The following is a 135,650-nucleotide window of genomic DNA, read 5'->3' on the forward strand; positions in this document are numbered from 1 at the left end:
AAAATTAGTAATAATAAAAAAATGCAATATGTAATAAGGTACAAATGAAATAAAGGGATGAAAACAAACTAAATCTTATTAGGCTGAGAAAGAACAGCAAATAAAATGATCAACAAAGTACCAGGATTCTTCGAGTGCCATTTATACACAATATTTGGATTTCAAAATTATGCGACACTTAAACTTTTGAAATTCGGAAACAGTCAAAAACCTGACTCTGTGATTGAGTATTCTTGAACTTTTATTTATTTATTTATTTTTTAAAAAGACACTTCATAAAGCAAATTCTAAATCTTTTACCTTTCCAGCACCATAAAGAAAGCAATGAATAAAGTTTCAATTAGATCTGATTTTTACAACAGCGCATCATATTGGAACCACACCATTGTATTTCACTATTTTATCGATGGAAAAATGTAAACAATGACCCAAACTCAATAATCTTGATAAATAAAGGAATAAATAAAAAGAATTATCTTTCGGTTTTATAACTGCAATGAAAGAAATATCTCTGTATAATTTGCATTACACCACTTTTAAAATACAAAAGGAAAGAATACCATCTTTTACTTAGACCAGTTAATCAACATTTTATTATCTCACAGCAAACTGTTTCTCATCCTTTTTTAAAAATATAAATTTATAATTAATCAGATTAAATTATGGCATTGAATCCTTAAATATTAAAGGAAGTAACTGGAAGCGTAAGGATTTCAATAAGGATATTTAAAGACAACACCAATAAAGTATGTAAGTTTTTTTTATCCCTTATACTATAGTATTTAATTTCAATATTACCTTCCTAATGCTAAATATTATTTTTAAGTGTTCTGTGTTCACAATATCGTCCTCATGACTGAATCGATTATTTGACAAACCCAAGTATCAGATAAAGAAACAAGCCTGGATTTTTTCGGAAAATTCATATGTGCAAGGCCATTTCCATCAGACTAATAATACACCTATTACAGAAGTCTGCGATATAACATATCAGATGTTCTAAAAATGATGCCCACGGAGACTACAGAGCACTATTCAATAAATCAAAATAAAACAAGTACATATAATTGTATCTTTTTAGGTCCCCATCTGGAGACGCCAACCGCACTGTGTGGCAATGTCGTAGATGAAGAACCACAGAGTGAATCTGTCAATCCATTGAATAGTTATATCGACTCTTTATAGATGGCAGCTAAAGTCAATACACATTGGCACTAGCATCATTTATTAGGGTAATAATCAATGTAACTGCTTGATGAATTCGTAGACTAATACTAGTGGTATTAAGTTAGCCTACGACGTTGCCATATAGTGAAATGCTGACTCCCCATAGCCCCGGAGGGTACATCATTATATAGTATTTTCGCTTAATTTCGTTCTGGAGAATAGCGTTCTGTTGTTCGTGAGCGCCAATTTTTTTTACAACATTCTATATATATATATATATATATATATATATATATATATATATATATAGGTAAATAGATACTGCACGAATTTAATTTCTTAAAGCTTGGATGAAGAAAGCAAAAGTTGCCGTTTACAAATTACTTGATTTTCTTCTTAATTTTATCTGAAAGTTTTCAGAATGCAAACACTATTTTTAAACTATTATCAGAATAGTATTCCATCTAATTTATTATTTGTATTCTTATGCAACATTAAGGTTTTGAAGGATCGAACTGATTTTTAAAACAGGAAACAAAAACTAATCGAGATTGTGTTTTCACCAGATCATCCTTCTCTCGTTGGCCAATCAGCGAATCACACAATTTTCTTTACTTTTGGTTCATTAGTCTCTGCCTTTGGAAAGGAAAAGAAATCATATTGTCAGGTCATGATAAGTTCCGTAGAAGTCAATTTCACTGCCTGAGAAACATGAGATTTTTAGAAACATAATTTTGGACCCGTTAGGTGTCTCAAATAACCGATTCAATTCTTTTTATAAATTATAACTGTAAGCTCTTCACTGGAAGTAAAGAAGTTTAGTTGGAATTTTATGTTATCGTACTCTTTAACTAGTAATATCTACCTAATATTATTCTTGTGTGATTGGAATTGTACGAAAATTACATTGTGCTCTCTTAATATAAAATTGTGGGTTCAATACGGTCTACGCAGAAAGGAACTTGAAACAAATTACAATTTAAAGGTCAATTTCAGAATAATTATGACATATACATTTCCAGAAAAATCATTACATCTCCTATTTCTACTGTACCCTCTCTAGTTTTTTCATTTATAATTCAACAGACTTTTCTTAGAATATAGTTCCAATTAAGATGCAATATTTTTACATTTTTTCTGAGATTCTAGATTAAAATTTTCCTAAATAGTTGGCGGTACTATTGCTTCAATGGCACTTTATTCACAGATATTGTCCTTATCTTTTTATTATTTTATTTTTTAACTTTTGGAAGCATCAAGACATGAAGAGAACTTAGAAATCTCGTATGTTTAGTGTTACAAAGTCATTCATCTTTTGATTCATATCCGGTCCATAATACTGTAGAAGAGTATAGATAACCAACTGAAAGTATTTAAAGTAAAGCACCAATTTTAATTATTAATTTTAGCTTATAAATGCATACTGTTGTCTTAACTGTGTGCAATAACTACACTGTGAGAAAACAAGGCATAAACTCAAATTCACAATGTAAACTGAAGAAAGAAAGGATAAAAAGTTTAATATAATCACCTACTTATAACAACAATATCTTTCTAGAATGAAATAATCGTAATATTCACGGAAAAAAGTATGTCCTGTTGCTACTAATGTAAAAACCTCACACTTATTACAGTTTTGCAAGATCACTGGAATTTTGAAACAAAAAATATTATGGCGCCACTATTTATGCCTCTCAGGTACCGCTCTTTTACATTTCTTTCCTTCTTTCTTATTACTTTTCCTTTGTGATTAAGTATTTAGAGTGATTATTTAGTTTCCTCTTCTTTTCTTCTTATGTGATATTTTTTCTAATACTTTTTTATTCCACCCGAAAACTCAAAATATTTTCAGTTCGAGATTCAAATTATATTGAGCATGCACATTTTATTTTGTTATACATACCGTATTTGCCAGTGAATTTTTTCTTCTTTGATAGTAAGTTCAAAAATGAAAAGTGTCTTATACGCCCAATATAGAGTTCTTGATATCAATATCAATAAGCATTCCCGATTCTGTGTTTGTTTATTATCTTCCCTGTTTCCTTATGGTGTAAGAGTATTCCAGCTTCACTCAGTTAAGTGACTCAGTAAATGTAGATTGAACACAATTCCTTAATTTACCATTTCATACCATGTATGGATTTTCTCTAGACACATACGCGCAGGGCTGTAGTCGAGGGTACACGCCGTATACCCTCTGCTTAATCTGTCATTAGAGTGTACCTTCTGCTGTAAAGCGTACAAAGCCTTGAACACGTGGCTTCAAAATCAGCGTGCTGCATATGACAATTTTGTGAAGAATCAAAAGATGCGCTTCGGAGTGTTTTTAAGTAAACCGGTATATATAGCTCTAGAGAAAACTATAATGTTGAAGGTAAAGAATAAGATCTTTAAGGTAACGTTATTTTGTTGAAGCTTCTAAAAATCTTTTACCAATATTATTTAATTATTAAGAGTTTTCATGTGATAAGTGTGGAGTAGGTTCAAGTTAAGAGATGTGAATAGCTTCAGAGGAGGAATTTATTCTTCCAGAGGAAGTTAATGGTGGGTGTTAAAACTACTTTGTTCAAGTTGTCTATGTTTCGTGTTGTTATTAGTGATATTTAAGGTATTTAAAAAAAAATGTTCTAGTGACAAGTGTGAGGACAATTACAAGTTTTATTGAGAAAACGGATGCAAGTAGCTTCGGAGAAAATGTTATCACGGTCAGTGTCACGTCTTATATTTTATCCGAAGTTTTCATTGTTACTGTTGTTACTAGCTACTATTATTTGGATGTTATTATACAGGAAGGAACCAAAACATAAAATTGTTAGTTTTAGGATAAGGGGATAGATCGATGCAAAATGGCGCAGTTTTGTTCTGAGAGGATATCCAAGCGTCTTGAAGATCAATGGCTGTGATATTTCAATTGCTTAAAACCTAGTTCTTTGCTGAAAAGAACCAAACTTGTTCGATATTTTTAAACTAAGGAATAAATATTTTCAATATTACGCCAACATTAATACATAACTTTGAGCAACATAGGACCTATTAATTTAAATATATATATATATATATATATATATATATATATATATATATATATATATATATATATATATATATATATATATATATATATATATATATATATATATATGTATTAATGATTTTATAGTTAAATTTGAGTACTGGGGCCGCGGTGACTCAGTGGTAGAGCGTTCACCTCTGGTGCTAGGGGTCTCGGGTTCAAACCCTGCTCCCGCCAAGTGAACTTTGTGGTGGACAAACACCGTGTGCGTGGGTTTTCTCGGGGTTCTCCCGTTTCCTCCCACTTTCTTCATTCCACTATTTCATTCATTACTCATTATCACCGTCTCCTTTAGCCTAACCGGCATAACCGTGGGACGTAAAACTCGAAATTTCATTTCATTTCTTTTTTTTTAATTTGAGTACAATTTTCTTAATTCTGGCGCATCGGGCTCGATTTTTTTCGGTTCCTTATCCATACCTACACTCATTTATGTTGTTAATGGTGTGATTTAAGTCATCAAGAAAATACGTTGAAATGCTTTTAGAGTATAAAACAGTAATGTATCCTTTGTATTTTAATTGAATTAATATACATGCATTTTTCATTGTTCATTTAAAATGCCTTCTATGTCCTTTATGGCAATCATAGATGATCACAAAATAGCGTATACCCTCTGAAAATTTTAGGACTACAGCACTGCATACGCGCTATGGATATTCCCAGACAAGCATGCAATTCTATATTTAGTTAAATATTGTCTCCGCATATGTTTCTTGCTAGAATAATAACTTTGTGCTAAAAATAATAATAATGTGCAGTGAAAATATTTTTTCCTCAAAACTACATACAGAAAATAGGGTGTCTTATAAAACGGCAAATACGGTATGCTAGAATTGTAAAACGTAATTTTTTTGAGGAAAACAGAGAAAAAAAGCATTTACGATTTGTCTTTAGTAAAATGTACTTTCATCTGTTAAACACTGTAATAATACTGTTGTTCTTGTTCAATGTATTAGAACATTTCAGTAAACGAGAATGAAAAGTGCAACCCAAAATAATTACTATCACTTTCATGTAAATATTTTACATTTTTTCACAAATTCAAAATTACTTTCATCCACATAATGGATAGTGAATTTAAATAATCCTGAAACTGTAATAATTATTTCACAAAACGGACACAGTCACTTACGCATGTATTTCGACGCTCCAGGTTAACACTCTCACTATACACAAACCCTTTCTTTCTCTCTCTCCTAGACACACTATAAATTGTAAACAATTCACACACAAAAAGTTAAATGAGATCAATGTAAACTGTTTTTCTTTTTTTTTTTTTTCTCTCGCAATAAAGATTGGGTGAAGTTCATTTAATATGATCTGGCACAGCTGGTTATTATTTTTTTTTTATTTACTATTTAATGATTGTTAAGATAGAAGTACACGGAATCATTAGTGGTATTGAAAATTAAAGCAATTTCACAAAACAAAATTAACTTTATATATAAATTAAACCAAGATGAATAGTGAAATAAAATAAAAAATCGAGATCAATAAACACGTTGCCACATACAAGTAGTAAATGCAACAAACTTCGAACTTCTGCAATTTATCATGTATGTTAGGATCTAAATTGAATATTACATATATATGTATATATATTGAACATGGTATCACAACAATGCAACGAATGTCAATTTCGATCTCACAAATTTCTTAATATTAATAAACTTTTCCATTTTTATGTAAGAAAAAACTAAAAAAAAAAAAAAAAAAATCCAAATTTTCACCAGTCAGCAAAATTTCTCTGAATACAACTACACAACGATTTCTAACACAACACTCAAGCACATCTTTCTTTCCTATCTTTTATAAAAAATCAGATCCTTAAATTCATTTAAACATCAACTTTCTTTTCTTCTTTTTATTTATTTTCGGTTAAGTTCATTATTTCTATATTCTTTATAGACACTTGTAAAAATTCAACTCGGGCAGCATATGCACACATATGTATACAAAATTCTACCTAAATGTACCGAATACCATCTGCCTGTACAAAAAAACATAGTAAACGATAATGTGTATGCAGTACAATATACTACAAACTCTCCCAAATACTCGAAAAGCTATTGATATCTAAACTAATGTGCTAATACATATTCAAGGAACATTCCTTGTTCTTTTTATTTATTTTTACTTTTCGAAAGTTTCTAACAAGGCAAATCTGCACATTCAAGTACTATATATTATTTTTCTTAGCTTCGATCTATTACAACACAAAAATATTGTGTCACTTGACATAGGCACTGAACATCAAATTGTGAACAAATGTTATGGTAAACTACTAATGTCAAGATTTTATTTCTCAAAGCAAATAATTTCTTCCCATTTTATCTACTTTTTAAAATTACTTTTAAAGCCCAAACAAAACAGATTCTCTACAAACCACTGAACTAAGGAATAAACACAACTCTTCTTTCACATTGCTACATTTCCATGGAAATCATTGATGTTCAATGATATTCAACGAACACTTACTTCCAGGATATTTTTTACGTTAAAAAATGTCTGTATTAGCCGACAGATTATACATTAACTTGCATTTTCAAAGAAACTAACCAAAGAATTTAAGATTATGAAGGCAAGACTCACAAAAGTATTGTTAAGATGCAATCGAGGACACATACACACACACACACAAGGGGGGTATGTTAGTACGGAATGTACCAATGTAACATACGAAACATTATGACTAATTCCCCAAGAACGAACGTAATGGTACATGTAAGAAATTTGCAGGATTTAGCTTACTGCTATATCCTTTCTGTTAAAATAATTATTTCTCAAAGCTTATTTAGATCGACAAAAGAATGCACAGGGGATCCGGTAACTGACAACTTTTAAATTGTTATTGTATTTCAGCAAACCAAGCATTTTGTTAAAAGCACTGCAACAGCAAGAGAATATGTGTATTTTAGTTCAACAACTTTTCATATATGTATAGCAGTGACGGCGCTAGTATCTCTTAAACAGAAAATGCCGTCGGTATAGAAAAAAGTACAATATGTGCGGCGGTATGTTGTGACAAAACATGCTTGCTGTATGTTTCACGAGGATCCTCCATTACGTAACTCCATCAAGGCATGGGAGAAAACAATTACCGACAGAAGTGTGGTGAGGGAGCACACTGGTCGTAAACCTCGAGTGTCAGACGAACATATCAAGTCGGCAAGAAATTGTTTCACACGAAGATGCGGCAATCCCACTTTCCAGATTACCCTTCGCATTTATTTCTTTCGGGCATAGCAAAGATATGGTGTATTCCACTAAAACAATTAATGATTTAAAAGAACAGAAGGACAGCATTCGGAATGCTATTGTTTCTGTACCCTCTCAGAATATGCAGAACACGTGGAGAGTGTTTGATTGCAGGTTAGACATTCTCTTTGTAACAGAGCTCATGCAGAGCTATATTGAGCTGTAAATACTTCCAAATATTTCTTTATTTTTTATTTTTATTTATGTATTTTAGTGTTCTTATTATTTCTAACCACGTTAAAATAGCATACTTTTAAGACCTGTCAGTTCCACTTCGGACAATTTCTATATTCACAGCCTCAATGGTAAACTATTCCTACGAAATACATCTGATCCTTATATCAGTGTTGAAAAGCATTCTTTACCTTTAATATTCACCTTAATTTTGTCTTCCATTTCTTCGGTAATTTTCCTTAAAGTAGAAGCACTTTAATACATATTTCCATAATATTTTCTCCGGACTGAAGATCGAAATGCACATCTCTTCTAGGACTTTTCCGTTCCGTTCTCTTACTATACACATGAGCCTTTTAGTCAAATGTACCAAAACAACAGTAAACACCATTTTTGTCTACCACTTCCTATGACAGTCACAATTTTCAACCTAATAACGTAAAACTACAATGGTAACCGTGAGTCTCGAGAAATCAATGTGAAAGTAATCTGAATCACGAATCACTTCAAATATCTCGATGCCTGATCTTGAAATATATTTCGAGTTTGTATCAGGTACACAATACTAAAATTATCACGTCAACTTGCTGCAAATAGTTTGTGCCCTTAAATCAATTTGTTTAGACATATGGACACTAATTAAGAAAGTCTCAAAAAGTGAACACATGGAAGTGTAGCAGTGTGAGTCACAATAAGTGTCCTTCCCATGTACACAATCTGCTCCCTCAGTTTTTGGTCTATCGTAGATTGCGGTAATGAGTTAGGAAGTTGTGCTACTATAGTTTTATAAATTCTGGATCAGTGATGATTTTTTCCCCTTGAGTCAGGAAAAATTACAGAGTTCCCTGATTTTTCTGTCATATTCAAAATAACAAAATAATGTACCATAAATTGGTACACAGGCACGTTCCAAAATCCAACAATACACAACAAATTATTATGAATAATAATAATAAAAAAAAGAGAGACAACACAGTTGCTGTGTTATTAAATGCTCCAACTTGACAAGTTGTGTTTTACTTTGTGCAGTTCTCTTTTTACCTGCGTAATCACTGAGATACGGTGTATTAATTTTAATGTAAGCATATATAACTGAGAAATTGTAATTAAGTAGTCCTAATTCTTATAGTAATTTTTCACATTAAATTTGCACAACTTTTTAAAATGCACAACCATTTTGCTTGATAATAGTAGTACGTTATGATTTTATTGAAGCGAAGTATCAGTGTTTACTTTCTAACGTTATCTCGTAATGCACATATTAAATTTAAATACCATAATTATCACCAAAATTTACTAACATTCCATCAGTAGCAGAAAATTGTACATTCTAACTTATATATAGAAAAATACAGTTGAAACAACAAGAATCTCGAGACAAACATTCGGAATCTAGATGAACAAAACATCGCGCTGCATTCCAATATGATACCCACCTGTACACATCTCAATTTTCCCCTTGCTCTTTCTCCTCTGTCCCTACATATACATTTCGTGTCTATACAGCCTTCTCTCCCAATAGAATGATAAAGCACATTACGTATGTCTTCTTTGTTGTGCGAAGATTAAATCGCAACGCTGCGCTACTTTTTGGCAACATTGTGATACTTTTAGTCTCAGGTGAGTGGTAGCTAGTTGGTTCAACAAATAAAAACGAAGTCTCTACAAAGTGAAAGTTCTGTATGGTCTTGCGGTTTGTATAGTTACAATGCACCACGGAGAACCTTCAACACAAAAAACATCTACCAAGAAATAAACAGTTTGAAGAAACAGGAAGTATTATAAATAAACAAATAAATGATCAAAGATGCATGAAGTTCTTCAGAAATGTTTCCGCTTCTCAAGTATAAACTGGAGTTACAACAAAAGATGATAACCCATGTAGACAAATATTTGCTACAGACATGAATACTCACATCGAGTCTAGCTCCAAATTTCTTTTACAGATCTATTTCAGTGTTAAATCAATGTCTCGCTGAGAATTCCCTTAGGACCACAAAACAGGAGGTTAATATAAAGCTCTAAAATTAATATATGGTGTAGCCTAAGGATAGACAGAGTAATGGGATCATATTGGTTTGCTTAACTAAGAATGACAGGCAGTACATGCCAAGAACGTGTTTGAACAAATGTACTTTTACAAATCCAAGATATATTTAATATGATTTCTCAGCACAGCGATTCGCCTGCCCACTGGACACAGCATGACCGACTGTCACTTCCCAGGACGCACATCACATATATATATAAAAAAGATGTGATATCTGAGAACGCATACGCAACCATCAATCTTGTAACACCTGACATTTTGCAGTGTATATGGGCGTAAATTGATTATCTTTTGAATATTCTAAGATTAACCAATGGGGTGCAATGGAAACATATTGAGTATGTTGTAAAAACTTTCACTTCTGATATATGTATGATGAATGCAATTTTTTATTCCATATTATAGTTTCATTCGCACAATTCATTTCTGAACACACTGTAATATAGATAGATAGATAATTAAAATGATTAGTATAATTTTAGCTTAATCGGAAATAAGAACGTTCAATGTAATTTAACGAAATTAACATATGCATTTTAATGTAATTCATTCATGTCATTTTAGCGTGTAACATTATTTATTAATATGTTAGCACATCGTCACAGTTAAAATGTACAGAATTCAGTGCTTTTTTAACACTATAAAAAGTTTTACGATCTCATAACAAAAGAATGAAGATGTCTTTAACTGGTATTACACATGTAACCATTTATCTTTTAAACTTCAAAAACCAGTAAACAGGAAAAAAAAAATGTAGTTCAAGGAAGTTATTTAGCTATACCATACCAACCGATAATTCATGTTACGGTTGACTTACTGATCTTTAATATATCATGTATATGCTTCAAGCACTAACTCATTTCAATAACTCGGTTTGAACTCTTCAACCATTCATCTTCATTCGTAGTGTACAAAATTGAAAGTAAACACTGACCACAACCTTCAAAATTTTAATTCTAGGATTCTACTTGAGCCTTGTTTTTGTGTTTCACATCACTTATTCAGTTAACGTTATCTATATTCAAGACATATCACTGAATTGTTTGGAATCACTGCTATTACATTCAACAATTTCAGGAGTTCTTTTTTAAAGTATCTATGACTCTGCCTACACTGCAAACACATATATTGGGAAGTTAGGCAAAGTTCTTTTCCCTGACAAAACAACTTAAATCTTGCTTTTGCACTGAACACTAAGTATGAACACTGAATTTATGACATCTGTATATTTACGAAAACAACGAGGCAATTTTCGCCAGTTCTACCAATAGAAAATGTCATGTTATTCCGCTTAAGTTCTAAAATCGTTTTGTATATTTAAGTTTCTTAGTTTATCAACCATTACCTTTCAACGGTATTAAGAAGCATCCGTTATAAACAATGATCCTACTATATGGCGAAGTATACACGTGCGAAGAGGCAAAATCAGTACTTTTTGTTAAGTCACAACACCTGTTTCGACAACCACCGGAGCAAGTATAGCGACATTTGGGCATACCCAAACATATGAAATTTCTGAAATTATTTTCTTACCTACTCAAAACATTCACTCATTTACACATACATACATACATACATACATACACACGTACACATATTCATACGTGCTTACATATAAATACACATGATACACAATGAGTTTGCAAGGAGCAAATTTAAAAAAGAAAATTATTCCTGAACTTATTACTTACTTCTTCGATTCCTTGAATAAATGAACAAATAAACTCACAAATATATATATAGAGATATAAAAATCACAGAAAAAAAGCACACACACATGTACATCATTTTCACAAAAGAAATTTCCATTTTGCTCTACTTAATAGAATATGGAAGAAATCACTCAGTTTAATAATTATTGCCTCTGTTTATTGAATATACTTTGATCTGAAAAATTATTAATAAGAAAGAAAATTGCACATAAAATTTACTCTTGTCTTGACAAGATGAAAACAAATATACAGAATATATATATATATAATATTTATATAATTTTATATATACATATGTATATTGTCGTATATACTTTTCATCAAAATTCACAGAAAATAATAATGTAATGAATATAATGTCATTCATACAAACACTAAACCACTCTCCCTGTCTTAAAGTCATCTGCACACTGAAATGTGTGGATCGCAGTTACATTTACAAAAACCACATACTCTCTCTCTCTTTCACAACGTATCTACAGTCGAAAAAGAACTTTTTCAGTAATGTTATTAATATCCAGATCAAACAGCAGCCTTGTGGCATTAAATCAAAGTCCAAGATCCAAAAGCGAAAATCATGAGCCTTCTTTAAAAATGTTCTTATACTTGATACAACTAACCCTACTAGACAACTTTTACAGCTTTCAGAATACGTTTCTTAAGAAATTCATACTAGCGGTTGTGAAAAATAGCGAACACACAACTTCGACTTTGCATTGATAAGAATAACTTACAACCTCACCAAAGAGCTTGAAAGACTTCAATTCATTCTCTTCTTGTTCTTCATGACCATTCCAATAGGAATTCTTCTTGATTTTTGCCGAATCCTTAGTCAGACTCTGACCGGTTGAATAACAGTGTTGTTGTTAATTCTCAACGCTGTTTGATCGTTGGAATTTTCGTCTGGTTCTATGTGCTCCATAGTCTCAACGTCATACCCTGGGTTTAATATTATGTTTGGCACAAGCTCTATTATCTCTTGGCTATCATGGGACACTGAAAAAAAAAAGTGTGTAAGCTTTAAAACAATGATTTTTTTTTAAATCTACTTATTTTGTTTCTCGTTCCTTCATGCATGATAAGTAATAACATCTGAAAATGCACTTTTACTTCGTTCTATAAATATACTGTCTTCTATGTACAAAGCCATGTAACAACCTTGTTATTTTGTTCGTAAAGCACACCACTAATTCTGCAACTATTTCTTACGTAAATTCAATTATGATGTATGTATTGCAGGGGTGGGTACCCTTTTACCACCTTCTTCCACTCAATTTAAAGAGGTTAACGGGGTAAGAGACTAGAGCGTAATATCCTTTAACGCGAAAACATTTTACTACACGGTGATAGTTACATGAACGCTCAGTACCAATCTTGGCATCCATGAGTTTTTTGTTGTGAAATGATGATACAAATAATTTTTCATTTTATAACTCGGGAATTATAACCACAAGTTGCTGGAAGAAAGTGACAATGTAAGCACTTGAACACGAAACAATGTCGTAACAGTATCACAGATTACTGAAACAAGATCTTGGCGTGTCCTATGTCCCTTCATCAAAGATCTACTGGATTTTTGCGACCCATGTACATTTAGTATTGATTGTTGTAAAATCAATTTACTCATTCAACGCTCAACAGGGCATTTGATGAAGAGAAACAATGAAGTAGAACAAGTAGAACCTTTAGATTAATGATTATCTGATTCGGTATATATATATTATTCGGTATATATGAAAATGAGTGATTAAAAGAACTGATGGAATAATGCGAATGAGATGAAATGGAAGAACACCAAGGCCGCGCTACTATAAAACCTATGGTAAGAATAAACTTTCAACAGGCGAATGTTGCAATATATTGACAAGATTCTTGTTTCATTAAAATTGTACATCACGTCATAACAACAAAGAACTGGTAACACATTTGAGGCGGTTCTGCCACCCCCTCAAATGAAGAGAAGTAATACTAAACTTCAATAATCCTGGAAATGTGTCTTTCAGATTTCTACATGTGACGAAGTGACTTCGTGTTATAGGACACCGCTTAAGATCCACCCAAGCAGAAAGAGGAGTTTTGTGCGGTGACTCACTTCGTCTACTTGAAGGAAAAACCACGAATTTTGATTTTGATATGATCGAGGTAGATGAACAGAATGCACCGCATTCGGGCAATGGTAATTTGGGAAAACGCTTTAAATGTGGGCAAAAAATTGTGGCCGGCTGTTACTTAGTGAGCTATCAAATATTATCGCGCAAGTGGAGACCCTAGCGCTTGTTACTGCCATATCACAATCAACGAGGTCATATAGACGTTTAATATCAGTCATGGGAACACATCATCATTCACAATAATTTACTTATGTGACCGCACTATGAGTTATGCGGTTACTCATATGCCAGCAGAGAACAGACATGACAATTCGAGGGAAATGATGTTATGCTAAGCCAAAAGAAACGATTTCTTTAAGCGCCTATTCACCACGGATAAATGCTGGGTCCAGAAACAAAGGCAACGAATCATTAATGGAGGTTTATGTAAATCTTTCAGTTTAACGTTCCACGTTATGCCTGTTAGGCTACGGGGGACGGATGATTTAGGCAAGTGAATGATGGAATTGGTGGAATGAAAGTACGGGAGAAAACGGGAGTACCGAGAAAACCCACGAACACGATGTTGTCCACTACAAACTTATTCGGCCGGGGATTGAACCAGGGAACCCACACCAGAGGTAATCGCCCTGTAACTGAGCCACCGTGTCCACCTCCTCCCTCATGGAGGTTCATGTGTCTCGCAAACCAAATAAAACTAAAGCGAAGTCGTCGTCAGGAAATGCCACTGTATTAACGCAACAGAAGCCAAGCTATTATCAATAAATATTATCGTGACCTATCTACTAAATTGCAACATACTGTCAGAAAGATGCGTCCTCGAATGCTGAGAAAAAATGGTTTTCACTACTAAATGTGCTATCCGAGGCAAAATCAGTTTTCTGTTTTCTGTTGTGTTCCTCAAACCGTTACTGATTCATGATTTATCAATAGTTTAGTTTACCTAAGTATCATAACAACAGTAAGTAAAGGAAACTTTGGTGCAGAATACGATACATATACACATTCATTTAAACTACTTGATATGTATTTAGTACTAATAAGCAGAGAAAATAAAGCACCAAAACAGACAGATTGAAACTAGTGTCTGTGTCGCTAGTAGCTCAATCGGCAAAGAAACGATCTCCACGTAGGAAATCAGAGTTTAAGTTCCCACTAGTTCAAAAACCGTTCTTTTCCTGTAGCACTTGTACCTATCTATATAAAATAATTTCAATAACTGTAATCTGACAAACGTTCTCAAACAAGAAGAAAAACTTTAGTTTCCCTTTAGTCAGTACCACATTGTCAATAGCAATCAACTTACTTTATATATATAGTATGTATAAAGAAAAATTAAAAAAAGACTTCTGATTGGAGTTTTTGAGGACGACATACAAACCAACTAAAAGTGTATACAAATTACTAAAGACTTCCACGAACGATATCATCTCAATCACTTTCAGTCAAGGTTGAAAAAAAAAACATGATTAAAAAAAAGAACGTTTTTTATGTTTAAAACATGTTTTTTTTTTTGTTTAAAACGTTTTTAACGTTTAAAACAAAGTACTTTGTTTTAAACAAAAAAAACATGTTTAAAATGTTTATTTTGTTTAAAACAATAATCTAAATAGGCATATATATTACATTTTTACACTCTTAGGTATTGCTTGTCATCTATATTCAACCGGTAGATCCCCGGCGGGAGCTCATGTGGTTCGGATTCCACGTTAATCAGTAGGTCCACGTCTCATATAGCCTCGCTGCTGAAAGGGACGCTAAACTAAAATCAACTCAACTCAACCGGTAGATCAAATTTCGGGAACTTCCTTAATTTCGATCCGCCCAAATGTTCAATTCCGGAGAAAGAAATCGGGAATTTCCCGATCTCCGTTCACAGAATATCTAGTTTAGTTTCTTTGTTTTACGTTCTATCAGGGCTTTAAACTTCAATGGCTCAGTCTTAAACCTCAAATTAAGGCTGGAAGATGATTCTGGTACCAATTTATTCCTGAAAGATGCAGCTTTGCTGATGTGCATTTTATGTATGTGGAAGGAGGGTAAATATCGTCTTTTTTTTTGTTTTGTTTTTTCAACAGTTTATTGGGGGCCATTCCCCCTCTTGGGGGATAGATTCATAAAAATTGGTACGTGAAGCAATGAAGTAGGCCACTACATGGTAATATCGTGTATTTGGACTTCTTACTTATATGGGGTAGCAGGAAGGGGGCAAAGTTAGCCAATTTTTGGAGTTTTTTTTTTTAACGTAAATTACATTTATTTTTACAACAAACATCAATAGCTCAGTCCTTAATTAAGCTAGAAAGATGATTTGGTACCAAAGTATTTTTGAGGGATAAAGCTTTCCGGCAGTTGCATTTTATGTATATAGGGGTACGTATGTACGGCCGAGAGAGGGAGGATGAAGTTGTTTTTTTTTTTTTTTAATTTTTCATAAATTTTTTTCATCAGGTTTTGGCGGGTATTCCTCACCCCTTTGTGGTACATCCCTAGTCCCCTACATGATAGTAACCTGTATGTGTACTTGTTTATAGAGGAAGAGGGGGTCAAATTTGGTTAATTTACATTTATTTTCGGGACGGTCCCATATAACACAAGATATATTTCACTAAAGTGGTCTAGAAGCATAATTCTTGTTCGTGTACATGATGTGTGTAGCAAAAATGATTTGCAACAATTACTGAATGGACATGGTACTATAGTGAGGGAGGGGAGAGAATGTCTAATTCAATGAATGTTTTTCTGCGCATATATATATTTTTAAATATTTCCCACATAAAACGAATTCATTACGCAGAGGCTACCATTTCTTATATTATTGTCACAATTATGTGGCCTACACATTAGCATCATTTTGTCAGCGTAGGGAGACTGCAAGGGTTGCCAGGGACCCGCAAAGTCAATATTTTCATATTTTTAATGATTTTTTTTATGTCTGTTCTTTTTCTACGAATACGGCGGGAATTTCACGAATGTTACCTCGTTGGAATTTGTGGTCTATAAGCTTTCCAATGGTGTATAACTCATGACTGTGATACTTAGGGGGTCACCAGAGCCCCGAACATGAGAGTCTACCGTTTTGTTAAAATCCCTGGTGGGTGTCTAGAGTTAATTGTGGTGTTATGCCGTAGACACTAATCATTATTAGCTACCCATGTTGCAGATAGAGATGTATCTTGAAAACTGTTTAGTTAAAATGTCATTTGCTCCTTGTAGGCTAGTCAATGCTCTTTTCTGTGGGTTGTATTGTATTTGTCAGAATATTTCTTTTAAGTTATGATGTGAGAACTGTTCATTATTATGGAAATGATAGTGATAAAAAAAAAAAAAAAAAAAAAAAAAAAAAAAAAAAACACCCAAGTTTTGAATTTGTGAATTTGGATATTAGAATAATGTATAGTGTGTTTAACCTCCATTATTCTTAGAAATTAAGAAATGTTCAAATATTTCACTTGAATTTATGTTGGTTTAGTTATACGCACATTGATGTGCAGAATTTCGTTCAATAATTGCTGTTAAAATAAAAATATATAACTGTTTGTAATTTACTCCATGCACAAATCCTGCGGAGGGTGGGTTGTTTGTTAGAAAATTAAATTAGCTTCTTCAATCTGATATTTTAGTTGTTTTAAACATGTCCAACCAGCATCGAAAAAAAAAAACACGTTTAAAACAATTTGTTTAAAACGTTTAAAACAAACTGAATAAAACAACAGCCCTCGTTTTAAACATGTTTTAAACACCTGTTTTTAACATTTTGTTTTAAACATATCAACCCTGCTTTCAGTGTACATAAATAATGCTGCATTTACTCGGTATTTCTTTTTCTCTTCTTTAATGCATTTTTTTTAAAAAAAAAAGTTCTGTAATGTCCCTCATTATTGTATGATATTTCGTACCTCTAAAGAACTTATACCAAAATCCGTATCAAATAATGTAACTTACGTCTCTTAACAGAAAAATGGGAATCCAATCTACTCTGTAAGGTTCCACAAATGACTAAATGTTCACATTCCTGATAACCGTGTTTCATGTAAATATTGTATGAATGAATACAGATTCGCAATTTCTCAAATTAATTGTTCCCCTCCAAGCCACCGGCTCGTCTATTAAGTCCATAAATATTTAGTACATATAGATATTTCACTAGATGCTGATATAACATGTAACTCTTAAATATTTTGCAGTTTGCATAACATCGTAGGAATCAGCAAGACGGACAGACGTAAATATTTTTGCATTATATACAGCAGAGGTAGCCAACCTCTTTATATTTGACGGTTACGTTTCATTTCAGAAATCATTGGTGGTCTACTTATCTGTTTACTTGCCAGTTAGAGGGAACAGTAAAACAATAACAGTAATCGACAAAGACCACCACACGCTACTTCTTATGACTTGCTGGTCGACGAGTTGGCCGTCCCTGATATATAGAATAAGGTCGACGCGCTGGCCATTCCTGATATCTATAGGAAAAAGTCCCAGAGTACCAAATTTCTTGCCCTTATGCCCTCGGTTCAAAGGCTACTTCCAGAGTTTAAATGGATCATTCCAAATGTTGCCATTCTCTGTTTTCATTTACAACGATATTGTATCTGTTTTGTGAATTTCTTCTATTTTTGTATCTTGGTTTTGGGCAACGGTGCTTAAAAGTACACAATCTGTTTTGTAGAGGAAGAAGAAGAAAAGAAGATATATGTTGTTGATTCAAAAATATATTTTAAAAAATAAGGTTTAATCTTAGTAGATAAAAATATATATGTTTATTTTATATGTATAATCTGTACTCAGTTAACGTAACAGAAGATAGTTGTTTATTTAAAAGTTGCTATGACAACCGAAAAAGGAAAATTAGTATTATTAATGGAGATGTGAAAAAGAATAAAAGGTAATAGTGATTCAAGGTGGTGTGTCTAATTTAATGTTATGTATTGAGAATTTACGTATTAAGGAAGTGTAATTGAACGTGTTGGCATATTTTAAAAAGATACGCGAACTGTGGGCTGAATGTAACGCATAATATAAGAATAATAATTTAGTAGTTACATTTTAGATGATGGTTTACCGACCAGGAATACCTTGCGATTAGTTTGAAGTTAAGTAAAGTAAACTCATTATAGCGTTCAACACGGACTATACTTTACTCAGGAGTAAGAAAAGTATTTACAGAAACATTAAAATGAATGTTTCTGGAAATGAAAATATAAATGAGGAAGGTGGTGATGTAGAGCTACCAGGTACGAATTCATCAACGAACGTGGCTGATCTTATAAGACGGCTTGATCAGCAAATATCGCAGCAACAACAAAAAATGGATACCAAGCTGGAGCAAATGACACATCTAACACAACTAGCACAACAGATGGATGCTAAGTTTGGGCAAATAACTAATCAAATGGACACTAAAATGGATAGTAAATTGGAGCAAATGAACCAACAAATACATTCAAAATTAGAACAAACAGATTATAAGATGGAACAGATTTTACATCGATTTACTGATGTATAGTTCGGTAGAAGTTGTAGAAACTTTAGTTAATGAGCATACTAGTCAGATCAGGGAAATAGTGATCGAGTTCCAGCTGTCAACGTTGAACCTATACCATATGAACCCAGAATAGTAGTGGAAGATAGTAATTCATCCGAAGGATATTCAGAAAAGAACGATAGTGAAGCTAGTATAGAGAGAGATGGTACAAGAAATTATTCATCTCACCTCCGGAAAAACATTCCCATAAATTCCAAACATTGTAAGCATACTAGTAACAGTAATCATTTCGGTTTAGCGAAATTAGATCCCTAACAAAATTTAGTGGAAGGTCAGATGACACCCCGGCCAGCACATTCTTAGAAAAGTTCGAGGAAGAATGTGATTTAATTGGAGTAGACAAATCTAAATTTTTCAAAATTCTGCCTCATGTTTTATTACCACCATGTTCCGTATGGTTCAAAGCAATCAGAAGTAATTTACGTAATTATTTAGATTTTAAAAATGACTTACTTTCTAATTTTGAAAACGATTTCATGTTGGCCAATTGAGACGCCTTAGTTCGAAATAGACATTATAACCCAAAATTGGATAAGTCTCTCACTGATTTTGTGATATCCGTATATAACGAATTGAAGTTAATTAATCCATACCAACAGGAATCAAAAGTAATAGCATCCATCCGAATCTTGTTACCTTTTAAGTTGCAACAAATGTTGATTTCTGCACAATGCGTTAATTTCAATCACCTTATTATGATAGTGCAAAATTTTGAAAGTCAATCTCTTGCAGGCTAATAGTAATCGAAATCAAGCCAATACTAATCGTAATCAAGTTAGTTATGTACCTGTTTGCAACCTTAGTGTCAGGGAAGAAGGTGATTTTAATGCGAGAAGTAATAATAGATTCCATTGTAACAAGAATAGAACTGAACCCAATTTTACCGGCAATAGAACTGAATCTAATTTTAGGAGAAACAGGAACAATAATCGTAATACATTTAGGAATTAAGCGAACAATAAGTTTAACTTTCCACGAAATGGATTTCACAATAGATTCATAGGTGGCAGAAATTGTCAAAACAGAAACCAAGGTGCCATGGAAGCAAATAATAGACACAACTGTATACAAGATTGTGGCGTGCAATGTATCTTAATCGAATTCTTTGATAATATAACTTAAGCTAATGTTGTTGCGTCCGAGAAAATATATTCAATTGATTTTTGTTTTATTTCACTTTAAATATCGTAATGATTTCATTTGTCATTCGTACTTTGTTTGAATTCTATGCAGATAACATAAATAATGTTCTTAATGTAAATGAATACGTATATTGCCTATCAAAGTTATGATAACTATGCCTTAATAAATAAAACATGCTATACTGTATTCTAACCCACATAAACTTTGCTGAGTTTCAATATAATAATCTTTATTTATATTATTCCGTTACATTGATCAAGTCTTGTTTTGTTTCATTTACTGTATTGTTATGATTCCCTTGTAATTCGCTTTACTTATCAGTATTTTACTTTTGCCCAAATGGAAGAAATAAGTTATATAGTATATCAACGTACACTGAGTTGATTCGTTAATGAGCTCCAATGATATTGAACTAAAGAATATGCCTTAGGACCTAAATAATTAAATAAGTTAATCGCGTTTTGAATAAGTCCTCTTTGTTGGTCAGTTTATAGAATTAAAATGGAATTAATTGTTAAATGAATATAAGAATGAGATAAAATAAAATAAATATGTATGTATTATAATATATATATATATATATATATATATATATATATATATATATATATATATATATATATATATACTCTTCATTCAACGAATCTTCTGATCCTGATGTAAACATTGCAGAATGGTATTACTCCGCCAGTCATCGGATGATTGGCTGTCGGTCAGCGCTTCGTTCGAGAAGAACGTGCTTGTACCACGCAGTTTACAAAACAATACCACCACGAGAAATATTGTGATCTTGCAGACGAAACGATTAATTTCAAACATGGCTATTTTGCATTATAAAAGCAAGAAATAATTACTACATATTAAAGTTGGAATTTCTGTTTGTTTCCCTACTCGCGATTAAAATAACAATAATGCTATTTGATGATTTGATTGTGGTTTTAAAAGTAAACAAAAGCGAAAAATAAAAACATGTTAACATACCTATTGCGAATCTGACATGGGTTGAATCCCTTCCATATCCGTGTCCTCGCTCTCACTGCTACTGGTGTCGTCAACAACATTTATAACCAAACGGTCAACAACTGAATCACAGATCCCATCCAATTCTAAGAATTTTTCCTCCTCGCCTACGACGTGTTTAATACACTCTTGCCACTTATCAGCTGTTACCTGCTCCAAACCCTTTTGAACCAAGCTCTTAACTTCCTTGATTTTGAACGTGGTATTATTACTTCTAACATAACCCTTGACCTGACTCCACACCAACTCAATAGGGTTAAAGAAACAATGGTAGGGAGGGAGTCTTAAAACAGTGTGGCCAGCGTTTTCTGCCATACTGTCAATAATATATTTATCATATTTTGATTTTACATTTGCTGCTTTTATCACCTGAATTAGCTCGTCTTTTATCATGTCTTTTGCGTATGGTATGTCTTTATTTCCCATCCATTCAATAATATCGTTTTTGACCCACGATCTGTTTGGAATGCGCTCTGACTTTACACTGTGATATGGCGCATTGTCCATGACAATCACACTGTTAGGTTCGAGTTTCGGCAAAATGTTTCGAAACCAATTGCTAAACACATCACCTGTCATCTCATCATGATAATCCCCCGTTTTGTTGGATTCAAAAAGCAAGACCCCTCCCTCCAAAAAACCGTCTTCACTTCCAATATGTAGGAGAATCAGGCGCTTCCCCTTTCCTGTAGGATTTTTCAAGCCGGTGCTCAAACCTGAAAGAAACGCTTGCTTTCTATCTTTTACACTTGAGTCAACCCACACTTTTGTTGTCGTATGACCTTCATTGACCCAAGTCTCATCAAGGTAATATATTTTTTTACCTTGTTGCCTGTAGGAACGAATTTTCCTTAGGTATTCCCTCCGCCAGTGTACTATATCTTCACGATCAATGATTATTTGTTTTCGATTTCTGCGGACAAATTCGAACCCGATTTCACACAGCAGAGTATAAAAAGTCGTTCTTTTGAAATTAGGTAAATCTGTATCGCTGTTTACAGCGGACAGCACTTTATTGATTGTTGGTGGTTCATTTCTCACATAAAATTTATGAACTTTTCTACGAATAGCAGTTCTTACAAATTCATCACACTGAACTTCCAATACTGGTTTCTCACGTCTGTTTCTTCCCGGGAGTTGACAGTATTCCTTTTTTTAATCTTTCACTGCGAGCACCATTAACACTAAACACTGACACACCAGTAAATTCTGCAGTTAATTTCACTATGTCTTTTATGGCTAGCGTTGGATGTTTTTCACACAGCTTATGGAAAACATTGAGAACAATACGTTTTTCACCACTACGCAACGGTTTACCCTGTCGATGTTTTACATATTCCCCGCACGCGGCCATATTGTAAACTGTAATTCGCGCGAAGGTGGAGCAAAGCCACTTTCTGCACATGCGTATTCTCTTTTATTGCATTAATTCAATTTAATTCTTAGATATATTGTTACTTCTATTATTTAATTGTAAGGAAATTGCATTTCTAGAAGGAAATTGCTTTATAAGAAACAAAAACATTTTAAAAAGAGCTTACTTGATGATGGACTATTTTCTTCTACCGCATGGATGTTGATAGGCTCTGTAACCAATGAAATAAAGCCATCACCACGTGTATTTGTTTACATGAGGTACTGAACGTTCCTTGAACGAACTTTATATATATATATGAGGGCTATTCGGAAAGTAATGTAACCATATATGTAAAAATATGTAACGGTCCAGGATTCTTTCTTAAATTGTAACCAATTCAAGAAGTCATCGTCGGGAGCCATATATACAACGATATTTCTTCTATTTTTGTATCTTGGTTTTGGGCAACGATGCTTAAAAGTGCACAATCTGTTGTGTAGAGGAAGAAGAAGAAAAGAAGATATATGTTGTTGATTCAAAAATATAAAAAAATAAGGTTTAATCTTAGTAGCTAAAAATATATGTTGATTTTGTATGTATAGTTTGTACTCAGAGTTACCGTAACAGAAGATAGTTGTTTATTTAAAAGTTGCTATGACAACCGAAAAAGGAAAATTAGTATTATTAATGGAGTTGTGAAAAAGAATAAAAGGTAATAGTGATTCAAGGTGATGTGTCTGATTTAATGTTATGTATTGAGAATTTACTATTAAGGAAGTGTAATTGAACGTGTTGACATATTTTAAAAAATGCGCGAACTGTGGGCTGAATGTAACGTATAATATAAGAATAATAATTTAGTCGTTACACATTCATATTGAATTTGACAGAAGCGAACGTCTGTTGAACATTTTCAGTTAGCTCTTCCTTTTTACTGTTCTTACTCCAATCCCATACGCAAAAGTTCATTAGTGTCAGATCAAATGAATGTCAGAATGAGCAGGCAAGAAATCCTCCACGGCTGATTCATCCACTGAGAAATGTGCCACTTAGATGATCATATACTAGGCGAGTGACATGACGTGGAGCTTTTCGCCATGCTGAAGTACAAGGACATGCAAAAGCCTGGAGCAGTTGTAGAATACATTTCATAAAACGTAAAGATAGATGTATGTTGTTGCTGGTTGTTGGATCATGTTGCACAAGTGAAGAATATTTTAATCTTCGTGATGGGTGTATCCTAGAGCTCGCTCAGATATCAGCCGTGTGCTTTAAATTACACCGTTCTCAGGTAGTTTCTTGAAGTAAATGTTTGGAGTGGGATCATAGATTATGTGACTATCGTTCCTTTTATATTTCCCCATCATATGACCAAAGACAGTTGTCTTCATTAAATGCATTGAAGTGAGTGATACCATCTTTAAAAATTTGTTAAAATTGCGTATCACTTTCTTCTTTGATGTAGCGTATCTCCGTTCTTGACCGTGTTCTTTTGATGCCATTATTCACACTCAGTTACTGTACCAAGTTATACACTGTGGACTGATATTGATGATTTCTTCTTATTACTTTGGAGAATATCAGTGTTAGACACCGAAATACCGGAGTGACAAATGTAAAATTTTCATGTTTCATATTTTCTTTCACCAATGAGCACCATATGAGTTAAATTCGTGTTATGATCTTTATAAACCCTGTTTCATTCCCTACTTACTGATTTTTGAACCAGTCAGATATTTTCATTACCTTCGGATTGGGACTTTCAATTGCAATATATTGTTCAATCAATATTCCGAAAACAAAGGCAATTCGACCTATTGTTCACATAGCCTATCATGATCCATCTTTTTATTTCCCAAAATATTTCTTCTTCTTCATCGGACACCTTGTATACACGAAGCTGCTACTGGTAATACAGCTGGTTTTAAATAATGCGTCGTACGACATTTTAGTAAGTACTGTAAATGTTGAAAATAAGTTAATAAGGTACTGAATCCTAGAATTCTACAAATATTCCCTGGTTTTCAGAAATGTCTAGTCTTTTCCTAACGTCTTCTACAAGATTGGCACAAAGTCATTCACCCCCTTGAAGTACTAAATATTCAAAGTAAGCAAACTTTAATTGTAATTATAGATGTATACACTATTGATTGAGTTTTATATGTAATGGACACCTGTTGCTTTAATGTCTAGCACAGGTGTATGGACTCCATTGTGCTCCGAACACAAAATAAAAAGTCTTTAGATTCTGTGGGACATTCTTCTCAGCATTGCTGGAGTAACCTGTCTGAAAGCAAGTCTTATAGCTTCTAGCTTCTTTTAATTTATCATTCTAGTATAACGTTGCTGCAATAATATTTTTGATGAATCCCCAGAGCGAATTGTAACAAGTCTCCGGGCTTAAAGATGGACAGTCAAGTGGAGCGGGCAAAAGACGACCTGCGCCCAATCCAGCGACTTAGAAACACCTCATTGAGATATTCTCGAAATGAGACACTTTATCGATTGATGAATTGAAAGAAGCTTTGACACTTGCTTTCAGCAATGATGAGAAACTCAATCAATAACGTGTACATCACTTGAATATTTAGTACTTCGGGAAGGGGAGGGGGTAAGGACTTCGTCCCCACCCTGTAGGTATGTGGGAACCCTGATAATCAATATGAATGCATAAAATGGCACGACGTAGTTCGAAGTTAGATTTCGTGTCGTGTCTTATAAAGCTTTTTGTTTTTCTTTTATGTATGTATGTGTACATTGCCCTTTTTACAAAGATAACATAAAAGGCAGTCGTTTTTTCACTCACCACCTTTGAACATCGATATTTCACCTAAGACGTACCTGGAAGATGAGAAATAGTCCCCATCAGCATCGATGACCTTCTGCCAACGTTCTGGAAGGCCATGGATTCCATCGAGGTAGAACTTGGTGGGCCGTGAGGCAAAGAAGCTATCAAGTGCATTTTGCACCTCTACTAGGGATTTTACTGGTGTCCTCGAAGGTGATTGTCCAAGGAATGAAACAGATGATAATCGGACGATGCAATGTCCGGGGAGTATGGTGGATGCAAGTGTTTCCTATCCAAGGCGTAGACTGGTGTCCTGGGTCATCCTAACTACGTGAAGCTTAACATTGTTCTGTAACAGGAGGACCACTTTGCGACTCAGGAGTGCTGGCTCCAGAGTTTTGAGGTTTTCTTCAATAAGGCTCAACTCCTGACAGTACACAGTTGCATTGATGCTCTGACCAGCTGGTAGCACTTTCCGATCCACGATGCCGCGAGCAGTCCACCAAACACATAGGAGGACCTTTTTCCGGGGTAGTGCTGGTTTCGGCTGTTTTCGAACCGGTTCAAGAGATGCTAACCCATGATGACGGCGCTGTGGAGCTTCGTACAGGATCCACTTCTCACCACATGTCAACACCCTGTCCAAATGGCTCCTTCTTCAGACGGGACAGCAAAGAAATACAGGTGTCTGCTCGCGTTGATTTGGCCCGGAGTCAAATCATGTGCGACCCATCGACCCAACTTATAATGCTTCCGAAGTTGGAGATATTGCCGAATGGTTTCTCTACTCACACTGAATTGTAGTCCCAGTTCCTCACATGTCTGGCCAATGTTCGCCTCAACTGCTGCCTGAAGATCTTCATTTCGTTTAAGTTTTAAAAAATCACATCTCAGCTGCAGGAAACGTATCACCGAACTTGTAGTTTCTATTCTTTCAAATACAGTAAAGAATTTCATGACTACCCTGAGCACGGGGGGGGGGGTGCATCGGAGCACGTGCCCCCCTCTGTAGTGAATATACACTATCTAAAGTGAAAAGCTGGTGGTGAAAATAGCAATACCTTTCGAAAATTTTATGTTATGTTTCCGTTTCGGGCTTAAAAGAAAGAGGATTTTTGCAAAAGCAATAGTTTAAGTCAATTCCTAATACATACCACAGATACCTAAAGGCATTTAAAAAACTTAAATTTTATTCAAATGTAATGGTGCACCCCCCTCAGAAAATCCTGGATCCGGCCCTGACCCTGAGTACAATATTCAAATATGGCTTACTCATATAATTTTAATATCCTTCTTAAGTATTCTCTGTCTTCTCTGTGGTTCATTAATGAAACGTTCGGATCTCCAAAGCTATGTGTCTATATTTAGTGTCTTCAGTATAATTCTGCTTAAGAACATCACGAAATTACACTAAAAACGCGTTTGTGGTATTAAAATCCCTCTCCTCCACTTTTCAAGTTATCTGTTCGCCAATTCGAATCCACAATGCATTAATGATTATTATAATGTTAATTCACGAACTGCAGCTTAGACTTGAAGAATGCAAATATATTATAGAGACACGGAAAAGCGGTAAGGCAATGACACTAGCCTTAAACGTATTTCTCGAAAACATTCTGTCCACTTATCGGCAAGATGGAAAGATGCAATTTTTAATAATAATAATAATAATAATAATAATAGAATTGAAGCGTTTGATTGATTCTAACAATATTATATATGATAACCCATTTTATATCACAGAATTTCTCTATGGTATGAATTCAATGATACACAGACAGAAAAAATGGACTATTGGAGAAAGCTGATAATGCTATAAATGCCATTTTGGTATATACATACCGGTATTTATGATCTGAAGAAATATTTTTTTACATTCTGAGATAATGTGATTGATTGAGATTTAATGAGAACATTAGCGGCGTGGCTATATGTCTCCAAGGTAACTCGGGATTAAAAAAAAAAAAAAAAAAATGTTTTGAAGACATGATTCTTACAGGTTAAAGCTGAATTCAATTCTTCACTAAATACATCACGTACAAAAAAATAACATTAAATTTTCTTTTCATATTTTTTTGGTTTCTTTTCCTTTTTAACTAGTATATACATATATGCTACATACTATCAAGGTTATATTAAATTCAAATTTTCAACTCTAAAACCGAGCTATAAACTTTGCTACTAAGAAGCAAGAACTGTGTATAACACTATACGTAAAAATAATAGTAGCTGTTAACTTACAAGATGGTGCACGGCACTCCTTGTAAAGCAAATAGCAAGTTCCAATCGCTAGCATTACAAGGGTACCCATCACAACCACTACAGCCACAACCCAGACACGAGTGTCAAAACTCTCAGCGCCTTCCAATAACCGCCTGGCTAGCTCTAGAAATAAAATAGGAAAGAAATAAAATATTTATCTCCAGCACAATTAAAACTTACATAATCAGTGACATCCACTTCAGTAAAAGTTTAAAGATAAGTAACAACTAATTGAATGCATAGAAGTAGAGATGCAAGGGATCGGAAAAAAAACCGGCTTTTTTGAAAAAAAAAAACTCGGTTTTTTCTGCTTCGCTTTTTTGCTTGGGAAATTTTGGGCTTTTTTGAAAATTCTGCTTTAAATTGATAAACCAGATTTTGTTTCGCTTCTCTACAACACAAAAAGTCATTTAATTAGTGGTTGATGCCGATAATAATATAAAACCTCGAAAATAAACCATGAATTTCGAAAAGATATTTCAAACAGTTTTACTTCTCAACATGTTTACATTATGAATTCCAAAGGATTAACCAATGTATATAATAAGATTTTTTTTAAACCTCCTACATACAAAAGTAAGCAGGGTTGGCAAGAGCCATGGTTGTTTTTGAAAATGCCAAAAAAACGTCTTTCGGGGGGAGTTTAAACTAGGCTTTTTTGGTTTAAACCAGGTTTTTTTGGGTTTAGATATTTTGCTTTATGTATTTATATTACATATTGACAGAAATAAGTTTGTTTCGCCTTGGTGTTATTATGCAACAACGGGGTTATGCTGGAAGAGGTCACATAAGCTTAAAGAAGTCCGGTCAGTAAATTTCTTAAATTGAGAAACTCCCGCCCTAGCCATCGGGAAAATCCCGTCATTACTCTAAATGTAAAACAATAACGGAAAAAATCCTGTTCTTGTTTTGCATGTAAAATTTAAAGGTCAACGTATCATAATCAGTACGCTAAAACTAAGGTATTAAATTACAAATTTAGTGCGTACATATCATTGAAAGTACAATCCAAGCTAATGTTGGAAGCTACGTAGGCAATCGATAAATTTTGTCAATTTATATCAGTATATTTAAGCAACCTTGGCTTCTTTATAAAACAACAGACATTCAGGCATGCAGAAATATACAATTTAGTTTCGTTTCGTATGTTCAGGCTTAACATCCTTACGTAATACCGAGGTTATCAAGGAGAAGACTTTCGCTTAAAGTGACATCCGAACCGCTACTTTGTTTACGCATGAAAGAAGGGTTGTGGTTCGACCGAGAATTCAACATGGGACACCTTGATTAAAAGGTGAAAAGGAAATAAAACTAATGCAAATGGTTTGATGTATGGAAACGTCACCATGAAGTTCACACGATTCGCATTTTTCGTACCTTTTATTTATTTATTTATTTATTTTTTCGGTTTAAACCAGTTGTTTATTTTAAAAAAAGAAGAAAAACAGCTGGTGTAAACCAGCCAACCGTAAAAGTAAATACTTCTTTTAAAAAAAATACTCAAATAAGTAGCAAAATTCTATGTAGTATTTTTACTTCAAAATATTCCATACCCTCTTTTTGGAACAAAATAAAATTAAAATAAAACATAAGAAAAATACTTAGATTTATATGATACACTTAAAGGCTGCACACTTAGAGCTTTTGGTTTTGTATATTCTTGAAATTCTACAGTTTTATATAAGCACCACCACGGTTTATTCAGTCCTCAAGTTTTCTGTATTTTTAACAAGAGGGATTGAACATGAAGGGTGTTAGATAAGAACATGGTAACCCATAATTTTACTATTTTAAGAAATTAGAAATTTTCTGCTGCACAATCCATTTTGAAAGTCGGAAAGCTGATTTTTCACATAAGTCTATACATGAGGGATTAAACGAAGCGGTATGCGTTGCTGCCTATCTGATGCTGCGTAATGAGGCGTTTACACTTGGTCGATTTAGTCGCACGACTAAATCGACTCGCTGCATTTGCCACTAAATCGAAGCAACTAGGCCGAATCAGATCGATGGATGTGTTCAATTATTTCAACCACAGAAAATAGAACGTCTTTCAATTCAGTTGCCAGTCGATTAGTCGCCTTCAATCAACAAGCGATTAAGTTGAAGTCCCGTTTACACGGTCGATTAAGTTGAAAGTGACGTCAATTCAACTGAATCGAACGCAAATCGACTAAGTGTAAACGCCCCATAACTCGGCAATTGAAAATTTGTTAGTTACCATGTTCTTCGCTCACACCCTTCATATCATTATGGAACTCTCCCCACCTCACAACCACAAAAAACTACGGAAAATATTTAAGTTAAGATAAATACAACTGCACAACAAACATGATTGACTGGAGCTTTTGCGCTTCTATCGAGAAGTCCGGAATTCAACCCAGCATTCGACCATTCTGACAAAGTATTTTTTCATTCCATCTGTGAAGTAGAAATAGTGCGTGTACTGTGAGTTGGCTGACTTCATTTCTTATTGTTTTTAAATCGTTATTATTACTAATTACCAGCAGTGACGGTTTTGCGAGGGTTAGGGAGGGGGGGACGGTCTTTCGGATTGAAGCCTGTTCCCCAAAATTACGGAATGTCTAAAACAAACGAAATATCTATTAGTTATGCCTTTACTCATAAACTTTAAGCTGCCGTCAAATAAAAACTACGAATGTTTAGAAAAACTAAACATTAGTAAGAAAAAAACCCTCCCAAAATACTTTTCTAAATCCGCCACTGATTCTCAGTATAAAATGATCTTCAAGGTTGTATCCGGAAGATTATTGCTAAATATATAAACGAAACGAAATACAGTATTAGTTATGCCTGTACTCATAAATTTCAAGCTCCTCCCAAATAAAATTAGGAGATTTTAGAAAATGAAACAATCAGAGAAACCCGTCCCAAAGTACGTTTCTAAATCCGCTACTGATTATTTGTATAAATTAGTATTCAAGGTTGTATCCGGAAAATTATTGCTAAATCGTTGCACAGCTACAGTATAACAGAAATGTGGAACTACGGTTAGACGGATATATTGAAAAACGTACGCTTTGACGGATATATAGAAAACCGTAAGTTTAACTTCTGCGTTAGAAGCTAGAGTACTAAGCTCTTAGAAATGAAACAGACGACAAACTGAAATGATATCGAGAAGAAAAAATATCGATAACTCAAAAGTTAAAATAAACTTAAATAGCCTCTAAAATTGCCCTCAAATACTACATTCTTCATGTTAGCTTTAATTCGTAAAACATGTGCTCCATCCATCTTGATGGTGAATTTTAGAGCGAAATATGGCATTTAGGTCATGGAATTCTTATCTAAGTATAGAATATACTATAAGAAAGCTATTTAGATAGAAAAATCATGAAAATGAAAAAAGCCAAAATTTCCAAAATTCTCGTTTTTTTCCCAAAAAAGCCGGCTTTTTATGTGAAAAAAAACCATCGATTCAAAAAAAAGCCGGCTTTTTTGCATCTCTACATAGAAGACATATCAAAATTTAACACTACTAACCTGGACGTGTTTCAGTGAGGAAAATCAATCTTTTCTTTTGTTCTAATAACTCGTCTATATTTCTGGCAATATATTCGATTGCCTTTCATCAGAATGATTTTTAGGAGCTTAAATTGTAAAAGTGTTTGGCTATTCATATACTAGTATAGCACTTCAGTGGCGACAACTAGAATGTCAATTAGTTACCGTCATTGAAGTGCTATACTAGTAGTATGGGAATGGCCAAACGTCTTCAAAATATAGATTCAAAAATCTTCCTAATGAAAGGTAATTGAGTATCTTACGAGAAATATAGATGGGAAATTAAAGTACGTATACGAAAAGAAAAAGATTATCATAGGAACACATCCAGGTTAGTATTGTGTTAAAAAGTACAATTATTTTATTTGATTATTATTATTATTTTTAAATGTTTCCGATCGTCCTCAAAGCACAGAAAGAAATTTCAGCTGCATACAATCTAGTTAATCTATTGGTCGAACTTGTTTTACCAATTAAATATCTAGAATTAAAGAAATTTGCTGATGAAATTATCGACCTAAAATAAGAAAAAAAAGTTCACATCAGTATAGCTCTAAAAACTGTGCAGTTTCAAAGTTACGACGAAAGCGAAATAATAGCGTTGAACTTTTACAGCTCGAATATTATGGAACTTATCAGGGGAGGTTCAAGGAAGCATTTCTTAATATACACTCTTGATAAATGTATGATCTTAAGGTATTTGTGGGATCAATGCTTATAAAGAAAACCAGAAATTCCGAACATCATTTCAAATACAACAGGCATAAATGGATGTTTTCTAGTAGATAATACTTAAAAGTAATTTCATTTCTTTGTTGTTGATCGCAAATGAATAACATGAATAACGATAAGAACTGAAACTTTCCTAGTGTCATGGTGAAGATAGTTGTTCTTGAGCGATCCGCCACGTGAATTCTACGTCGTCCAACGTTTTGAGAACCGATAACATCGTTTTCGTCTTCAGAGTAAAATATGAGAGACCAAAAACAGAAAACTTTATTCAAAGTTTTACAAGCTTTTATCTAATATAGACTTACCCATATTCACATATCGGAGTGTACCATATTCCATGTGAATGTAAGAAAGCCTATATTGAACAGAACGTACAACTGAAAATCAACGAAAAGAATATTCCGATTACATCAAACGACAGCAAGCAGAAAAATCAGGATTGGCATAGCATTGCTTAACTGAAGAACAAAACATCTCTTTTTCTGAAACAATTGAAGACCTGGAGCAACACATTGTTAAAAATCAATTTATTTTATTTTAGTTTCCAAACGTTTTGTACAGAAAGGTATTATTACAGGAGAGTAAATCCTTTCTTTACAAAAAGTTTGGAGGTGAAAGTACAATAAATTGATTTTTAACAATGTTTTGCTCCAATTTTCCACCATATTTTAAATTGGAGTTGTCCAATTCTTGCACCGAGGTCTTCAATTTTGATAGCAAAATGTTCAGGTACTAGGAAAGAAAAGTGAAAGAAACAACAGACATACTAGAAGGCAGCAACCTCAATAGGGATACTGGTCTTCAACTCAGCCAAACATGGCTTCGCCTTATTGGAAGAAAACGTACATAAAACAACCCATCAGGGCTTGCCAATCAACTCAGTCAACCAGCCAATCACAATTGAGGCCATATACTGACTCTGATTGGACGTCGCCACTGACCAATCAAGTTCCACCCCCTTCCTGCTAGCACCTATATAATAAAGGCTTCTGTTTTTGGTCTCTCATACTTTACCCTAAAGACGAGAACAATGTTGTCGGCTCTCGAAATGTTGGACGACGTAGCATTCACCTGGCTGATTGCCCGAGAACAACTATATTAATGAATAACGATATATCACTTTGTACTGTTATGTAACAAAATAAAATAAAAAATAAAAACTAATTGATAATAATAAACATTTTCAGCAAACTTTTTTTAAGATTTTGCACATAAAGCTAAATTCCTAGCACTTTGATAACATTATTGATAGACACGAATCTTAACACTTACACTTCAAATTTAAAAATTAAAGATTAAAGTGTTTGGCTATTCACATTGGATAGCCGGCTAGTGTATAGAATTTTAGTGGCGAGAAAATTACGTCAAAATTTAAAAAGTCACCCTGTACACGACCACAGAGATGATTTCCATCGTTGAATACCAACACCCTCCACTCCCCTAATCATTGCAGTCTCCTGACACAACTGAAGACTGAAAATCTTCGGCGATAAGAATTGCAAGTAACGTGCGAAGGCAGACTGGAATCTAACAATTAACTGTTCCATGTTCGTGTGCTTAAATGGGATGAAGAGGAACATGGTGGCTCTGGTTTGATTGGCAGACATCGTTCCGTCAGTCAGGGAGGCCCGAAGCATCTTCTGTCCAGGTACTCTCCGATGAGTCTTGGGAGCACATCCGTTGGAAGAAAAACTGCCTCCTTTTGTGTATATTACCGATAGATCACTATCATCACAACTCACGTGAACGGCAATTCTACAGAACAATCTTCCACACTCTCGCACTCCAACTCCAAAACAGGCGTTCGTTTGTGTCGCCCGCGCATTGGAGGCACCAACTGTGATCCACACACAACTATATTCGTCATGCTGTACCTTTAAACTAAGATCGGCATGCCCTCTACACACACATATACTGTAGTGCATCTTTTATTAATTGGATTATGTATGCGAAGCGTTCTTACTTAAAATGACATCAGTACACTTTCAGATTTTTGCATTTACAAGCAGTTAATATTAGTTTGAACTTCAAAATTTTTAAAAACCGTATTATGTGTTTGAATTTTAATATACTAGAAGAGATGTGCTGTCAGCGATTTCTAGTGTATTAACTCATACACTGGGATCATTTAGTTCCTCCTTGTGCTAGGTGGCTTCCACTTGATGACAAAAAAATTTTACTGCTTTTACTAAGAATGTGTTCTGTGAATAACACTATTAAGTTCTAGTTTATAATAATTTGAATTAAATACAAATGCAACTGAACTCTGTTTCATTTCTTATTACATTACATACACTTAAGGGTAAGATAATGATATCTAGAACTTCCGATTAATCGAAGTCGAACAAGCCATGGCTTGTTTATATCAAACGCTTGCATTTTTGAAATTTCTAGCCTTCACTAACTAAAGCGTTTGACTGCATCTAATGTTTTATTTCAATCTTTCATATCTTATATTTTACATTACAAAATAATACATTATATTTTACATTACAAAATAATACACTTATAATTCTATGAAATGAAATGAAATCTTTCAGTTTAACGTCCCACACTTATGTCTGTTAGGCTAAAGGAGATGGATGATTAACTCAAGTGAATGATAATGGAAGAATCGGTGGGATGAGAATGGGAAAGAAACGGAAGTACGGCGAATAAACCCACGGACACGATGTTGTCCACTACAAATTTTCTCTACCGGGGATCGAACCAGAGACCCCCACGCACCAGAGGTAAAGTGTTCTATCACTGACCCATCGCGTCCCCTATACTAAGTTTTAAACCTAGAATCTACAATCCGATACAAACTAACTTCACTACCCAAGAAAAAAAAAAAGATACATGTTGCATATTGTAATATCCTTCATATATTATGAAGGATATTAGTCACAATACATTTAAATTGTTTCATATTAATTGCTTCGTGTTTTATCTACTACATATTTAAAAACATAGTTCAAATACAATTTATTACGTAATAATAAGTTGTAAATATTCATATAATACAAAATACTTGAACGTAATTGTTTTAGAAAACTGTATATGAACGTATATTAACATCTTATTAATGCACATAAAAAAGGATGCGGGTTTTCTTGAAATCTACTATTACATTATGCAAGCCAAAATTACGTAAACACAGCATTCAGTATTTCGTGTGTTTCCCATATGAAGTTTTCAAGTAGCCAATCTCTTTGGCATGCTATATATGAGAGATTGGCTCAAGAATCATGGAACCAAACCCGTACCACAGGTTTAATAAGCTCTCCCCTCGTTTGGAAGAAAAACTTCTTCTGAAAGCCTTAAAATACGAAATAATCGTGAGTTCTCGTGAGAAATTATTCTTTGCTGTCGGTACATGTTTACGGTTTAAAATATCCATGTAAACAGTGTACATTAACTGATTTGTTGCAAATTTCTAGTCTTCAGACACCCTTCGACGTGAAACACCCCCACACTATGACGCTCTCTCTCTTTGCATTGGTGAAATGCAATTACTATTAAGTTCTTCCCAACTTCTCACCCATAGTTGGATACCACTGTTATTCCCAAGCACCCTACACTTTTTTTTTTCACCAGAGCAAATCAATGTTCCCAGGCTCTTCCGTGATTTGCGCTAAGCATCGGCTTCTTTAGTGGCGTTCTCTTCCAATTCCTTGTTCCTTTAGCCATTAAACAACTGCCACATAGCTTACACTAACATCAATATCACCAGACTCAGTATGAGCAGTTTGTCGTGAAGAAGATACTCTGCTCGTCATAGCTAGCGCCTTCATTTTTCTGTCTAAGCAAGGGCTATTTCTCGTTTTTGGCCCCATTTGTTTACCAAAAGCGATTTATTATACATCGTTTGCTTTTTAATAATCCTACCAACTATTGTACGATGCAGTTCGTTTGCAATTTGACGCTGCGAAATGCCATCATGATGCATGCTAGTATCTTCTCTTGTTTACAATGGGATGTGTCGTCGAATACTTCGCCTATTTTCAGTACGTGAACACAATAATTGTTGAAAGGATAATCAGAAAATCACTGATACCTCAGATACAGATCGTAAACAACAATTCACAAAAAAGAAAGTTCACGTACGGAACAAATTTTGATGAGACATGTTCAATGGTCCAACATTCACCTATGTACATACGAGGGCATCCATTTGCAAACATACTGTGCTGCTGGTATTGATCAAAGAAGACACAAAGGCCATAAGCAGGAACAAATAAAAATGAATCAAAATCAAATGTGCAATAATCTTTTGATATCTTCAGCCACTTTAGACAAAATAATAAACAATTTCCTAAGGTAAATGAAAACACACAAATGGTGCAGTTATTTTGTAACAACCTGTATCACGAGAAGATCTGAGTCTTTTGACTACGTTAGTATGTTTATTTTTCTTATTCATATTAATTTCATTTTTTGCTTGTTGTTAGTGATATTTATTGTGTCTGTGCATTGATTTGATTCTAGTTTAGCGTCCCGTTCAGCAGCGAGGCTATATGAAACGTGGACCTACTGATTAACGTGGAATCGAACCACATGAGCTCCCGCCGGGAATCGAACCCGGGTCTTCCACGTCAAAGGCGCGTACGCTAACCCCTTTGCCACGAGAGAGCTCTGTCTGTGCATTGACTTGCTCCAGTATTTGTTCTGACTACGTAAAGTGTCTGTGCTTGGGGACAGATGTGTAAAAGTGTAGCATGACAAAAGATTTTATTATTCTAGCAAGACAATTTCAGGTATAAGTAATGTATCATACTAACATATAAATCTTATATTAACATATATTATTCAGCAAAGCATGTTAAATGTATCATATTGAATGTATATACCGGCGAATAACAGCGCAATAAAGTGACCTAACTAGAACGTTCGTTACTTTATTATTTATTGTTCCTGTATAATATTCCCGTTAGAAACATGATATGGAATTTAGAAATATTTACAGTTAATCAGCAATAGATGTATGTGTATTTATATTAATGTGAAGTACAGGTACAGCACATAAACACATCACCTCTTTATAAAAACACCCTTCACAAAGGAAGCAGCATTCATATCGAATGACAGCTGAACTATTCTATGTACAGAACGAAATACTTGGAAAGATCAGAAGCAGAAGTAAATAATACTTTCTTTCGTTATCTTCCAAATATTTCTCAAAACAAATATGTGATACCTTACATTGAATCTATTTACCTATTTCCTCGGGATTGTGAAGTGTTCTCGCTTCTATTTGTGTGACTTCGCCTGGACCTAGTTGATTGTTCGCCCAAATTTGGAACAAGTATGTTGAGTTAGGATGCAGATGGTAAACATCTATCTGCCTCTATAAACAAATTGAAATAGAACATTGGATGTTATATTTTCGAAGAATTCTTATAACATAATTATTTTGTGAATTATTAAAAGTTTAATGAAAAATAAATGACGCATCTACTAATCCTATCTAGTATTGAAACACCCTCGATAGTTTGAAGTCAGTTTAGTTTATAAATGATAGCAAGGTGAATCAAGGTAACTGACGAAAGATAAAATCAGAAAAACTGAATTAAACTCCCATTTACACTACATACATGATGTGTTTAATTCTTCTTGGACTTTTTCTCCCTTTTAAATATATATTATATATATATATATCGCCTTGCATTCCTTAACGGGTGGAAGCATGGGAAGGGTATATTGGTGAATGCATTAATGAATTCAACTTTTATCAAGATTGCCGGAATCAGTATTTAGTACGATTAGTAGATCTTTTATATACACGGCTTCAAACAACAGCCAATGTAACCTAAACTGCTTCCCAACTACCGAGAAGGTGTGAAATAAAACTAACGAAAATTTTAGTGTATTAAAGTTTATCAAGTCTTCTTTTTCGGAGAATATAGGTACTTCAGCCACACAACGTTGCTGACAAAAGCACTTAATTCCGTCTCAGCCATAAATGAAATTGAAACTATGAATTTTATATTACACTACTTACTAGAACTTGAATCTACTTATCTCTGTTTCCACATGAACTCATTTTATACCTTAAAGAACCTGCAAAAATATTGCTGCAGAAATAAAATCTCTTAACCAGAATCTATCACGTTCCAAGCCAACACACTCCCATCTTCCTAACATAATGTTTATATATTACCCACATAAATTCTTCTTGGCAGGTTTTGTGAAGTTCAGCGTTGTGTAGCTATCTAAATTCACCCGCTACTTTCTTCGTGTTAAATATTAATCTCCAAACTTTGTTTCTGAAAATTCTCAATGTCCGTTCTTCCCATCATACCAGCAACAAACTTACATTCATACAATATGATCGGCAGAGTTGTCTTTACAAATGTTCATTTCTAATTCCATCGTCACTATAATATTAATATGTTTTGTACTGAGCAGTAGCGTGTATTCTCCGTCATTAATCTGCATTCTTCTGTGACTTCGTTTATGTTAGAATTATACCTTCTTCCCCTTAGGTCAGCAATCTGTCGACTGTTTTGACATAGTTTTCTCCTCTTCCCTATTCCAAGCCACCTTTTCATTTCCAAGTAATTTTTCTTCCTTATATCTTGTATTATTTTGGTCAGCATACAGATATTTCAATCGCGTGCTTCCCCTAGGTATTTTTCCTTCTGCTATTCTCTCCATAGCTAATAGCATGATTCTTCCATGTCTCATAGTGTCCAGTCTTATCTCTTCTTTTAGTATAGTAGTTCATTGTGCAATGGATACTGAAAGTAAGTTGATTTACTTGTTATTCATTTATTCATACAGTCTTAATTGCCGCACTGTGTACAGAATAGGAATAATTAACAAGTGCGTCTGTTTCCGAGATAATGGCTTTGCATTACCCGCGTCATTCTATATACTTGAGGCGAATAAATGTAGCCAATTATTGTCCAGGAGATCTCGTTATCTGGACACCGATTGTGGCGTCGATATTTAATGGTATAGTGTCCTTGACTACATATCACGCACCATGAGTTCCTACTGTAAAGATCATACAGTGTAAATTTAGTTATAAATACATCTCGCTCTAAGCCATCAATAAGATACAAGGTGTGAAGAATAATGTTTCTTTACGAATACTTTTGATCGAAGTTATATGGTCATGACATCCATTTAACGAATTATTTTTCTCTTAGAAATTTTCAATTAAAACGATCTAATTGATATATATTATATCTACAAGTGCATGGCTTGAATCAATATTTCTGCAAAAATAATCTCAATTAATTGTGGTTTATATTTAAATTCTGATGTATAAAAATGATACCAAGGTAGTAACGGAATTCAACCTGCAACATCTGTGTTTATAATTACAGAAAGAAAAGTATTTAATATGCGCAGGATAACAGCAGATGAATTTGGCACATCGCAACTAATTATTTTGAATGACTGCACAAGGTGAAAACACAAAACAGAAAAATACCGAAATTAGCAGTTAGTAGCTTAACTTCAAACAAAGATTCATTGTAGTTTCAGTTCTGCATGACATCTTCTAATGTTTGCCAGGGTTGGCAAAAAACATGTTTTTTATTGAAAAAAAAAAAAACAAAAAACAAAAAAAACAACAACAACAACAAAAAAAAAAAACCGTTTTATTTTTGGTTTAAATAATTTGCTCTATGTATTTATATTACATATGGATAGAAATAAGTTTGTTTGGCCTTGATGATATTATGCAACAATAGAGTTATGCTGGAAGGGGTCACATAAACTTAAAGCAGAATCCAAACCGCTTCTCGACTTACATCCAAGAGAAACTGTCCACTTGCACACGAAACCGGGACTAATTGGTTACAAATGCGATGAGTCTGCCGACTCACTCACGAAGGACTCCTGATAAAAATACGTTGTACTGATCTTTACATACTTGTTAATATAATTGTCAAGAGTCGTTTCAGAAGGACAAAAAGATACACAGTTACACAAGTAAAAACATTATACAGAATTATATATAAATCGGGAAACTCCTGCCTTAACCATTGGGAAAATTCCGTTATTACTTTAAATATATTTGAATGTAAAAATTTAAGGTCAACGTATCATAATCAGTACGCTAAAACTCAGGTATTAAATTACAAATTTAGCATGTAGATATCATTCAATAAAATTAAAACAAAATCCAATCCAAGCCTAATGTTGGAAGCTACGTAGGCAGTCGATAAATTTTGTCAATATATTTAAGCAACCTTGGCTTCTTTATAAAACAACAGGCATTCAGACAAGCAGAAATATATATAATTTGGTTTCGTTTCGTATGTTTAGACTTAACATCCTTATGAAATACCGCGGTTATCAAGGAGAAGACTTTCGCTTAAAGGAACACCCAAACCGCTACTTGGTTTACACTTGAAAGAAGGGTTGTGGTTCCACGGAGAATTGAATACAGGACACCTTGATTAAAAGGTGAAAAGTAGATAAAACGAATGTAGTTTGATATGTGGAAACGTCACAATAAAGTTCACACGATTTTAAGCTTTTTTTTTTTTTTTTTTTTTTTTTTTTTTTTTTTTTTTTTTTTTTTTTTTTAACCAGTTGGTTTAAACCAGCCAACTCTGCATCTTACATTACATACGCTCATACATATACAAAAAGGTACTTACCACGTTAGGACTGATATGTTCCGGCATTACATGGTGCCATTCCTTTTCACCTTTGCTTGACTGCAGCCGATAGCGAGCTTGGAAGTAGGTAATAGGGTAGCCTCCATCATCTACGACATCCCACAATAGCAGTGCCAGCACCGTCGAGGGATGAACTGTCACGTTAGTCAATGGAGGTGGTGGAGCTGAAATAGGAATAGATTAATTAGTACATAAATACAATGCATAGGCCACTTCACAGAACCTTTTTATTCCCATTTCTTAAGCTAAATCATGTAATGCTGTAGTTCATATGCTAACAATTATTAACGAAATATGTATAGAATTATAATAAGCATTTTCGGAAAAAAATGTCCAAGGATAACTCGCTCCAACAGTACATTACGTAGATGTTTTTACGAGAATGACTTATGCCATACTGTTTACTTGTTAATAAAATATGAAAAAATCGCCTGAGTCGTATCTGAGAAAATTTCCCGAAAAAATATCTCCCTCGAGAGTAAACTATCTCTTATGGACTTTTTCACGAGAAATCACTTAGTACGCATTGTAAGAGTTAAATGAATACTTACTGATGAAACATGAACAAAACCACACCCTCTCTGCTGGTCTCGTGGCTAGTGCGTGTTTCTTTGGTGTATGTGATATCACAAGCCTTATAAATTTGAGTGCATTACGATGGTTCTGATTCCCTCTTAAACTGTTTGTCCACGTCTCATATAGTCTCGGTTCTGAGGGACACTAAGCTTCAACAGCAGCATGAACAAATTCGCCAGAGTAGTTTGAGAAAATCACTCAAAAAAAAAAAAAAAAAAACTCACGTCCAAGAGTAATACTACTTCGAAATTTTCCTTAAAAAAACTGTTAATGAAATATTCGTTTATGAAAAGTAACAATATCGTTAAGCCGATTACTGTAAAATATATTTTTCTTTCATCCTTCAGTAAAATACTCTTATTTTTAGGGGTAAGAAGAAAATCTGACTCTTAAAATTTGCTTCCACGCTGAACGGCAAAGCCTCGAGTGTATATGTACACTCATGTCCAAAGTGACTGTCGCATATCTTTAACTGTCTTCTTGTAAGAATATAATATGATAATGATTTTGCAGAGTACTTTTAATACTGATACTATGTGTATAATCGGAAAATATATATTTGTGGGAAATTTCATAGGAAAAGAAATATAAATACGAAAACTAGAATAAGTAAAACAAAATCTTGCTAAATGGACAAGAAAGTTTCATTTTCGTTTCATTGTTCTTATTTACTGCTCTTTTGACATGAAACTTGCCACATACATGTTTTTGCCGATTATACACATACTAACATTATAAGAAATACCGGGCGAATTCGTTATCAAATTATATTCCTACAACAACATATTTACAGACATGCGACAATAATTTTGAACATGAGTGTGCATCGCAATGAACAGACGGTCAGACATCCAAAAACAACTTTTTCTGTATGCAGAAGCAATGAAATGTGTAAATCAGCTGTAATCTTGAATAAGCTCGATTTTTTTCCCCCAAGATTAGCATACTTTCTTCTCTCTTACTGTCGCTTGAAAGAAATCTCAGAGATATTCTCAATAAGTATATCAATAAACACCGCACCTGACACAGACCGCTAGATGTAATTTGAAATTAATTGCCCCTATCCTTCAAAACTTAAAGAGGACTTAAAAAATTATTTAATTTTACTTTTCACTCTAAATTTACAGTTAAAGAAAACAGAATCTTTGACATACATTTCTGTCATTAATTAAAAAAAAAAAAAAAGTCTCAACTTGTTAACTGTGGTTTCAAGATCTCAATGAATTCTAGTTCATTAGTTTACATGACATTATCGTCACACATAAATAAATTCATACAGACGAAGGTAACTCTCGAACATCTAAATAATATCAGACAAATAGGCAATTATGCCTCTAATGTGTACATTAACTTAAGTCAGAAACACAACTAACGTGCCAAGCATCACCTTACTCTACTAAACCGTAATATTATATTACTATTAGTTTAATTTCACCTTAAAAATTCACAATTTTAAACATGCAGAAACGATCACCACGAATAATGACTATGAAAGCAAGATTAAGATACTTATGGCACCACCCAAAACATGCAAATGCCAACAGATTAAATCGACGAACACAGCTCACAGACTGAATCTTAATTACCGCAGATGTGCGTCTTTTAGCAAATAACAAGAAGTGTAAAAATATGTATTTCTTAATCAAATTTAATAATAATAAATACAAAAGATAAAATACGATATGACTCATTTTTAGTTGTTGTATGATTATAAAGTAGCTTTCCCACCCTTAGTAAAAGAAAGAGTCCTGTGTAAGTACGGATAGTTCGGATCCCACATAAAATTTCTAAGTCGCTTTTATGTCAATGCTACTATAACAAAGAATGTAAAATTGTAACACAACTAAATCTGAGATTTTGAATTAGTGATTTACAAGCAACTTAGTATTACGTAGATATTATCCCATTTTCCCTTCAAGCATTTCGATAAGAAGCACGAGTTCGTTTTGTTTCTTAGTCCCACTTGTTTCAATTTATTAACAAACGTTCACGATTGGTCTAAGAAAAGTTGGTTAAGATTAACGTTTAGCGTCCCTTTGGAGAAGGTATCGAGGCTATATGAGACGTGTACCTACAATATAACATGTGACACGAACCCATGATTTCCCACCGGCAGTCAAACTCGGTCTCAGTCTGAGTAAATTGACAACTTTATAGCTGTATATATGGAACATTATTTCTGAAGTTGCATATTCTAAATTTGTACCTTCACTCCAATGGTCACCATAGGATAGTTTTCTGAAAGAATTTGACCTTTTTTTTTTCCGAATCGTACACAATTGGATAATGCTGGGTACTTAAGGGTACTTCTTTTTCGTCATCCCAACGTATTTATTCTGAGACTAGTACAGGGTGTCTACTAAAATTCCAAAATGAAATTTCGTGACCTTTTCGTTTCCAAACCATAACATTTACTAACATTTTCAAGAGCGAATTTGGGTACACATTAGGCCGAATTTTCATGCATGCGATAGAAGAATGCTTTGCTTGCAATTTGGTACGCGTCTAAAGCCGACCATAGAAATTTTTCGTGGTGAATTTTGACCTTTTATAGAACAAAATTTTCCAGTTTATACTTATATTTGTACAGATTTTTAAAAAATCGTGACCCAAAAGCTAAATTTCTTGACTTTCGTGACCGTTTTCTGATTTCGTGATTTTTCCATGACTTTCGTGACCGATAGACACCCTGTAGTACGTTACACAGTACTATCACTGAAATTTGATAACGATTTCTGTGTTAAGAAGAGATGTTTTTACCGTATTAAGATTAAAGATACGATTGTAATGTTTGTAACGATTTTGGATTTCTTTTAACTATGTACTTTTCATAGTCATTGTTCTTATTTTACGCCTAGAATAAGATTTATTTGTTCATTGACCTTGGGTTGAAGAAATTATACAGTATAATCTCATAAAGGAGTTCTTCAAATGTGTGTTAATGTGCGGATCTATTCTGAATATATCGCATGTGCTGCACTATATATTCTTACTAATTTGTTACCTTTCCTAAGTATGATTAAATCTGAAAAACGTAATATTTTATTTGTTTTAATGTGTAAATGTCCTTTCACTCTTATATATTTAACATCTCTGTCATCTTTTAATACCTTACGAAGATATTATGTAATATACTCCGTTGAAGCGTATAATCAAGTACAAAATTAATAATACCTCCTGAGAACTTTATGATGAGTGTAATAAAAACGCTCGTGTCATTGCTAGTATTCATTCTTTTCTTTGTAACATACAAAAAACAAACGAATATGTCTAAAATGCTCGAATGGGTAACCGTGTATCCATGTGTGAAATAAATAACCTCACTGTGATCAGAAACTCGGAAGAAAAACGAACATTTTTCACCAGATCGGAGATGAAGCTCAACTTCTAGAAAATAAAAACTTTAAATATTAATTGCTCTCAGAATAATGTCACGTAAATATACGTTTTAAGTGTAGAAAATTACATTCCGGGAATCTTAATTCCTAATTCTTGACGAAAACATAGATACTAGATCATTAACAGAAAATATTATTTTATTGATTGATTACAGAGTTTAATATTTCATTTTAACACTGAGGCGTATGAGATGATACCTACTATTAAAAATGGATCCGACCTACTGTTCGGGTTTGTACCTGAGATAGGCATTCTGCCACAAATCGGACTAGAAATCACGCGCCTTTAACCACTTGCTCATCAAAGGTACATCAATACAAAGTAAAACAAGTCTTGAGAGCGTATTCAAGTTTATGGGTCATAAACATACATACAAATGCTTCCATATTAGATTTCGGAGTCCGCTTTTCAATTTGTTTGTCCTGCGTTCATATTCATTAAGGTAGTATGCTTTACAATAGCATAAAAACTAACTAATAACGCACTAACAAATAACTACACTAACTAACTCTATGGCCTATGGAACCGGAGGTTCAACGTCGCGTTCACAAAAGCTCTCCACCGACTTCTATCCTTAGCCAACTGGATCCAGTTTCTATTTTGTATTCATATTTCTGCAGATCCATCTTAATATTGTCTTCCCATCTGGTCGTTTTCCGATTGGTCTTCAGTTAAGACTTTTCAAGCGTTCTTACTTTCTTCCATCCTGGCTACATGACCTGCCTATCTAAGCCTCCTAGATTTGAGGACTCTAACAATGTTTGTTAAACTGTATGTAGTTCCTCGTTATGAAGTTTCCGCCATTTTCCATTCCCGTTCCTCCTGGGTCCGAATATTCGTCTCAGGATCTTGTTTTCAAACATTTTCAGTCTATGTTTTTCCCTCAGAGTAAGCGATCATGTTTCGCAACCGTACAGAACAACAGGCATGATTATTGATTTATATATTTTAAGCTTCAAATTCCTCGAGAGAATTCACGACGACACGAGATTTTGAACCGAACAGCAACACGAATTGCCTGCTTTTAGTCGACATTTAATTTCCTCGTGAATATGGTTTTCGTCTGTTAATATTGATTCTAGATATTTGAAAGTATCCACTTTATCAAAAGTTAAAAAGAATGAAATAAAAAATGAAATCTTTAAGTTTTACGCCCCACGGTTATGCCGGTTAGGCTAAAGGAGATGGTAATGATGAGATATGAGTGAAATGGTAGAATGAAGAAAGTGGGACGAAACGAGAGAACCCCGCGAAAACGCACGAGCACGGTGTTTGTCCACCACAAAGTCCACACGGCGCGAGCTTTTATCAAAAGTATTATTCGATATTATAACGCATCCATAATTTGCTGTATTACGATTCCGAAAGACTTCTATTTAGTTTTCTCTGCATTTACTTCTAAATCCATGTCCCTGCAAGAGTTTAATAAGATCTCTGCATTTCTTTCTATTGTTCTCTTATCATTTCCTATTAAATTTACATCATCAGCATACGCCATAACCTTGTGAACACCATTCGATTCTAGGCCCTGGTTGCTATCTTTTATTTTCCTTGTAGAGTATTCCAGGACAAAGTTGAATAATAATGGTGGCAACGCATATCCTTGTTTCAGGCCATTCTCGACGTGAATGCTCCTGGACAAAAATTTTCCTACCCGGACTTTACTTTAAGATTCATTTAAAACTATCTTAAATCAGTGGTTCTCAATTTAATTCCTATCATGACCCGCATTTTATCACATCCTCTAGTCAGCGACCCCCTTATAATTTCTGGTTTGTAATAAGTTTGTGTGGGATTTTTAATATACCTATTGCGGAGATTTCACTCGATATCCATGTATTTCTATAATAATAGAATCCATTTCTTGTATATATGGATACAATAACTTCCCTAAAAGCGAATGGATTGAACTAAAATTTAGTCAGTCCATTCATATTACAAATATCGAATCCGATCCGTCATATTGTTTCAAAATGGAGGCCGTTTGAAAATTTTAGAACTTCACAACTCCCTTAATTTTGGGTCATAAAGTGGTGATAAAAAAAAATAGTGATTTCTAATTTTGGTTTTAAAAACTTGGACAGTTGTTAAAAAAGTTATTGGTATTTTAAATGACTTGATAATGTGCGTCACGAAGATTGAACCGGACATAGCCGCACTAGTAAAATCATACCATGCTCATCACACCATGTATCTTATTAGCTTTCAATTTTGATTGCATTTGTATTTTTCTGGTATTACAGTATGCTGTTCTCATTACTTTGATATAGAACTTCCTTTATTTCAATTGATTTGTAAACAACTTTGCACTGGTTGAAAATGTTTAGTAGACGTATTTTTTGTTGTTCTTAACAGTATGCATATAAAAATAAAAATATGCCTATCAGAACAAAATTAAAATAATATTTAAAAATATTTTCCAGTATTAGATTCTATATTTAACACTTATATCCGAGACCCCAATGAAATCCTCTCACGACCCCAGGTTAAGAAGCGCTATCTTAATTAATCTAATTAGCTTTTTCGGTATTCCAAGTTCTGTAAGAATGTTGTGCAATGTCTCTCTCCTAACCAGGTCGTAAGCGTTTCTAAAATCAATAAATAGTTGATGTACCGGGGTATTGTATTCCCACTTCTTTTCGAGTATTTGTCGAATGGTAAATATTTGATCGATTTCGTCTAAATCTGCACTGATAATCTCCAATAATTTCATCTGCGTATGGGGTCAGTCTTGCTAATAGAATGTTTCAAAGGATTTTATAGGATGCTGACAGAAGAGAAATGCCTCGATAATTATTACAGTCAGTTTTGTCGCCTTTCTTGTGAACTGGAACAATGATTGATTCTTTCCAATCTTGTGGCAATTCTTCCTTGTTCCAGATAAGGAGAATGAATTTGTGTATCTTGTTTCATAATTATTCCCCTCCAGCTATAATTAACACAGCCGGAATTACGTGTACATTCGGAGATTTGTGTTTCTTCAATTTCTTTATAGCGATTTCTACTGCTATTCGGTTAGATTCTGGAATATATGGTTCTGCAGTGTGTATTTCCCTTTCTCCACGAACATTAGTATTTGGCTGTGTCCGAGGCTTCTGTAAATGTTTTTGAACAAGTGCCTTCTTTTACAGGATGAAGTTGTTGGCCTTACCCCCCCTCCCCCAAGCTGGCGGACCACTTCTTGTCGTCTGTCCGCGACTGCTTATTCAGTGTATTCGCAGCTAATCTCTATATCCAGAGGCCTTCTCCTCGATCCGCAACATGAGGATGTGCCATGTCGTAGTGCCAGGAATCCACTTTACAGTAACATTAAATTTTTAATTAAGAATTTCATTTTTAAAAGTGAATGTGAAAAGTTTTGCGTCCGACGATTAATTAAGCTCTGTAGGCTAAAGGAGACGGATGATAATGAAAGTGAAAGAACTGATAGGATGAAAATGTGGGAGGGGGAGAGAATCTCGAGAAAACACAGGGACACAATGTTGTCGATCACAAACTCACTTGACCTGGGATTCCTAGCACCAAAGATGAGCACTCTACCACTAAGTCACTGTACCCCCCACATTAATTATATTTAGTTTAATGTCGGACCCCAAAATTAAAGCTATCTTTGGTGACTGATAATTCCTCTCCTTGCCCTTTCTGAGTACAAAATCTACAAATAAAACATATTCATCCTTCCAATCATACAATTGCCATTCTTGCATTCCATTTCTTTAACAGTGAGGACTTTGAAACTCTAACTACAACTACTAACGACTTCAGTCATTTAACAACTGACATGCGGTTTAGTACTTACTCCTTACTTCAACTTTCACTCTATTTATTATTTCTTTGCTCCCTTCCAGACCATGAGAGTAATTCTCACCATCATCCTCTTCGACTACGCATGAATATATGCCAGCATCATCACGATCTAGGCTTGTCAATGAAAGACTTCCATCTTCGTGAACTCTAATGCGACTGAGTTTCTTCGCGCGACCTTCTCTCATCCACATCACCGTGCTTGGAGGTGGCGCCGAAGAGGTTGTCGAGTCCGTACATGGCACTGTTAGATTTTCACCTATGTCCACAGCCAATTTTTGGACTTCCGGATGTTCGGTTGCATAGCAACAACCTGAAAGAAAGAACAAGTTTTAAAAACAATTATTCTAAAAATTCGTAGTGGCAACCAAAAGCTTGCGCAAGATTAACAAACTAGCAATGCAGGAGATCAATTCAATATAGAATATTGCATTCTGTGCCCAATTCTTCATGACAAGTTAGGTACATTGAATGACAATATTAGGCTTTTTCTCTTTTAATTTTTAAAGTTCAACAGTTCCTGTAAGCTAACAGAGATCGTATTCTTATCTGGGATCATATCCGGCACTATTGTCACAATCATAATGGAAATTATCTTGATATTGTCAGTTTATTCACAAGCTCTAAAACTTTCTTTCTGCTTTGTTTTCGGAATAAGTATGCCAAAATGAATCACAACTACGTTTCTAACAAGCGAATCCAAAAACAATACCCATTCTGTTGAATCAATAATCTCAACGAAGCATAAATTACAGGTATTACTTTTAAAATAAAATAAAAATCTATGTTCAAACTACCTAGCAGATGTAAAAAAATAAAAAAAAATAAAAATAAAGAAAACTAAAGTCTGAATGTAGAGAAACAAATTACAAATGATAAAAGTTTCAAATTATACTTTTTTTACAACTACGAACAAATCATTTGAATTAAAATTTGGAACACACACACATAAAAATAAATAAATAAATAAAATTTTTAAAAATTAAAATAACGAGCATTCAACAGAAAGAAGTATTATTAAAATTGTGAGTGTTTTGTAACTTGAAAACTATTTTGTGTATTAGTTACAACTCTTAAACATTTATTTTCGCCTAGGCAACATTTTAGCAATAATATGTTAAGGTTTTCATTCTGTATTACATGCACTTATGTATAAATAACAGCAAATTTTTGTATGTACTTTGCCTTCTGTATTCAGCACATGTGATAATTTCTGGAGCCTTTCACAAGTCACTTTATCTTGAAGATGAAGATTGTAGCTGTCTTCTACTTTTTGCGTAATAGGTGACAGAATAAGTGGAAGAACAACGCAAAATGTAAGACATAACTACAATCTTCATCTTCAAAGTAAAGTGACTTGTAAAAGGCACCAGAAATTGTCGCATGTACAATCCGCGGCAAAAAACCTACAACATGAGGATGTAAGTTTATTGTGATACTACGCCTAACAGCACAGGGAATGAACATAACGTCTAAGTGGAACGAATCATGCCAGGATAAACCTCCGCCTCCTCCCGTGCACACTTATTTTGGAGCAAAAGACTTCGTCATTTCACAATAAACTTATATGCTCATGTTGCAGGTTTTTTGCCGCGGATTGTACCAAGATCATAGTCTCTCAAAGAAACATATATAAGCAAGGCAAGGTTGCTGTTATTTATACTTGAACAAATTTCAACTATTGTTGAACAGCACTAATTTAAATATTTATTATAAGGCAATGCAGTGGTAGCCTCTTCTGAGAGACCAGTAGCGTGGTCTTATAAACAGCTTCCGTGGCGTCTGGTGAACAGTCTATAGAGAATTGATCTATGATGGTCTGTGAGCACCAACTACACTGGATTGAAGCCCAGGTCGTGATTAGGAGTCCATGTTAATAAATAGTCTTGTCCTTCATAACTTCGGTATTGAATAAGAACGTAAAACACAACAATTCGAACTTATTGTGCAGCTACAAATATTACATTAATCACAATAAATTTCTCATTTTAGTATCTACTTTGTGGATGATAAAATGCCAAAAGTTGTCTTACGTAATAAACTGTACGTACTTTATTTTATACTATGTCAAAGAATTAGACTAAAATACATACAGGATATATATTGAGAATGAAAGGAAAAGTAAAGACTGCAAAAGGTCAACGATACTGAGAAACAAGCTCATTGCTGAGCAGGGTTGGCTGGTTTAAACCAAAAAACGAAAAATGTTCGTAAAAGTGTAAGTGTTTGTAAAATCTTGATGAACACACATTTGTGGATTATCATGTTTCACTCCCGTATATTAATCGTATTATATTCAGACCTAAATTCCCCATTCATTACTCAAAAAGATTATACTACAAAAGCAACTTTTTTTTTTAATAAGTTTATGAATGTTTGTTTTGCGATTTTTTTATAGTTTGTTATTATTGTTATGTAATTGCAATCGAAGAAAAATTCTAAATATTGTTTCCTTTCAATAATGTTTACTATTGATAAAATACATCGAAATGCCGTACTTTTTTTGCGGTACGTGACGTTTCGGCGCCGCCGTTTGGGCGCGGACGTTTGGGCCCCGCCGTTTGGGCACTGGACGCTTGAGCGCGAAGCCATTTGGGCGCGAGTTAAATTAAAAAGCCATTATGTTAGGCGGTGAGTACTAAGTTCGAATCAAGATATCACATGGTGTCTACTGTAGTGGAAGTCCTTGAATTATACTGGATTTTGTTTTACGTATTAGAAATACTGGAATTTCAAAATTCTAAAAATTCAAAACTGAATTAACAATTACATTTTGTAAATTTAAGTTTCAACCAAAGTTAAGTGTGCTTTTTATTTGATAACTTTTCAAGCCAAAGGTAAGTAGACCAGACTAGATATGATTGACTGCATTACATACATAGTGAGCCTACTCCATTAAAAAACTTAAAGCACGCCTTCTACTGTAGTTATGCAATAAGTGTGAATGTCAAACACATTTCTAGTGGCTAAATGAACAATATATGTACATTTAACTATTATTTTTCACTTTGAAATCGTTCTTTTTTTTCTTTCGCCACTTTCTTTAATGCAGATTAAATGCTTACAATGGGACGAAAAAAAAGTGTGTTAAGTTTTGACTTTTATATTGGAATGTTAAAAAAAAAAAAAAAAAAAAAGTGATACCAGAAATACGGCATAGTGCAGTTTCTAAACTCAGTGTCTTAGACACCCTGTATGCGAAGTATTCTTAGACACCCAGTATGCGAAATATCAACCCGATTAGGATTTAGGATTTTTAGATTTCTGGGCTCTCGGCATCTAAGGCCATTTAGCCCGTCATGTTTGAGGGGCACACTATCCGGGGAAAGGGAAGGAAGGAAGCGGCCTGGACTTATAAATTAGGTACCACCCCGGCATTTGGCTGGTGTGAATGAGGAAAACCCAGGAAAACCTTATTCAGGGTGGCTGGCCTGAAAGAGCGTGTTACACTTTTTCGACTGAGTGCCCCCACCGGGAATCGAACCCGGGACCGCTCGCATCGAAGGCGAGAGCGTTAGCGACTACGCTACACGGGGCCACTTACCTCAACTCGAGTGCGAGGAAATCTTTTATTGGACTTAAGGAAGAGAAGAGTTTGGCAAACGTAATACGAAAGGAAATTAATTTTAATATTCATAAGTATGTAATTGTTAACTTTTTTGAAAAATACAAAAATTAAATCAATATGTTTTAATTAATATTAAGAAAATTATTAACAGTTCGTCTGATTCCTTCATTTCCTAGCTTTCTTATATAATATAAAAATTAGATCAACATTAGATCAGAAGTACAAGAATCGTGAACAAGCGAAAAATCAATCCATGACGAGGTTAGGCAACAAATGCCACAAACGCATTAAACTATTTCATTTAGATGAATAAATAAGATAGAGATAGAAAATATACAGATAAATGAGGTGAGATAAAGATAGAAGTGTAGGAAATGTATATATCTTGATTCGAGCTTAGTTTTCAGTGCCTAGCTTACTTTATATGTTGTAAATTGTGATTTTTACTATGTACCTCGCGCCCAAACGTCTGGCGCCTAAACGGCTTTGCGCCCAAACGTCCGGTGCCCAAACGGCAGCGCCGAAACGTCCGCGCCCAAACGTCCTGTCCCGTTTTTTTTTGTGTGTGTGGGGTCATACAAACCCCACGAGGGGCATTTAGTGAAATGAGAAGTATCTTTGGTATCTATTTATGTATAAATGAGTCTGAGCGAAAGTGGACTCAAATAATTCGTATCTTTATTCATTTGTCTTACTGATATGCAAATTAAGTCGTTGTATTTCTTTAACTTGGACTAATAAAAGTCGTTGTTAACTAACTTGGACTAAATTAGTTCTTCTGTACCCTGTAGTACCTTGAAATTGTCCATTTGTAAGTCTGTATAATGGTTTCACTTGTGCAACTGTTTATCTTTTTGTCCTTCTGAAATGACTCTTGACAATGATATTAACAAGTATGTAAAGATTAGTACAACGTATTTTTATCAGGAGTCCTTCATGAGTGAGTCGGCAGACGTATCGCATTTGTGGCCAATTAGTCATGGTTCCGAGTTCAAATGGAGGACAATTTCTCTCAGATATAAGTCGAGAAGCGGTTCGGATTCCGCTTTAAGCTTACCGTATGTGATCCCTTCCAGCATAACCCGGTTGTTGCATAATAACACCAAGGCGAAACAAACTTATTTCTATCCATATACGATATGAATACATAGTGCAAATTATTTAAACAAAAAACAAAAAAAAAAAAAAAAGGCGAGAATAAGGAATAGTTTATGTTTTGAAACGAAAACGAAATAAGAGAAGCCATCTTTACTTAGGAAATCGGTGAAAGCGATAATCTTAATAAAACAAGAGTAAATGTAAACAATATATATTTAAAAAAAGTTCATGTAAACGTGTGGGGCGGGGGGGGGGGGGGGAACGTAGAGTTTCAGACCTAAGGCTGTTCAAAATTGTGGAAAAGCTATATTTCAACATGTGTTACTTCGAACACAAGAAACAGTGGAGCAGTAGTCCATATAAGCATCCAAAAAATGCGTGTTTCAGAAATGTGCAATGTGTATTCAATGAGTTTCCTAGAGGACATAATTCCCAAACATGTTTCCAACAGATTTCTCAGATACGCTCTGAATCAAAAGTGGATCCAAAGAATATAAAATGTAAGCCTTGAAGGCAGTGAACATGTAACATGTCGGCGGAAAGTCGGAAGTGTTAACGATCACCAGTTCCACTTCCTCATGTTCTGAATAATGCGTGTTGCGATGTCTTGTTTCACGGTATATTTCACTTTTTTTTCCCCCCAAGTATAAGCGTGAAACAATATATCACAGTACGCGTTATTCAGAACATAAACAGTACAACTGGTGACTTTTCTCATGGGTCTTTATTATTGTGCGAAAATAAATAGGCTACACATAAAAAAAAATATATTCCCAGGTCTAGTCTTGTGCCAAGAAGGGCTCAAATCGGTAATTCCTCCATTCTACTACAATACGTGCTTGAAATTTTATTGATGCTTTATGCTTTACATAATGTTCAGTCATTTCCTACATTCAGAATTTCATGATGCATTTAGTCTTAGTCTTTCTTAAATGTTGTACGAAGTACGAATACATTTTAATATGTGCAAGTATCTAATGTGACTCTTCCAAAGAAAGTTTATCCCATGAAAGGAAATCACTGTGATACAGCTTGGTTATACTAATAAAAAGCTAAAAAACCCACGTCTACTTACGCTCATTCTTATTTATTTATTGCATTAGGAACAACAACAAGCTTCATACAAAAAAGTAAACAAAATAATTAACAAAGATAACCAGTTGGATTGTATCATTTCAAAAACAGAAATATGTCATGAATCAGGTTGTTCCAAGTTTTGAAAATATGCTTGGCATAAATTTTAAAACAATGATGAATATTAGTTTCAAGATTTTTCAGAGAAATTATTTACAAAATGTTCTTTTTGTGTCGCATTTCTTGCTGCATTCACTGCATCTTGCCTCTATATTACAAAAGAATTATAAATGATTAGGTTGTGTTTGCAGTTGATTGATGCAAAAAGCAATAATTGCTCTGTGTGGGATTGAACCTGCAACCACTTCAAAAAGAGATAGTGCCTAATTAATTACAGAGTAAGGCATAAGTCGGTTAACACTCCTGTAGCACATGAACGGCTTGGCGTTCACACTTGGTGCATGGTATATGTTGCTCGGGTGGGTAATGGACCATATTGCACGACATGGTTGCCCTGGCAGCCATCTTGGATCTAACTTCAGATTTTAAATGGAAGTGGGGGGCATGTGGGGTATCGTTTGCAACGAGCTCGATCTCAGAGAAACAGTGGTGCAGTCCATTTTCACCTACCGTTATTGGTTAAGAAGTTATTGCGTCATAAAGGGTTAAAATCTGGAATTACAGCTTTTTTTTTCCTGCTCCAGGTGATGTGAAGATTTCGCTAACAATCCCAGAACGAATCGAGATCGTGGAGAAGAATGGTGGACAATCTGCCAGGGTGATTGCGGCTCAGTTTAATGCATCTCATCGACAAAGGGAGAACATCTCACACGTTGCAGTGTTCAAGTTGTTGAAGAAGTTCCATGAGACAGACTCGGTGCACGACACGGCAACCGACGTGTTGGCTGCTGTTGCGAAAAGCCCAAAACGCAGTTCTCGTCGTGTGGCATCCGTAACAGGGATCTTTCAGCAGTCAGTGCTACGGCTGTTGCATGTGAACAAGCGGCACCATACAAGCTGCAACTTCAGCAGCGGTTAACGGAGGATGATCCAGACAGGCGCGTGCAGTTTGCTGAATGGGACACAGAGAGGTATGAGAAGGATTCCATGTTCCCACAACGTGTTCTTTTCAGTGATGAGGCATTTTTCGTCCACGTAGAGGTCAATAAACAAAATCAGATACTGGAGTAACACAAACCAAGACTGGCGCCAAGACAGCAAAGAGGTGGGTGGGGAAAAGGTGATGGTGTGGTGTGGAATCTGAGGGATGCCCATTATTGGACCGTACTTTATCCACGGTACCCTGACTGGTGGGAAATATCGTGATCTGCTCGAGGATGATCTGTTCCCTGCTCTCTTCAATGAGGACGGTAATTTCCCATCCTTTTTTCAGCAAGATGGGACTCCACCTCACTATGCGATATATTCACGCCAATGGCTCGATAGACAATTTTCGGGACATTGGATAGGACAACGGGGACCGATAGACTGGCACCACGATCCCCAGATCTTATGCCGCTAGACTTCTTCCTCTGGGGCCATCTGAAGAACCTGGTTTATCAAGAATCCATCCGTGATATCCACTATGATGCAGCGAATTCTGCAATGTTGTGAAATCGTCGACCTGGACATGCTGTTGCGAGTCCATGCGGATTGGTAGAGGCGCCTTCCAGTGTGTCTTGCTCAAGAAGGACAGAACGTAGAGTACACCTGTAATGCTAAATTTTCATTCTTTGTGACGCAATAACTTCTTAACCAATAACGGTAGGTGAAAATGGATTGCACCACTGTTTCTCTTAGATCTAGCTCGTGTCAAATGATACCCCACATGGCCTCATCCCATTTAAAAATCCAAAGTTGGACCAAGATGGCCGCCATGGCAACCATGTAGTGCAATATGGTCCATTACCTACTGAACAACATATACCATGCACCAAGTGTGAACGGAAAGCCATCAGTGTCCTATAATGGTGTCAACCGACTTATGCCTCACGCTGTATTTATTACATTAAGAATAACAATAAGATATATACAAACAAGTAAATAAAATAATTAACGATGATAATCAGTTGGATTATAGAATTAAAAATAAACGTAGCATGGCCTTGATTCTAGAACTGATTTCTGAATTACAAATTCGATGCTTCAACAATTATGACACAAAGTCGATTATTGGGCCATTGCGGGCTCACAAGGAAGCTAGCATCAATTTGACTGAATGATTGATTTTGAAATTAACGGCCCGTTCAGCAGCAAGGCTATATGAGATGTATACCTACTGATTAACGTGGAATCCGAACCATATGAGCTCACACCGGGAACCGAACCCGGATCTCCCATATTGCCAATTTCAGTTTTATGCTGCTTTTGGTAGAACGTCTACCCCAATTTTCCTATAACCACTTTAGATCGATGATTTGTAACTTCGTAAATAAATTTATAAATATTAATATAAGAAATATCATATCGCTTTAACCCTTTCAAGAAAAACCCAAATGAACCTGCACATCCTTGGTTACACGCATTAGGTGTCGGGATACCAAGACCTGTTGCCAAATTTTGCAAGTACAATGTTGCAATTTTATCAAGGTCTCATTAGGAGGATAAACCAATTAATTCCGTAAACGTACAAGGCATAAGACAATTAAGCAGAGTGAATTACAAACCAGGCAACTTCATATAATCAGTCTGTTACATTTTAAATTTATCTTTGGCACCAACATTCTAATTACGACTATTCTAACCGGCAACGCTTGAGATGTAAATTAAGTAAAGAAACAATTTTCCGTAATTGGACGGTAGGTAGTATTTAAACACAGATACATCTAACTGTGGAATATTGGATTCGACTGAGAGTCCGGATCCACATATTTGTAAAGTTGTCGAAGAAACTTATAATATTTTAACAGACTAGTGCAGTGGTTCTCAACCAACGTGTCGTGACACACTAGTGTGTTATGAAGTCCACTAAAATGTCTCGCGAAAATTTAGAATTTAAAAAATCATGAAGAATTTAATAATAATTTGTTAAAATCAAGACAGACTGAGCCAGTCAACATCTCCATCGGTAGTAATGATGTTCAGTGCTACATAGATAATGAAATAAAATCTTTCAGTTTCAAGCCCACGGTAGTGCCGGCTAGGCTAAAGGGGACGATGATGATGAGAAATGAATGCAATAGTGGAATGAGGAAAGTTGGAGGAAACGGAAGAACCCCAAGAAAACCCACGAACATTGTCTTTGTCCACCACAAAGTCTACTTGATCGAACCAGGAACCTCACGCTCTACCACTGAGACACCGCGCCCCGCAGTGCTATATATAGTTATTATTAAAAGTAATTGGTTTCACTACTATTATAATAGATATATGATAAAAACGTGTCGCGATGACCTGGGCGTTCAGTAAACTGTATCGCCAGTCAGAAAAGGTTGAGATCCATTGGCTAGTAAGTAAATAACCGAAATACGTCGTCTTTTTTTACCTGAGAGATGCGTACCGGTAACTATATAGAAATACATTAATGAAAGTCTAATCTATTAACACAGATTCCTCTATAGCCATCAAGTAGTGTACAGACTGAAGCAAGGTTAAGTTTACCTGAAGACAGTGTTTTAGCTTGCGCAACCATAGATGTGTCTGAGAGTTAAGGATCCACATATTTATGAAATTTATGTAAGTAACGTGTCATGTTCTTTTAGAACAGCAATCTGGAAGCAATGAAAACATCCGGATTTTACTTCTAATGTCCATAATAATGTAAAAATACTAATCCAACATGAAGGTAAGTGTTCTTCCGCTATTCCCGTTTATGTATATATCCATCGTTGCTCGGGGTTCTCCCGTTTCCTCCCACTTTCTTCATTCCACCGTTTCATTCATTTCTCATAATCACCGTCTCCTTTAACCTAACCGGCATAATCGTGGGACGTAAAACTAAAGTTTTCATTTTTTTCATCCACCGTCGCTGACGCATCTGGTCCCTACAGATTCACCCCAGTGTGTGCCTCCCTGACTCAATTAGTTAACATTCGTGCATTTGAGTAGCAACCTTGCACAAGCTGGTTACTGTATCGTGTACAAAAATGTTTACGCCATACAAAATCTTAAGTCCATTTAAAAAGTCCAAAAATTGTTTAAGGTACACAGTGAATTTAATGAGAAAGAAGTATATATGCAATGAATGTGCATGGATACGGATTCGCAATCTGCACCGAAAGTGTCTTCATAAAAACGTAAATGCTAGTATTCACGTTTACCGAAGTTGTTAATATTTACGTAACGTTTTGTTTAATTGTGGTTGTCCCAAACCGACAACATATTTAGTAGGTCGAATGTAGTCAAATCCACTTTAAAGGTTACAATGATGACAATGATGTTTAGTGATGGAATGGAGCTACTTCTTTATTTGTAATTTAAAAGTATACGATCCCGTTAATGCGCCTCAACCTTCACCTACACACAGTCTTGTGAGACCTCAACCTCTCCTTTCTATTTTTTAATTTAATATTATTAGGACTGAACTTCTTGCGTAAATATTAAAATTGCCACTTCTTCAACTAAATAAACAAAGGCTATACAGGTTTTCTTTTTTTTTTCTTTCTTTCTTTCTTTTAATGCTCTCTGCGATCGAAAAATAAAGGTATAAATGCAGTTAACAACAATGTACTATTCCGAAGTACTATAACAAGGATTAAAAACTTGCATCGGCTCTAAATGTTTCAACTTATTACCATCACCTTTATTCCACAAATTCCTCAACCATTTTTAGCATTATGCTTACTAAAGTTAAGAAATAAACAATGTTTGAGAATGTAAACAATATTGACAAATCTCAACTGCAGCTATAATGTAGCATATTGTCATCTAGACTAACACAATACTTGCCTTCGGCCAACACTATAAGAAAGAACACGTCTATTATTTTTTTAATGACCATTCTTCCATATCAGTTCTTCACACAGCACAAATCAGTATACAGAAACATATTAAATATATATTAATTTCTTTCATTACGCTCTCCACCCACCCATCTCCATTACATGTTTCAACATGGTTTATATACGAATTAATTCTAAATTTCTCCACTTTGTGGCGCTGCGTTCCAATACTACTGATGGAACATGGCGGAATGCGCTTTGTATTCTCATATAAATGAATAATTTTAAGTAGTTCATCGTTGAAAGAATGGAAATTATTACTTTTTAAAGTAGTCTATGATGATATTACAAAAAATGAAACTGGAAAGAAATATGATTAAGCACAAATTTAATTTTTTCATTAACAAAAATACAATGTAAAGACAAATGGAAATGAAATTGAATGGAATCTTTCAATTTCACGTTCCACAATTATGCCGGCTAGGCTAAAGGAGACGGTGCTGATGAGAAATGAATGAAATGGTGGAACGAAGAAAGTGGGAGGAAGCGGGAGAACCCCGATAAAACCCACGCACATGTGTTTGTCCACCACAAAGTTCACTGGGCGGGAGCTGGGATCGAACCAGGAACCCCATGTACCAGAGATGAACGCTCTACCACTGAGCCACCGCGGCACCGTATATAGACAAATGAGTATCAGAAATTATATTATTTATTTATTTATTAAATGAAAACATATTAAAACTCTCTATGTGTAGATGCAAAAGTTAGTGTCCACCTAATTTTTTTTTCTGTTTTAGTGGCGGTTGGTGAATTATGATGCCTGGTGTTGTAGTAAGAAAAATTTGAGACAGGGTAGAAATCGGACTAACTAATATAACTGTGACGCAAACGCTAAGTGACGTAAAAATAATTAAATTTTTGTAACAAAAATGAAAACCAATAATAGTAAAAGCTACAAATTGAACACATTTATATTCAACGTTCTTTTTAGGAAAATTTGAGGCATAGTGGGGAAAATGTTTGGTGCAAACATCGATCTGCTATAAGTTTTTATTTTCTCCTTATAAAGTCTATTTCCTTGGTCTTGTTATTAATTTGATCTCTTATCATGTTACTGTTCCTTTCAAAGTTTGAAATTACCTGTTGTGCAGAAAAAATCTATCTATCTCTCCTGAAACTGCCAAACAAATTTATACAAGTGGTATTACTGTTTGAAGAAACAATCATAATGAGGATTCTCCTATTTTTATTTGTTTTAATTTTAAAATAAATATTTCTTACTTTCACATATGCAATATTAATATTGCATATGGAGTTTAAAAGAGTTCTCTGAGTTCCGCACACTGAAAACGACCCCGCATCTGTTTCTACGGAAATGACGTCAGCGGTGACCAAGAGTCTATCGGAAGTTTAAGTGGATATCTGGATATAGAGTGAATAGACGGCATTTGTTTATTATTATTATTATTATTATTATTATTATTATTATTATTATTATTATTATTATTATTATTATTATTATTATTATTATTATTATTATTATTATTATTATTTAAGGTCATATTATAAAACTGTACGTATAACAATCTGCTTTTTATAACCTACAATAAAGTAAAGTCAGTCTTGAGTTAAAATAATAATAATAATAATAATAATAATAATAATAATAATAATAATAATAATAATAATAATAATAATAAATATAGCACCTGTAACTGAATCGGGTGATACCCAGAGTGATAGAGTTAGAAAAGGCCTATACTACGTTCTCTTAATTTACGATTACTGAGACAGACTTAAATTATATTAGGCCTATTATACTCCTCACTGTAATTTATGTAATATTTAATTATTTCAGATACAAACCGTAAAGATACCCGAATCAAATTTATTACGACCGAATAGTTAGCAAATTAGTTTTGCATTACCACAGCTAATTTATATTGGTTTCCACTTTGAGGTCTTATTTTATTTAATATAATTAAAATGATAAAGACCACACTTACACTACTGTATATATCAGGTTACACTAGTGGTTCTCAACGTGCGCGTTCTTGTTCTCAAAGAGGGTATTGGATCATAAAGGGGCGATAGATTATTTAGGGGACGTTTGAGATTTCATGACCTTTGTTTTATTACTATACCTAGGTAGAACTTGTTATTATATTGGTAGAACTTATTATTATTATATTACTAGGTAGAACAAAGGTCATTATTAATTTCACAAATTATCAAGTTTTGTTTACAAATTATCATCATTAATATTACTGTTTTCCAATCGATAGCTAAAAATTTGATGATTCTGAGGAGCTAAAAATAATAAAACCCAAATTATTGCTGCATTTATATTCTGAATTTTATATCAATTTTGTAATGATGAAAGATATACAACAGAAGATGAAAGATAATAATTCTGTTCTTATAACTTTAAAAATGTCTGTCAAAGAAACTTCGTGATATTATATTATGTAAATATTATTACGAAAAGCATAATGCAGTAAAAATCAACTTAACTGATCTTTGACTTAGCAGCCCTCTTACAATCTGAGGTAAGTAGAGAGAAACACGATTAGGTAAGGAGGAGGAGGCAGAAAATGAAATACGCAAATGTTGGCAATGTACTCGCGGTCATGAAGCCATGAAAAATATGCTTACAAAACCGTTTTCGATAGTTTTGTTTGCCTCCCACCACTGTACTTTATCAACGTCCGGTTACCTTTAAGTCCCTCCCCCGTCCATGTTGTTTATTTAGAAAGGGGCCAGAAAGTTGTGGCGTCATAGAGTATTCGATCAGAAAATATTCATATGATGTATCCTGCAAAAGAAACTACCTATCCTCAGGCAAGACCCTATTTAAAACTGTTGCCACCAGGGCCATTGAAAAATTGGCACTCCTCAATACAAATATATTCAATATACCTACTGTGCATTTTAACACAGTGAAGTGAATTATTAATATTTAAGCGGACGTGCAAAAAATAAAAACAAAGAAAATAATACATAAAGAAAAATATTATACTAAGATTGGCATACCGTATATTAATATACAAATAATAATAGAGAATTTGACGTCCCCAAAACTTACCGTTCCGATGCCGGGCCATGTCTTATATTGGCCCATGTGTATATATGAGACTGTCCCAGGTAATCAACAGCACATACTTTCCAAATTTTGGCAGAAATTCTTGTTGCAGTTTCACTATCTTCCAATTAAAGGGACATTGTCAAGCAGAAATCAAATTTGGAAGACGCAAAAATATGATAATGAAAGAATTTGAAAGAAGAAATTTGAAAGTATGAAGAAGCAGAAGAACACATAACGTAATATTGTCGTTATTTATTGAACTTTAATGCTCTTTTTCAGCAGATATGAGACATGGATATCAGTTTTTGTGCCCAATTTCGAAATTACAGTAATGGGTCCAATGCTCTCCTACTGAGGATTCTGGAACCACGTGCACCAAAATAGATGTTACTTTTCTTCCGGGGTCTCTTCCGACCATTAAATACTCTTCTGCTAGAAACAAGCCGTAAGAATTTATCGTTTTCCTGGTTAGTACAGTATTGAAAGTAAAGAACAAAGATTTGCGAGCTTGTTTCATAAACAATAAAATTATCAATAAAATAAAGTTCATTTATGGATGAAGTTCATCCACAAATGAAATAAAGTTCATTTATGATTTTTTTTTTTTTCAATTCAATATCTAATCAAATTATTTTGGATGATATGTTGAAGAACTTTTAACTAAATTAAATAGAAAATTGGTAATGTAGAAAGTACTTAATGTTATGTTATTATTATCTCCACGTGTAGTCTCCATTTTTTACATTACTTATAATTGGAACGAGACATACGACAACTCTCACATGGAGAACGAAAACAAGCAAATTTATCATTCTCGAAGTTGGAGAAGTGGAGCAGCGAGCCAACCGCCAACCAGTCTTTGGTAGAGCAAAGCGATCGAAGTTATCTTGACAACTTGAAGAAATGTGAGTGCATTCAGAAAGGTAGGAGAGACTGCAACTAGAAAAAAAAAAAGTTATTGCAAAATCAGGGTTGCCAGAAATCAAAGTTTTTGCCGTGATCAGACATAATCTACAAAGACAACCTTTGTTAACTTGAGACTCGCGTGAAGCTAATATTTGTTAGCTTGTTTCTTCCTTAAGACTTTAAACCTCATTTCGGAACGAAGGCCGGATTAGTGTTGTAAAAAAACGTTTTTTTTCTGTGAAGTTTTTTTTCAATAAAAACATCGTTCTTTTTCACGTTTTTTTTCAAATGTCTGTTTTTTTCTGGCAACTATTATTTATTGATTTATGTTGCAGATTATTGAAATAATCAACAGAATTTGAGTCGAAGCCCTCGTAACTTACAAATCGTTTGTTTCTTTGTACCTATATACTAGCAAAATTGTGTGATTATTCCTTTCGGACCCAGGTCATTTTTGGCGTTTTCCTACATTTTCAGTTAGTGACATTGCTCAAAAACCGTTTATTCAATTGATATGGTTAAGACCTTGTTTTTTTAGAAAATGGATGTGGCTATATTTTGGTGTAGGCCTAAGTTACATTGCAGTCTTGCCAACGGGTGGGAAATTATTGAGGAAAATGTAGGGGTAAAAATTTACAAAAAATTCCCTAACCGAAGATCAAAATTCTTTGTATCTAGCACCACTGCTGCCATATGGGTTCAAGTCACCTAAAAAAAATTCTTTGGTGTGTTGACAAGGTACAAGGAAATCCTGAAGTCACTGGCTTCCATTCAAACAGGGAAACAAAAAATTCTCTTTCATCATACACATGAAATTTTGACACTTTTTAGGCCTCAGAAGCAAAAATCAACAGATATGCCGGAGCTACAGCTTCTCTAATTATCTCATTGAAACTTTTTATGCTGCGTTCTTTAGGTAAAAGAGGAAGCTTTCAGGTAGTGGTACGTGTGTTTCAATGTAGCCAGCAAGAGGGAAATAATATAGGGAAAAGGGAAATTTTCCAAAATTTTCACCTAAAATCGGGAATTAATTGTTTTGGCTGGAAACACTGCCATCAGACAGACGAAAACTATCTGAAAATAAACCTTGATACCCCAAGAATATATCCTACAAGTACCATGGCGATATCTAACAAAGCAAGCATGAAAGTTTTAAAAAAAATCTCAGAAATTCACCATCATCTTGCCATTTACAGAACATGGTTTATTGTAAACCTCAACTGTACTTTCTCTAATTATCCTATTAAAACTTTTTATAGTGCGTTGTGTACGGAAAAGACGAGAATTTCAGACAGGGATACGTTTGTTCCGATGTAGCGAACAAGTGGGAAATAATAGAGACAAAACAAATAATTTTCCCAAAATCTCCCCCTAAAATCTGGAATTACATTTTTTTGTAGCTGGCAACACTGCTACCAGACAGACGCAAACTATCTTAAATTAAACATTGGTACACCACTAATATATCCTACAAGTATCATGCCGATATTTAAGGAACAAAGCTTCTAATTACCAAAAAATATATTACAGTAAACAGAAAAGTAGGGGAAAACTAGAAGAATCAAGGGTTAGAACCTAAATACGAATTTTCCGCGTGCCCCCTAATTACTCCATTGTAACGATCTGTATCCGCGTTTGTTCAATAAGGACAAATGTTTGACTGGCGTAAGCTGACTTGCACTCGGACGTATAAGCAAAAATTTCGAATTTTGTGTCCAAATTTAGGGAAACTTTAATTTACCTAATTGGAAACACTACGCGCAGGTCCGTCCAATTGATGTCAACAATTAGGTGTTCACCCGAGGTATGTACCTGGCAAGTCTTAAGGAGGTCTCTCTAAAATGAAGGAAGCTACAGGGAAAAAAGAAGTAAAGGAAATTCTAAAATTCTCGAATATTTGACTGGGCTGAAATTTGAGAAGGAAATTCGACCCCGAGAAGAAAAATAAATTAATATGATAAACTATGGTCCAACCATATTTGGCAAAAATAATATCTCGATATCTTAATTACGTGTCCACACAGGAGCGTATTAAAAAAGTGACACACCCGTATATGCCACTTTGGCCACCTGGGTTCGAAAGGGTTACGAGTGTACGTTTGATTACATTTTTTTGACTACTAACCCGTGTTGTTGTTGTACGTATAGTCTCGACTAATAATAATATCGTTGTTGTAAACAATCACTTTATAAGGAAAATTTTTTCTCCTTTTTACATATTAGTTCCAATATTGTTGTTGAGAAATGCAGGGTGTTTCAAAATGAATATCTTCGTAGTACTTATTACATGTTACGTACAATTATATACAATACATCAAGTGAAAGAGTACCTCAAACAGTCTTTGCTACAAATGTTCGATGTGAGCTTCATTCGTCACACGGGACACATCTAGTCGATAGGCGAGAAAGGCCCATAAACTTTCCGCCATTTACGCACAAAACGCATTCAATTTAGTGGAGTTTCGTTGCAACTGTACCATCTCCTGAGGATTTGCTGACCGCCAGATGCGAACATTGTGAGTATTTACATTAGCTCTTAGGTAAAATATCGATTTATCTCTGAAGACGACACAATCTAGAACATTTTCATTGTTATGGAGCAATATTTCATCTGTGAAATTAATACGTAAACCGTAGTCTGTAGGCTTTAGACCTTTAGCAACTGCAAACTATAAGGACGTAGTTGCAAACGTCTCCTTAATATTCTTCACACAGACGGTTGCACTGTAACTACAGATTCAGTCTTTATTAAAACACAAACAGCTTTCTGCTTTTAGCTCTTTCTAACGGCAGACAGAGGAAATAATGCATGTGCATGTGTGTGTACAAAACTGTTTGAGTTGCTCTTTTATTTGATAATATTTATAATTGAAGTGCTTGGAGGATAAAGGTATGTAACAAGGTATGTAACAAGGAAGGTATGTAACAAATTGAATATAATGGGAAAATTGATTTTCACAACTTTGTTCGTTAACATACCACCTTCATCGTTTCTAAATATCTGCACTAAGACGAGGACTCACCAAATAATGTGTTAGGTAGCATGAGTAGCATATAACATGTGCATGAACAGCCAGAATGCAACATTTAGAATAATGTAACATAACACCTCTCCAAGCGTTTCAATTGTAAGTTAATTGTAATAGATACTACAAAGTTTCAAAGCCCTAATATTCATTTTGAAACACCCTGTATTACTTCAAATTGAGTCATCCTATATTCATGTCTTGTATATACATATCATCAGGGCCAGCCCTAGGCAATTTGTCGCCCTGTGCAATGGCATAATTTGCCGCCTCCCCCTTAATCCAGAAAGAACAAATCTTAAAAGTCACGATTTTAAGTATGCTACTCCAGCATGAACAACGAAGGGGAGGGTAAGTGCAGTCGCACTCAGAAAGACTTAAATACTTTCTAAAAAGGCAATCCCGTTGTGTCTGTTTTTTTTTTTTTTTAATATCAATCTGTAATGTTAGTGAGAGATAAAGGAAACACACCTGCAGAGGAAAGATGATAATCCTTTTTACAGAATTCAATATCGAGCTTCAATCTCAATGTATCAGTTTGCAATTTCAGTACAACTAGCTCTTTTATCTTTATTTCTTGATTTTTCTTCTACATCTGTTAACATTTTTTTAAAAACTTGTTTCTATCTTCAATGATAAGGAACTTGTTTGTGACAAAAACAAGACTAGTTGTCATATCAAAACTGTTATAACTAACTAAATGGAACAGATATTCGCTACTATTCCAGAATTGAGTTCTTGCATTTGACAACAATCAAACAATTTGTGCTGAGATTTATTTGACCATTTGCTTTAGCATTGTCCATGTGACCTTAAACTAATGCGTCGCCCAGCCCCCGCCTAGTAAACTTTGTGGTGGACAAACACCGTGTGCGTGGATTTTCTCGGGGTTCTCCCGTTTCCTCCCACTTTCTTCATTCCACCATTTCATTCATTTCTGATCTTCACCGTCTCCTTTAGCCTACCAGACATAATCGTGGGACGTAAAACTCAAAGATTTCATTTCATTTTCATTTAAACTAATGCGACCTAAACGCAATTTATGAAGGTAGTATTCAAATACTAGGTCAGCTTAGTAAATGTAACTACTACCATCATGAAATCTGTTTCCAACAAGAAATATTTAATTTAAATAATATACTTATGATAGATTTTGCCGGACTCGCCATACTTGTCACTCCATGCAAATGCACGTGTTGCATATATGGTAGAGCCGGTTCTGCATATCATATATATCTAGTCGACAAATTATTTATATATGATATTTAGAAAAATACTATTAGGCAAATTAGTATTAGCTTTTACCTTTAGACAAGTTATTTGAATTTTATACTGTTCGTGACATTATTTTTATACTTATTAAAGACCTGCTTTCACGAAAAAACAACATTTCATTTCCACTTTTATTTCTGACTTGATATTGATGAAAACTGCTGAAACCCGAATTGTTAGTAGGTATGCTATTCATATAAATTGTAAAATATTTGTAGCGTATCAATATCTAGCGTTTAATTTATGTTGCATTTTACGGTAATTACACCTACACAAAAATATTTCATACTTAAAGAGACGTAAGATGCATTACAAATGACTATTTGAAAAAAAAAAAAACGAAATTTAGAAAAAAAACGGGAGGCATTTTTTTCTAAAAAAAAAAAACGTACATTTCTGAAAAAATCCGAACTTTTTTTTTTTTCTATTTACAACACTAGGCCGGATTAACACTCTTCTGATCTAGGCTATATTCACGAAATCTTCCTCTTCCTCACCCCAAAATTAATTTCAAACATATTTCTAGTAATCCGTTGAAGGTACTGTTGTTGCTGTTTGACATTTTGTTTTAATTTAGGAAGAAAATTTTAACCGAGTTCTTAAACTTTGTTGTAAGATATAGTGATACGGTTACTACAGCTAAAACCGAAGAAGGACTACAGGAAGTGATTGACATAATAGTTGACCCTGGGAAACTCTATGGAATGGAAATCAACATTGAAAAGTCGAAAGTCATGAGAATATCACTGAGTTGATTTTAATTTAGCGTCCCATTCAGCAGCGAGGCTATATGAGACGTGGACCTACTGATTAACGTGAAATACGAACCACATGAGCTCCCGCCGGGAATCGAACCCGGGTCTCCCATACCAAAGACGCGTACGCTAAGCGCTTAGCCACGAGGGAGCTCGAATATCACGTGGACACGCGTCCTAACGGATCAGAGTAGAATAAAGAGAACTTAAATAGGTCGATCGTTTCAAATATCTGGGAAGTATTTTGACGAGAGACGCTCACTATGCCAAAGAGATCAGGTCAAGAATACAATAATTGCCATAGCCAAAGAAGCGTTCAACAAGAAAATATCACTCTTAACTATTAGGCTTAATATTAGACTACGGAAGAAGTTGCTCAAGTGCAATATATGGACACTGGACTGTGTGGTTCAGAGACTTGAACATTAAGGAAATTAGAGAAGAAATATTTAGAGAGCTTCGAAATGTGGTGTTGCAGAAAGATGGAGAGATAAAGTGGACAGAGAGAGTAACAAATGAAGATGTTTTGAAACGGATAGGAGACAAGAGATCGCTTCTAGGAAGGACAATTGGATTGGACAATCTTGGGAAGAAATAGTCTTCTTCATACCGCCGTAGAAGGAAAGATGGAAGGAAAGCGATGAATAGGAAGAAGAACACAACTGATCAATTATTTGAAAAATAGAAAAAAATATTGGGAATTAAAAGAGGAAGCTGAAAATCGAGAAACGTGGAAGAAACATAAGAGTATACAATTTAATTTGATATTGTAGCGTTACCATATTCTAAAATGTCAAAATGCAGACACATTTCCATCTGACAAACTCGCTGTATAAACATTAACTTTGGATACAACTTTGACCTTTTGTTTTAAGTTTGCTTTTAAATCACATGAAAAAACATTGAAATGTATAGAAAATAACTAAACAAGGGTACTTACACAGCATCATGTTGATTTGTCTATTCATATTTTTCAGTAAATCTGATCTCTGACAATTTCTTCTTTGAATACAATTAATGAAATGTATCTTTACATGTAAATTTAATTAATAATACACCTGAGCTTAGACAATGCGGACAAACCAGTGAATTTCGGTATGTGAATGGAAATGTTTACTCTTAAAATGCGGAAATATGGTAAGATTGAATCTATGACTACTAAACTAGGTTCCTGGCAAGAAGTTCATGAAGGGATTAATGAAACAGCTGTTGGGTTGAAAGTTTCGAGGTGTGGTTAGCATATCATGACCTTCATCGCCATTGTTGCTAATACAATGTTGAGTCCTAACTTTTGCAATATTCTGGTACACAAGACACCTGTATTTAGTACAGTACAACAGGGGCGGATCCAGGGGAGGAGCAATCTCCCCCCCCCCAAGAAGAGGAAACTCATATATATCAATAAAACCCATCCCAAAGTTTGGAGCCCTTAAAAGTAGCAGTATGACAACCCACCGCCTTCCCCCCAGAAGTCGGTCCTGGATCCGCCCCTGGTACAATGAAAGCAGATTAGCATTCGAAGTATAACCCCTCGTGTTCGACTATCTGCAGAAACCTTCCTGCCAGTTCCTCGATACCATGCCTTGTCCTTAGAGGCAAAGAAGTCTGTCACTTCTGTTTACACTTCCAACTAGTTGGTAAAGTATCGCGATCTCAGAAAGTGCGCAATGAACAAGTAGTAGTTCGAAGGGACAAGGTCAGGACTATATGCCGGGTGTGGCACAAGTACGATGCTATCAAGTTACTCCATATCTTGTTGCATTTCTCAAGCTATATGTGGTTTTGTGTTATCTTGTAGAAGCAGGATATACTTTCGGTTCATCAATGCAGGATAGTTTTGGCGCATTGCAGCACACATCCGCTGCAAATGATCGAAATAATAGTCGGTATTGATAGTATGACTGATAGTAACAAAGTAAATTACTGCCTCGTAATTCAGTTCCACTACACACAGAGCATGACTTTATGGTCGAAATAGCCTTGTCTGACGACTGATTCTGGAAATTGACCCTTTCTCAATCACTGTTTTTGAACATTCGATTTTCGAAAAAAAAAAAAAAAAAAAAAAAACAATCTTCGTCGCATGTGACAATCTGTTTCCGGAAACGGATATCATGTAGATTTTGCAAGAGTTCTTGGAACACATTTAGTCTCCTCGGAACACGAGCTGGGGTCAATTCATGTAGCACAATGCCGCAGCTTCTTATGCTTTTCCCCAGTTCGTGAAGGTGTCGCACTACAGTGAACTAGGACATGCCGAGTTGATTTCACAATCGTCTTATGCTGCTGGATGGATTTTTCTCAATGGCGTGTTGTATGATCTCTGAAGCTGTTAACTTTGGTGGCCGGACCTTGGCCTATCTTCAACACTTTTACAACCTGCACGAAATTTCTGGAACCAATGAGTTAGTGTGCTGTGGTTCACTGCACCTTTTCCTTTTACATAACAAATGTTTTGCATTGGTGTCGCAGCGTTATGCCCGAGATCAAACTCATATAGTACAGGGACGTCATTTCAGATTTTGCCAGAGGGGCAAGGTTGTTCACATACAAAAGAATGTCACGTTTTTATTAGTATATAATTTATTAAAAGCATGTGTTTCTCAAACTCGGGAGGCAATTGTCTTCTGCCCCCGCCACCAAATGATGTCCCTGATACAGTAACAGTTCACGCATCAGACTTTGCTGAGCTCTCATCGTCACTGCCATAGACGACTCACATAGATTTAAAAAAAAAAAAAAACTTTCAAGTTTTATAGTCCAGCAAAAATAAATTCACCTGAAAAAAAATATTGCAAAGCAAATAAAGCCAACGGCCCTTTAAGTTAACAAAAAGAAGAAGAAAGGGAGAAACAAAGAAAATAAATAGACTAGGAATTAAATTTCTGGGTTTTCGACATCTATGGCCATATAAGCCTGTCACGTATGAGAAATTACGTCCCTTGGCGATCACACTACCCGAAGAATTGCGGAGGAAGAAAGAAATGGGGAAGGAAGGAAGCGGACTGGAACCATTATGTTAGGTACGTACTATCCCGGCATTTGCCCTGTGTGAATAAGGAAAACCCAGGAAAACCTCACTCAGGATTGCTGGCCTGGAAAAGTTGTTTCACCTTTTCGACAGTGTCCCCATCGAAAATCGAACCCGGAACAGCTCGCACGAAAGTGGAAAAGAAATAGAATAAAACAAAGGAAATAGAAAGAAAAGAAAGAAAAAAAAGAGAGAATTCAATTCTGAAGAATCTACTAAGCCAACATTTTCAATTTTAAAAGTAGCACATTGAAGATGGTGCAGTGCACTTTGTAGATTTATGCTAACGTTCATGTATTTTTATGGTGGTTTTGATATAATTGAAATTTTCTATCACATTGGAAAAAATAACATATCATAGAAGGATATACGTATTACCCAGACAGCACAATACACGTACAGTATCCGTATAGTACATGGGCAATTGCACGGATGCAACATGTGCCTCACCTGTATAAATGCACGTCTGTACTGTACATGTGATGCACATATGCGTTACAGGTTATATTCAACATCTTCACGTGCGCAGTACATGTGCAATGTGCATGTACACGTCCTGCACAAGTGAATTACACCTACCACATAGGTGATTGACACGTAGCACGTATTCGATTTACATGTAGTGCACAGGTAACTTACATGTAGGACAGCGGTGATTTACACGCATTACTCAGGTGTTTTACATGTAGAACAGAGGTGATTTACACGCAGTACGCAGATGATTTACATGTAAGACACAGGTGATTTCCTTGTCTTACAGAGGTGATGTCAAAACATATTCGAGATGCAACGAAAAAAAAGGAGTTTATATATTTGGTGTTTTACCTTGTAATACCATCTGTAACACCAAACGTTCGTTCGTTCGTTCATAGCTAGTCATAATGACTAGCACACTTTTAGAGGGTTACGGCCTCTCTTAGGGAAGAGTATTGCATAAATGGAAGATTTAATGGATTGTGTGACAATCTCATAGAAGTTCTTTATTATAATAATTGATAAGGTCTTAAGGATCTTTCCAATCTTTAACATTTAATAGGAAATTAACAAGGAGATTGCAGTTAGTTTAATATTGTACAGAACTGGAACAGCAGAAATATGAAAGTAATAATGAATACCTAGTGATAAGGCATATCATATTTATATAGATTGTGAATGATGAGCATGAAGGATGAGGCGAGGTGAGCTATCACATCACAACACTAAAAGTGTTAGTCAGACAGATGAAGTTATCTTCTCGCCTAGGGGCTGCTCAAGGCTTCAATGTAGACAATGGGAGCCCTGTTAGTAGCAGATGAATTCAGCGTGCAAATGATGGAAATATGAGTGGAAGATAATCATGAACTTGATAGTCTGTGAGGAGCTCCTGGTCTATGGCGTCAGGCGATAGAGTGTAACAGTAGAAAGTATAGAGTAACGATAGCGGTGGAGGGTAATATCGAGATGGAGAAGAATAGAGAGCTAAGTGGTGCATAGTATTCAGAAGTAAAGGGTGTTGGGTTTTAAAACGAGAGCATATGTATGTGAGACGTAAAGTTTCAGGATGAAACTGAAGTGTAGGAAACTGAATTCGCTCATACAAGTCTGCTGTGGGACTAGGCAGTTTGACTCGATATGCAATGCGGAAAGCATGTCGTTCTAACACTTATAACTTTTCGTAAGTTTTGCGGGTGGCCGCAATCCATGCAACGTTTCCGTAAGTCAGCACAGGGTGTAAAAAGGCCTTGTATGTGTTCAGAATTGTGTTCGGTTTCAGTCCCCAGGACGTTCCGGTGAGCCTTTTTAATAAGTTAAGTCTATTGTATGCTTTAGTTGTGACTGTTTGAAGATGTTGTTTCCAAGTGAGATGGTTATCGAATGTGAGCCCCAAGTAAGTTACAGTTGAACGTGTCTAGATGAGAGTTTGGTCTACTTGTAGTGAAAGGCGGTTAGGATTTCTTCTGACTCTTGATGTTCTTTTTGGAGGAATGAAGATAATGGCTTGTGTTTTTGTGGCGTTGATCGTTAGTTGCCATTTGCTGCACCAGCGAAGAAAATTGTTAATTGCTAACTGTAGAGCAGATTTGATGGATTGGATAGCAGATCCTAAGGCAAGAAAGGCAGTGTCGTCGGCATATTGAAAGAGGTGAATTTTATCAGGAAGTGGAGGCATATGGGCAACATAGAAAAGATAGAGAAGTGGTGACACAGCCGATCCTTGAGGTACTCCACAGTGAAGGAAAATAGGATGTGAGAGACAGTAATTTATTGAAACATATGACAGACGCCCGATTAAAAAGTTGTATATCAGTCTTATATATGGAACAGGAAATCGAAGATGAGTTAATTTGTATATAAGTGCGATGTGCCATACCCTGTCAAATGCTTTCTCGAGGCCAAATAATACAAGACATGATAGTTTGACCGAGTGTTGTGTAACCATGGTGGTTAAACGAAGTAGTTGATCGTTGATCGAATATGGGAAGTATCTGGCGTCTTTCTATGTATGCATGCAGACGTCTTACTAGAATGCGTTCTAGGGTTTTACTAAAAGTAGACGTTAATTGAATTGAGCATAGTTGGCAAGAGATTTCTTTGGTTTTGGAAACATTAACGTCTTAGAAGTTTTCCAGGTGACAGGAAAATAGCCAGTGCGCAGAATGAAAGTAAAAATCGTGGTTAACAAACTAAGTAATATAAAAGAGCTTTCTTTTATATGGCGATAGGTTATTGTATCAAAGCCAGGTGCATTATTCCTTTTTTCTTACGAGCAACTGTCCTGACATCTTGAACTGTGATTGGCTCTGTTAGAGGTTCATTTTGCGGAAGAGTATGAAGGACATGAGGTTGTAATGAAGGAGAAGATGGATTGACTGTTTCAGCTGGATGTCTATATGAATATGTGGGACTGAGTGGTGTGAAGATGTCTTGTAGGAAATAAGCAAAAGCGTCAGCTTTGGCGGAATCTGTTTGTATAGGTAAGTCACCATTTAATAATGGATATGGTGTTTTAGTATGTTTTCCACAAAGAGCATTAAAACGTTTCCAGTATTTGCTAGGATGAGTGACGTCAGAGGTTTTAACCCAACACCATAGCTTGTAAGCACAGATGTAATTCTTGACCATCCTCTGAAGTTGCCGGTGATGACGGAGTGATTCTGGATTTTTTTTACATTGATAGTCACAATAAAACTGTCGAGAGCGAGTGATAAATGTGATATTCTGGTGGCAATGTTGGTCGATAAGACGTTGATGTAGTTACTGGTATGTAAAGAGAATTTGCTTCTTGCATTGAAGTTGTGATGGTATGAACGTCATGATACAGTTCGACTTCTGATGTAGGAGGTTGTAAAGGCTCCACTGCTGCCGATAGATATGTTCGGTATTGTTCCCAGTTGGCTTTGTCAAAACGGACGCTAGTTCTCTGAAATTCTGGAGAGGGAAACGTAGGATGAGTACTGAGTTGCAATTTGATCGGAACATGGTCACTTTCTAATGGATCGGGAACATCAATATGGATTTGTGAAACGAGATTAGCAGAAGTAATGACAATATCTGGTGTGCTTTGTGATACATGCCTAGTGGGCTTTGGAAGATCATGAATGATACCAGTCGTCAAAGGTGTAGCCACGGGGGGGCATCGGGCCCCCCAAATGATTTCCTGCCCTCTTAAATGACCAGCTTTAAAGTTTACACATCTAATCTAATATAAATAAAATAAAGAGTTTGTTTGTTTGTGTGTGTGTGTGTGTGTGTGTGTGTGTGTGTGTGTGTGTGTGTCTGTCTGTCTATCTGTCTGTCTTTCTGTCTGTGTGGGGCTTGGGGACCAGACGAGTGGACCGAGAATTACCAAATTTTGGTCACGGGTACCTTGGTCCAGGCCCCAGGCCAAGACTAAACGTTCTTTTTAATTTCGAACCAGGGGGTCTCTCTGGCGGGGAGGGGGGCGTTTACCGGGACCGGCCTGGAGACCAGACAAGTTGACCGACAGTTTCCAAATTTCGGTCATGGATACCTTGTTCCAGGCCCCAGACCAAGGCGAAGCGTTTCTTCAAAATTCGAACTAGGAGGGTCTCAGGGGGGCGTATATCTGGACATGTAAAAGTAATAGAAAATGTCCGATATTAGTGTCGAATTCATAGTTTTCGCGGTTGCTGAGATTAATGGTGAAACTCTGATCACATTAACTTCCAAATTCACCCTATTCCGCTGCGGGCCGGGGTCACCGGCGGGATACCGAAACATGTAAAATAATCCAAAATCAACCGATATTAGTGTCAAGTCCATAGTTTTCGCAGTCGCTGTGATGAATGATGACGCTTCCATTAGCGATGACTTGCAAATTCAGCTAGCATTGTACGAGAGCCGGGGTCAGCGGGGGTGATACCGAGACATTTAAAAATAGCCGAAAATGACCGATATTAGTGCCAAATCCATAGTTTTCGCGGTCACTGAAATGAATAGTAATACTCTCACAGGCGTTGACTTCCAAATACAGCCCCCATGCGAAGAATGGGTATATTCGGCTACTAATTAATAATTTACCATAAAATAATATGGAAAAATACCATTTTACCATACCAATGGAAAAATAGTATGGCATCTGTTCCTATACCGATCGGAAAATAATATGGTATACTTTTTTGGGACAGCAGATTACACAATTTACTGCGATTTAAATTTGACAGTTTGAAGACAAACGTTTTAACAAGACACTTTAAATACTACAATGGTATTAAACTAATTAGTAAATACATTATATTTTTATATACTGTAACTAATGATAAAAAAAAATTATCAGATGGAAAATTTGGTGAAAAATAACGTTTCTATTCAGTTTTTCAGTTTGGATTTAATTCGCTCTTTTTAATGCTACTTGGTGTAAAACAGGAAGTGAGATATAGCTGTTAACAAAATAATTGTTTTTTAGTCACGAATAATAAATAAATATTTTTGTCAGAAAATGTTAAAGAAATTAAGAGCAATTTCAAAGAAAATTAGTCTTATATATAAAGGTAACCAAGAATATTCTGTCGCTTTGTGTGGAGGTCTGTGTTCCATTGGCCCTCACACCGTGAGTTGAATGCGAATGGAGATAAGGCGAAGGTCAATTCTGTGTAGGTATATCCAACATACTACCTGGTTGTGGCAGTTCAGTTATATCATGAACTTGCGTAAGGGAGAGTGAACATGGGACCTCCACAGAGCATCATAAGGGCGTGTATGCTGTACAAGTTCAAAGTGGGGTCAAACACCGCTGCAGCGGGCTCGGGCCGTGAATTTTTAAATATACAACCATATTTCTTGGGCTTAATTTTGTAAATACTGTACAACGATATATATCGCACCGTTCTTTCTGGAGAACTTTTAAAATACAACTGCAAAATTAAACCTCTAATTGCTGTAAATAAAAATACAAATTTGCGTTAATTGTTTTCTGTAATTCGAGTTGATTTCGGTAACCCCTAGTAGAGGTGCAAAGTGCACTTGATTTCTTCACTGCTTCATAGCCCACGAAGTTCTACCGCGATGGAATCCATGGCCTCCCAGAACGTTGACAGAAGGTCGTCGATGTTGATGGGGACTATTTTTTATCTTCCAGGTAGTCTTAGCCCCAGGTGGCATATCTATGTTCGAAGGTGGTGAGTGATATAACTTTCTTGGTTGTCTTTACAGACAGGCTCTGTGTACAACAGCTTAAACTGAAATAGTTATGCGCAAAGATATAAGATTTGGTCCGGGGCAGTAGTTCTTGGTTAAACTTAATAAAAACTACCTGGAATAAAATTTATAGAGAAAAAGCAAAAATAAATAAATAAATAAATAAGCTTAAAAACAGTGTTTTTAGTTTTCCGGAAGGAAACCAAAATTTTCCGTCTTTTCGGATCTCAAAAACGCATTCTAGCTGCAACACTTTTTTGTATTGTACATTATAGCTGGGCCCCCTTCACAAACGACGGGCCCCTCCTACATAAATCTGCTGGCTACACCTCTGCCAGTTGTGTGAGTTGTGACAAAGGTTAGAAAGATAGATATGTCTCTTTGTGATCTATCGTGCATGTACAGTTCGGCCCTAATAATGAATCTCGTATAATTATCGGAAATGTGTTGCACGAAAGCAGCAGCTTTCCAGGTGTAATAAAAACAGTAGCAACATATATGGACATTTTATAAACATATAAAATAATTATAATTTAAATAGCACCAACCCCTTCAGCTTCCAGGTATACCAGCAGTGACTAAAAATTGTCAGTGAGAATTTTATTTTTGGAGTTTATTATTTGCAAGGAGCAAAGCTTTAGGTAGTATATTTGACAAGTTTTCCCAGTAGTAAATAACGCAACATTTTCTGTTGTAATCAGTCCCAAAATAATTTTGTAAACGTATGAACTGTCTGACAGTAGTTACATCAGTACAGTGCTGCCATCTTTTGATCTTATATCCTAGCTCAGTGATATATCCTATAGATGTTACGGAGTTTTTAGTCATTCAGTTGCTATTCGTCGAAAAGTCTCTATAACACCACCTGGAGGAAAAAGGACAACTCTCATTTAACATCATGTTTTAAATACTAGGAGAATGAAAGTAAAAGTATACACTTGCACGGTATTATGGAAGCACTGGCGGATCCAAGGGGAAGCGGAGGGGGCAACCGGCCCACCAAAGGTGTGGTTTTATTTCCAGTATTTAGTGTTGGAAAATACAAATATGGTCTTTTCCCGACCGATTCAATTTGTGTGACAAGTCTAGCAGAGTCTAATCAAAATGTATGGTACTTAATGTAGATACATTTGAAAGTGTTAATACTTCTGTCCCTAGTTCCTTGAGGCGGTCACCATAAGCCCAAAGGAGCAAGAATATGATTCATTCTATGGACGAACAGCTGTAGGAAGGAGGGTAAGACGGTTCACTCTTTGAACTAAAAAGGTATATTTTAAAATTGTGTCCCAGAAAAAGGGTATGGAAATGGAAATCGGGTCCCGAAACTTCAAGTACTTTTACCTTGAATAAAGAGAAATATAGAATCTTCAGTACTCCTTACCGAAAAGCTCTCTGAATCTGAAACTTTTCGTTTGGTTACGTCGTTTGTCAATTGCGATGCTTTACAGAACGAGAACTAGAGTTTCAAGTTAGATCTGAACTACTGTAGTGCATTCGATGCTTACTGACCGGGAATCAAACTATAGAACCTCATGTATCAAAGATACGTTCGCTAGCTACTACATCAACAGAGAGAGCCGTGAGTCTTGGGGTTCAACACGGAAACATTAGGAAGGGACCAGGGATTCATTGTGACTTTAAATTTCATTTCATCTTTTCTTGGGGAAATAACACAAGCTACAAGCTGTTATATAAAAAACGAAGTCCCGAGTGAATAACTGATCGCACAGGGCAAACCGCTCAAGCTAGAAACTTGGAATTCGCACAGCAGATACGAGTTTTTGACGTAGGGTATCACTAAGGAAGGATTTCTTGGAATTCGAAAAAAGGAAGGGGTGGTCATCTCTCCGAATCCTTTAAGGATGGAGGCTTGAAATTTGGTATTTGGATTTCTCATTTTAAATAATTTGACACGTGTTTCAACGTTTTTTGATTTTTTTAATATCAATATCTAAGAATCTTTGAAGGTAGAAACATGTTGGTGTATGGACTTCTCACTCAAATAATTCAATACGCATTTCAGCGTTTTGGATATTTTACCTATAAGGAAATAAAAGGGATGGAAATTATTATTATTATTATTATTATTATTATTATTATTATTAATTATTATTATTATTATTATTATTATTATTATTATAGTAGGAAGGGGGCGCTTATGTCGCCTTCCACGTATACTACATGAATTAAGCAGGGTTTATCTTCTTTTACCTGGCCCACGTATGCTAAGGGATTACACTGTGATTACAGTGTTTTATGTATTTATTACGTTAAGTAATCAAGAGATTAACGTGAAATTAAGCCGGAACTTTTGTTAAAAGGCGACATTTTATCATATAGTATGATGTATATAGGATAATTAGTTTTTTCAATTGAAGTTATGACTGCAATTACCCTGGATTGACAACGCGTGTAAGATGGTTTCGTTGGCGCCCGTACTGGCTGGTTATGTTTGGACTTTCCTTTATACTTTTCCGCCCGTCCACTTTGTATATTACCGACTGCCGCACTGTATTGAACGTTAGCTTTCCGCTGGCGCCATTACCGTCGCGAGTTTTCAGCCCCGCCCGCCATGTATTTTGCCGCTCGGTAGCCACGGACGCTAATGGTATTTTCGGCACACTTTGTATATTTATCCAATATTTTAACTTAAGTAAGAAGAGAAAGTTTACTTACCTTTGATAATATTCTGCCGTTGCATATTTCCTGCTTGCGGTTGGTGGTTTATTGATGATGACAATCTTTTTTATGACGTAGAAGAACTTGTTGAGCGAACAAACAAATATTGCGATACCGCATTTTGTAATTTCATGTTTTACGATATATTTATAACCTCGGTTGACTTTTTTTGATTCAGATTATTATTAAACTTAATAAAACAATAATTCATTGAGTGAATATATGAATTTGATATTGTAATTTTATGAAAAGTATAAATATTGTGCCTTTATTAATGTTCTATTTTTATACATATGACGCATATGTATTCTTCCTTTATCTTATACAGAATACACATACTTTAGTATAATGTACGTAAATAAGTTTATATAATAGCATATGAAGCATATGTATTCTTCCTTTATCTTATACAGAATACACATACTTTAGTATAATGTACGTAAATAAGTTTATATAATAGCATATGAAGCATATGTATTCTTCCTTTATCTTATACAGAATACACATACTTTAGTATAATGTACGTAAATAAGTTTATAATAGTATATGAAGCATATGTATTCTTCCTTTATCTTATACAGAGTACACATACTTTTTATATTAAGTACCTTTTTAATTTTATAGGATGTAGAAATTAAAGGCATGAATATAGTTTAAAAATTTTATTGTAAAAATAATGATAAAAAATTATATACCAAAATAAAAAATAAAAAATTGTAAATATAATAAAATAAAAATGTGAAATACATAATAAAAAATTAAAATATAGATATATAATAAAAATAAAAATGTTGATATATAATAAAAATAAAAATTGTAAAATATATAACAAGTGTTTGAATATAATGATATATACAGTGTTCTATTGATTGTTTGTACTTGATTAACAAAACTAATTTAATATTTGAAAAATGGTATTTACAATATATAAAAAACTATTTACAATATGAAAATCTATTTACAACATATGAAAAAATTCACAAAATATAAAAACTATTTACTATAAGAAAATCTATTTGCAAAATTTGTATAAAAAATCTATTTACAATATATAATATATTATTTACAAAATGAGGGTGCGGTGTGAGGGGTGCAAATATGTTATAAAGATGATATAATAACCAGTACTTGTGAATATGAAAGGAATCTGATAGTATAGAATATTTATATGGTATATCCGGGTCATGTCAAGTTAACGAAAATGTATGATTATCATAGATGATTTCACCTCCATTTACACTATTATTTACATATAAAAATAAATAATTATATACATATACACGCATTCACTCGCACAATCTATTACGGGACAGGACTTTGACTTTGATAACCATAAGGAATGGTACGGTAATCTGTCATACTGTCGGGGTTTAATCTTTGTCTTTTGTTATTTACTTTTCGATGAGTTTTTGTTTCTGGTTGTGAAACAATGGTAAACCCAGTCTTACGTGAAATCCTCCCTGGGAAGTTTAACTCCTTCATTTCAATTTTATTTTGAACTAAATTGTAAAAATGTTCAAAATTAATTTCTTTTCGCGTTCTAGTGTCCAAAGTAATGCCCCTGATTTTATATACATAATCTAGTTTTCCCGTCCCAATTTCTTTTAGCCTATACGCATAATTTTTAGCCTCTAAGCCAATAAACATGTCTATTTCCCACCCTTCCGGAACTTCATTGGTTAGCTCACCCAGGTAGGACCCAGTTGTAAGCTTGGACTTATCATTTCGTCTTTGGACAAACAAAATATGCTGTCCGTGTCACAGTACAAAACATTTTTAGGGCCTACTGATGTCAATAGGTCATAAAGTCGAAGCCTTGCCCATGACGTAATAAACGCGGCAAGTACAACATTCGAGAACTTCCACGGTTTGTTTTCATTCTCGATGTCTTTGTATGTGATAATTAGGTGTTCGTCACCAATGGGCAGTACTGATTGAACCTCATACTGTGCCGACAATAGATACGTAAAAAACGTCTCCGGATTATCAATGATTTTTGTTTGCGGCAAGTCTGTTCGCTGCCCCCATTTTCCATATAATGAGTTGAGGAATATTTTGGAGATATACCTCAATCCCGGGTTCTTCCTGATATTACTATGATTTAATTGAATGCCCTCATGGGCAAGATACTCATTAATATATTTTTCTTCGTCTCCTTTATTTTGACACGAAGCAGGAAAACCAGATGCCTCCTGCTTCATTTGGAGGAAGGAATTTACATAGTCGCGGAACAAACTATGCGCATTACGATCCTCGGAGCCGGCTAGTTCAAATTCCCATATTTCTTTAATGGCGAGTATCTTATATCCGGCTTGTATTGCTTTATGAAGTTCGGGGGTGCAAAACGTACCAGTAATAGCCCGGTCCTTATCGCAATGCAAACAATCATTGACACTTTCCTCTTCCATACAAGTACGGCAAAGACCGAAAAGTAATCGCCCTCCCGCAACATATGGAAGAATCGGAAAATAAAGATCCTTTGGAGGCAAGACGGTGCATTTAACAAGCCCATTGATACCTTCCACTTCTGGAAAGTCTGGCCCCCTATGCATTTTTGGCATACCTATTGGCAGCGGCTTACGAGCCATTACCCAGGGGTAGAGACTCGTAACATCCAGATATTGAATGTTTTCATTATCAGTACACTCATACAGCGCATTAAAACATTCTGTGCAACCGCCATTAAATGCATGCTTGGGGATCAAATGATCGACAATATCCTTACACTGAGTTTTGATAAACTCCTGTATGGACGTGTCCTTCTTCACCTGATCATCCCACTCACATTCCCACATTTCAATAAGGTTAAAACCTCGGCCACGTAGGTAATTTGCTTTAATGACAGTCTCCTCATAACGTTGCTGCATAATTGTACGATAAGACGAGGGGTCGTCAAGCTGTTCATGACGTAACTCTGGATAACACGTGAGACAACAATGCCAAAAACATCCATAGAACTCTAGCACAGTTTTACTACTTGGTTCATATCCATCAACCTTATATTTCCCAAAGCGTCTTTCGGTGCCGTTTTCCGAACACTGAATTTCAGTACCTCTTGATAATTTCATGTATCGCAACCATTGCAGTGCTTTCACACTTTGACGGTCACGATAATCAAATCCAAGAGGTGGAATCACACCAATTGAATCTTTAGGTAAATATAAGGTACAATAGACATGCATAGCAAGACTGGCTATCGTACTCGAAGAAATGAAACATTGGATGCCGTTAGTTTTTTCTTCGATCAGGTCTGAGAATTTTATAATACCCTCAGCTAAAATTCTTACGTCATTACGACAGTACGCGAGCATCTCCTTTTGGAGATCATACTCCTCGCCGCTTAAAGCACGTTCTTGGTGCCAGGCGATTAGCTGTTTTTTCTCTTCGGGGGACAAACTGTCGGGATCAAAATACTTAAGATCCGGAATTTTGCCTACATAATTTTGATTATTCGGGGTATTAAATAAGTATGGGAAAGTTCCGTTCCGCAAGTTGCCAGATAAGCCTAAAGTTTTGGGTAATTTTGACAGTTTAATTCCCATGTATAAGTAACTATCCCTGAACACAATATGCCCGTTCCCGACGCTCAATTCAATAATCTTTTGCCCCGTCATTGTTAAATTTACGGAAAGATGCTCGGTCTCTATAAGATGTTTAGCTACAAAATGGATATCATAACGACCCCCATTATGTGATAACACAATAACCTTATCAAACCCTTGACGAGGTGTTAACACGAACTTAACAAACCCGCCAAGAGTTTTAAAAGAAAACTCACGATTTCCGTTTTCATCACCACATATATGGCACGTATCGTCCAACGAATTACCCTTGCATGAGTAACAAATTAGTGGTGTACACACAAGATTTACCTCATGCTGCTGTTCCCCCTTAACATTCATATCCAGTAGCATAGTCTCTACATCGAATACAATGTACAAATACTTTTCGACCCGGATAAGGTTTTCTTTCTGAACATAACAAGCGTGGTTTCGGTCAACATGCATGTTACATGCTTTACACAACCGCTCACCACACTTGTGTTCAGATTTCCGTCGTCGTCTTAAATCAAACATAATACCACAATCGTTACAAACCCTGACTAAGTCACACACACTCTTGCCACGTTTTGTTACATCTTTATGATTGTTGAAACATTTATCTGATGAAAAGAATCTATGACAATCATTACATTCGCGTTTAATCTCAGAGGGAACTAATTCATGGAATTTTTCACAAGCTGAACACTTGAATTCGCACTTATGATAAATACCATCCTTATTATACCCCTGCAAACATGATTTACAAAAGCTTCTTGCACCTAATAAGTTTAGGATACTTCCAATCAACTGATAGTGATTATTTTCGTACAAGATATATATCTGTTTGCCACCTTTTATACCCGGATATAACACATGAAATTCCCGACTATTATCCTTCCTTTCAAAAACAACGATCTGGTACTTGGATGTGAGGTGGCTCTGTATTTTTTTGGCGTCTTCAAGAGTACATCCGTTTTGTGCAGTAGGTTTTATGTTTAATCTTTCACATAATTTAACAGCCTGATTTAACAGACGCTGTGGATGATTTTTTAATTTATATACTTGAGATCGATTTTGGTCTGCCCTTGCTATCCCAAGGATGATGCTCTTGGGAAGGCAGTATACATCCTTCTCCATTGGAAATACCTTGTCTTCTAAAAATTCACCCAACGGTGCATATTTTTTGATGGTTCGATTTCGTGTTTTTCCTCTTCCTTTACGGAGATGCACACTATGCACCTTAAACGTGACATCACCTCCGATTAGGAACTCCTCATTGCTATTGAGGGTATTTTCCACTATGGAGAAGAGGGCCTCCGGGTTCAATTCAGATTTTTTTCGCCATGAGAGATAAATTGGTTTATTTAACTTCGAGGCAGTGCTCTCGATAGTTATTCCTATATAGGTGTTCTTGTCAACATCCTTTAATGTATGGGTCATTACAAAATCAAACAGATTTCGTATATAATTTTCTGGGTCTTCGATTCCATTTGAACCCATACACTTAATGGTTAGCTCTGTCCCCTTTAGCCCGAAGTACGCATAATTACGGGATGTACTCCTTACAATCTTAAAATTTGGCACACCCGTACCATCCATTGTCTTAGGCACATCTTTAGAACTCACAGAACCAGATCCCGCTGTTTATAGGTTCCCCAGAACTTGCAGAGCTTGGCCCTGGCAAGTTTATAGGTTCCCCAGAACTCATAGAACTTGATTCTGCTAAGTTCACAGGATCACCTAATAGTTCAGCAGCAGCTTCAGGAAATAAGCCATCTGTCTTACCTGCCAATACCAACTGCTTGAACTTTTCACAAGCCTGATTTTTTATATCATCCTCACGAAAGAATCCACACTGATATAGATCAGAAATATCAGCAGCGGATTCACAGCTTGCCAAAATAATTTCCTGAACAACCCCATAATGCCTAAATAGCGCTTGCAAAAAACATTCATATTCAGGACTACGTACACGCACCCCATTGTTATGGAATTTTTCTAATATCATTTTCCATGTATAAAATGTAACTTCGGGTGCCTCGTATCCAAAGCGTTCGGCCAAGGTTAACAGTTGGGTTAAATCGTTTACACCTGTAGAAGCCATCTGTAATTAAATATATGTTCAAGTTAAATTCACAGTATTTTCACTGACCGCACAACGATAATTGTAATTCACAAATTCAGTTTTAAGTTTACCGAGCACACTGTTTAACTTTATCGGTAAATCCTTCACTAGTTTCCGCTATCACCAGTTTACAGTTTGCCGTAATAAAATTATCTTTAGACTAATTGCACCACGTAGTATAAACCAGGAACGTCTTCACAATTTCAATAATTCTTCACTACTGACTGACCGCTCAATTTTACCTGCCTTATATACAAGAAAATATTGTAAATTCCACACGAAGTTCTCCGAACATTAACGAAATTTTCCGAAGTTTGCCGAAGATTGCCGAAAAATACCAATCCTATATTAACACTGTTTATTGAAAATATAATTAAATGTTTATCGGCAGATCCTGATAACTATAACTCCGTAAGTTTTTCATTTTACAGAACTGGCAAATCCACTTGCAGTTTCCGATAACACTAAATGACAAAATCCTGTAATATTTATCTAACTCTTTTGCAATTGCAGCACACAACGTACAAACAGGAACGTCTTCTATACTGATTCGCCGCGGCTTGCTGCGCCGTATTTATACTTTCGGAAATGTAATCTCGAACTCAAATGCATTTAGTTTGTAATCTCGTACCCAGATACACTTACTTTAAAGTCTTGTACCCAGATAATTTAGTTTGTAATCTCGTACCCAAACAATTTAGTTTGTAATCTCGTACCCAGACGACATAAAATATTTTCTAAAGTAATAATGTTATTTTACAAACATGTATTATTTAAAGTTATGTGTCATTTTCGAAGATTTCCGAACTTAACCGAATGTTTCCGAATATTTAATTTTCACGAACATTAATATTTTCATATTTGAAAAAATGAATATATCTGATGTGAACAATCCAATGAATAAAAATCATTTTAAAATAACATTGGCAATAAAAAAATCCAAGTAGTAATAAACAGAAACACAAATTAATAAAAATAACATAGTAAACAAAACATATCAAAGAAGAAATAGTTTAGCAAGAATCAATTAAGAAACAAGGTTAGAAAAGGTTTTAGAATAGTTCTTGACTCAAAGCATCAGAACTTTATCAGACAAACAATATAGCAGAGATTTAAAGAATATACTGAATTAATCCACATAGGTTAGCAAAACCATATTTAATTAAGACAATTATTAAACAAATGATTGCATAGAAATAGCAGATTTCAAAGATAATGCAGTTCTATTCAAAATAGCATTCAAATAGTTAATTGTTACAAATTATAGTTAAGAAAAATTACGTATGGTTAGAATGAAAGTTCGATTACTTACAAATCATAGTTAAACACCAATCAACAGAGAAAATTTATTAAATAGGATTAGCAAAAATTAAAATAATTAAATCAGGTTAGGAAAAGCATCATTATTTAAAAGATCAATTACTAAATTTAAAATACGTATAGTTAGAGAAAGCATATTAAATTAACAAACAAAATAAGAACAAATAAAATAATTAATATGATAACTGTTCTACAGTATTCAATGAAATGCATCAACAAAGAAAACTAATATATTTAATAAATATTTTGTGACTATTCAATTTGTAAATTTTGATTTATTGTAACTATTTTTATAATGCACTACTAATGAAAGTGCAGTTAATTTTATTTTTTTTACTTTACCTGTAAACGTTAATGTCTATTTTTCAAATGACATTAACTTTTGCAATGCAATTCTTTATATGTTTACATGGTGCTTTTTGATTGTAAAATAAAAAATGCAAAAGTGTAAATGTAATTTTTTACATGAAACTTTTTGATTGCAAAATACATTTTTCATATATTCGTTTCATCACATGAAACTCTTTGACTGTAAAATAAAAAATGTAAAAAAGTAATTAAAATTGAAATGAGTTGCAAATAAAATATGTTTAGATATAATTTGAAGTGTTCATTAATTAAATTGCACAAATGTAAAGTTAGTTTACTCAAAATTATTTGTCAATATGATTTTAATTATATACTTTTTATATTATAGTTTCATTAGATTAAAATATTGTTTTTATTAATTCATTTATGTAAGTAACAAATATTTTTTATTTCTATTTATTAACAAGTTTAAAGTTTAACAAAAAATGTATATGAACACTTACCGCCGCTGGAAAAACAGGAAATCCTTATCTAAATGTCCTTAGATGTCAAATAAAATATGAGAAGTGGTAAATTCACAGTTGAGGGTGCAACACTTGAATGCTGTAATAATAAAGAAAGACAATATTACTTTACGTGAAACATAAAAATTTGAAAATGTGTATTACTAAACTGTAGAAATTAATTTGCAAAAATTTAACTATGTTGCATGCTACAAAAAAATTTTTAAGTGGTGTTAACAAACTGCATGCTAAAAAATTTTTTAAGTGGTGTTAACAAAACTGCATGCTAAAAAACTTACATGTATATTGTGAACAAAAAATAAATTCAAAAAGAGGTATGCAAGAAAAAATTTATCAGCTGTTAACAAAAAAACGTTACGCAAAACAAATTCAGGTTCTCAAAAAATAAGTAATGCAAAATAGTTGTTTCATAAAGTAATCTACATGTTACAAAATAATGCACACTTTCAAAAGAAATAACTGATGTCAAATAATTCTTTCAAAACTAATCTGCATACTACACAAGCTCAGAGCAGCTACGCTGTGAACTTACAAAAAAAATCTTAAGCACAAACTATTATGTAAGTTACCAATGATACTTTACTTCTGTGAACTTTGATACTTTGGAATTCTTAATTCCGCTGCCACTTTTACTCCAATTAACTGCCTGCCCTGAAACAATGAAACATTACTAAGTAACACTTGTAATTTATTTCCTAATCATTTTTTTATGATTTACTTCTTATTTCTATATTCTCCTTTCTTATAGAAAGTCGTAAGAGCAGCTAGCTGTGATTATTTATTCTCTTGTCTGTTACACAAACTCGTTTTCTACGAAAACTCTCAAGAATAAAATCTCATAAAGAGAAACTTGTTTCGAAAATACTAAAACATTGAGAACTTGTAAATTACTCGGAACAATTATACTGTGAATATTAGAATGTTTAATCAAACTAACTCAACATAACTTAAGCTAACCTTTCTTATATGTTTGACTATTTTCTACTTGTTCTTTCAATGTTCCTTCCTTAACTTTGACGGATCATTTTCTGTGAAAACTTCTTATTAATTTAACCTCTCGTAATAAATTACTCGAACACTTCGTGTGATTATTTTATTCGTTCGTGTTATTTAAAATAACACTCGTTTTTAAAATTAGAAAGTCGTAAGACCAGCTACGCTGCAAAACTGTAAATAACTCGTTTGCTGTGCAAACTCTTTGTTAACGTTAATTTGATCGCTTCTTATTTTTATTGGTTCGTATCTTATTTTTATAATCTCCTTTCTTAGAGAAAGTCGTAAGACCAGTTACGGTGTGAACTATTAAAGTATTCATTCTCTCCTAATAAATTAGTCGAACACTTCGTGTGAGCATACCAATTATTTATACTCTCCTAATAAATTAGTCAGAACAACTTATTTCACTATTTCAATAATATTCTTGCACCAACATAAATGGTCTATTTTAGTACAAAGAAATAAAAAATACCTTTGGTAGCAGAAAATATCTTGCTCCTCTGGTACTTTTGGTTGGTACTTCTCGATACTTTTAGTAGTACACCAGTAATAAGGGTACTGCCACAAAAGGGTAACCTAAAATATAACATAACATGTGTTAGAACATATGTTGTAGTATAAAACCTTATACCTAACTATATATCTATATTTACATTAGAGATATATCTATATCTATATGTATCTATAACTATATCTATCTATATCTATCTATAACTATATTTATATATATCTATATCTATCTATAACTATATTTATACCTAACTATATATCTATATTTACATTAGAGATATATCTATCTACAACTATATCTATATCTATAACTATATTTATATCTAACTATATATATCTATAATTATATCTATAACTATATATATATATATAACTATATATCTATATTTATATCTAACTATATCTATCTATCTATACCTATATGTATCTATATCTATGTATATCTATCGATATATATCTATATTTACAATATCGATATATCTATAACTATATCTATCTATCGATATATATTTATATTAGAGATATATCTATATCTATCTTATATGTTAGTATACTATATGGTATGCCTAACATAAGATAGAAGAACATGATATTGAGTATATCTAAAGATATATATTTCTGAAATATGTATAAATCATTTGGTTCTGTTAGAATTAAATTTTCAAATATCAATACTAAGATACTAGGAAGAGGTGGCAAGAAAAGGTATACAGAAGATGACAATGGAGTTTTGATAAGTTACGAGAAACCTAAAGGAAACATTTATAAAAAACGTCTACGAAAACAGAGTACAAAAAACAATACAAAGAAAAAACAAAGGCAAGCATAAGAAGAAAACATGCATAAAGACAAAACAACAAATTTGGATGATACACAAACAGAAAGGTTCTGCTATATACAGAAAGATAAAAGACATGATAGCTAATGTCAAATAGTTTGGGTTAGGTTAAAGAAGTTATAATAGAATAACAGACAAACATCTTGAAAAATATAAGTAGTAGTGCTAATAATAGTAAATAGCAGTAGAAGCCAAGCAAGAAAAAATACTAAACACAATAGAATAATACTCAAGCAAGTTAAGAAATTCTACTAGTAGTGCTAGTAGCAAATAACAGAGAAACCAAGCAAGGAAAATACTAAACACAATAGAATAGTACTCAAGCAGATTAAGAAATATATAATGCTAACACAATAAGGAACCCATACACCACTCTTAAAATCATCTACAAAGAGGAGCACAATTGGAAATTCTAAGAGACATCTAATAATAGAATTGGTAAGACATATAATAGCAAACAGGGAGACAGAAAACTTTCAAATAGCTTAAAGTTAGTTTAGGATAGGGACATAAACTTGAGTATGCAATAGTTAAAAGCACCATACTGGTTTAGCATTAAGAACTAGCGAACTAATTAGTTAGCAAGTAAAAGCAAACCATGAGCTTAAGTTTAGAGTTTAGGAAACATTTAAAGCTTAGTTGTTGTTTTGTATGGCTGCAAAACATTGTCACTTACTCTGAGGGAAGAACATAAACTAAAAAGTATTTGAAAACAAGATCCTAAAACGAATATTCATTCCTCGGAAATGGAAAATGGCGGAAACTTAATATCGAGGAACTACATAATTTATATGGTTTTACCCAACATTATGATCGTCAAGTCTAGGCGGGCAAATCATGTAGCTAAAATGGAAGAATACTTTCAAACTCTTGACTGGAAGACCAGTCGGAAAACAGCCATTAGGAAGACCTAGGCGCAGCTGGAAGAAAAATATTAAGATGGATCTCGCAGAGATTGGAATACAAAGTAAAAATTGATGCAAGAATAGAAGTCAGTGGAGAGCTTCTGTGAACCTCCGGGTCCCATAAAGTTAGTTAAAGCTTAGTTGCGGACAAGATCTTAAAGTTTAAATTAATTCAAAACAAATTATTTAGATCATGACCATATTGGCATTTATTAAGTATTGTAGGTCATTGGCAATTGACGACTGAGGCAAAGCACAAATACAATAAATTAAATTTAGTTCAGTACAATAACAGCAGGAATAAAAGTAGCGGCAGCAAAGTAAAAGAAAAAATCATGTAATACAACAACAAAAAGAAAATATTTATTGTTTCATACCATGGAGTCGTTGGAGGACAGATATATTACATAACAAGTAAAGATGGGTGGGCAGAAGCAAGAATATGTTAGCTAAAGCATAGTAGGGAAAACCAAAGAAAGAGCGGATCAGGATGTAATTTATGTAAAATTTAATTGGAAGGTCATCAAAGTTAGGGTAGCACACAATAAGTTGGAATAGCTTAGGTTAGGACAGGTTACATAGAAAGTCGTCAGATTCAAGCAAGGGAAGATACTAATCTGTAAGAGATGTCTTGTTAAAGGAACTTTACTTAGTTTTTTATCTACTTCATCATATTATTCTATAAAAAGAGATAGACATACATGAAAAAAGAGAAATATTCAATAGAGATAAACCACCGAAAGAAATGTTGGGAATTTAAAAGCTGATCAAGGAAAGAGTAAAATAGAAATAAGTACAAATAGAAGAAAAGGTGAAATAGAAAAATCTAATAGCATTCCACATAGAACAAAATAGGTAAAAATAGTTAAAGAGAAACACAAAGAAAAGAAACTTTGATTAGAAAAAAAAGGGGATACAGGCAAAGAAAGAAAAAAAGAGGCATACATACAAAAGTTTACATGGTAGTAGAAGAAAGAAGGTTAGATTACAAGCGGAACAAAAGAAATAACCACAAAACAACAAGCAGTAGCCAATACTCGATAGTATACATACAACCAATAGGAGTAGTAGTAGCGGTAGTAGTAGTAGTAGTAGCAGTAGTAGTAGCAGTAGTATTACTAGTAGTACTAGCAGCGGTAGTACTAATAGAGTATTAGTGGCAGTAGTAATTGTGGCAGTGGTAATACTAGTGCTCGGTAGTAGTAGTAGCAGTAATGATGGCAATACTAGTAGTAGTAGTAGTAGTAGTAGCGGCGGTAGTAGTAATAGTAGCAGTATTGGTAGAATACTAATAGCAGTAGTGGCTAACAGTGGTAATACTAGTAGTCGCTAGTAGTAGTAGCGGTAGCGGTAGTACTAGTAGTACTAGTAGTAGGGGTAGTAGTGGTAGTAGTAGTAGTAGTAGTAGTAGTAGTAGTGCTGATAGCGTATTAGTAGCAGTAGGGATGCCAGTACTAGTAGTCGGTAGTAGTAATAGTAGTAGTAGTGGGAGTAGCAATAGTAGTAGTACTAGTAGTAGGGGTAATAGTAGTAGTAGCAATGGTAGTACTGGTAGAATACTAATAGCAGTAGTGATGCTGGAAGTGGTGATAGAGTATTAGTAGCACTAGTGATGGTAATACTAGTAGTCGGTAGTAGTAGTAGTAGTAGTGGGACTAGTAGTAGTACTAGTACTAGTAGTAGGGGTAGTAGTAGCAATGGTAGTACAGGTAGAATACTAGTAGCACTATCGGTGGTAATACTAGTAGGCGATAGTAGTAGTAGTGATAGCAGTAGTACTAATAGTAGTAGTAGTAGTAATAGTAGTAGTGGGAGTAGCAATAGTTGTAGTAATAATAGGAGTTCATGTAGTTTCAACGATCATATGTTTTTTTGCATATATAAAGTATCTGTACTTCAAAACTTAGTTACTTAAGAACCCAAGGTAAATACATATGTAGCGGACTCAACTAATACAGATTTACTTTTAATTAGATACTTTCTGTTACATATACAATAAGTTTCCATATACGTAGACTCTCATTGGGTAAACATTTATCTAATGTAGGGGTCCAGGTTAACCATTCTACTTTGAACTAAATTAGTGACTATAAGAAAAAAGGGATGCCTAAATTTAATAATTATTATTGGTAAGCTTGAAAATGAGTCTTTACAATGTATCAGCTATATTTTCTAACAATATCAATAACTTGGCCCTATCTGCAAATATAAGCTGGACAAATAATGAACCGATTTTTTCTTAGTTTCGCATGTGTCAGTGTCTTGAACAATAGTATTCACATTAAACTGAAACAAATGTTTCTGATTCTATTATTCGTATTGACTACTCCTTATACTTTCGCGAATATTAACAGCGTACAGTTCTTTCGCCTCTGATTATATTGAAATCTTCTAATTAAATGCGTATCCTACTTATAGTTAAAATGGGGTCCATTTAACTCGAATGTATGCCATACTCAATAGTAAAATTGTGGGGGGGGGCCAGTGCTAGAAATTCTTGGTTCAACAAATCGTGTAGCGTTCTCATGACAAAAAAACAAGTGTTTTGTATAAATTGTAGTGAACAATCATCGTAATCATGGGTTTCCTTCCACTTTTTTATATAATTTTTTCAACAGCTTTTTTGTAAAGCAAATCAATATAAAAATTCATTTCTCATAAGGGGCCGCGGTGGGTTAGCGGTAGAGCGTTCACCTCCGGTGTTTGGGTCCCGGGTTCAATACCAGCTCGCACCAAATATTTCAACATTTTCATGACAAACATTGTTTGGATTTATTTTTTATAAATTGTGGTGGACAACATCGTGTCCATGGGTTTTCTCTCGGGGTTCTTTCGTTTCCTCCCACTTTCTTTATTCCACCATTTTATTCATCTCACATCTTCACCGTCTCCTTTAGCCTAACCGGCATAACCGTGGGATTCAAAGATTTCATTTCATTTTTTTCATTTTCTCATAGTCACCATAAACTGAAAGATACTGATTCTTTAACAAGTACATACAAAATTTCCCTCTGCCCCAATCCTAGTGTCCGGTCTTAGTGTCCATGTCCGATCAAGTAATTTCATAACAGTTTTAAATCTTATATAAATTGTGGTGGAACCCCACCCCGCCTTTGGCTTACATTTGAAAGAAGATTGGTGAGTACTTTTCGAAAGTCATAATTGCGGAACGCTAAACTAAAATATGACATCTTATTATAATAGTAAACTTCAAAGAATAAGTTGAAATATGATAGTATCTCTGGTTGTATACAACCCAGCGGTACATAAGTGCTTATCTAGTCTACATAACATTTCAAGCACTTTCTATTAAATATATTTGGTATTGTTCCCTAAAGTATATGTATTTCTTCCCTGTATAGTTAAACCTGCTGTACGCTAAGCATTTTAAATGTCAAAATATACAAGTCTCGGCATGTCCTCAAATAAGTCATTATCCAAGGTATCCTAGAAAATCTAAAATTCTCAATTCCAATTCTATATGTATTTCTGAGTATTGTCCTAAAGATCTCACTAATCAACCTTACAAGTATTGAGGAGTGGTATAACATTTTTTTCGACGGCATCAAATATTTTAAGGAAGCTAAAGACTCTATTTGTTAATTAAGAAATTTCATTTAAATTTTTCGTCCATCTAATCAATTTCTCATTTGTATTATCAAACGAAAATAGATATAAAACAAATCGGGTACGCTAATATTCAAATATTACTGTAAACAAGGCTGTGAAAAAAACAATTTATGTATACTGTTCAACTTATTTTACACAAATACGGAACTAATAGCTAATTTGATAATTCTAATATAAAATTATGTTTCTAATAATAATATTGAAACTCAATCGAGTACAAATCAAATTTAGTTTCGGGAAATACTAGTTTCAATAAACTCAAATAGTACGCTACAAACAAAATTCAAGAGTACTATAACTCGTTGTATCTAAAATTGTGTCTACGGATCCTGTAATCATCATTATTTCTTAATAAAAAATGTAATCTACAAACTAAAATACCGTGTAATTAATCTAAATAGCAAATCAGTACAACTACTCCTTTATATAGTCTTAGTATTAATCAATTTGTCCTCATACCAAAATATTTCCTATATTTCTTTAATTGTGGGGAAAATCAGTAATAGAGTGCTTACTTCAAAGGCAAGTTAGGGCATTATAACATTGTCCATAGATTTTTCGGGGTTCTATCTATTTTAATGGATCAAAATAACCACCATTTCCCTCATAACTTAGCAACTATAATTGTAAAAAGTCAGTATTATTCCTCAGATCATTATAACTGCTAGTTTTTCCTCAAGTGACTTAAAACAATATAATGCAGTAAACAAAGTGAGAAAATTCTTTAAATTTGTTCTCCAAAACTTTAAAAACCCATGTGTGCCGTCCGTTTTTTAAAATTACTAACAATGTTTAGAATCTCAAACCAAACAAAGCGGCGCTACTAATTCAATAATATATACCTCATATAATTACACCGTTGGAGGTTCATGTCTCAAATAGCCATAACTTTGAAACTTATGTTTCGCCACCCATTAAAAAGTAATAACTTAGTTCATACACTCTATCCATTGTCCCTAAGTGTCAATATTAACTGTATTACGCTATTACATCAGTTATGAATCTATTCGGTTTGCTTCACTCTAAATTTTCTATATCTAATAAATTAAAAAACTGTTATTTCGCTCTACGCAATTTCTACTTTCATTTAAGCTCCTCCCCATAAAATTTAATTTTACATGTGTCCAAAAGAGATAACATCTATAAAGTATTAAGGTTTTCTCGGAGTATCATATACGGCTTTAGCACGGTGGAGGTCCCCCCCATGCTACTTCCTGTGGTTCAGGAATATAATAATAAAATATAGGTCCGTGTCTCCTATAGCCTAGTTGTTACAAATAATAATAAAACTTGTTCCTTACTAAGCAGTTAACGTACACGCCTGAGTTGTGGGAGACCCACCAATGGAGAATCAACGCTAAGTTATGTCTCATATAGCCACAGTTCTAAATGAACTCTATGTATTATCTTGGACTTTAAACGTAATTTTACTCAATAACCGTAAAATTGAAAGAGTATATTTTCGGTGAGTCATAATCCAAAAGATCTAAGTGGGAAAATAAAATTCAATTACAAGGCTAACATAAGAAATAACAGTACGACCAATAAGCGTAAACTCCTCTCATTATACGACGTAAAGCATTTAAATGTTAATGGAAATTATTCTACAATTTCATCTCATGATTTGTCCCTAGCTGGACACTCTTTATTTTTACTGCTACCAACTCACTGGATACTCACAAAATTTTAGAATTCAAACCCTTTAAACTTAATTATTCTGTCACGCAGCAATTCCTGTAACATTGGCAATGCCCCATTTCATATAAAGTCAATACTTTATACTATCGGTATGTGAAATCAGCAATAAAAAGTTTAGTATTCGATGACTATAAGGAAACATCCTAAATGTAATTCACTAAACTTGACATCGCAATTTAATGGTCATATTACAAAATAAGGAAAACAAACGTAATGATGATAAAAGGGACTGAAAAACAACCAAATAAGTTAATGTTCTTGCAATTAATCCTTTTTTTTCGCAAAACGAAGGATTCTCTCTTTATATATAATCTCAAATTGATTCCTAGTTAGAAAACCTTAAACACCAACGTGATAAATACACATTTCACACTACTAAACTCCAATAAATCACTTCAACAAATAATGTTTCCTACAACTTTGATTCTAATTCTGTACTGCATAATAATGAAATACGAAAAACAAAGTTTGAAATCGAGCTCAAGATGCGCAAAATTCCAACTCAATAATAATAATAATAATAATAATAATAATAATAATAATAATAATAATAATAATAATAATAATAATAATAATAATAATAATAATAGAGCTTCTTTACTGCTAAACTTTAGCGTATGCGCCTTCGGCAATTAATTCTTTTATTCCTACAAAGTATTCAGCTTTGCTTTCCATTGTTTACTAGTTTGTTCGTTTCATTTAAAAAAAAAATCGGTGCTGAACAGGCCTATAAACTCAAGTACAATCAACATAATAAAACAAATCTCTTTCAATAAAACAAAGTTAAAAAACGAAATATCAATTTCATGAATTAATCAATCTTTGCAATATTTAATTCTATATTTTCTATGTATAAAATTAGCTAAAGTTTTCTTACCTTAATTCTGCATAAGCGCTGAAACAATCTTCAATGTCAATACACCTATCTGCAGAAATCAAACACCAAACTAGTACACCAATAAATTCTAATACAACCACACAATAAATCTTCTCTATACCAAGCGCAGTACTAGACATATAATAAAACGGGTATGTTCGGTCATGTATTTATAAAGTCCTTCAATTCCGTCAAAGCATAAGTTCATTTACCTATCCTCCCTTCTCCTATCTATGATTAGTTACAAAATATCTTACAACTTTCTACCGCTATGCTTATTAAAAAAAAATAGATAAAATCTGATTTCCTCATGCATTTTCATCAGATATAATAAATGAGGGGTCAGTCTCCTGCCTTGTCCTAGTTTTTGGGTTAAGCAAACAGTTAACCAATTTATTTATTTCATTTCTAGCCAGCATGTTATTCCAAAATAAGATTGCACTTAAAAGAGAAAATTGTGGAAACCGTTTACTGATTACATGGCAATAACCCCTGTAAATAACGACGTCAGTATACATCGCACTTTCTTTCCTTAACTAGCATTCCATCAAAGTAACCTTTAGTGGCCATTCCTTTCAAATCGTCTATTGATACAGTTAGAGCCGACTTGCAGACATAAATCCCTTCACATAAGTAAATCTTAAAATATCTAAAGAGTCGCCATAAAGTGGTTCTTTTAGATAATATCAGTCATTGTCCCATCACTTCAAATAATTTCATCTATAGGAGAAAGTCCCATAGAGGTTCAGAAAATAGCACTAAAAATCAAAGCATGTATTTATTTCAACATTTGTGGCTATTAATCAGATACTGTCTACATTTATAACTCGTCAACCGTCCTCATTTCAAAAATATTTTATAGTTCTTGTGTACATCAGAATAGACACAAGCATCAAAAATAATATTTCAACAAGCTGTATTTCAATTAGAGGTAAATGACATTTTAAAAATAAATATGTTCCACATGCTTTCAAGGCTGAGTTCCAAATTTCCAATATCAACCAATATTCCGCTTCAATCACACCAAAACCTATTGCTAAGGGTTCATTTCAAATAGGTCATATATCTTGTCTCATTCTCCGACTCATTGTAGTACAAATATCTGCCACATGATGTCGCCAGCTCCTTATACGCAAAGAGAAATTTATCTTTGAAAGTATTAACACACAAAGAAAGATGCATAGCTGGTTTGTCTTTAATTTTCTTTCAGCATCGTATCGTAAACCGTTGTCACCGCTGTACCGTAAAAAATATCAAATATTTTTATACTGTAATTTCCAGTATTTATAATTCCACGTACTTAAATAGATCAACTATTTGTTCCTAAATAATTATAATATATGAAAATGTTATTGTAACAATAAATAATTCTAAGTTGTTCGGAAAAAATCAAGTTCATTCTACAAATAATTAAAAATTAAAAAAAAAACTCCGGAATCATAAGACCAGTTTATAAATGGTCTGTGCGGTTCATGTGTCATCGGAGTGCTACGTCAAAAAACATCAGTGGTGATATCAAAGGTAACTTGTCTTCTTACTTAAGTTAAAGTATTGGATAAATATACAAAGTGTGCCGAAAATACCATTAGCGTCTGTGGCTACCGAGCGGCAAAATACATAGCGGGCGGGGCTGAAAACTCGCGACGGTAATGGCGCCAGCGGAAGGCTAACGTTCAATACAGTGCGGCAGTCGGTAATATACAAAGTGGACGGGCGGAAAAGTATAAAGGAAAGTCCAAACATAACCAGCCAGTACGGGCGCCAACGGAACCATCTTACACGCGTTGTCAATCCAGGGTAATTGCAGTCATAACTTCAATTGAAAAAACTAATTATCCTATATACATCATACTATATGATAAAATGTCGCCTTTTAACAAAAGTTCCGGCTTAATTTCACGTTAATCTCTTGATTACTTAACGTAATAAATACATAAAACACTGTAATCACAGTGTAATCCCTTAGCATACGTGGGCCAGGTAAAAGAAGATAAACCCTGCTTAATTCATGTAGTATACGTGGAAGGCGACATAAGCGCCCCCTTTCTACTTATTATTATTATTATTATTATTATTATTATTATTATTATTATTATTATTATTATTATTATTATTATTATAAGATACCCATATCTCGAGATCCCTTACGGTTATAGGCATGAAAGTCGGTAGTTTACTTTTTATTTAAAATAAACATGTATTTGAGCGCTTTTTGTTACTTAACATAGAAGGGAAGGAAAAGAGTTGGGGTGGTTCACTAAAATGCCTTTCGAGGTGTTTGAATTTCATGACAGTTTAGCTCAATCCAATTCTATATGAAAGATACAGAAGGAAGAACGCGAAATATTGTGCCACAGTAGCACGTAGGAGCATTTGCTATTTCGTGCAAGGCCGTATGTAGGGCAAATTGGGGGTCTGGGGGCGAAGCCCTGCCTAGGCGAAGGCTAGTAAAATACAATTTTATTGTTGTTGTAAGCATAGCTATAATTATACTATGTTTGTAAAAACTGCATTTAAGAAATTACCTAATAGAACCAATTTCCAACTCCCTTTTCCTAGTCTGGTCTAATGCTTTTTTCTTTACATACTCAATTATACAACTGCAAAAGCGATGTAGTCAGATAAAATACCCTACCTAGGTATACAGAGCATCAGCCGAAAGAACATTTTCAACACTAAAAGGGTTGAAGACATGGCTACGATCCCGGATGAGTGCAGATAGACTTAGCGGCCTGGCACTAGTATACGCACCGGGACAAACGTAGATTCCAATCGTGTCATTGACAGATTTGCCAGGAACAAGAAAGAACGTAGATTTGAGTTTGTGCTGTAACTTTCGCAGAGATGGACTGCAAAGTGACTAAGGCCGTTGTATGGTTTCCGCCCGTCGTGGTTTTTGCCGTAATTATTTTCAACTCGTGGGTATTTCTAAAAAATCATGAGTCTGAGTATAAAGTTAACTCCTTGGACGTATCTGAATCGCAAAGAAAATCAAGAAAGATGAACGAACTCGAAAAAGTTTTTGAAATTGCTTTTTTTAAATCTTTAACTGAAACAAAAAGGCACAACTACAATCGTAAAAAATGTGTACCGGTATATAGGCTATATTATATTTTTAATGAACAGTTATATATTATACATATGATATTTGTTTGTTTAACGTCCCACAGTTGTGCCAGGACGGTTAAAGGAGACGTGGACCCACTGATTATAGTGGAATCCGAACCACTATTTTCGTTCAACTGTACCCTCACCGGGGTCACGTGTATCAAAGGCAAGCGTGTTAGCCATTAGATCAAACGGGGTCCATGTTATATCTTAGATGAAACAAAAACAACAAATTTTACGTACTTTATTCTCTATTGGTAATTTCGTTTAAAGGTGAGAATTTTTCAAAGTTAAATTTTAATTTCTATTTTTTTTTTTTTTTCATATATTTGATATTGTCAAATAATATCGCCAGTCGGTATGCTTTAGGAAATGTAGTTTGTGTGCTGTGATCAAAGGAAGCATCACTTTGGTTTTACATTTCTGATCTTTCGTTCATTTTGTTGTAGGCTTTGCTAATCTTTCAGTTTTTTCTATTTATACATTATAATGGCTTATATTATGATATAATATATAATTTTATATATTTTTAATTCTATATAATTTTAATTCATATTTTAATTCATGTAAAATTTATACACATTTCGTGCTAGATCCGACAAAATTTGTGTTGAGTTTGTGCAAGAGAAAGTTTAGTATTGATATTTTTGTTATTACATTATTTGCAGTATTTATTGAATAAATTGTGCATTTACCTTCGTAGTGATTTGTATGGTTAAGGAGTACTGCAATATTATATTTATATAGGATTTATATTCATAAATCATTTCCTTAAATGTTACTGCTGTAGTTTAACTTCAAACCGTTGCTCTTGGTTACTGTTAGTAGTACAGTACAAGGTTTAAATACAGTGAGAATTAGTATTATGTATTAGGAAGTGTATCCGTTTCATTCTCCTGTACTTGATCTGTGCCCTTGAGTGCGCAGGCCAGTTCTTTTAGGGCAAAAACCATAACATTCTTGTTTGGGGGGAAAGCCACGAAATTCATGTTCGGGCAATCACTATCACGGGGAATAATCACAAAGCCACTAAACATCCTTGGAGTTCAGTTTGAATATTATATTTTCTTCTTTTCAATTTTCAATTTGCTGAATTATATCTGATATAAACAGATATGAAAGCAATATGTAAAGATTGCTCCCCCATATTTTGGATCATTTGGAACACTGCGTGCCATATACTATTAAACATCACTTTATAATTAATTATTGTATTATTTTTACTACCAAGAAATGTACAATCATGTCCAAAATTATTGTCGCATGTCTATAAATATGTTGTTGTAGGAATATAATTTCATAACGAATTCGCTCGGTATTTCTTATAATGTTAGTGTGTGCATAATCGGCAAAGACATGTATGTGGCAAATTTCATGTCAAAAGAGCAGTAAATAAGAACAATAAAACGAAAACAAAACTTTCTTGTCAATTTAGCAACATTTTGTTTTACTCATTCTAATTTTCGTATTTATAATTCTTTTCCTATGAAATTTACCACAAATATATATTTCCTGATTATACACATAGTATCAGTATCAAAAGTACGCTGCAAAATCATTATCAAATTATATTCGTACAAGAAGACATTTATGGATATGCGACAATCATTTTGAACGTGAGTGCACATGGAAATATCATAATATCTTTTGTTATTTGGTGACACTTTGTATTATTCTTTGTGCATGTATCCTTTTGTTATCTATTTTTGCGTAAACCGAGTGTGCCATTTTTTTCAACTGTTGTCCCGCAATTGTTATTCAAAATATAAATGATTAGTGCAAATTGTACTCTTTCGTCAAAATGAATGCCATCGTCAATACAGTATTTTCTTTTGTGCAAGTACTGTGCAAGACAGTGCATCTGATATATTGCGGTGACTAGTGAATGATGACAGTCATGTCTCCGAAACAAAAGTGCGCATTTAATTTAAATCTACAGAAGAAATATACTTTAATTAAAAAAAAAAAAAGAGTCCCAAAATGGAATCTGGTAATCAGGTTTACCCCCCTCCAGTCCCGCATTCATATGCGTCAGATTCTTGCAAAGTAAAATTCTTTTCACCTTGAGGCTATGTTCACCTTCCAGGAAGCTGACCGCCCCCCCCCCCCAAACGACCCCACTGGATCCGCTAGTGTGTGGAAGTGTCATACACATGTGCAGTAGATGCGCAAATGCACATGTGCACACAACGGCTTAAGCATGGGGTTATTTTAAATGTGCTTCATCCACGCAAATACACATGTGCATATGTACGGCTCAAGCGCGGGTTATGTACGTGCGCTGCATCCACGCAAATGCACATGTGCACATGTACAACTTAATCACGGGCTATGTACGTGTGCATAACCCACGGAAATGAACATGTGCACATACACGGGTTATGTATGTGTCCTTCATCCAGGGAAATTCACATGTACGGCTAGTGTTGTAAAAAAAAAAAAAGGTTTTTTTCTGTGAAGTTTTTTTTCAATAAAAAACATCGTTCTTTTTCATGTTTTTTTCAAATGTCTGTTTTTTTTTTTTTTTCTGGCAACTATTATTTATTGATTTACGTTGCAGATTATTGAAATAATCAACAGAACTTGAGTCGAAGCCCTCGTAACTTACAAATCTTTTGTTTCTTTGTACCTATATACTAGCAAAATTGTGTGATTATTCCTTTCGGCCCAAGGTCATTTTTGGCGTTTTCCTACATTTCCAGTTAGTGAGTTATTGCTCAAAAACCATTCATTCGATTGATATGGTTAAGGCCTTGTTTTTTAGAAAATAGATTAGACTATTTTTTTTTGTGTAAGTTGCATTGCAGTGTTGCCAATGGGTGGGAAACTATTGAGGGAAATGTAGAGGTGAAAATTTACAAAAAAAAAAAATCCCTAACCGAATTTCAATTTTTTTTTTGTATCTAGTACCACTCCTGCTATATGGGTTCAAATCACCTAAAAGAATCTTTGGTGTGTTGACAAGGTACAGTGAAATTCTGTAGTCGCTTGCTTCCATCCAAAGAGAGAAAGAAAAAATTCTGTCATACACATGAAATTTTGACACTTTTTACGCCTCACAAGCAAAAATCAAATATGCCGGGGCTACAACTTCTCTAATTATTCTATTGAAACTTTTTATGGTGCGTTCTGTAGGGCAAAGAGGAAGCTTTCAGGTAGTGGTACGTTTGTTTCAATGTAGCCAGCAAGAGGGTAATATTAGAGGGGAAAAGGGATTTTTTTCCGAATTTTTCACGTAAAAGCGGGAATTAATTGTTTTGGCTAGAAACACTGCCATCAGACAGACGAAAACTATCTAAAAATAAACCTTAGTACTCCAAGAATATATCCTACAAGTATCATGGCGATATATAACAAAGTAAGCATGAAATTTAAAAAAAAAAATCTCATTCTACCTCAGAAATTCACCATTTTCTTACCACTTACATTACATGCTTTATTATAAACCTCAACTGTACTTTCCCTAATTATTCTAGTGAAACTTTTATGGTGCGCTGCTTAGGTTAAGAATGAGGCTCCTAGACATTGCTACGTTTGTTCGAATGTAGCCAACAAGAAGGAAATAATAGAAATAAAAAAGGGATTTTTTTCCAAAATTTGCCCCTAAAATCTGGAATTAAAATTTTCTGCATCTGGCAACACTGCTATCAGACACACACAAACTATCTTAAAATAAGATTTGGTATCCCTCTAATATATCCTACAAGTAGTATGACGATATCTAATAAAGTAAGCATGTCAATAAAAGATATCTCATTCTACCTTTAAAAAATCACAGTTATCTTCCCAATTAGAGAACAAGGTCTACTGTAAACCTCAACTGTACTTCTCCTAATTATCCTATTGAAACTTTCTATAGTGCGTTGTGTAGAGCAAAGACGAGACTTCCAGATACTGGTACGTTTGGTCCGTTATAGCCAACAAGAGGGAAATAATAGAGACAAAACAGATATTTTTTCCAAAATTTCCCCCTAAAATCTGGAATTAAAATTTTCTGTATCTGGTAATACTGCTACCAGACAGACGTAAACTATCTTAAATTAAACATTGGTACACCACTAATATATCCTACAAGTGTTATGACGATATTTAAGGAACAAAAATTGTAATTACCAAAAATATATTACGGTAAACAGAAAAGTAGGGAAAAACTAGAAAAATCAAGGGTTAGAACCTAAATATGAATTCTTCGTGCGTTCCTTAATTATCCCATTGTAACGATCTGAACTTGCGTTTCTTAAGTAAGGACAAATGTTCGATTGGCGTAAGTTGACTTGCACTCGGACGTATAGGTACGGATTTATAAATAAAAATTTCTAATTTTTGCCCAAATTTAGGAAAATTTTAATTTCCCTAATTGGCAACACTGCGCGCAGGCCCGTCCAATTGATGTCATCAGTTAAGTATCCATCCGAGGTATCTACTTGGCAAGTCTTAAGGAGGTCTTTCTACAACGAAGGAAGCTACAGGGAAAAAAGTAGTAAAGGAAATTCGTAATCAGAAAATTCTCGCATTTTTGACTGGGGTGAAATTTGAGAAGGAAATTCGACACCAGAAAGAAAAAAATTAATATAATAAACTATAGTCCAACCATATTTTGCATGAATAATATCCCGATATCTTAATTAGTGTCCACACAGGAGTGGATTAAACAAATGACACAACCGTGTGTGCCACTTTGGCCACCTGGGCCACTGAGTATACATTTGATTACATTTTGTTTTACTACTAACTCGTGTTGTTGTAGTTATAGTCTCGACTAATAATACTATCGTAGTTGTAAACAATAACTTTATAAGGAAAATTTTCTCCTTTTTACATCTTAGTTCCAACACTGTTGGTGAGAAATGCAGGGTGTTTCAAAATGAATTTTGGGGTTTTAAGTCTTCTTAGTACTTATTACATTTTACGTACAATTACAAGCAATGCATCAAGTAAAAGAGCACTTCAAACAGTCTTTGCTACAAGCGTTCAATGTGAGATTCATTCGTCACACGGCACACATCTAGTCGATAGGCGAGAAAGGCCCATAAACTTTCCGCCATATGGCACAAAACACATTCAATTTAGGAGAGTCTCGTTTCAAGTGTACCATCTCCTGAGGATTTGCTGACGGCCAGATACAAACATTATGAGTGTTCACACTAGCTCTTAGGTAAAATGTCGATTTACCACTGAAGACGACACGATCCAGGAAATCTTCATTGTTATGCAGCAATATTTCACTTGCGAAATTGGCATGTAAACCGTAGTCTGTAGGCTTTAGACCTGTAGCAACTGCAAACGATAAGGACGTAGTTGCAAGCGTCTCCTTAATATTCTTTACACAGACCGCTGCACTGTACAGATTCAGTCTTTATTAAAACACAAAAAACTTTCTGCTCTCCAGTTTACATCTTTGCTGCTTGCTGTTTCTAACGACAGACAGAAGAAACAATGCATGTACATGCATGCGTACAAAACTGTTTGAGTTGCTCTTTCATTTGATATAATATTTATAACTGTAAGTTAATTGTAATAGATACTACAAAGTTTCAAAACCCTAATATTAATTTTGAAACATCCTGCATTACTTCAATTTGAGTCATCCTATATTCGCGTCTTTTATATACATATCATCAGGGCTGGTCCTAGTCAATTTGTCGCCCCATGGAATGGCATAATTTGCCGCCTCCCTCTTTCTCCAGAAAGTACAAATCTTAAAAGTCATGATTTTAAGTATGCTACTCCAGCATGAACAACAAAGGTGAGGGTAAGTGCAGTTGCACTCAGAAAGACTTAAATACTTACTAAAAATGCAATCCCGTTGTGTGTGTGTTTTTTTAAAATATTAATCTATTATGTTAGTGAAACATAAAGCAAACACACCTGCAGAGGATAAATGGTAATCCATTTTATAGAATTCATTATCGAGCTTCAATCTCAATGTATCAGTTTGCAATTCCAGTGCAACTAGTTCTTTTATCTTTATTTCTTGATTTCTCTTCTATATCTGTTAACATTTTTTAAAAAACTTGTTTCTATCTTCAATGATAAGGAACTTGTTTCTGACAAAAACAAGACTAGTTGTCATATCAAAACTGTGATAACTTACTAAATGGAACAGATATTCACTACTATTCGAGAATTGAATTCTTGCATTTGGCAACAATCAAGCAATTTGTGCTCGGATTTATTCGACTATGTGCTTTAACATTGTCCATGTGGCCTTAAACTAATGCATCCTAAACATAATTTATGAATGTAGTATTCAAATAGAAGGTCAGCTTAGTAAATGTAACTACCATCATCATAAAGTCTGTTTCCAACAAGAAATATTTAATTTAAATAATATACTTATGACAGATTTTGCCGGACCATCCAAACTTGCCACTCCACGCAAATGCACGTGTTGCATATATGGTAGAGCCGGCTCTGCATATTATATGTATCTAGTCGACAAATTATTTATATATGACATTTAGAAAAATACTATTAGGCAAATTAGTATTAGTTTTTATCTTTAGACAAGTTATATGAATTTTATACTGTTCGTGACATTATTTTCGTACTTATTAAAGGCCTGCTTTCACGAAAAAAAAAAATTCATTTCTACTTTTATTTCTTAGTTGATATTGATGAAAACTGCTGAAACCCAAATTGTTAATAGGTATGGTATTCATGTAAATTGTAAAATATTTGTAGCGTATCAGTATCTAGCGTTTAATTTATGTTGCATTTTACGGTGATTATACCTACATAAACATATTTAATACTTAAATAGACGTAAGATGCATTACAAATGACTATTTGAAAAAAAAAACGAAATTTAGAAAAAAAACGAGAGGCAATGTTTTTTTCTAAAAAAACGTACATTTCTGAAAAAAAACGAACGGTTTTTTTTCTATTTACAACACTATGTACGGCTTAAGCACGGGTTATGTATGTGTGCATCATCTACACAAATGCACATGTGCACATGTACGGCTCATGCATGGATAGTGCACATGTGCCGCACACGTACGTGTTGCCTGGGTTATAAGCCTATATTTATAGGTAAAATTATATTTGTTTTTGAGAATTTTTAAAAATTTAAATATGAATTTAAAATTAACTACGTTATTCAAATAAGATTCCGAGATATTTGAAAAAGATATAATAGACATTGGCGTGAGGGACAGCGCATGGGTAGGCTACTTATCCTTTATTGATTTATTTGTCATTTTACTTTATTGTTTATATTATTTTTACAATCGAAGTAAAATGCTAATTTCTTGTTCCCATAAAATTGAATTTATGTAATAAATATTAACCTTAAAATATTGTAGGGCTATAATTCATCCAAAATTCAAATATAATTAAACAAATAAATCTCTTAAAAATTGTCATTTCTTAACAACATTTGCTCATTTTGACATCGCTTGATAACCTATGACTTAGTTCTTGATTACGATTTATTTTTAGAATGTATTATTAAACATTAAAACAGATCAGTAATAATTTACAGGAAAATTGACCTTGCAACCCTTTTGCACAGTTGCGTGTGGCAGGTTCGCTTATTCTATCATGAAATGCTATTGGGTTCTTGGCTGAAGGTTTGGGGATTCCGTGACAGAAGATAAGACACGCGGTAAGATCTGTCCACTTCGGTCTTCATTTGTTTAAGAGAGAGGAAAAAATCGAAGAAAATGACACACATATATATAACACTGATTAGATGTTGTACGATCGTGCCAAGACTTTCTTCTCGTCATTCTTCAACACGTTTCGAATGCTTTTAAGTCACAATTTAATGATTTGAAATCATCGTAATTTTAGTGAAAAAATTCCTTACACTTCTGCTTTTCTTTAGAACTATAATGTGAAAAATGAAATGTGAATTATCAAATTATATTGATATACAGACTGGTGAAAAATAACAGTATTAAAAATGTCATAAATTCTGTAATTTGAAATGAAATGAAATCTTTGAGTTTTTCGTCCCACGGTTTGCCGGTTGGGCTAAAGGAGATGGTGATAATGAGAAATAAATGAAATGGTGGAATGAAGAAAGTGGAAGAAAACGGGAGAACCCCGAGAATATCCACGCATACTGCGTTTGTTCACCACGAAGTTCACTTGTCTTTAGCTGGGATCGAACCAGGGGCCCATGCACCCGAGGTGAACGCTCTACCACTGAGCAACCGCGGCCGCAAATTCTGTAATATTGATTTTATTTATGAGAAAAACGTGTACACCTTGTCTCAAAAAGGTTGAGCGCATTCTTTATTGCTGTTTTGAGGCAAAATTTTTTAAAGTCCAACTTGGGGTATCTTCGGAAAAAAGTAAACCACGTTCGAACCTCCAGGCCAGCGTTTGCAATCGAGAAAAAAATAGCAGATGTGTTTTTCTTCTTTTAAATATAATAAGACTTGTTACCAAGTGTAAAAAAGAAGCAATATTGATTGAAATACTTAATGATACAATATTTCGAAACCTTGTATTAATGCTTGTTTGTCATTTGGCTCTGTATACGTAATGGAACATTTAGATACGTAAGGAATATTTCCACATGTAAAAGAATGCTCAAAGTTAAGACATAGAACATAATTCTCTCCTGAGTACTAAAATAAAAATCTAAGTAGAACAAAAACAGCGTTTTCAGTGGATATGAATGTCATAATTATCTTGAAAACCGCTATACATCGCTACACTGGGGAAAAAATGTTGGTGGCGTACTTTAAAAGATAGGTTACATGCGTAATTCCTGTAGTTTTTGGACTTAACGTACAGCAGACGTATAACTAAAAACGCATGTTTTATAATACTTTCTGTATGTGTTCCATTTATACGTACTTTTTGTATGAAACAATGTAGGCGGTCAGGATCTCACATACAAATGGACGTATATAGCTGACGAAGGTAACATAAGTATATACATGTAATATACGGAAAACTGTTAGATGTCAGACATTCTGCTACGGTATGATATAACATCTAAGGGCAGTGCCTATATAGCATACGGATAACGTATGCTCCGTACTGATTTGTATAGTAAGCAAGAGGATACCGTATATTTGTCCAATATACCGCTGTCCGGAGAACGGATTTTTCTCTGTGTAGAAGCATGTTCCGCGGAGTGCTTGTGTTAGCTCAGTGGTAAGCCGTTGGATTTCAAATGGTAAGGTTGTGAGTTCGATTCCTATGTTGGTCAATGCTTTTTTATGAAATTCTATTTTCCGCAATGCATAAAAATTATGTAAAATAATTACATTAAAATACATCAGTTGTGTGTGTGTGTATAACATGTAATCATTGCAGAACATAGTAATTATTATGTTTAAAATATAACATCTGAGATTTTAGTACTCAGATGTTATATTCACAGTACGTGTGTATTCTATATGTGAATGTTAAATACAAATTAAGCAAATAATAGTGTATTTATTTGCAGCTATTTGTCATACGGAAGTTACCTCTCAATATTCTCATCACAGCAAGTGATTTTCGTTCTTGAAAGGTAAAGAGAATATGCTGGTATAAACAGAAATTATTATACAAACTCGAATCTTGGTTAGAGACACAAAACTCGCTAACCCCAAAATCATGTAAATAAGAAATCTACGAACACGAAGTCATGTCTAAGAGATTTCTTAATACTTTATAAAGAAGGCAGAATAGAATTTCTTTCCAAAGGATTTCAGTTTAATAATCTGCAATATTTTTCTATATGGAAGTGGTTTCTTTTTCTCCGCCTCTTATCTATCTATCTATATGCATCTCTCTCTCTCTCTGTATATATATATATATATATATATATATATATATATATATATATATATATATATATATATATATATATATATATATGTATGTATGTTCCATCATGTAAACAAACTTCCTACATATAGTACTTATAGTCTAAAAAAGAGTACTCTCGGGGTAAAATATTGGGAGTTGGAGGGGATATATATCAACTAAAAGCGATCGATACTAGTGTCGAATCCATAGTTCTCGTTGTTGCAGATATTAATAATTACAACTCCGATAGCGTTGAAGTCCAAATTCAATTCGGATCGTAAAGCTCCTTTGTGGCTCCTTTGTACATGCTTTCGGCATGGGAGACCCAGGTTCGGCCCCCAGCGGGAGCTCATGTAGTTCGGATTCTACGTTAATTAGTAGGTCTACGTCTCATATAGCCTCACTGCTGAACGGGACGTTAAACTCAAAATCAACTCAATCGATTCAAACCCCATCGTCATGGCGGGCAATAAAGGATGAAAAATAAAATGTCTCAAGTGACTGAGATCGCAATGGCATTTAATGCCACGTTTTGGCATGACCGACTGTCACCTGGATTTTGAATTTACAGGGGCAACATCGAACACGTTGCTCACACAGCTCCAAATATTTTAATGTATGTATAAGTTTATATTCCAGTTAAACTCCGGAATGTCTGGAGCAACTTTTACCAAACGTGGGAGATATATTACTTTCAATCTAAGAAAAAATATTGTGGAAGTCAGATACCCCAAGAAATGGAAGTTGGGAAGGGTGACAGTAAAAATAGTGTAAAACGACTGATCGTAGAGTGTTATCCATTGCTTTCTGGGTCGTTGAGATGAATAGTGAGGCACTCAATGGTGTTATATCCAAATTCATCTCCATCTTCACAGGAGAGGGGCTCGGAGATATGACCAATAAAATGTAATGACCAATTCACAAGTATACATAGATTAAGATCGATAAAAACAATAAATAAATAAATAAATATTAAACAAAATTTAAAGCTTAAGGGTTGATCATAATTTTGGGCTATGTCTCATTAACCATAGACTCTACCATATCCTGTTGTTTTGCTTTACTGCTATAACCAAGAAAGTTCTATCGCTTTTTCACTCACCACTTTTGAACAACGATATGTCACCTAAGACGTATCTAGAATGTCTTAAATAGCCCCCAACCTTCGACGACCTTCTATCAATGTTTTGGAAGGCCATGGTTTCCATCGCGGAAGATCTTGGTGGGCCGTGAAGCGAAGAAGGTATCAAGTACACTTTGCACCTCTACTAGGGATTTGAACTGGCGTCCTCGAAGGTGTTTCCAAGGAATGGAAACAGGTGATAATCGGACGGTGCAATAGTGGTAGGAGTATGGTAGATGCACTTACCATCTCTTACTATCTGGTAGCACTTTCCGATGCACGATGCCGCGAGCAGTCCACGAAACACACAGTAGGACCTTCTTCTGGTGCAGTGCTGGTTTCGGCTGTTTTGGAACCGGTTCATGGGATGCTAACTAATGATGACGGCGTCGTGGAGTTTTGTACGGAACCCACTTCTCATATGTCAACACCCTGTTCAGAAATGGCTCCTTCCTCAGACAAGACAGCAAAGAAACACAGGTGTCTGCTCGCGTTGCCTTCTGGCCCGGAGTCAAATCATGTGGGACTCATCGACCCAACTTGTAGTGCTTCCCAAGTTAATATAGGTGCTGCCGAATGGTTTCTTGACTCACACTGAATTGTAGTCTCAGTTCTTCACATGTCTGCCACTGTTCACCTCAATTGCTGTCTGAAGATCTTCATTTTGTACGTGTGATGGTCTTCCAGCACGTGGTGCGTCTTTAAACTTGTTAAACAACCGCTGCACTGTCCATGTATTCACGGCACCCTCGCCAATGGCCTGGTATATCTTCTACCCCGCTGTAGTAGTGGGCCTAGTGGTGACCCCGGTTTGAACTCGTACAGCATACGCGTCCTTTTGACACTCTGTGGAGGTCCCATGTCCATTCTACCCTTAGGGAAGTTCACGGTGTAACTGAACTTCCACTACCAGGTAGTATGTTGAGCATACCCACACCAACAACTGACCTTCGCTTTATCCCCATTCGCATTCAACTCACGGTGTGAGGGCCAATTGAACACAGACCTCCACAAAAATCGACAAAACTTTCTTGGTTACCTTTATATCGTAATGAAAAATTTGATGAAGGTATATTTCAGTATCCGTTTCATTTTAATAGGGTGTGGTTACCGTACAGTCTGTTTTTGAGTTTTGTCTTGAAAACGTCTTGAAAACCGTGCATAAGAACTTATACTTGCTCCTATAATCTTGTTCAGCTCAATGAGGTTCGTTGAGTTGTTTGTGCCTCATCATTAGACATTTCTTTCAATGTAAGCTAGTAATAATGGAACTGAACACCACTCATTAGGTGGATGCTTCCCACCCATTGGATTGGTAAGAAAGGAACCTATAGAATTGGCATCGTAGTCATCTGATCTTAACTCTAATATACCATTCGTATAGAGAATTCTAAAATTGAGTGTGTGTGGTATTCTGGGATTCTCAACCTGGAGGTTGGGACCCCGAAGTGGTCCCGAAAGGCTACCGAAAGAAGGAGAAAAAGATAAATGTAATTAGGATCTAGTAGCAAAAAAAAATGTTATAAGAATTATTTCGAGCTCTTTACTTTTATAGATATATAACTATTTTTATTCCCATACTTACCGTCAAATACAGAAAAGAATATTACTAAACAAGTAAAGAAAACGAATTATAATAAAAGAGAAATTAAATTAATATGCTGGAAAACTGCATATTGAAAATTGAAATATAAACCAAGATAAGGGCTAGCGTGAAACCTGAGTCTGATATGATTTCACTAGTCTTTATAAGCGATAAGCAATACAAATCCTAACGGTTATTGGAAATTACTTTTACTAGTCGATGACAAGAAGATGTGATAAAAGGGGGATTGTGATATCAACTAGGTTTCAAAAGCCTATGCTATGAGAACCTGGAACTTAGATAATATACTGTAGAAGAAACCAATATAGCAGCTGCTGCTATGCAGGCCAGAAGTCAAGGGAAGACTTGAGAGACTCCCACTTACATTTTCAACGTTAAGTTCAATTGGTTAATTTGTAGATCGATAAGGTGTAGGTTTACTTTAAAATCCAATCAGTGACGACGCCAGCTTTAAGTTCTTAGGGGGCAAAGGAGGGGCAGATACATTTTCGGGGGGGGGGCTATTTGCCATACCAAAAATGACATATTTATTACGTTTGACTTATTTTACATTACATTGTGTATTTCGTTGCTGTTTTTATGTTAGATCTATATGATTATAAATTAAACTTATTTCAAATAAAATTTGTAACTAACAAATAAGTAACGTCTGCACATGAAATATTTTTCAATGAAACTTTTGAAGCCTAAACATAAATTGAATTATTTTCGCGTATGCTACAAGTAACACATTCGTCTATATGCTACGTATCTCTCTCTCTCTCTCTCTCTGTATATATATATATATATATATATATATATATATATATATATATATATATATATATATATATATATATATAGCCAGAGAGAGAATTTACGAGGAGCTGCTGAAAATGTCGTAGTCCAATCCAGAAGGAGTGTAGGTACTAGGTAGAAAAATGAAACCGTAGTTTAGAAAAACATATCTCTGTATGTACAAATATAAATTTTCATATTAATAATGAAATTCTTATTGTTTCTCAGGCCTCTGAAGTGATTATGTGTGCCCAAACAGATAATTTCACGAACATCCAGATCCTTACTGTTATAACATTTTTGTTCCACCAAGGAAAGTCACCGAAGTAAATTAATTAGGAAATCAGTGAAACACCACGGGACTCTCCTCCGTTATATATGGTGGTGAAGAAGTAAGTGGCTTAGTATAAACGTAGCAATTTCTCAACAAATTATGCTTTACATCCAGGATGATTAAAAGCAATGACTCTTCCTGGAATCATGGATGCAATTTGTGACATTATTCTTGAAAATTACAGCATTTCACCCAGTGGTGGATATAGCTCGGGGCCGGAGGGCCCAGGCCACCCCAGTTTTTGTGTGACAAAAATAATTTAAGCTATTATTTATATAGTTTTTAAAGTGTATAGTAAACTCACGATATATTTATTATAGTCTGAGGTCTGCACCCCGCTTTCTCAGTTTTTACCTTCTCAGCAAAACTTGTGTCAGAGATTCTGGGCATTTCTTTGGAACGTCGGTAGCATAATTCAGAATGGCTTGGGTATGCGCAAGTTCTCGGCATAATGGGTTCCCAAAATATATGTCAGGAGAATAAAAGGGTAACGGCATTAAGAGAAGTCTTCTTCCAATTTGACCGTAATGCTGATCAATTTCGCTGACGAATAGTAACCATAGATGAAATATGGTTGTACCACTATGATCCTGAATCGGAACAACAGTTAATGGAGTAGTAGCACTCATTTCTCCATCGCCCCAAAAAGTTCAAGAGACAGAAGTAGGTTGAGAAACTGTTTGGAACATTTTTCTGGTATAAGTATGGAGTGGTAGACTACCTCCTCAATGGTCAGATATTTAATCCAGAATCTATACATTACTTACAAAACTGAAAGAAAAATTCAAAGTTCAACGCTGCGGAAAATGAAAAGAAAGGAATTCTGTTCCTTCAGGAGAATACACCTGTCCATCAAGCCCCTGCGAACATAACTGACATTGCATAATATAGGATTTCAATGTCTAGATCATCATTCTTATTCCGCAGATTTAGCTCCGTCTAACTATTACGTGTGCTTATTTCCCAAACTTAAATAACACTTGAAAGACGCCATTTTAGATCTGATAGGGTTACTGCTACGAACAGTGGTGCGAGGAAATCTAGATTTTTTAACTTTTCTGCAAAAGCTGGAGCACTGTACAAGGTAGTATATTGACTCTCGGGGGAAGAGAAGAAGAAGTAAAACTTCACCGATCCACGTGCACTCCTTCTGGGTTGGGCTACGAATTTTTCAACAGTTCCTAGTCAATATGGTAGACGTCACGTCAGTACTTTGAAACAAAATAAGTAAAGGAGCACTAGTATAAATCAATTACTAACTAAAGATCAGCACTCTGACAATACATTTTATTGGGAATCAATTTCTTCCATAATTTTATTATTATCATTTGCAGGAAGGGAAAACACAACTCTTTTTATCTCCTTCAAAAAAATTAAGCCCTGGTAGTTGCAAACTAAGCTGTTATAAGCACATCCTCTGAATATTGGAAGCCGAAAATAATGTTTCAGAAAAAAGAAGTTTTAAATAAAACAAAATATGAAACTGAAAACTTCAAACCTGGATAAATACAAACAAGTTACGTAACTGGTTTTACCTTTCTTTTGTTTCCAATCGAAGTTGATCCAATGAGAAGAAAACAAGTCGACCAAATCTACTATTGTTCGCTAGGCACAATTATTAAAAATCATAAGAAAGAAGTATAACTAAAATTTACCTCAAAAGGGGCTAAATTAGAAAACAGAAATATGCGTGCATACCCAGACGCTCAAAGAAGAAAGCTTGAGGATTAATCTGCCACATAGTAAATTCATGGAAAGTAGACTACAATTTGTCAATGAGATTGGTTATGATACTGATATAAAATACGACGTGAAGAATGTTTAAAGATTGTACGAGTCTGGAGGGGCAGTCTAGGTGGCAGTCAGGGGGGCATAAGTAACTACTAGGGGGCGCTCGCCCCCCTTGCCTCCCCTCTGGCGTCGTCACTGAATCCAATCCACCTAATGGATTCCTAGGCTCTTCAACCGGGCATCAAACCTGGGACTCCGCGAAACAAAGACGCGCGCTAGCCATTAGGCGAGTGGGGAGAGCTGGCAAGAAAAGAAAATTACTCGACTACACAAAAATCTATCAGACTCGTCTCTAGCTTATTCTGTAGCCTAAACTTCTTTGGCTGGCTACCGAACCGGCCTGTTGCTCTGTATAATCTTTATATCTGCAGGGAATCCCAAGCAATGGTGAAACCTTGATGAATTTTATACTAATCCTTTGTTTACTAAGTGTAAATCTCCCTCTAAAGGCAAGGATTCTTTCATGAGTTAACGGTCCCTGTGCGCGTTTTTCTTAAAATATCATAACTTTACTATTTGCTAATATTTTAAAACGAAACCGAATTAAATGTTTTTAAAAAGAGCTGTAGAGAACTTTCACTTTCTGTGTTCAATCCTATTGGAAGATCAGTGAAAGAATGAATCTTTGGTATGTCATATTCATGTGCGAATAGTACTATCATTGGTATCCTTTGCTTTACCTTTTTATGTAGATTCATTCTAACTTGAAGGGCAAATGATAAACATGGTCTTCTTAGATCCTTGCATTGTTTTCTGATCAATAATTAATTGTAGTCTACCATCCCTTTTCATCACTGAGGTTACACGAGACGGGACTCTTCTAAATTGGAACCACTTTATCTTATATTTATCAAAGGCTTTGTGTCATCTTGAGGTTTGAATCCGGCACCACACCCACAAACAACATGTATGTCAGCCACTTGCCTTCTACGATTTCAAGTTATATTGGCACATGTATTGAGTGCGACAAAAACAACTACCCTATTTGGGAAGCTAATAAATTCTAAACTAAAGAAGATACGTAAATTTAAAAAAAAAAAAAAAAAAACTTCGAAAGAACATAAAATGCCGTTTTAAACCAACATGTTTTGAGCAAAACATCACTCAAGTCGTGACCTACTTTATCACTGGCGTATTTACGATTTTGTTTCGGGGAGCTTTGCTAACTTTTGGGGGGCTTTGCCTGAAAATGTGAAAATTCTGCAAGATATTTCATATACTTTACTATAGTAAGTGAGATTTCGGGGGGGTCTTAAGCCCGGAAGCCCCCCCCCTAAATACGCCACTGTATTTTATTAATACAAAGCGCGAAACGAATGCAAAATGCACCTGTGTAGTGTTACTACCGGTGACCTTCCATTTTTATAAACTCCTCAACTACAAAGGCACGACTATATAAACTCTCAACCTCGCCATGTTGAACAACAGTACACTGAAAATGACACGTACACTGCTGTTCAACGACACTAATCTCACCAGTGTACATGCTACCCACCCGAAACTATGTGCTCCCAAATCGGAGAGTTCTTTCTGCCTCACCCTGTATAAGGTTCGATAATAATTTTATAACAGCAGAAGAAAATTTAGAAGAAATCGTGACCTTTTCGAACCTCAGTGTGGTTATGGAACAGGCCGGCAAGCATCACGTAACCTTGATTTTCTTTTCTCACTCCACTACTGTGAGCGAGTGAATACTAGAGAAATCCCGTAGCTATGCTGTCATAGAACATTACACTACAGGGAACAGTACTGTTCTTTATGTATAATTTTACTGAAGATTTATCTGTGATTTCCGACAACTGTATTGATTCTAAATGCATTATTTAAAAAGAAACAGCGACCTAGTTTCACTCCTATTGGCTGACACGTAGTTACCTACGTATATATGAGTAACACTAGGTCATCCGTCCTCCAGGCTACTACACCAGTCCTTTCAGAAGTTTTTGTCGTGTTGGAAGCTCCACACCCACTCATACGCTGTCCTAGATAGAAGTAACTCCTCCACATACAATTCCAAAGGAGATCTAGATAAGGAAGGGGTCGATATCCATCGGACAGTCTCAAGTCGTCAGCTTTCCGTTCTCTTCACTTAGTTCGTAAATACTGAAATCATTGATTCGCTTTATTGTAGAGTTAATGTATAATAATAATAATAATAATAATAATAATAATAATAATAATAATAATAATAATAATAATAATAATAATAATAATAATAATAATAATAATAGCTAGGTTTAAGTATCGGAAATCTTATTGAGCGGATATGTCCGTCTGTCTGTTGGCAGCTATCAAAGCAGAATCAGTAAGATATATCGAGAAGTTTTTTTTTAATCGATTCAAAATTCCGAGACTATAATTCATATTATAGGTTAACCCCTATTCAAACTGGAAGTGATTGAAATTAACCATTTCCTGTTTCAACGTCGATCGTTATAGAACGATAATGGTAACAGATAGCTACAAGCGTTTTTTTTTTTTTTTTTTTTAAATTAATTCGGGGTCTGAAAAAAAGATGCCACCATCTCTTATATCTCTCTATTAAGACCGAAAGTGATAGAAATTCACTACTTCTTCCTATTTCAACATCGATCTCCACAGACCAAGAACGGTAAGAGATACAAAAAAAAAAAAAAAAAAAAAGCAGTTTCCTGGAATCGATTCAATATCCCAGCAATAAATTCCAGCTCTCCATTTACCCTCTATTTAAATCAGTAGTGGCAGAAATGAACCATTTCCGCTTTAAGGCTAGTTTTAGACGGAAGCATTTATCGTAGCATTTCTCGTAGCAAAAATCGTATCATCGATATCCTATCGTGTAAAGTAGCAAATGCTGTAGCATTTCCCATGCCATGGCATATCCTATGGCATTTCTTGTCGATAGAACCTGCTCTATTTCGTAGCATTTCCCCCAGCATTTCTGGTCCGATTGCAGCGCCGTGGTGTGTTAAAAAGAAGCGAAAGATTTTGTGCCAAATATCCATGCTCTTTGTTTTGTGTGGGAAATTGAATTGTATTAAAGAAAAATGAGTTGGAGTAGAGATGCTCTTTGCCCACATACTTCTTTGTGATTTTCGTTTTTTAATATGACCGGCGAGAACTGTTGTTACAATTACTATAGCTTTAGCTATCTCACGCTCCATAATTGCGCTCTTCTCCAGTGATTTGTTTGCTACGTCACGACAAATGCTTATTAAAATGCTACCGTTTAAAAGCACCATATACTTTTGATGCCATAGAATATTATATGAAATTTTTGGCAGCACACCTGCTACGAGAAATGCTACGATAAAAGCTTCCGTCTAAAACTAGTCTTAAGGTTGATAGCAATAGAGTATAAACGATAACAGACAACGAGAAACAGGTCCTTAATAATTGAATTCAGTGCGTCTTTATTCCCGTTATTCCCATTTCCGTCTTTATTTTTCTAGTAAAACCGGAATTTGTAGAAGCCCGCTACCACTTTCGGTTTGAACATTAATCTTCATATTGTACAGGCCGGTAGCTAGCCCAAAAATATACGGGGGGCGGTAGAAGTTAGGGGGGACCGATCCAACCATATTATATTTCATCACCATATTATAGTTCATTTGCAAGCCTACCGTCAAAATTTTAGGGGAGCCAGTAAAAATTTAGAGGGGCCCGGTCCCCCTAGACCCCCCTTGAATACGTGCCTGATAATGTATAGCATAATCGATAAGAGATAGCGTGAACTTGCTTTTTGAGATGACTTCAGTGTCCCAATAATGAAGTTCTATCTCTTAGCTTATATTCTTATTACAACCTAAAGTTATGGTTCCATTGAGTCTAGTTTCAATATTGAATTCTCATAATTTGGAAGTCTATTGTGGCTTCACAATGTGAAACGATAGTAGTTTCTTTAAAATTATTTTCTTCACATTATATTTTCCAACTAGAACGCTACATACCCATGTGCACTGGGTGAATTATATGGCACTACGTTCTTTAGAGTTTTTACTAGGGATGGGCAAAACCGGTTTTTATAAAAACCGAAAACCAGTTTCTATAAAAACCGAAACCCGAAAAACCGACATTTCGGTTTTCTCCAAAACCGGTTCGGTTTACACCGAAACTGGTTTCGGTGAAAACTTTTCGAAAACACATAAAACTATTTCTCTGGAAATGGATTCGGTTTCCGGAGAAAAACGAAACACCATTCTGGTCAGAAATAGAACAAATTTTGAAAAAAATCCGGAATCGGTTTTGAAGAAAACCGGAATCGGTTTTGAAGAAAACCGAAACCGCATCAGGTGAAAAACCGAACCGGTTTTGGAGAAAACCGATAACCGGTTTCGGAGAAAACCGAAATCGGTTTCGGTGAAAAACCGGTTTTTGTGCCCACCACTAGTTTTTACATCCTACGAACGATTCTGCCCTTTAGGCTAAATAACAGACAATGACAAATGAAGGATGGTGACAAAATGAATGACGAAGGGACAAAACATAATAAGTATTAATACCCTGAGTTGGGAGGGGTCCAATCAAAATGACCAGGTTTCCCGTTTTAACCAGAACAGTTTCATTTTCGAACTGATGTCCATTTTTTTTTCTAATTCTCAACCCGGACACCCACGTTTTTAAGCAAAAATGAACAGTGTCTCAGTAGGCCTAATTGTTATTCAAAACAGAAATGATCAGAGCAATTTCTACAATCCTTCGTTAAAATGAATGTGTACTTAGTTTAGTTTATTATTAGTTAAAATGTCAATGGCAGTTATCAGGTATAACTTATATTAGGAAATGCTGCGTTATCATCCTTCTTTGTGTACTTTGTAACTTGAAATCACTTGGCCTCCAAAATGCAACCCACGAATCAGAAGTTTATCCCTTTCCTTCTGCTATTTATATACATTTCATTTTTGCAAGTTAAAAATTCTGGTCAACTTAATTTCAACCAGAGACAAACAGATCTTACGATCACTAACCTAAAAAGTTCCTTTGCGACTGAGGTCGTTAATTCATCTTTCACACACAATTTTGAAATGAAAACATCATATACCAAATCGTATACACGTAAGAGGATACGATCACAACAATTTGTATTGGCAGCTATAGAATATAATCTCTACATCTATAAACCATTAGGGATGGGCACGAGAGAGTTCGAGTGAGTTTCCTTTGGAACCCGACTCGACTCGAAAAAGGCTTGTTTGAGCTCGACTTGAGAACTCGGCTCGAAAACTTTTCCTGCAACACGACTCGAATTCTTCTCGAGTTTGTAGTGGAGTCGAGCCAATTCGAGCTAAACTCTGTGCGTTTTCCCAAGTACTCTCTTCAAGTATACTACATAGACAATATAATTATCAATGATACTACAACTTATTATTATTATTATTATTATTATTATTATTATTATTATTATTATTATTATTATTATTATTATTATTATTATTATTATTATTATTATTATTATTATTATTATTATTATTACAACACCGAGTATAGCCATGAACCGTAGGCGATTTGTATCTGAATACTAAAACTAGTTGACTGTCGATCCCGGTCGTCGAGAAGTCTTCAGGAGGCAAGAACATCGGTCATACGGTTCTGGATTTCAGTTCCGGAGTGGGCTCGACCCAAAAATTGTTAAAAGTTATAGGGTGCCGGCCAAACATGTTTAAAACTGTTCGGCTCGGGTTTAGGGTTGTTAAGGGCTCGAGCGGCTGGGCTCACAGTTCATTCGTTATCGAACCGAACCCAGAAGTGAGCCGAGCGCCAACAGCTTACCAACCGAGCTGGCTCGAACCGATGGCTCACCCGAACCAAACCGAACCGAGCTGATTGCTCACCCCAACCGAGCCAGTTCGAGCCATTGACTCAGTTGAGCTGAGTCGAACCGAGCCAATGGACTCGTTTCAATGGAGCTGACTCGAGCCCATGGCTCACATGACCCGAGTCGGTGGCTCACCCAACCGAGCCGACTCAAGACATCTGCTCAATTGAACAGATTCGATAGCTTGTCCCAATCGAGCCGATGGCTTATCCCAACCGAGCTGGCTCTAGCAGTTCGCTCAGTTGAACCGAGCCAAGCCGGTTGGCATCACTAACCGGGTTGGGGTTCTTCTTGGACTCAAAAATTCAATCTTGCAGGTTTGAGCGTTGATGGTAAGAACTACAGTATATAATTATATTGGTGCTCACGACGTTTGAAGTTGTCTCGTTATAAATTATATTGTCGTCTCATAATCGAGACGAGACGAAACACACTAAAAGTACCCCACAAAATGCACTAAAAATACGAGATGAGATGCATCCATATCGTGAGCAACATTAAACGTATTCCACATTACTACTTACATTTCTCATGGCTTTCGCTTTCCAGTTTAATCAGGCCATGATTTCAAAACGAGTTAAAACGAGCTGAACGAGCGACCCATTTATCAAACTCGACTCGACTAGAAACTCGACCTCAAAACAATGACCCGACTCGAGAAAATTACCTTTGACTCGACTCGGAACTCAAGTCGAATTCTAGTCGAATCGAGTTTTAGCTCGACTCGTGCCCATCCCTAGAAACCATACATTGCCATCAGCTGTCGTACATCGTATCAATAGAAACAACTCTTCTCCTCAAACGGAAGCCTAAATTACCTAATATGTCAAATTTAAATTATAAAAGAATAATTCTTATCTTCTACTGAAAATCATGGAAATCCTTTGATTATGGCGGGTGATGCATATGTCAGAAGGAAGTAGTACCGAATGAAGACTTTTCTCAGTATCGGTGGCTCACTTTGATTTTGAACTCTCTATTTTCCGTAAATCGTTTAGCGGGGTTGTAGAGTAAAGCAGGCGGATAATAAATGCGAGTGAATATTGTGATAAAAGAATTGGCATAACAGAAAGAAATGGGAAATCCTTTCTCCGTAGGAAACTACATACATCCACCACACAAAATTGTCACGAAAATGAAGGAAGAGTCACAGTGGTGTAGGTAAGATAACACCGACCAGAATTACTCGATCTCCGATGAGTGGAGGACTACTTGAGGATTTCACTTAGCCTCTGTACAATGAGTGCCTAGGGAAACCTGACACGTAAAGGACGTTTCGTGGTGTTGACTATATGCTGGTGTTGTCTTGCACATAAGCCTACCGAAATATAGAATATGTGGAGACTTATCTTCACAACGGTCATGGAATACCTCGGCCTGATTCAAATAAACGAAAATCCTTTAACTCATCTGGGTCCTGGGATTGATAGAGCGACTCTTCGCATTATCTATTGAGACACTGTATCTCGACTACAGCATATTTCTACCAGTTTTGTTGTTTTAACTAAGGAATTATTCTAGTTATATCAATGAATTTATTTTATGCAATTCTGAGAAAGTTATACAGTGAAAGCTCTGAATAACGGACACCGATAAGACATGCTTATTTGTCTGTAAATGAGGGGTGTCCATTACAGAGAGGTTACACACATTTAGAATGTTCGCCGCTCATGTACTTGTATAGAATATACATGCTCAATATGTAAACTAAAATAACTAATCAAGACGGGATATGACATTCTTTGGGAAATTCAACAGTAGTTATCTGCCGTATAATCTTGTGGACCCGAATTTGTGATCGAAATACGATAGAACAATTGAAAATTTATTTTCAAACTGTAGGAAGTATTTCTCTTTTATGTGCATATGATCTCATGGTTTGATAGGTGTATATAATTCAATATTGGTTTCAACTTAATAGGTAACATGCTTATAACCTCTTTTCCTTGGCCACGAATTATTATCATTATTATTATTATTATTATTATTATTATTATTATTATTATTATTATCACCATAGAAATTATTTTTTGCCGGTTTCCTCGAAGACTACAAATGAGGATTTATCATCAAACATGTAAATTTTGTTTATCTCGAAGAAGTCTATCGATCGATTGAAAGTAAGTCTCAACGTTGGACTTTTTTCCCTTTCTATTATTGTTGAACGAATGTGAATTGTTTTTCTTGCTGAACAAAGTAACTTTCATGGTTTTTAACTCAGACGCTATATATTGTACATCTCTGGGCAAAGCGTCGACTTAAATTTTGTTTAAACGACTCGCTAAGTTAAAACAATACTTTTATTTGCTTTACTCAGCGAGTAATCGAGTAATTTAATTTAAGTCGATAAGAAGCAAAGCTGGTGGATATAAGTAAAATAAAAGTGTCAAGTTCATTCTTATGACATGAAGTGTATTTTTAAGCTTGGTTGTGTACATTACTCTGTACGACTTCTTCTTTTGCATTTTTAAAACGAATTAATTCAATTTGCTAGGTGTGATTTGCTTCTTTCAGTGCACTTACTTTCAAAATAAAGCAGTTCATTTTCCTCGATTTGGTTTAAAGTATTATTATCACATCATTCACAAGAGGAAAATAAAGTCTAAGCTTCTATTCTCGCTTGGTTAGATTTGAATGCAGACAAAAATCAAACTACTGCAATCTGTAATTTATATGCTCGTTTGCAGCACATTACATGAAATATGGCTCTATGAATAACCTGGACAGGTCACGCAAGAAAATTCTTAGTGGTTTCTCTGCTAGTGGCTTTATATTTATATCCTGCTAAAGAGCTAATGTACGAGATGTTTCAGATAGTAATCAATTATTTCCTACATCTACACTGTTCTTACCTTGTGAGGCACTCATTTATATCTATATTTTCTCAAATGTGTGCCTTATTAATTTTGTAATCCTATTCGTTTCAATTTAATCATCTTAAAAACATATAAATATGTAAATAAAAGGTATGGGTCACCGTACTAAAGTTTTTCGCTCCAATTTTCTAAGTTAAATCATGTTATGCTGTAGTTATCATTGAAGAATTTATTTATGAAACAGAAACAAAATTATGTTTTTCTGTCCGTCTGTTCGTCCGAAGAGAACTCACACCCTAACAGTAAACAACCTCTTGTAATTCTATTCATGAGAAATGATTTATATCGTATTGTAGGTTATTAATGAGACATTTATTTATGAAATATGAACAAAATTGTCTGTCATTTGCGAGAAAATCGAAAAAAAAAACAAAAAAAAAACAGTAAATTACCCCTTGCGGATTTTTCACAACAAATGACTTATGCCATGTTGTCAAGTTATTAATGAAATAATTATTTGAGATATGAACAAAATCGACTGAGTCTTTTTTAAAAAATCATCCGAGAAATTTACCCTCAAGAGCAAGCTATCTCTTATATTTCCTTTCAGGACAAATGAGTTATTTTATATTGTCAGATTATTAATAAAACATCTCACAAGGGGCACGATGGCTCAGTAGTAGAGCGATTGTCTCTGGTGCGTGTAGTGTCTGGTTCGATCCCCGACCGAGTAAGTTTGTGAAGGACAACATCGTGTCCGTGAATTTTCTCGGGGTACTTCCGCTTTCCTCCTACTTTCTCATTCCATCAACTCTTCAATCATTCACCGTTCACTTGCGTTAATCATCGTTCCCCTCAGCCTAAAGGGCATAATCGTGGTACGTTAAACTGAAAGGTTTCATTTGTTTTATTTCATTTCAAAACATTTATTTATGTTTTGAACAAACTCGGCTGAGTCATTGGGAGAAAATAGTCCAAAAAAAAAAAACACCCTTGTAAATATTTAAGTAGAAACTCATTTAGTGTTAACAATATAAAAAAAATATCTATATGAAATATGAACATAATTTCCATTATACGACTGCTCTGAAATGTTGTTTTATGAACTGTGAAGAAAATCGTTAGACTAATTTTCGAGAAATTCGCAAATTTTGATTCTCACTCTTCACTAAACTACCCTCATTTTTGGGAGTAGAAACAAAATGTATATCCCTCTAAAGAATCATATAAAAACTTAAGAATTTGGTCTCGATACATTGAACGCTACGGTCTCTAGGCGACTAAACACATTTACTTCAGGGCAGACAGACAGACAGACATCCAAATATTCGATTTTCGACACGTAGGGGTACAAATGGATCTGAAAAATTATTGGGAACGCATAACGTCATGCCGTCTCCCGTGCTTATTTTTGCCCATTGTAATTTTAGGAAGTAGAGGATATTTTCTGGAAGTGGAGGAACGACGCCCCCGCGTTCCTCCTGACTTTTACCTCTCCATGTACGGGCAGTGGAACATATAAATCTGTTGAAATCTAAAATTCGATTTTTGTTCTTTGATCAGGATGCTTTCTTCTCCACTAGCGTTGCTTGAAAGCTCAAAAGGAATGGATGAGTTCTTTCAGAAGTCACATTAGTAGTGGCGGTGAACCGGCTTTACCTCCATCACCCCCCCCCCCCCCAGCTTTGGGGCCCCCCGTAACTTTTCACTTTCAAGGCATTCTTTAAATTCTGACATGCGGCACAAATATTGAAGAAAAAAGTTTTTTTTAAATAAGATAAAACAAATCGTATTAGAAAAAGTTTTAAAAGTGTTATCAATAAAATTACTTTACTTTTTTTTCCTATTTACTCATGACTAAAAAGAAAAGCATGAGGAACACGATCAATTTATAAATTCTTCCATTCTCATGTAAATAAAATGATTTATTAGAGAGCGCTCACCATGCTTTTCATTTTAGCCATAAAAACATTTCGTTTTATTCTGTTTAGTATTTTTTTTTTAAAAAAAAAGATACGGTAGCATGTTTCTGAAAACATTTTTATTTTATTTTATTTTATTGTTATAAAAATTGTATAAATCTGAAATTTTGTTCGAACTTGTGAATGTTAGCTCCTGTGTGTTAGATAATCCCGCTGGACTCAAGAGTAAATCTGGTTACATACGAAAAAGGCTTAAGTTAATCGTTAAATTCAAACCAGAGATATAACTTTAAAAAGTAGGACTACGTATATCGAAATGTATAAAAGTAACAATTGGATATTATATTGTAACCACACTTATATCTCTATGAAAAATTTCACCATTGTGTGGCGTCGGGAAATTACTAAGGTTGCAAGATGTGAGGACACGGTCGAACCATTAAAAGTTAAATTTAAAACATGTAATCACAACAAAGCCACCGTATAACCATATTTCCAGTATAATGTGTCTTACATGATCACGGAAGTGGCACTCGTAAGACTGTAATGTTAGTACGTATTGTATGTACGTACGTTACTCCACACGATAACTTAAACGAAAATGATTTTTTAAAATTCTATTTTCTTTTTCTAAATAGATAGCGAAAGTGATTATTTTGACCGAGTTAGTTAATGCATTGACGTGTAACAGTGATTTTAATGTTGACTATCGAAATCCTATTTTATACTATTGAAACAAATGTAGTACCTAGATAGAAGTTACACTTTGTTCCGTTAAATGAGTGATCAGTACAGCCCGGATTTATATACAAAATGCATGTTTATAGCAACGTGCTGAAACGTATGGAAAGTATTTTTTTCTTTCCGATGGACTTGTAAGGAATCGTTTGAGATGCATATGATAGCGCATATAAGTGCATATTTTGAGTGAATTTCGATGTGCATGCATATTTCATAAACTTTGCAGGATACTGCATATTTTTGAATTTTATTGCTGCATACTAGCATATTTCAGAGTATATCACAAGAAAGTAGGTTGGTTATATTTAAAGTGAACTGAATCAGATGTAGAATATATATATATATATATATATATATATATATATATATATATATATATATATATATATATATATATATATATATATATATATATACTCATGCTCAAAAATTAACGATAATTGCAGATTGTGGTACTACACAACGTGGCACTACACAAAAGAGGCGCTAATAGCATAGGCACATAGTGAACACAGCATACGAACAAACAAAACATATCGGTACCACGGTATTGGTAATATCCACGGTATCCACAGTATTGGTGATAAGTTGAGAAACACAGGTACTATACAACGCCACTGTTTCCTGCGCATGTGCCTCGTCATCAATATGGGATATGATCACCATGCACACGTACACAGGCCGCACAACGGGTTGGCATACTCTGGATCAGGTGGTCGAGCAGCTGCTGGAGTGTAGCCTCCCATTCTTGCACCAGTGCCAGTCGGAGTTCCTGAAGTGTCCTAGGGGTTTGAAGACGTGCAGCGATACGTCGACCGAGAGCATCCCAGACATGCTCGAACAAGCAGGCCACTCCATTCACCAGATATCTTCTGTTTCACGGTACTCCTCCACGATGGCAGCTCGGTGGGGCCGTGCGTTATCATCCATCAGGAGGAAGGTGGGACCCACTCCACCCCTGAAAAGGCGAACATACTGATGCAAAATGACGTCCCGACACACCTGACCTGTTACAGTTCCTCTGTCAAAGACATGCAGGGGTGTACGTGAACCAATCATAATCCCACCCCACACCATCAAACCACTACCTCCATACAGGTCCCTTCCAAGGACATTATAGGGTTGGTATCTGGTTCCTGGTTTACGCCAGATGATAACCCGGCGAGAATCACTTTCAGATTATACCTGGACTCGTCCGTGAACATAACCTGGGACGGCTGTTCCATTGACCATGTACTGTGTTCTTGACACCAGGCTTTACGGGCTCTCCTGTGAACAGGGGTCAGTGGAATGCACCTTGCAGGTCTCCGGGCGAATAAACCATGTCTGTTCAGTCGTCTGTAGACTGTGTGTCTGGAGACAACTGTTCCCGTGGCTGTGGCAAGGTCCCGAGCAAGGCTACCTGCTGTACTCCGTGGCCGTCTGCGGGCACTGATGCTAAGATACCGGTCTTCTTGTGGTGTTGTACACTGTGGACGTCCCGTACTGTAGCGCCTGGGCACGTTTCCTGTCTGCTGGAATCGTTGCCATAATCTTGAGATCACACTTTGTGGTACACGGAGGGCCCGTGCTACGACCTGCTGTGTTTGACCAGTCTCCAGTCACCCTATTATTCTATCCCTCATAACCTCATCAATATGTGTTCTTTGAGCCATTTTCAACACACAGTCACCATTAGCACGTCTGACAACATCTGCACACTTGCACGCTGCACCGTACTCTGACATGCACCAACACACCTCTGCGTATTTGGACTGCTGCCAGCGCCACCGTGCGACGACCACACCGCACCGAATGGTCAAATGCACCGCATGGTCATACCCCGAGGTGATTTCCAACCGAAAACCGCCCACCAGAGCGTTGTTTCACCATGTATCCGCATTATCCTTAATTTATGAGCACGAGTATATATATATATATATATATATATATATATATATATATATATATATATATATATATATATATATATATATATATATATATATATATATATATATATATAAAGCCCTGAGTTTGTTGCTCATTATCCCAGGTAAATTTTGATTGCTGGTAACACTGCGTCAGATAAACTTTGTCAAGCATTAGGCAAAAATCCCGAGTACAAAACAATCTGTGACATTGCAGATGTCCTTAATAGTGAAAACATGGAATTAATTGGAAGAGGTCCTAATACAGGAAGACATTTGGTGTTTTTCACATGTACCAGTGACTTCTACTGATGTAGAAAGGAACTTTTCGATCTGCAAAACGCTTCTTACTGATAAACGCACAGGGTTTACAGAAGAAAACCTAAGGTACATGTTCATAATTCATTGCAGCGAGCAGAGGTCATTAAAGTCAGATATTTTTGTGAGAAATTGAAATTTTATTTTCTTAGTGTGTATTTCAGTGCATATGTTAGGTTTTTTAACGCATATTTTAGTGCATATTTTTGATATTTTTCGTGTATATCTCGGGGTTGGTTTGTGCATGGAAATCCGGGCTCTAGTGATCACCAAGCCGTCGATCACGAGCTACTAAAGTCTGTTTCAGGCAACCTGATAGGAAACTCCCCTACCTCCCACCACTTTCCACTCCAGAAAAGGAAAGCAAGTCGCTGACCTTCACAGGGAGGGAAGCTTTTCTGATAAACAGAATCATGTAAACTCTAAATTCGTACGTCGATTTGCTCGTACCCGATGTTGAGAAAGCACTGTTGGTCCTTTTAGCTATGAACAACTCCGATTAACAAACAATTACTGTTTTTAATTTTTGTTTTGTAGAAAAGTATTGCATATTATTTATGTACTAATGTTTACCCTACTGTAAAATATTTTATCTTAACAAATATCGAAGACATTAAAATCTACAAGAGGTCAATCTGCCCAATTTTGTATGAATGTGGAAGTTGATCCCTAATGGGGCGTTTACACTTAGTCGATTTGCGTTCGATTCAGTTGAATTGACGTCACTTTCAACTTAATCGACCGTGTAAACGGGAATTCAACTTAATCGCCTGTTGATCGAAAGCGACTAATCGACTGGAAACTGAATTGAAAGACGTTCTATTTTCTGTGGTTGAAATAATTGAACACATCTATCGATCTGATTCGGCCTAGTTGCTTCGATTTAGTGGCAAATGCAGCGAGTCGATTTAGTCGTGCGACTAAATCGATTTAGTCGTGCGACTAAATCGACCAAGTGTAAACGCCCCATAACACGAATACAAGAATGGGAACTGCTGGGTTTCGAAAATAAAATGTCGATAAAAATATTTGGAGCAAAGAGGCAAACATTCAGGTGAATTAAAACGCTATACAAGCTTTTGTTTCACAATAACTACAGGTCACCGACTATTATAGAAATAATAAAGTTAATATTCATAAGATAAGCATGCCATGTTGCTTGTATGGGATATATGCACTATCACCAAATCATATTTAAAAAGCCTAGGAGAAAGAGACTATTAGCTGGGCGAAAGAGAAGGCTTCCGGACAATGTAAAGCAGGATATTTGAGGGATGGTTGATAACAAACATGGTACATTGACTTTTTGCAGGTTAAAATCTAATGGAAAAGTTTGTTTCTGCTACGATGAGCCTTTGAGCTCTTTGAGTTCGTTATTTTTTGTATAATTGAACTAACTCGTATTTATCATCACTCTTTCTTTCTTATAGAATAATCAACTCTTGTTACAACATGAGACTATCCTGCACGCCATAACATTCTCTCTCTCTTGCAAGTTTATTACTGCAAATGATTATTCCTATTAATGGATACCAATAATTTTTCTAAGACAATAAAAAGTCATTTTTCTCCTTTCCTGCAATAGAGACTCTGCAAGCATTATTATTGGAACACTATTATCAGTATATATATATATATATACAGGCTCGGATCGAAGGGAGCTGTAGCCCCCTTGACGCTCAGGTATACACTGGACAAAATGGGCTTCAATCCTGCTTTACACTGGATAAAACGGCAAACTATGATTTAGCCCCTCCCTTGATCATATCCTGAATCCGCCACTGTATATGACGTCGCAACTGGCCGAGGTGCTGGAACCAGGTGCGTCATTTCAAACTTCGCTTGAGGGGGGCAAGAGCACCACCGACATAAGAATTTAACGTTTTAACTAGTATATTAGTAGAGAATCGATTAAAGTATATGCATTCTCCAAACTCTTGGGAGGGGCAATTGCCCCTACTGCCCCCCTAAATGACACCCCTGGCTGGAACTGGATGCGCCATGGTTGGATTGTGGATTGCTTATGTTTGTGTAGACTGCCATTATCGCAATTTTCAGTAGTACTTCTTTCGGCAGGTCTAACACACAATCACTTCATAGTTCTCCGTACACCCAGACGAATCATCATGATTGTATTGAGATTTTTCGGGCTAATTAGATATCCTATTTCTTTCCTATTGAAAACAATCTCTGTGGCTTGAAGAACCGAACAGTTTACTTAATTTGTATTAGAAAACTTTCAGTCTTGCAACATGCCAAAACTAAAATAATTAAAAAGTAACAAACGTGGCCGTTACGGTAGAGACATTAAAATTCTTTCTGAGTCGATAAGTATTGTTAAGTAGTTGTAAATCCGTGGGTGAGGAAAGAGAAGAAGAATGAAAAAGAAGGGTTTGTTGCGTAATAAACACCCTCTATCTAGAGAAATAAATTAATACGATAATATATAATGATAAATAGGCTTTTTAAATATATATATATATATATATATATATATATATATATATATATATATATATATATATACTAATTTTCAAAGAAAAAGTATTTTTAGAATTAATTTAACGGCTAATAAAAAATCCAAAAATGGCAAGAGGTTTATAAAATAAACTATATTTAAGACTATAAGCATCTCGTAGATTTGTATGGCTAAATGCCTCTCCAAATAGTCTAGATTTAGCCAAAAAATAGGCTAAATTGGCATCACTGCTTACAGCCTTAATAGCAGCAATCATATTCTCTTTTTCCCACTTCTTGCGGTTCCCCATCTGAAAAATGCAATACGAACATATAGGACCTAATATCGTCCCCGGGACGGTATTCAGAACATAGTACGGGTACGGAATTTAGGCATGTACACTGTGAACATGGCGGCATTTTTCCTCACAATGGCCACTACTACAATGTATCCGTGGTTTCTAACTTACATATAATATTATAATCTACGGATAATACCATAATTGATAGAAACAAGATACCTTGAGTGAAGCTATCAACGTATAAAGTTACTATCAAGAATTGTTTTCGGATCGACTAAAATGATAAAACACTACAATTTCAGCACAGTTGACGTTGCCCGCTTTTCACAACACACACCCAGATAATGGCGTTGTGATTCATATGTTGCACTGACTTCTACTTGCCAGCAACACCTTCTACCGGAGATAGAGTGGGGGACGGATTTAGGCACGGGGACGGATATCGGGCACTTAACCTTAATTATTATTGTATCGCCATATGTATAGTAGCTGAAACACTAAACAAATAATAGCCAATAACAATTTTTCTGTGAAATGAAGAGGACAGCTTACTGAAAATTGAAACACTAAACAACTAGTAATAACTTTTGAATGTAAAATGAACACGACAGTTTTACTGAAAATGGAAAACACTTCTGAATCACTAAACAACTAATAATTAAAAAAAAAAAATAAGATTCTTTTCAGTTCAGATTATGAATTCCAGAGTTCCTGAATAACTTCGTCCACGGATACTAAATTTAACATGTCTCTTTCCATACTTGCTATACCGCTATGACTTTCACTATTAAAAATAACTACTTCCAAACTAAGCTACTCTTTATTTACAGATACGGATACATGCTCACAAACTTCAAATGTACTTTACTAATTACACTGTTTTACAAGGGTTGTATTTCTGAAATGAAATTTTGTACTATGAAAGGAATGTGACATGGAAGTTCAAATGAGACATCTGATTTGATCCGTCAGGGATAGTAATTCAAGCATTCATGTACTACATATATTCTTACACATGCCAAACACAGTATATGGTGACAAAAGGGAATTTAGAAAGTAAGACCTTGCAACATTGACAGCTTTCATTTTTCAGAGGTTGGCAAAACTTACCCGACAGTGTTTTGTTGTTGCACGTGATGTTGGGAGTAGTTTGTGAATTAAACTGAGCGTGTGAATCTGGTATTTTATCGGGCGTTAGTACTACTTACTGTATGTAAACTGAATGCTGTGGGTTCATTTTGTTTGTGTTTAAGTGAAGTAAAAAAAAATGCCTCGCACTCGTGGTTGTAAGTACGCAGCTAACAACTTCTGTTATGTTTGTGGCAAGTTCACCTTCGTGAGGAACAGGAAGAAAATCACACCCATCATCAAGAGAGCATATAAGCAGTACTTTGGCGTCGGAGCTGGTGATTTTGATAAGAAGTGGTCACTTAATATGTGTTGTGCTACATGTTATTGTAAATTAATTAAGTGGTGGCAAGGAAAAAAATATTTCATTATTTGCTGTACCGATGGTTTGGAGGGAACCAAGGGACCATTTGACAGACTGTTATTTCTGCTTAACCAAAATTCAGGAATTCACAAACAGCAAATCAAAGAAACATATTGTTTATCGGGATCTGCCGACAGCAAGACGACTTGTGGCACATTCTGAAGCTTTACCAGTTCCTTCAAGGCCCACAGATATAGAAGAGATGAGTGATAGTGAAGAAAATAGCACTACAGAACTTACATCTTCTCCGGAAAAAAGAAGGGATACCCCGTATCAAGGCACAAGAAAGCCCACGCCACGTGTATTACAGCAGGATGATTTAAATGATTTAGTGCGAGACTTAGGACTCAGTAAACAGAAAGCAGAATTGTTAGGCTCCAGGTTACTGGAATATAACCTTCTCCACGAAACAACCAGCATAACCTTCAGGAACAGAGAACGTGCTTTTATGTCTTATTTTGCCAGTGATAGTTCCGTGACATTCTGCAATGATGTTCATGAAATAATGACAGCCTTGCACATAACATACAAACCTGGCGAATGGAGATTATTTTTGGATGCTTCGAAGAATAGCTTAAAAGGTGTATTGCTGCATATCGGGAATAAACTGCCTTCAATCCCATTTTCATATGCCACTTTTACCAAAGAGAGTTATGCAATTTTCAGAAAGATATTGACCTTAATTAAGTACAGTGAACATAAGTAGAAGTTGTGGTGTGACTTCAAGGTAATAGCATTATTATTAGGGATGCAACAAGGTTACACGAAGTATGCATGCTTTTTGTGTGTATGGGATAGTCGGGAAAGAACTTCCCACTATGTGAAAAAGGAGTGGCCTAAACGCAATTGGACAGTTGGTGAAAAGAATGTGCAACGGGAAAGTCTTGTAGATCCTAGAAGTGTTCTTGTTCCACCCCTACATATAAAACTTGGACTTATTAAACAGCTTGTGAACGCAATGGATCCCAATGGGACAGCTTTTGCATATCTTGCTGACAAATTTCCTCCACTGTCAGCTGCAAAAGTAAGAGAGGGCGTGTTTGTAGGTCCGCAAATACGAGAACTGCAGAAAGATAGACGTTTTGAGGCATGTCTCACAGAGAAAGAAAAGCGTGCATGGATGAGTTTTACAAAAGTAATCCAAAACTTCCTTGGGAGAAGACGGAAGAGATAGATGGTGGATGAAATATTTGCAGCTTATCAGGATTTAGGGTGCAAAATGTCCTTGAAGGTGCATATCATGGACTCACATCTGGATTACTTCCCCAATAATTGCTGTGATATTTCCGATGAAAACGGAGAAAGATTTCATAAAGATATATCCACCATTGAAAAACGCTATGAAGGGAAGTGAATGCCCACAATGCTGGCAGACTATTGCTGGTGGTGTATCATTAGAGACAAGAGAGACGGTACAAAAGAAAAAAGTCAACCATTATGTACTGTCGACAGCTGTTTCGCATACCTACAATTCTATGTAATATATAGTATCAACAACATATAGTAATGCTCTACAAACACAAACATTACGTAATGATTACTCCAAAACTATCCCTGATGCAGAAAAACTAAAATCAGATTTGAATTCAAGAATGAAAATCCTTTCAGAATCACTACCTTGTTACCCAGAAATAGAACTTTTTTTTTATTTTTTTGTAGAACAGTGTTATTATCCCCATGCTACTAAATAATATTCTTCACAGTACTTATGGCATGCCTATTTGCATACTCCAACTTCATTCTTGCTCACACGAACTCTTGACTCATTCCAAAGCCGGCCATTCTCATGCCCCATCACAGACTATCGACAGTATTCTCACACTCTTCACAGACTATTTGCTATACCACATTCTCCACAGATTATTCACTATTACACTCTTCCACATTCTTCAGAGATTATTGATTATTACACTCTTCCACATTCTTCACATATCCACTATTACACTCTTCCCTTTATTTCTTTTACAATGACAATCTACTAGGTGGTCTCCTGATACTTCCGGATCTACTTGGAGGCTGCCAATCTTGCTGCCCTACTAATGTTCTGCCATTTCCTGGATATCTTGTTGGTAGCGGCTTCTCTGGGTCTCCTATTGGTGTCCTGCCATCTTCTGGATATCGTCTTGGTAGCTATCAATCTTGCTCTCTGACTGATGTTCTGTCACCTTCTAGATTTATGTTTGGACTTCTGGGCAGTTGTACGTGTTGTCCATCTTCCACTGCTGCGTCTGTGAGCGGGTTCTTTCGACTCAGAAACCATATATCTTCCTTACATATTCTTGGCATGTTATCTTCTTGGTCTCCCTTTGCTTGCGGAAAAATTATTTGATGTCGATGGCACTTCCGTATTTTTCCTTGTATTCTTACCAAAAACACCGACTGGGCTCATCTGCCTGACCAGTTCGCCTTTGATAAACTTAGGAAAACGATAGCGATAGTTCTTCACCCAGACCAGTTCATTCTTCTCTTGTTGCTCCACTTCTTTCCTGCCTTTCTTGCCGCGTTCAAGCACTCCCTTATTTACCATATTAAACATTGTGCGAGGTTGGAAGTTTAACATCAATTCCAATAGTGGTTTCCCTGTTACCTTACTCGGTGTGAATCGAAGCATGTATAATGTTTCTTTCAGCTTACGCTCTCCCAATCTATGGTTCCATGCATATTTATTGTCCAAAAACTGTTTTCTTAAAAGCTGCTTTCTGTCTGCACAGCTTTTTCCGCGATGCCATTGCTTTCTGGGTTGTATGGTGGTGTTAGCACTGCCTTGATGTCTCCTAGGTGATTCC

General features: G+C 35.0%; 2 protein-coding genes and 1 non-coding gene across 4 annotated transcripts; all 3 read right to left on the bottom strand.

Moving 5' to 3' along the window:
• Window positions 1–5,576: 5,576 nt before the first annotated feature.
• On the bottom strand, window positions 5,577–59,139 carry LOC145694841 (protein sax-3). Of its 2 annotated transcripts, none has more exons than XM_081771524.1 (6): window positions 58,954–59,139; window positions 48,391–48,639; window positions 40,527–40,711; window positions 37,126–37,255; window positions 27,646–27,789; window positions 5,577–12,433 (listed from the first exon to the last, which is right to left on the bottom strand). In XM_081771524.1, exons 1-6 carry the CDS (start codon window positions 59,003–59,005, stop codon window positions 12,270–12,272), a joined length of 924 nt encoding a protein of 307 aa, XP_081627650.1. In that variant the 5' UTR covers window positions 59,006–59,139; the 3' UTR covers window positions 5,577–12,269. The 2 variants fall into 2 exon arrangements, with proteins under 2 accessions (XP_081627650.1, XP_081627648.1); XM_081771522.1 differs by having other exon boundaries at window positions 48,322–48,639; window positions 58,954–59,138.
• Window positions 51,790–51,863, bottom strand: TRNAR-UCG (transfer RNA arginine (anticodon UCG)). Its single transcript has one exon. It is a non-coding gene; the product is annotated as a tRNA-Arg (tRNA).
• A 21,066-nt stretch (window positions 59,140–80,205) lies between the features above and the next one.
• LOC145694036 (uncharacterized) lies at window positions 80,206–96,740 on the bottom strand. The gene is made up of 4 exons (XM_081770173.1): window positions 96,615–96,740; window positions 88,629–88,732; window positions 87,140–87,811; window positions 80,206–84,986 (listed from the first exon to the last, which is right to left on the bottom strand). The coding sequence occupies exon 4, from the start codon at window positions 84,479–84,481 to the stop codon at window positions 81,020–81,022; it is 3,462 nt and encodes a 1,153-aa protein (XP_081626299.1). The 5' UTR covers window positions 84,482–84,986; window positions 87,140–87,811; window positions 88,629–88,732; window positions 96,615–96,740; the 3' UTR covers window positions 80,206–81,019.
• Window positions 96,741–135,650: the final 38,910 nt, after the last annotated feature.

Source organism: Thermobia domestica, chromosome 9, assembly GCF_964235325.1.
Source record: "Thermobia domestica chromosome 9, izTheDome1.hap1.1, whole genome shotgun sequence".
NCBI lineage: Eukaryota > Metazoa > Arthropoda > Insecta > Zygentoma > Lepismatidae > Thermobia > Thermobia domestica.

Excerpts from the sequence above, each read along its gene's own strand:
- LOC145694841 (XM_081771522.1), bottom strand. The coding sequence starts at position 59,005 with ATGGTCATTAAAAAAATAATAGACGTGTTCTTTCTTATAGTGTTGGCC. Across the intron at positions 40,712-48,321 it reads AGTGAAAGTTGAAGTAAGGA|CTCCACCACCTCCATTGACT; the intron begins GTAAGTACTAAA and ends TTCCTATTTCAG. Across the intron at positions 12,434-27,645 it reads GGAGTGCCGTGCACCATCTT|TGTCCCATGATAGCCAAGAG; the intron begins GTAAGTTAACAG and ends TTTTTTTTTCAG.
- LOC145694036 (XM_081770173.1), bottom strand. The coding sequence starts at position 84,481 with ATGGATGGTACGGGTGTGCCAAATTTTAAGATTGTAAGGAGTACATCC.